At 49.8% G+C, this 142,515-nt stretch overlaps 4 protein-coding genes and 1 long non-coding RNA gene across 8 annotated transcripts in view; 1 reads left to right on the top strand and 4 right to left on the bottom strand.

Moving 5' to 3' along the window:
* OXTR (oxytocin receptor) overlaps positions 1 to 4,044 on the bottom strand; it is a 6,632-nt gene extending 2,588 nt beyond the window's left edge. The window contains exon 1 of the mRNA XM_032120733.1: positions 2,823 to 4,044. Within this exon, the coding sequence (XP_031976624.1) occupies positions 2,823 to 3,753 (931 nt within the window). The 5' untranslated portion in view covers positions 3,754 to 4,044. The remainder of the gene's footprint in view (positions 1 to 2,822) is intronic.
* Positions 3,752 to 4,432, top strand: LOC116449494 (translation initiation factor IF-2-like). The gene is made up of 2 exons (XM_032121100.1): positions 3,752 to 3,787; positions 3,839 to 4,432. The coding sequence occupies exons 1-2, from the start codon at positions 3,752 to 3,754 to the stop codon at positions 4,430 to 4,432; spliced, it is 630 nt and encodes a 209-aa protein (XP_031976991.1).
* A 1,490-nt stretch (positions 4,433 to 5,922) lies between these two features.
* On the bottom strand, positions 5,923 to 43,629 carry RAD18 (RAD18 E3 ubiquitin protein ligase). Of its 3 annotated transcripts, none has more exons than XM_032120730.1 (13): positions 43,475 to 43,629; positions 43,139 to 43,220; positions 40,348 to 40,409; positions 38,923 to 38,993; positions 33,815 to 34,164; positions 31,839 to 31,938; positions 29,329 to 29,513; positions 28,125 to 28,255; positions 27,383 to 27,443; positions 24,859 to 24,996; positions 21,588 to 21,744; positions 14,588 to 14,650; positions 5,923 to 12,573 (listed from the first exon to the last, which is right to left on the bottom strand). In XM_032120730.1, exons 1-13 carry the CDS (start codon positions 43,532 to 43,534, stop codon positions 12,471 to 12,473), a joined length of 1,563 nt encoding a protein of 520 aa, XP_031976621.1. In that variant the 5' UTR covers positions 43,535 to 43,629; the 3' UTR covers positions 5,923 to 12,470. The 3 variants fall into 3 exon arrangements, with proteins under 3 accessions (XP_031976621.1, XP_031976622.1, XP_031976623.1); XM_032120731.1 differs by having other exon boundaries at positions 5,923 to 12,570; XM_032120732.1 differs by having other exon boundaries at positions 28,125 to 28,201; positions 43,475 to 43,628.
* Positions 43,630 to 45,449: 1,820 nt separating this feature from the next.
* Positions 45,450 to 56,703, bottom strand: LOC116449635. Its single transcript, XR_004242476.1, has 4 exons — positions 56,442 to 56,703; positions 50,477 to 50,560; positions 47,598 to 47,723; positions 45,450 to 47,481 (listed from the first exon to the last, which is right to left on the bottom strand). It is a non-coding gene; the product is annotated as an uncharacterized LOC116449635 (long non-coding RNA).
* A 2,502-nt stretch (positions 56,704 to 59,205) lies between these two features.
* On the bottom strand, positions 59,206 to 142,143 carry SRGAP3 (SLIT-ROBO Rho GTPase activating protein 3). Of its 2 annotated transcripts, none has more exons than XM_032120612.1 (22): positions 142,017 to 142,143; positions 103,088 to 103,280; positions 99,519 to 99,681; positions 93,749 to 93,811; positions 89,307 to 89,492; positions 87,782 to 87,910; positions 81,800 to 82,021; positions 81,236 to 81,337; positions 80,814 to 81,011; positions 79,480 to 79,564; positions 77,309 to 77,336; positions 75,151 to 75,253; positions 72,523 to 72,583; positions 72,044 to 72,121; positions 70,893 to 71,027; positions 69,454 to 69,559; positions 68,960 to 69,187; positions 67,928 to 68,007; positions 65,758 to 65,938; positions 65,056 to 65,205; positions 64,278 to 64,605; positions 59,206 to 63,177 (listed from the first exon to the last, which is right to left on the bottom strand). In XM_032120612.1, exons 1-22 carry the CDS (start codon positions 142,081 to 142,083, stop codon positions 62,761 to 62,763), a joined length of 3,303 nt encoding a protein of 1,100 aa, XP_031976503.1. In that variant the 5' UTR covers positions 142,084 to 142,143; the 3' UTR covers positions 59,206 to 62,760. The 2 variants fall into 2 exon arrangements, with proteins under 2 accessions (XP_031976503.1, XP_031976504.1); XM_032120613.1 differs by lacking the exon at positions 75,151 to 75,253 and adding an exon at positions 73,230 to 73,260.
* Between the last annotated feature and the right edge of the window lie 372 nt (positions 142,144 to 142,515).

Here is a 142,515-nt window from a genome sequence, read left to right as displayed (position 1 = left end):
ATTAGCTTCCAAATTCACCTTCAGCCAATGGATGCGTAATTCCTGCTCTTGTGATGTCTGCTCCAACTACTTTTAATTTCAAGCATATGCTAAAAAATTATTCCATGGGGAATGGTTACAAATCCCAGGCACAAGACCTGAAATACATCACAGCGTTTCTATCCACTTAAAACCATCCAGCCAGGGCTGACTCAGCTCTTCCCTCTCTGCGGGAGGCAAATTGAATTTCAGGGAGCTTACCGCAGGGCAGGTCCGGAGGGTGGGCTGCTCCCCTCCCTGGCTGGAGCACCAGAGACCCCCGAGGGGTGCTGCAACCAGCAAGCTCTGTCCCTCAAGGATGTCCCCTCCCCCCGGCACTCCCCGCTCCTGGGGATGTCCGGAGCGGTGGGCAGGGGTGGAGGCTGTGCCCCAGCAGGGCTGTGGGGGCTCTGCTGCAAACACCCAGTACAGGAGCGGGATGGGATGAGGGGCTCCCCCATTCTCACACACTGACTGGGGCCATCGCTCACAGCCCACGTGTCAGGGCTCCTGCCCCAAGGTGAAGGGACCGATATAAAATCATGGTGCTTCACAGCCCTGCTCGTGTCCTCACAGGCGCCTTGAGCCGACCGACTCCGAGCTCGGAACCCCGCATGTGCTCCCTGTGAAGTGCGGGCAGCAGGAGCCTCTTTCCAACCCGCGGGCAGTGCAGGGTCCCCGGTGCTCAAACCAGCACCTGGATCATAACCTGCAGCTCGGACCCACCTTACAGAGGCTTTGGGGTGTGTGGCCGCCTAGGGGGGGATGGATCTCTGCTGCCTGGCCGGGGAGGCAGCATCAGGCTGACAGCCCTGCCCTTCCGGGGCTGCCCCACGAGCCCGGCACTGCAGCTGGGCTGCGAGGAGCGAGGAGCTCACATTTAGGCACCTTCATGTGCCCCATCAGCCACGGGGAAGGTACACGGAGGGGCTGCAGGGCAGGGGCTGGCGGGGCTGGGGGAGTGGGGCCGTGCAGCTGCCTGGGACCGGCCCCGTCCTGCTGCCCACCCCGCTCTGCTCAGGGCAGGGCTGCAGCCTCTGCGCCGCCCTGGCCTCGGCTTATGGGCCTTGTTCTATGGAAGCGAGGAGAGCAAATGAAGTGGATCAGTGGGAACAGGGCGAGCCCTCCCTGGTTCTCCCTTCGCTAGCGAGGGAAGGAGGGCGCTGCCTTGTTCTCTTTACAGCCTCATCTTTCACCCTGCACATGCCGAGCGCATCCTGCTGAGGTGGGAGCCCAGCTCCGAGCGGTGTCAGGGTTTCACCCAGCACAGACCAAGCTCTGTGCATCGCTCTGCTCATGCCCGAGTTCTGCGGCTCGCCACGCTCCGGGATGTGGCACACGGGATCAGGGGCAGGGCCCCTGTTCAGCCCCCTCAGACTTCACCAGGGCTCAGTCAGGTACCGAGAGACCTGCCCTCACCAGGGACACTCTGTAAGACATCCTATGTGGAGAAAGCAACACACTTTCTAAGGAGGTGACTGCTCCCTCACCTGCCTTTGGGATCTGCTGATCACCCCCAGTGCAGCTCATTGGGGTGCAGTCGTGCCCCCATTGCTGCTGGCACCCAGGGACCCCTGCCCTCCCTCTCCTCTGCCCTTTCCGTGGCTATGCCCACACAGCTGTGAGGTGAGGAACAGCCACAGTCCCTTCCCAACACGGGGTACACCTCTCCTGCACCCCACCACCCTGCCTGGCCACAGTGTCCAAGCCTCAGTAACGGGAAGGGGTCCGGGATCAGGGCAAGGCTGTGGGAACGCTGCAAGCAAAGCCTGTGTCCTCTGCAGAGAAGTCTGGCTGTGCTGCTCCCCCCTCGTGCCTCTGGGCAGCCAGCAAGGAGGAGGAGAGCCTGGGAAGAAGGGCTGGGGTCTCCCAACACTTGTACCCACCCCCTGGCCTTTCCTCCCCATGCCATGAAAGCCTCCAGCAAGTGCCCTGGCAGAGCTCCCACCCTGTGCCGCAGCCACGGGCTGCAAGGAGACAGGAACGTGGTGGGGACAGGAGTGAGGAGTGTGGAACAGCTCGGAGGGCTGGAGAGCCCCCTGATACCTTAAAGTGAAGAGGGGAGAAAAAAGGAAAAGGAAAAAGGGAAAAGGGAAAAGGAAAAAGGAAAAAGGGAAAAGTGCTGCAAGGCCGATGGCACCGTGTGAGAAAGGTTCCCCATGCAGCCAGAAGGATTGGGACAGACAAATCCTGTCTACCCCCGCTCCACCAAGGGTCAGCGAAGCAGCAGAGGTTTGGGTGCTGGGAAGGGAGGGGCAGCTCTCAAGACTGCAGGATTAAAACACAGCATGAGTGAGGGCTGCTGCTTCACCCCAGAGCCCATCTAGGAACTAGAAGTTTTGATCAGCCTAAATCAGGTGGAAAACCCCTGGAGCACAAGCCATATTCCACTTCTCCTGAAATAAATGGAGCAGAGAGAAGCAGGAGAGGCAAAGCACACCTGCCTGGCTCCGGCTCTGTCCAGCCCATGGGAACAGATGCATATGGGCTGCAGGACACGGGGTTTTCCACAGCTGTGTAGCTGGGATAGGGCTCGGGAAGGGCAGAGTGGCCAGGCTGAGCAGCCGTGCCCTGTGAGCTGCCCCTGAGCCACAGTGGCCCTGAATTTGCCAGGACTGTGGTAGCTGTTGACCTGGGAAAGCTGCGGCTCCGCTGCCTGTGGGGGGTTTATCCGTGTTCAGGACTTTCTCCCATCTCCCTCCCACCTGCCCAAAACCAGCTCGGAGCAGTTTCTGCCGTGGGTGTCCCCGGGGCACTGAGCGGAGCCGTCCAAGCACACCAGGGCGAGGGAGGGGAGGCTGTACCTTCCTGCGGCGCGTTGGTGTCCCACACTGACCACATCTGCACGAAGAAGAAGGGAGTCCAGCACACTATGAACGCCAGCACGATGATAAAGGTCATTTTGACTGTCCGGATCTTGGCTTTAGAGATGAGCCTGGTGCTGCTGACCCTGGCAAACACCATCCCTCTGCGGGAGCCTGAGCCCAGACCCACGCTGGGCCCATGAGCCGTCTTCAGCTTCACGTTCTGCCAGATTTTGAAGCTGATTAAGCCGTAGCAGATGCTCAGCATCAACACAGGGATGATATAGACCATGAGGGTGATCCAGGTAACATAGGCTTTCGGTCCCCAGGGCTGGATGAAATCTGCCCAACAGTCATAAACCCCGTTCCCCACATCCCTTAGAGAAAATATGTGGATCTGAGGGATGCTGACCAGCAGACACAGCAGCCAGGTGAGGAGGACAGAGACCCGGTCAGCTCTCCTGTGCAGGGACCTCAGTGGCTGACAGATGGCCAAGCACCGGTCCAGGGACATCAGCAGGAGCATGTAGGTGGAAGCGAACATTCCCACTACCTGCAAGTACTTGATCAAGCGGCAGAGGAAATCTGGCCCATAGAACCTGAAGGTGATGTCCCAAATGAGCTGGGGCAGCACCTGGAAGATGGCCACGACCAGGTCAGCGATGCTCAGGTGCTTCATGAAGAAGTACATGCGGGAGTGCTTGTGGCGGGTGGTGTGGATGGCCAGTAGCACGCACAGGTTGCCGGTCAGAGCGAGGAACAGGATGAGGCACAGGACTGTCACCTCCACCTTGGCCATGTCCTCGTTCCTCTTCAGGGGGTCGGCGGTGCTGTTCCTGCCGGCGCTCAGGTTCCCCAGCCGGAGGCTGCCGTTCCCCAGGGAGCTGTTGATGGTCCAGGTGCTGCTCCCCGCCAGGTACAGCTTCTCCATGGCCAGCGCCGGCCCGCATCGAGCCTGGGGCAAGGTGAGGGCAGAGAGCGGGCAGAGCCTTTACCGATGCGTTCCTGTGCGGTAGCCGGGTGTCCCCGCCGCTCTCTCTCCGTGTCTCCTCGATTCTCAATATTCCACCGCTCTCCGTGTCCCCCCGTGCTGTGTCCCCCGCCGGTCCCCTCCCGGCGCTTCCGTCCCCGCCGTGCCGCCCTCTCTGCCCTCCGGTCCCTGTCCCCGTGCCCCGGGTGGCGGCTCCCCGCGGCTGCTCCCTGTCCCCTCGCCGGTCACTCGGCGTCTCCGCCGGCTGCTGCCCCGCGACGAGCCCCGGCGCAGGGGCCGGGCGAGCGGCGGGGGCGGCGGGCAGAGGCGGGTCCCGGACCGGCCCCTCGGGGCCCGCCCGCGGCCGCTGGCCCCGCACCCGGACCCGCCTCAGCATCTTCCCCTCGCCCTCCCCGGAGCGCGGCCGTTCCCGCACCCAACCGGCGGCACCGGCTCCCCCGCAGCCCCTCTCCTCTCGGGCAGCCCCGGCTCCCCCGCAGCCCCTCTCCTCTCGGGCAGCCCCGGCTCCCCCGCAGCCCCTCTCCTCTCGGGCAGCCCCGGCTCCCCGGAGCGGTGCCGCGAGGGGAAGCGGCGGAGCGAGGCCGCGGGGGTGGGCGGGGGCCGCCAGCGCACCCGATAGACCAAAGCCCCCCGGCATCGCGTCTCTGGGCAGACAACGGAGGGCGGGAGCACGCACCGGGCTCACCTCCCCAGCACAGCCCTGCCCTGCCGGAGCTGCCTTCGCAGAACGCCCAGGGAAGGGTCCCCCGTAGCTGTCAGCCCGGCCTCGTCCAAAGGAGCAGGCTCAGGCGTTGGGCACTTGGCAGCTAACACACACAACTAAGAGCTTCCCTTTTCCTTCAAGGGGAACATTTCAAAGTATTATTTCTATGAAATAAGGAGTGGTAGGAATGTGTGACACCATTTGTCACCAGCTCATCAGCACAGCTCAAGGGTCCTCCCCATTTTCAGGCTCCCTACAGGGGATGTGGAACCTGAAAGTGCAGGTGGGATGTTCAGAAGAGCATGGAACCCTCCCCGTTCATCCCTCAGTCCAGTGGTGCTGAAGCCCCCCAGCATCACCACCCTCTGCTCCCCACTTCAAGTCGTATCTCAAATCCTCCTCAGCCCAGCCTTAGACCCTGAACAAACATCCCTGCAGCTATTTTTAAAGATTTTTGGGAAGCTTTAGCTCCATGCAAGATGTAGAAATATTAAATACTTTGGCAAGTTCTTCCCTCCAGGGTTCACGTTCTTCCTCCTTCAGGCAACAGAACTGCTGTGGGAATGGCTGCAGATCGCAGCTCACCATGTGCAATGCTTTTTTTGTATTGTTCTGCTGTTTTTGGGAGAGCTCTGAGGGAGGACGTGACTGTGGGTGAAATCCTGGCTCCAGTGAAGGCAAGGAAAGGTTTGCCTTTGGCTTCTGCACAGCTCCTTGAGCAACTTGCAGGGACTTGAGGGATGTCCTTGGGGCCCAGGTGGGGCAGCAGCACCATGAGACACCGTCAGAGGAGCGGCAGAGCAGCCACTGCTCCTCTCTGGCCTTGGATGAGGTGTCACTCAGGACTGCACAGAGCCCAGCTCCCTTCCAGAACAGACCTGAACCGCTAGGAAAGAGCCCCGTGCCCCTTGTGCAGCCCCTACACGTGGCAGTGAGCACCTCCAGGAGTGGTGAGCAACTGTGAAGTGCATTTGCTGTCAGCAAGGAATCACAGGTGCGTGGCTGGGGAAGAGCTCTCCCAGGATTGATGCCGTTTGTCCCCATGCCAATGCCACACCGCTCCCAGGGCCACAGCCTCTGCCATGCTCTGCCTTGACTTGGAGCACAGGAGCAGCTCAGTGAGGATCACATGCCTGGGGCCTGAAATTTGGGGATTGGGCTCAGGATAACATTCAGCTCCCAGTGCCCTTCCCTGAGTGATCCTGTCGGGGCCGGGCATTGCCCCCCAACAGCCAGAGATGCTCGTGGCCCCTCGCAGCCCCTCTGTCCTTATTCAGGCAAAGCTGCAGCTGCCGCACAACTAAAACCCAAACACATGTGATTTCGAAGCAAAGAATCCTGTGAGAATCAAAGCGTTTTCTGAGTCATCCCCTGCTTCTTCCAGCTTTAAACATTCAGGGATGCCATAGAGCTGGAAACATTTTTATTTTAAAAATACATGCTTTGGGATAATCAAAAGCACAAACACTAAATAAAGCTAAATTTAATTGCATTTGGGTTTACTGCTGGAGCTGAAATAGCTGTTTTTCCAATAGCTATCTGGAATCCCAACTTTATAGTCCCCAGGACAGAAGAGGTCTGGCACAACATCAAGCCCAGGCCACAGCTTTGCAGATGGAGCTGCAGCCGCCCATGAGCTCGTGCATGGCTGCAGCCCACAGCAGGCACTGCAGGCTGGAGAGCCAGGATGTGGTACCAGCTGCTCTTGCATGGGAATTTCTCTTTATCCTAGAATTTTTTCCTAGTCCTCACCTCTTGCACTCAGCCTGCAGGAAGCCTAACTTTAGTAAGTCTACTAAAACCACAGAGACAAGCAGTGCCAGGGACACACCTTCCTGGAAAAGGCATATTTGTGCTTCAATACAGAGCTGATGAATGCTCTGGGCTTTAAATCAGTCTTGAGAATGTACTAAGGGCACAGTAAATTACAAATTTTCCATGTCTTTCTTTAACGTGCATGAGTCAATTCTCAAGTCTGAGACCGAATTCCTCCATGGCTCACCAGTTGGTGTGCTGATTTCCAGAAAAACACAGAGTCAATACTGTAAAATGTTCTGTACCAAAGGAAACAAGGCTTTGGAGACAAAACATGAAAATAATAGCAATGCACAGAATTATTTGGTCCCAAAACCATATTCAAAATTCATTGTGTTACTGAGTTCACTGATCAGGGGTTAAATAAGCCAGGGCAGACGGCATGTCCAGATGCAGGTAACAGTTACATTCCTGGGTAGTGCTGTGTTATCCACCACATCACCTGCCTGCACCATGCTCTGGCCATGGTATTTCTTTTTGTTAGCTGAAAAACAAAAAAAACAACCAAAAACCTAGTTCTGAGATTGACCACAATAAAAAAAAACTGGAAAAAAACCTGCAGCCCATGGTGAGTCCCAGAATTCCTGCCCCGGCACACAAGCTGGCTGTCTGGGCTCTGCACAGAGCTGTGCCATGGCTGGGGAAGGCTTTGGAAACTGAGTCATCAGAACATTACTGGGAGGGGAAAGGGAGCCAGAGAAGCTGACTTGTGTACACAGACAAATGGAGAAGGGAGATCAGCTTAGACGCTGCAGTCTTGAGTTCTGTAAAGCATTCACAGCAGAAAAAGAATTCCTATGAGTTCATGCATATATCAAGATAATTTCTTCTCTTTCCCCTGGTTTATCTGGGAACACACTAAACTTACTCAGTGTTAGAGAACCTTTGACATCATGTCCCTGAAAGGTTCATGGGATTCAAACCATTTCCTTTGAATCCCCAACTCACTGAAATCCATCAGCCTCTGCTCCCATGGCCTCCAGCCACACCAGCACCAGAGCCTGAGTCAGGCTTGTCCAGCTTTGGGAGGTAAACCCTGGAAAAAGAGCCTGAATTTCCTGGCATTAAGCCAGTACACTTTCCATACCCTCTATCACTGGCACTCCAAATGAAACCCCCAGAGCCTCTGAAGACACATCCCAGAGCACACTGGGATGCCACCTCCTGCCCCAGGGTGAGCCCTGGGATACAGCAGCAGTGCTCTGATCAAATCAACAAGCTTAAACCTATTTAAACTAGAGCAGGCTACGGATCCTGCTGATCCAATAATCCAGGCTGATCCTATAGCCCAGAGAGTCCCATTCAGGCTGGGGCAGAGCCTCACAGGGTAGATGGCTGGTTTCTGTAGGGAATTCCCCCTGCTTCCATCTGCCCATCGTACACAGGCCACACTGCCCTGCACATCCTGTCCCAGCAAAGAGGGACAGAGGCTCTCCCCAGGCACCTCCCCAAGGAGCCAGGTCTGTACAAGGTTCCCAAGGACACTGTGCTAAAACGTTCCTTGCTTCATCCCATTGTGGCCTCAAAGCCCATAAAACCAATGGAGCCTGCACAGACCCTGGGAGTAGCAAATTGGTATAATAAAGTTGAAATATGTATCCATAGTCCATAGGTTTTTAACAAAGAAGGTTCATGTTCAAGCTGTTGGGAGACTACATAATAATTTTATTACTTTTGGGGGGGATTACTACATTTGTGTGTAACTTCAAGCTGTTCATTGCAGTACCCTGAAATCTCACTCACCATCTAGAAGGAAAAGCAAAGCAGAGCTGGTGAGACCCAGGAGCCCTGGGGCTGTACCTGTGGCACAGGGATTCACACCTGCAGCAGTGACAGGTGTTATGGGACCTGCACACCCCAGTGACATGTTGAGTGTCATCTGCTGGGATCTGGGATATTAACTCAACATTTCCATAGTCAGAGGTATGGATCACCTGGGTAATGCCAGGCACCCCATGCACAGCGCTGCCTGCAACCCCTGTACACACACTGATGCTTCTGTCCAGTGATGTGAGGCACTTTTCTATTTGAAAAAGATAGAAATAACAAGATCTATTTGAGATTTTGTTAGCTAAAGACAGAAGAGCCAGAACAAAGGTCTGCTTGTTTTGATTACAATTATTTGCATATGTATACAAAGGAAAGTGAATCAAGTTTGCTGCTCATCACAACAAAATCTTGGCCAAGTGATATGAAGGAGGCTGCAGTCCTCAGGATAATTCAGTATATATGTGTAAGTATATAAGGAGATGTGTGTCTGGGAATGCCCACATAGGTGAGGGTGCTTCCACACAGCCCCCATTTCTCTCCCACCGAGTACCTGCTATGAAATCCCCCGTCCAGGTTCAGGAATGCCTCTGTGGGGCCAAATAATTAACCAGAGCAGTGAGCTTTCACCACGAAAATGAAGCCCAACTACATTTATACAAACTTTTCTGCCTCACTAATTACTTCCCATTTGCAGTAATGTGTTTACCTTCTCCTTCCTGAAGCTGGTAATTCATCCTCCTCTTTATTTAATTCCAGGTGGTTGATTTGGAGCCAACTCACCAATTTGTCCAGATCATTTTGACTTCAGGCTCTCTGGCTCCTCCAGTGCCAGGTGGGACAGAACCATGATTTTTCTTTCCTCTGGACAGCATATCCTGGTGTCGGGCTTGCCCAGCAGGTAACTGTGATTCACCTTCAATTCCTCTGCTTGTGTAACGTGTTCCAGTTCCAGAGTATCTGTTCTTCTATCAAAACAGACTCTCCTTTTTTATTTTTAACTCCTGCCAGCAAACACAGGAGAAGTGTCCTTGAGAGACCCTGACACCTGCCTGTCCCCCGCTGCCGCAGGTCCCTCCCCGGGGTGCTCAGCCCAACCCCCCCCGTGTCCTGAGCTCCAAGGAACCCCTCCAGTCCCTGCCAGAGCCCGGCCGGAGCACTGGCTGTCCTGCTGTTTGTGACACACGACGTCCAACCAAAGGCAGGAGGAATCAGCCCATCAGTGCAGTTCTCCTGCAAAATCAGAACTTCTGGGAAAACACCAGGAAACACCACAGCACAGCCATCCCTGGGGCACATGGCCTGCTCCCAGATGAGTGAGACACAGTGAGAGGCAAGTGAATCCCTTATTATTTCCTCTGAAACATTAAGAGCAGTATCGGAACAGCCCATTGCCCTTGTCAGCATGTAAAGCAGTGCAAATGATCCATTTGCCTTTCCCCCACATCAGCTGGTGCTGGGGCATCCCACCCCGGAATGGGATCCTTTCCAGGGATGTCTGCCCTGGTTGCTCACAGGGGCAGGGAGATGGGAGAGCTCCCAGCTCTGGGTATCAGTCTGGGGCAATTCCCTTTGCTTTCAAAGGCATTCCTGCCTGACAGAAACAACCCAATAGAAACTCCCTGACATCTGCAAAGCCAAACAAAACCAGGTGACACCCCCCCCCCCGCCCCACCTCCCCAAACTCCTGTTTAACCCCCAGCTACTCATTTCAGAGGAGTCACGGAGCAGGAGCCAGCAGGGAGCCCCATGGCCGGCAGGGCGACTCTGCTCCTGCCTCTCCCCCATTCCCAGGATCGCTGCCTTTCTAATGGCTCCACTGCCGGGCTGGGGGAACACGACATTTTTACTTTTTGATTATTTTGTTTCCAGTTTTGCCCTTCTGCCCCAGCCTGAGGGACTGCTCCGTGACTGAATTAATTTCCTCCTGAATAGACTCCCTGCCCAAAGCAGCCCTTCCCACAGTTTTCCAGTGGCAGCCCAGCACCACCACCCTAGCTGCCAGTATCAGTCCTCCAGGGAGCTTCTGCCCTACTCCCAGTCCTCCAGGGACCGCAGTCATCAGGAATCTGCCCCGGATTCACACTGGGAATTGCTGCAGAGAGGCTGGACCCACAGCAGGGTGGGATGGAGGGTCCCAGGACCCCACATCCCTGGCAGCAGGGTGAGACAGAGGGTCCCTGGGACCCTACACCTCTCCTGCACTGCCAAGCCCAGCACAAGGCATCAGCTGTGGGTGATGTGACAAACACTGGTCACAATCAGCCCAATGAAAAGGTGTAAGAGGATGCAGCACCTTCACAATTACTCACCCAAAGACCACAGCGGTGGGTTCTCCCCTCGGTGGGGCCCTGGGCCAGTGGCAGCTGGGCCACGCTCAGCCCCAGCAGGACCTGTCCCAGCACCGCCCTGTGCGTCACCACCGTCAGTGCTGCCCTGGCTTCTCTGGCCGTGACTTCTGCCCCCAGCCTGCCTGTTCACAGTCCCCAACTGCTCCCGCTTGCCCCTTGACTCTGTGACGGAGGAGCAGAGCTGCCCAGGGGAGCAGGGGACAGGACAGCGTGGGGAGGACATTGTGTTTCCTTCCCTGTTGTTTTTTCCCTTACGTTATGTGATTCCTGTGAATCTTGGGTTGGTGAGATGTGTAGCAAGCGTCATTTATGGCACCCAGGGGATCAGCAGCTACTCCTGGCAAAGGCTGGACCTGGCAGCACCCTGGCACTTGCCTGGGGCTGGAGCTGGCCCTGGCACTGGGTCTGGCAGGAGAGACTGGATCCTGCCCAGGCACCCACTCTGTCCAGGCAGGAATGAGGCATCAGACCATCAAATCCGCATTTTTTCCTAAGCCTCCACATTGCCCAGTGTGTCTGCTCCATGCAGCCTCCCCCAGCACCTCGACCACCATGTCACACGTCCACACACCCCACTCACGTTTGTCACCTCTACAAATACCATCGCCCTCCTCCAGCACTGACCCACAGCTCCATCTCAGGCACAGGTCACCAGTTTGGACTTTAAGTGGTGATGACAACAATACCTTTTATAAAAAAAATGAACCCCCACAGGTTGTCAGCGAAGCAGTTTGATTCATGCCCGTATTTAACGTGCCAGCTGTTCTCTCCCTTTTACCACACCACAGAACTGTCACAGCCCCCATGGCAGTGAGGCTCTTTAGCTCATTTCCAAGGGAAATGTCAGCACCTGCAGCCACACCAGTGCCCCACCAGCGACAGTGCAAACAGCAGCTGCTTTGCCAGCGCCTGGAGAAAGCCCTTGGATACTAATTTACAATATTATTACCATTCACTGGCTGACTGCAACCAATTTCAATGTCTTATGTGAGCTGCTGTGACAAAAAGGCAGCCCTAAAGCAGACATCAGTAATTACTGTCTTTCAAAACAATCAAACCAACACAGATTCCTGCTTTGCCTCTGCATCTCCCCACCTCATGTACTTATGACAGTTTATATGTGCCACAATTTAGCCAGTTCCACACACAGATATTCCTGGGAACCATGGCCTGAGGAGGATTATTTCTGAATCTCAGCTACAGCCCGAAGTCAAGACACAACCACCCTCAATCTTACCCAGATTTTGTGCCTTCTTTGCCAAGCTCCCACTGACAGGGTCTGACCAAAACTTCAGGCTCAGCAAAAGCACCTGAAGTATTTTCCATATTTTGCTTACAAGCTTTATTTTTAAAAGCCTTCCCTGGTGTTCAGGTTTCTTTCATTTCCTTCACTTTCTTGCACTGCTTTATTGCATTACAAAATTCCACCACCTCCTAGGGAAGATCAGATTTTTCAATGTAACTATTTGTTTGAAAGCTAGAATACTTCATGTCCAACGACTTTCCAACTTCTTTCCAGTTTCAGGACTTTAAACTAAAATAATGACATGTAATACTGAGTACGTTTACACAGACATGTATAAAAAAGCCTATTTGTGTAGGACAGAATCTCCCTGCATTCCTCAGTCCCTCCCTCCCCTGGCTGTGCCAGGGAACTGGGGCACCAGTACCTGCCTGCCCCCAAACAAGACACTGTCCTGCAGCTGCTTCCAGGAGGGCAGATGAGGCTTCCACAGGATGCAAGCAGGAACAGTAGCAACACAGGGACCTGCGTGCTGCGCTGGCGAGGGAACTCACGGCACAGGAGCCAGGCCAGGCTCCTGCAGGGCTCCGGCACTCTGTGCCCAACCTCAACCGCCAGTGGCCCACAGGGCTGTGGGCAAACCCACCAGCCTGGTCATTAATGCAGCTGGAATGGCAGTGATGTGAAAATACAGCATTTTACTCAGTACCCAGATACTCTGAGAATGGGAAAAGGCCAAGAGGGGTTTCCCAGCGCTGAGCTCGGGCGTTCTGCAGCACTAGCTCCTCTTCCGCTTGCCCTGGGGAATCGCTCGATCGTTCTCGGGCATTCGCGGCCGACGCAACTTCCTCTTGTTCCCTGTCAGAGCCACGGAGCTGCTGCTGGGGGAAAGAAAGAAAAGAAGGGTAATAGGGGGTTTGCAAGTGCCCTAAACACAGCACACACTGGTGCTGTATGGAAGCACTGTGAGCAGTACATGGATGCTGCACATGTACGTGCTACAGGTGATGGGGAATCATGGAGCGGTTTGGGTTGGAAGGGACCTTAATCATCTCATTCCACCCCCTGTCATGCGCAGGGACACCTTCCACTATATCCCAGGTTGCTCCAAGCCCCGTCCAGCCTGACCCTGAACACTTCCAAGGATGGTGAGAGAAATATTTCCGTCTTCTCATTTGAAGGTGACAGCACCATGAATCATCCCATAGACCCTGAGCCTGCAGGAACAGGGTCATCACAATGCCTCTCCTTCTGTCCCCAGAGACCAGTTTGGAACCCAAGGAACAGCAGCATCCTCCCAAATTCCTTGTCCGTAACTGAGGACAATCCCTGGCACTGACAAAACCATGAGGATGCTCTATCAGAAAAGGCAGTTTGAGTCACCGTCCGCAGGGGCACAGCCACCTGGAAGCAGGACGAGAGGTTGGTCCACGTTACCCCCAAAGGACAGTGCTTGGGGCTCGCAGCCTTACCAGGCACTCTCCTCATTTATGGACAAAGTATTTTCCACTGAAAACTCAACAAGTGTTTTTAGTCACAGAGTTAAAGAAAAAATTCTTAAACTAGCCATATGTAAATGAAGCGGCTGATTTCCATCATTCAGCCTTGGAGATTTAAATTCCACATAGTGTTGACATGAAAGATGCTGCTAATCCGTCAACAGCTTTTACTAATTAAACATTCCTTATAAGTGCACTCTGTTTTATGCCATCTGCTAGGCTGAATCCATCCTGCAGGGACTATTCGTCTTAAACTGGGAATTCACAACTGAAAATAACAATGGAAAACTCGGAGATGCCCAAGTCCACATCTGCTGGTGATGCCTTTTCCTGGTCCTAAAATCAAGAGTCATACATGGTTAGAAGGGGAAAAGGGATTTGACCTTGGTATTTATTTTAAGGATCTTTAGGTGTACACGTCCAGCTCATATGCATCGAGATGCACCCCGCCGAGTCTCTGTGTCTGCCTCCCCCCCCCAGCATTGGGTATATCATTATAGGTGTTACTAATTAGCAGATCTATCAAAGATTCCCCAATGAGAGGCTCGAGTGAGCCCCCCTCCCCAAGGAACCTTCCCCTGGATGGTTCTATCTTGGTTTACAGAATGTGTTCTGGAGAGGACCTTGGGGTCTGGGGCACATTGATCCCTAACTACAAAGCTTCTGAAATGTTTAATCTCTTAGCTTGACAAACAAGCCCAAGAATGCAGGCAAAAAGCACTGAGAATACAGAAGTTGTAAAAAGGTATAACAGGGGTATAAAAAAAAAGGCAAAAATCTTCATGGCATCACTGGCTACCACCAGATACACACTAAAGATACTGGCAGGAACAACTCATGTTTCAGAGCTACACCATGGTGGAAATGGATCTCCTGCATCCATGGGACCCTCAGCCACACCCAGGGAGATCTGTGTGAATCCCAATGGGTCACAAAAACATGACTCAGAGATTTGCAGACATTAAGCTTTTAAGAACCAGGAAGTGCTCTTCTCATTTCAAACAGAAGTAAATCAGAACAGATACTCAATTCCAGCATGTTCAACTTGTCAGCCTCACCTACAGCTCTGTCAACAATGGAATTTTCAAACGCAACAGAAGATCAGATTTAATTTTCCATAAAAAAACAGTTTTCTCTTTTATTTTTTTAATTAGAATATATACTTTACATATACACTTTAGAACAATACTCAGTTGGGCACCTGTGGATTCTTGGAGCACACAAGTATCATTTTTCAAGGATCCACGTTCACTGACCAAACTGTGCTTCCCAGAATTGTGGGGATTCTCCAAGAATCTGACTCTCCAAAGGCATTTGCTTCTCCAGGATTCCACCAACTGTAAACTACAGACCTAAACCCATCCCAAGGACTTCAGTTCTTGGATATTCTACGCACCTGTCAGAGGATGCCGAACACGTCTCAGACCCTTCCCCATCTGCCAGAATGTCCGAATTGGTGCTGAAGGGGAAAATAAAATTGATGGAAATTATTTTAGCAACACCTACAGCAATGCAGGGCTCAACTTGGCAATGGCAGCAGAACACGTGGATGAGACCAACCCCTCCAGTAGCAACAGCAATGAGAAATAACATCAACCTACAGCACAGTCCAGAAACTTCTATCTCTGTATCACTTCATTTTCAGGTATTCCTGGGGTCTCATTATCATTATTTAACACACAAGACCCTTCTATGTTTATGTCTCTTTGTTAACTACACCACCTCTGTATTCCCAGGCACCAGAAAGTTTCTCTGGAGAGGATCTCCAAGATGCTTTCATGGGTAAAGTGCACCTTCTTTTTTTAAAGTCTCCCTTAAATAAATCAACATGACATACAATTTCTGTAAGACAGCAGGATTTTTTTCACCCTTTGCCATTTTGTCTCCCCTGTGAAGTGAGAGTCCTCAGCTGTTACTGTGGTGGTAACTGCAGAATCAAGAGGAACTCGGGTGGGCAAACAACACCAGGTTAGAGTAACCTCGAACACATGCACACTCAGACATACAGATAAAAAGAAAAAGATACCAAAAATGGATGGGGAAAGTTTTGACGGTCAACATTGTTTTTACTCTCAGAATTAAAAGTCCATCAAAAGCTCATTTTCAGTGCACAAACTGGATGCCCAGGGAATGAGTTATCATCATATTTCCAAACCCTACTCTAATGTTCCAGTTACATTAAAAAAAAAGAACTGGGGAGGACACAGGGCTATTTGTGTGCTTTTAGTCCCCTAAAATAGAAAAAGAACAGGTTTGAGGCCTGAACATGATGTACTTCCCTGCCTTGAAAACAGCAGCATTTATCACCCGCCGTGTTTGTCACCGCAAAACAATAAAACTGAAAAAATCTGGCTAACGCTCAAGCCAATAATGCGCATTCAGAATTCACATGTGGAATCCATGGTCTATGCCTACCAAACTTTTTTAAAACCAAGTACAAAACGTCCTGCAGCAAGTTCCACCTTTGGCCTACACACAGAGCTGTGAATGGGCCCTTGATGCCACAGGCATTGGTCCCCAGAGAACCCAATTAACTCCTATGCCCTAATTGCAGTGAGAGACTGAGGAGCTGCAGTAGCTCTACAAACCAGGGTTCTGAACTTCCAGCTGGAAATAAAAGCCCTGTGTCTCAGGATCTCTTCCAACACCCCACTGCTCCACGCCAGCCCCTCACTGAAGCAGCTCTCTGCATCCCGGCTCTCCCAGACATCGCTTTTGGTTAAAAGCCTGAGCAAGGCTAGAGTGGAGCTGAGGTAATTATACACCTTTCGGACACATGCCAGGGGACAAACGTTCAAAAACTTAAAAAAAAAAAAATCCTTAAGTACGCCACAGTTGAAAAACAATTATCAAAAAAAAGTCAACTAAACAAAAGCAATTTTGACCACCAACTGAATTCCTATTTTAAATTAACTCTTTTTCTTTCCCTGAAGAAAACTCCTCCCTCTTCTTAGCATCAAATGATTAGCCCTTAAACTGAAGATTATGAGTTAAATAAGAGGAACAGCTGCCTCATTCTGAAGGTTTTTTTCCTAGAAAGAAAAAGATCAAAGAGATCACAGAATTTAGAATTGTTTTGTTCATTTCTCCAGTGTTTTCTGCCTTTTCAATGCCCCAGAGGTATCTGCCTACATTGCATCCAGGCACAGCAAAACACTTCTTCAGACTTCAGTCAGACTCCAAATTCAAGACAAATTCCCACAACAGGTTTTCTGTCCTATTCTTAACTAAAGGTCACTAATCTCTCCCACAATTTTACAGATCATTTCCAGATGAGTCAAATTTTACAGCAAAATGATTAAAGTTCTTCACCTGAACTGCTCAAGATGCAGCCAGCATCCTGTGGCAGGGTGATCCTGCACTTATTCATGGCTCCACATTGGGAAAAATGCAGCTCCAGTGACTCAGGCAATTCCTCAGCTCCATATTCCTGCAGGATTGGTTTCCCTGATCCTTTACAGTCAGTCAACCAAGAGTCAACTCTTCCTTTCTTGACCATCGGTTGGGCTTGACTTCCACCCCCCTCCCCCCTTTTTTCATTTAAGATAAACACACCACCCTAAAACAGAGAGAAAAAAGCTGATGTAAGTGTGAATGACGTGTCTTGTTCTAAAACTGAGAGGAGCAAATGGCTCTTTGAATTGGTTTATTTTAAGGCAGACTAAGTTCCTTCTTGGCCTCGCATGAGCAGCCAGCGTCCTCCCATCCGTCCATCCCGCCATGTGTTGTGCACCAGGCTCTGGCACGTGCTCTGAGCTTTCCCTCAATGCTGGCACAAGAAATGAGCTCCAGCCATCTCGTTTTACCAATGTCATTTGGAGGTGAATGCCCAGTCACCAGGAGTGAGGGAAAACAACTGTTTTCTCCCTCTTGCAATCCTGCTTGCACTTCGTCCCACCCATAACGAACAGGAGGAGCTCACTGCTGGAGCAGCCCAAGCACCACGTTATATCCAAGGTGAGCTGTGCAACACAACATCTTCCCTGGCTTTGCAGAACCTCCTCTTCAGACCACGTGTCCATGGCTTCATCCTCCTGTCTCTGCAGAGGCCTGCCAGCCTTGGCTTTGCCCAGGCCCCCATGGAGGGCTCCTGTCTGCACTAAACCTTACACAGGTTCCACCGTCTTGCTGTTTTCCTTGACTCTTTCCAGGCTTCCTTAGTTTTCCACAGCCTCCTCTGCAGTCCAAGTATACACCTTTGAGGCTGTGCCTTGGGAAAAGGGAAAGATCTGCTGCACCTCTCTGAACTGCTTCCCTCAGGAGTCTGGCAGCAGTGGGATGTGGTGGCTGAAGCACCAAGAGCACTCCCTACCATGACTCCTGTTTTCAGGGCTCGGAGATGTCCAGACCCCACGGCTCCTGACCAGGGACCAACATCCTCCTGGACACAGGCTGTATGTAAGAGCTGCCACAATGCACATCTGAGGCCACCAGCTGTCCCCACCTGACACAATGTCCCCAGGACTCTTGCCACCAATCCTCACAGCTCCTGCCATTTATTACAGCTCAGAGTTTTGGGAAGAAAAGTATGAATCAACAGCATAGCAGAAAAGTATCATAATCCTTTCACAATGAACCTGTATCTGAGGCCAAAACTCACAGATCAAACACTCCTGTCTAAGACTGTGATGTACATCATCTCTGAGCCAAATCAGTGCAAGATTTATTAAGTAAAAAAGCCCTGAAGAACTAAAAAAAGGCAATTATTGCACTGATCAACACATTTTCATACACTTCTCTCATCTGACAGCGATGGCCAGGGCACAGGACAACGCTGCCTTCAAACTCAGACTGAGGCAACTGCCCAGGAAGAGCTCACACAGCATTTCCAAGCACTCTGCCCTGCCAGCTTAGCCAAACCCATGTCAGCCAGGCAGAGTTCAGAGGATTGTTGCCATCCAGTGCACTCCTATTTCTACCTCTTCTTCTGCTGATGAACTCAAGCCCATATTCGGTAAAGCACAGAAATCCAAGGAAAAGTGACCTGCTAAATGCAGATCTTGGATCCTGATCAGTGGCTCCTAAACTCGCTGCCAAAAAGCCCCACATATTGCAAATGAGGCCCCTTCCTTGGGCATGAACCCCTCCTGGCAGACACTGCAGCCACTCTGGGTATTCCAACAGCATAGGGATTTATACAGGCTGCGGATATAGCACTTTCCCACCAGGATTTCAAACTTCTGACTGTGTTTCAGCATCTCAGACAAGGCCCATGTTGTATTTTGTCTGCTGTTCAAGTCTCACTGTAGTCATCAGGAACCGACATTCGCATCTAACACAGTTTTAAGAAAAAAAATAATTTACTTAGAAAACTGCATATTATCCCCATTATATGGAATACTTATAATGGAATATTTTCTTTATTACATAGCTCATTAACTGGCTTATCACTGTTCCTCCTAATTTCTTTTCTAATTTTCCTATTGTTTAAGTAGTTGCGTAAAATTTGGCTTCAGTCCCAGACAGTCAAAGAATACTACAGGACTATTCTCACGGAGCACAGCAGTCCTGTGGAAGCTTTGTGCAACTGTGACTTCAGAGCTTTGAAAAATTACCCTTTCAAACCCATGGCTGTGTTTTGGTGCTTATCTGTAACACACAGTTTGCTCTCCTGGTGGGATCATCAATCTCTGTAGAGCACAAGCATGTTTGGGGCGCTGCTACATCCTCCATGCCTGGTCTGGATCTTTTCTCCAGCAGGAGTAAAATTCTCATTTTCTCAGTTTAACATCAACCTTTGAATAATATCAGTTCATCAGTGATTAGTGTACAATGAATGAATTTATAATCTTGACCAACTACTCCGCTAGCAAGTACTGATATGAGACTGAAAAGGGACAAACCTTATGAAGGAGAGAACAGAAGAATCACTGATTTCTTTGCAGCATCTTTTGGCAGAACAAACATCTCAACTCTGACTCACAGATTGTTCTGTTATATTCTATATGGTACTAAACATCCTTTGTTTTAATTCATCAAAACAGCCCTCCCTTTAGAAGTGCCCTCACAGGAACACAGTATGCAGATTGGGAATTCCAACTATATTTCCAGTTTTGACATTTCAATGTGAAAAACATTTACTCTTGGCAAAGGATACCCTCTCGTTATCAGAAAAACACAAGCCTCAGAAAACCATTACTTGATACAGTACCACAATACTACTAAAACCATCAACATCTAAATCATTCTTGTTTGATTTGTACTGGATCTGTTTCACTACAATTAACAAAAACCAGCCCCATGGTAACCACACAGTGACAAAATACATCTTTCTTTCAAGCAGTTTAAATGACTACACCTGCTTGTTACAGCCCCTGCCAATGCTGCCATAATTCAGGGCCCTTTTGGATACAGAGACCTGTGGGAGCAGCATGCTGGGAGGATGAGCTGCAGTCCTGGGTAGAACTGCACGGTCCAAAGCTGGTCCATGGGCATGGCAGGACCCAACAGGCCTCCAAGGGCCAAACCAGGACCTGGGCACTTTACTGAGCCCAGCAGCTCTCCTGCCCCTTCAGAGCAGCTACCAGGAGCACAGTCAAGACAAAGAGCACATTTGACACTTTTCAGTAAGTGTCCCTCTACCTCAGCATTTGGAGAGGGGGAGACCCCTGTAACCTTTGTTTATTTCCCAGAAAACACAGGAAAACACTCTGAAGTGCAGTTTAGCAAGGTACAGGTTGGCATGAGGAACACTGTGCTCAGACAAGAGGGACTTTCCATCATCCCCAGGCAGCATCTGTCACTTCAGCTGAGCTTTCCCTGCATTACTGCTGCTGTTCTCATCTCTCTGTGCAGTCCAGACACTGGGGTTGGATGCAAACGAGGAGAAGCTGCAGGCTGCAATGCCCCCAGGCTCCCTGGGCCTCTCCAGCTGCCCCTGCCCTGGGCAGTCAGACCAGAGGGTTACCTAACCTCTGCAGGTCAGTGTGTCCCACAGAGCTGGGGAATCTGCTGGAACACCACACACCTGGAGATGAGACACTCCAACATTGGGTATGACAATGTGTGAGCTCTGCGTGAGTCCAGAGCACTGGGAATGACCAAGAAATGAGCAGGAGAACAGGTCCCTGGTCACAGGAAAGAAAAAACTGTTGTCATCATTTACATTCTGAGAAACTGAGATAAAACTAGTCCAGTAATAATCTTAACAGCTTGTTACACAATGAACAGCAAATAACTGATTTGCTGCCTTTATCAATTTTACAGTACCAGTTCAGGCAGAAAGACAGAGATAGCACAGAGGGGAAGGGCCACAGGAGGGGAAGGGCCTTATTGGTCTACAACGCAGGCCTGAAGCCAAACAGAAATGCAGTGATATTCTGAAAGGGCAACAACCACCCTTCCTGCCTCCACCAGTGCTCTGCCAGCCATTTACTGACAAACTGCTGTTTACTGACAAATATTGACTGTATGCTCCCATTCATTCAAGTAAATGGAAACAGGCAGCAAAGCTTGATCCTGTAAAACAAAGACATTTACTATTTGATGCTCTCTAATCCCCTCAGCTGATCTCCTCAACCCAATGCCTCCCCTAGGCTTTCACTCACAGTTCAACATTTCCCTCTGTGAAAGGGAACCCGCATGACGACTTTTAAAAACTCTTTGTGAACCAAAATGACTTTAGGAAAATCTGTTTCTGTTAAAATATTTCAATTAGATTGCTCTGTTAATAACCAACAATGAAGCCAAGCACTACTTTACTCTTAGTATTTGCAGAACAAGGAGGAAGAGGCAGGTACTAGTGGTCTAAGGGGTGGGAAATTATGAAATGTCACTCCTAACTCAGCTGGTGACCTTCAGCTACTTCCTCTGATTATCTCCCACTTCTAAAAACACAGGAAACCTTTTTATTCCTGGTAATGCAGACCTGCATTCTCCTCTCATTTCTGTTACCAACAAGGTAGCAAAAGATTAGGTCTCTTGCTTTTAGACACATAGCAAAACCCAATTATTCTGTACTTGTTTTCAATTACTTTTTCACTTTTCATCCAGAAACTGGGGCCACAGTTCCTTACAGCAACACTACTTAAAAGACTGGGGCTGTACCAATTTTGGGACCTCTCTGCATAAAATTTCCAGCATATGGGAAGGTGATGCACCAAATATATTCCCAGTTCCCCAGACATTCCACTCCCTGCTTCTGTATCAAAAGGAGCATTTACACTATCAATCCTTTAAGAAGGCATTACAAACTATTAAGTGAATTCTACATGTATTTTAGCTCCCTTTCTCAAGCTACTGAACACCCAGGAACACCATGGAGAAGGAATCTGTGAGCACAGCTCAGCACCCCGCCTGTGAAGCAGGAGGCCTGCACTGCTCGATGTTACTGGCACAGCTTTTCCCTGTTTGCTCTCATCTGGCACAAACCAGGCAGAAGTGGCTCCCTCACTAACCTGCTTGTTGACCCAGATGACAGAGAGAACTCAGGAGAGGCCGATCTCTGGATTTCCTTAAAGCAATAAGATTCACTTCTTTGCCCATCATGAACTTCTGACTGGAGTTCCTGAGCTTTTCCAAGGACAACAGCTGTGTGATGCTCTTCCTCAGGTTCTACCAAGAGGAAAGACAGAGATTAGAAGGAATGATAATGCAAAATACTATTGTTTATAATTCTGCAGCCTAGAGATAGATGTTTAAGAAAAAAATAGGTTAAAAATATTTAAATATCAAAATCTCATTCCTACATACTGGTTTTCCAAAACTTTCACAGTTTCAAAGGTTTAATTTCTTTTCATGTATATTTAAAACAAGAAACCAACCAACAACTCCCTGAGAACCAGAAATGTTTCACTGTTGAGTTTCAAACACAAGGGGAGAAATAAAGGGTGACAATGTTTTACACGTCATAAGATGGAACTTTATTTCAGAAATTAGCAAGCACTTAATGAGACAGTGCTGTTGGCTGCTTGTGCCACTAATCCACTTCAGCCCCTGCATCAGAAGCTTGAGCTTTAAGCTCTACAGATCAAGTTAACAGGCTTATTTTCAGTTGTGATTTACTTCCTTATGCAGCTAAGACAAGGTCAATGCACTGACATTTCCATTTCAATAGGAAAAATAATTTGTAGACAACACAACAGACAAAAATTGAAAACCATTCTGCTGGTATTGTGTCAAGTGTTTCGTTCAATGAAAAGATGAACAGTTCTCTGAAAAGACACCTTCTGCCCCTCCAAAGAGAAAACAAATATAGGTTAAAATTTTGGTATGAAAAGATAGACTGCCCTTATGCCATACCCACAAATATTTTCAAGTGAGTTACTTAACTTGAAAATTGCTCAGGACATGAAGCCCTCCCCAGATCCATCTCACTGATAACTCAGATTGTGAGAGTCACAGATGTGTCCTGTCTCCATCTCAGGGCCCAAGCCATGTTCCTGCTCAGACCACTCTGACTTTTCTACCCTTCCAGCAATGGTTTGGACAGAAATGGCCAAGCAGAACTTTAATTAGAGTGTGGAGGGGCTTCACAATCTTTGGATTCAGCTCAGCTTGCCCTTTCTCTCCTGCTAACAGGCATAATTAATTATCAGGGGCATATTTTTGTCTGCTGAAAACAACCAGCAGATCCCAGTGAGTCAGTTGTCCAGCTAATGAAACACAACTCTGAAATGAGCAGGGTAAAAATAGCAAAGGCCTGTGCAATAATGCAGCCTAGCACAGCTAATATTTATTGAATCAAATTATTTAGCACCAATATCTATCAAATCCTTACAGCGCTCTCCCCTTAGGCACAGCATAGCCACATGTGCAAAAGTTATAAAGATGGGAAAACAGACATTTTAAGCTTAAAGATGAAAAGGAAGATGATGTAAATCAGGAACAGATGATTAAAATGTCACCACAAACAGTGAGCTTAAATTACATCAACCAATAGGAGAAGGCAATGGGAGAGATGGAGGGGGAAATTAAAATAAATGAACAAGCCAACAAAATCCCAACCAAACCAAAGGTCTGTTTTAATTCTGCACAATTCCACCACTTCCATGAGAACCCAAAGGAAGTGGGTAAGGAATGCAGACAAAGCCTTGGCTCTTCCAGCTGTTACCATCAGGCCATTACCAGCTTCTTCCTTTCCCATACTGTAATTCCCAGTTTAATACAAAGGCAATTGCTGTTAACAAGGAACCCTGAGGAAACAGGCTTTAGGCATCTGTTCCTTCCCTTGTAAATCACCTTTTTGCTTTTTCAATTGTTTATAGTCATCCGAGTGCAGATGTTTTGCATCAAACTCAAAACTGAAATTCCAAGGATTGTTGGAAGCTCAGTGAACAAAGTGTCATGGAAATTGTGCGGGTTTGCCAGAACCAAACGAGGTGCTGCTGCATTCTGAACACGATGCAGGATGATACACCTGATCCGAGTTATTTTCTATCTGATCACTCTTTTGGAAAAACTCTGTGGTTTTACTTCAGCTTCTCAGAGCCTGCAGGGCAGCACACACAGAACAGCTCACATAGGAGACAGACACCCCAGAATCCACAGCAGCCCATCCCTCCCTTCCAGAGTTGGAAATTAAGGCTGTGACCCCACTATCCAATAACACATTGCCTCTGCTTCTATACAGGAGAAGAATATCTTAAAATCTTTTGTCCTTAAGATTCCCTAACTTTCACTCTTCACACAGAAAGGATTATGCATTGCATCAAGGTCTGCAGGAAACAATAAGGATAAAATTCACGCTATTATACTTTTTTTTCATTGCTTTTTTTTCTTGAGAGTTCTGCCAGAAGAGCCAGCTCCAGAGAGAGCCACAGATTAACTCAGCTCAAGAGCACAGGGATTTGTGAGAGCTGGGGCAAACTGCACTGCCATGTTTTCCCAAGCATACAGACAACAGCACGTCCCATTTTGGCCAGTGGGATTCTCGCCAAAGCTCAGTCTCTTAAATAGATTAGAAATCCACAAGTTCTATTACGCTGAGGAATGCTCTTCTAAATCCCATATTCAAAGATAAGATGTTCCCTGCCAAAGCAGCCATGAAGCACAGACCAAAGGAGACCAAAGGATCCCACAGGGAACACGCTCGGAGCACACATGGGTGATGTTTGGTGCTGTGGGGAGGGAGGATAACGAACAGGCTGGAGGCTGTTCCTTCCTCCTAACAAGTGAGTGACTGCAGCCATGCATTCCCACTTCTCACTGTGCCCAAGCACACAAACACAAAACACAGCAAATCAGAGACAGGCAACATCCTGTGTGAACAGCCTAAAACAAGCCCAAGGATTTTATTGCTTCAGTCTCAGGACAAATAATTCCTGAATCCAATCCCCACAAATACTTTTGTAGCTCCCAGTTACCAACCCCTCTCACAGTAATGATCCTGGAAGGCTGAAAGGCAGCAAGCAGCACCCATCTTCACCTTCATTCCAGAGTGGTCACGTGGCCACCCTCAGCACCTCCAGCAAACCTGAACCAGAACCTGAAACCCCTTTTCAACCAACTGGGATGTGCCCCAGATAAACCACATCCAGACACAACACACAGAAATCAAACTAATATATTTATTACGGGTCATGCTTATGCTCCATACTAAAATCAACAGCAGTCAGTCATTTTAGGGTCTGTTTGATCTTTATGCTGGTTGGGTTTTTTTCCCCTTAAAGGTTCTAGAAGAGTGGTCTTAGTGCAGTCCAAGAGGGGACAATACTGAATGTCACTGACCTGTGGCTGCTGGCAGCTCTTTGACAGCAACTTCCTCTTTGTTTTGTTTTGCACCTTCTGCTTTGCTCTCACCTCTTTTCTTCCACCGTTTATTTACTTGATCCACCAAGAACTTGAATTCACTTCTGTGTTTGTTTCCTGAAAGGTAACAGAGCATCACTGACCACACCCACAGGACTAAGGTATGGCACAAACACTGAAAGGACGTGAACAAAAATGGACACAAAACACTGAATTAAAAACGTTTTTGTTACAGCAGATGAAAACCAACCCAGCACTGTGATATGTTCCACATTCTATTAACGATCCAAATCTGTGTCTGTGCTTTTATAGAGCTACCCACAGCACTGGCACAGATGAACACTTCATGCTCTGTGTCATGCCCATTACACTGTTGGGGTTTGGACCCTTTAGGTAAGTTAATAATGCAAATACTCTCTGCACTTTCAATCACTTGGTACATTTTAGGCAATCCTCTGGTGCTCAGCCAAAGCAATGGAATTATTTAACCTCGATACTTCAAATGCTTTACTTAGAGGCTGGGAAAATACCCAGCATCCTCAGCAGGATGCTGTGGATCACCTAACCCTGGCGAGGCAGGGAGGGAACCCACTGACAGGAGGGGGCAGCTGAGGGGGGTCGGGCTCTGCTCCCAGGGAACAGGGACAGGATGAGAGAAAACAGCCTCAGGCTGGGCCAGGGGAGGCTCAGGGTGGACATCAGCAGGAATTTCCTAGAAAGGACTGTCAAGCACTGTGTCACCTCCCTGAGGAGCCCATTCCAATGACTGACCACCCTTTCAGTGAAGAGATTCTTTGAGTATTCTACAATAAAATAACACCAAGTTCTGCCCTACAGAAGGAAACAGATTTGACACTGACTCCCTTTCCCTGAGTAGCTGAAAACACCACATAAGGCCAAAAATTCTGTTAATAAAAAGCAAGTTCTGCCTCAGATGTCGTGTCTGAGTTGCTGCACTCTCATTACGGAATTCCTTTGGCGCTTCAGTTTTTCCAGCATTACTATCTTTTGTTGTTCTGGCTCATGGCAGAACTACAAAGCTTTTCTGAAAAGAAATGTCCTGGCACACAAGCACTGCTCAGCTACACTGTAGATCACTGTGGTGCTGAAATGACACCCCAGGCACATCCCACCAACTGCAGCACCACAACGGAAAGCGGCCCCAGACAGAACGGCAAACATTTAGAACACAAGACAGCAGCAGCAGACCTTCAATGAACACTGTAAATTAAAAGATTTATAAGCAGAAAAGGCAACTGAATAAATTCATTTTCACAGCTGTATTTCCTTTCCTGTAGATTTTTTAACTCTTTAAATAGAGACCATGAAAAAAAGCAGAGTGGGCTGAGGGTGTCCCCGAGTCCTGCGGAGCAGAAGGAAGTGACAGCGGCTGTGATTGCCAGGCAGAGCTCCCAGCCAGCACATGTCAGCCAGCTCCCATCCTCAGGTTCATCAAGCCAAAGTACTAATTGCTATTTCATAAACAGCAAAAAAATGCCAACAGTGCAATGTGCAATTTGCCAAGCGCCTGGGAAAGTGCAAAGAAGCAGGAAAAAAAAAAAAAAAAAAGTGTTTTCTCCCAGACAGTTTGTCCTGCCTTTCCCCAAAGCTGTTCACAGCCCCCAGTGTGTTTTTTCATATGGAAAAGCAGAACAAAAGTACATATGGGAGGTTTTTATCCAGAATTTACACCAGAGTGCATTCATTCAGCTGGGAATTAGGGTCTGGGGTGCAAATGCTGTAAAATAGAAGGGAAAAAAACCACTTCGTTGTGTAATAAAGCTTTTTAAAGTCCATCTGTGGTACAGTGAAATAATGGCATTTGACAAGAGTTCTTTAACCTCAGACTGTTCTTGAATTTTAACATAATAATTCTTTTTTCATGCTTATGATTGCTTCCTTATTGTTTTTATGAGGAAATAATTACCTGACACCAGTTACCATTTACCTCTTTGATCAGTTTTTTTAATTAATTTTAAAACCGTATGTTCCCATTAAAATACTTCTCTATCTTCCCCTTTTCCCTATCTTTTTAGACTCTTAAGTTTTCAGTTAAGCTGCTTGAGATTATCAAGATCTCCAAGTGAGTAAATCAGTTTTGTAGCCATGCCCTTTTAGCAACCTAAACTCAATAAAACACCTGTCTTTGACAAATTAAGACAGTATTTAATGTATTTTTGTTCTAAATGTGTACAACAGACCAAGAAAGTAAATCCAGGAGCAGGAAGGCCAATCCCCTGGCTGGGGCTCAGGAAGGCCTTTCAGCAGTTCTGCTGCAGAGGGTTCCCAGTGACACCACACGCCTGCACATCCCACAGCCTGGCAGGAGACACCAACACCCTGCTCTGCTGCTTTCACGTCCAGCAAACATGGGAGGACGTTAAGAAAGAACAAAGTGCATAAATAGAGATGCCTTTGGAGGCAATCAGAGCGTGTATTTTAGTTCTATGGAAAATAACATGAATTTAAAAGCAAAATGAGGTGAAATTTGCATATTACTTACGATATTCAGCGTGGATCTCATCTATTTCTTCCTCTGTCTGGTCCTTTGTGAAGGTCAAGCTCTACAGAAATCACACAAGTGTTTTTAATGTAAATAAAAAGATGATAAAGCTGCAGACTTTGAAATTAGAGACTTACAACTGGAAGAAGCAACTATCTGGTTCCCCCCCCTCCCCTAGCTTTCAGCACCTCATCACATTAATTCACATTTACAGAACATATGCACAGTGTCCTGCCCTGCTTCCACCGAGTCACCAGGACCAAGCCAGCCCACGTAACACCCAGCACATGTGGGCCATAAAATATTTCCTAACACTGTGCAACAAACAGGCTTCAAAAGTCACCAAAGTATCAAATGTCATGGGAAAAGAACAGCGCTATTGCCAACACAGAACATGGAATTTGCTAACTAAATCCTAGAGAATTCTAGGAAGCAAAGTATTTATTACCCACACTGCCATGAAGGGTCAAAATCCTCCAGTATGGCCAAGGGAACATTACTCAAGAATTTTTTGCAGTCAAAAGTTGCTCCTACTTTAACGGTTTGGGCATAAAGCTCAGCAGTGCACCAAGGACACAAATGCGTGGTGGGAGAAAAATCAGGTTCATTACAGGATGCTATACCTGAATTCTAATATGCAACCCAGGAGTTCCCACAATAAAGCAATGGGCAGGCACTTTCAGTGCCCACTCTGCAGTTTCTGCTGGCCACCCCTCTGTGAGAACCAAGATCAGTCACTTACGTTTTCACCGGGTTTATTACACTCAAGCTGAACCCGAATCTTCTCATTCTTTTCCAGCTCTTTAACAACCTCTGCAACTGTTTGGAAATACAAGAAAGGGATCGCTGAAGCAGGAGCTGGGTAATAGAGAGCCGTAACAGCACAGACTGAAATTACCAAGAATTTAAAACACAAACAGCATTAGCCCTCCCAGAGGGAAAGCTCAGGCTCCAACGCCAGGCAAACGTGCAGTCTTTCCAAATCCTACTGAACCTCCCTCCTGCACACAACAGCGCTTGTGGCACACAGGCACATCATTCAGAGAGACTTTCCATTTCATACTGGATGTTTCAGTGGAAGACACAATAGTTGCATCTACTGTTTATCTTACTTTGTCCCCAAACCACCTTCCAGGGCAACAGAACCATGTGCAGGCTGAAGGCCAAAGCCCCCAGCCCACAGAGGAATTACAACCTACTTCAACAATCAACTTCAACTTCAGACACATCCAAAGCCTAGAAACAACATAACTGTTTCTTAACATTTAACTAGAGCCACGGCTATGCAGAACCCTGCACAGTTTACTCTGACATTTACTTTTACAAATCTGTTCCTGCATTTCATCATCTCCATTGCACTGCCAGGTAGCTGTGGGCAGTTATTAAAACAAACACTTTCACCAGACAGTGAAGCAGTCAGAACAAAAGCTTATTAAGCTGTGAAAGAATAAAACCTGTTCCAAACTGGTTTAAGCACACGCCAGGAATTTGGCACCTGTGCTTCCTCAGAAGCTCAGCTATTTGTGCTACATAGTGACCTCAGGCTCCCTGCTACCACCCAAAATGCACGTCTGCATCCTAAGCGCGAGTTTAATAATTCACCCTTTGTGCACAGGTTTTGAACAAAGGAAGAGTTTTGCATTATTTAGGGGAGAGCAGCTGAAGGACATGCCACACACCCCAGAACTCTTCCTTCACCCTGGATGAATGAGGCAGAGACTCAGTGCCACTTCATCACCAGCACTGAGTGCAGACTCACCCTGAGTACCCCCAGCAGGTTAAAGAAGTATTCTGCATTGATCTTGATTTACACAAGATAAATTCTTCCAGCTCCAGTTCTCCCAAACAGTCAAACCAGCGTTACTCCCACCTCAAGAGGTGACAGAAGGGGAAATGCAGACTGATGGTTTGTGATGGCAGCAACTTCCCTGCACTCTCTCACTTACCTGATTTGGGATTTAGGGAATCACATTGAGCATTGTACATGTGCACAAACTCCTGGTGTCTCTTAATGAGCTGCTGGCGGGTCCCAGAGGTAGACAGACCATGTTCCTTGAGCTTCTTCCTCAGATCTCGATCCGACAGCAGGTTATAAACAACTTTGGACATCAGCTTCCTTTTGTGAGCAGAACTGCCAAAGGAAAACAAAAGAGACTTTATTTAATTAATACTCTATTAAAATCAAAGTATTTACAATTACTTAAGGGTACTTCGCCCACTCAGAGTAACATACACATAAAAGAAACTTGGGTTTTCCACCCCAGTCCTGCTCATGTCTTACTTGATTCAGGTGGAGAAATATTAAAAGCATTAAAACATCAAGCCAAAACTTGAATTAGGAGATTTTTCAGCTTTCTGGGAAAATGTCTTTGAGAAAAATAGTCATGTACCTGAAGGCAGCAGTTCCCAGCTAACAGAAGGGTGGTTTGGTGATACAGAGAGAGACATTAAAGATAAGTAACAGTGCTCTCAGAGAAATAGCATCTAAAGCCAAAATTTGCTGCTTTCCATTGCTGTCTGTCAGAAGAACTCAACATTCCTGGCACAGCTGGGGAAAGCATCTTAATTATAGGAAACTGCCAGAGAGAATTCAAGTCCTAGTACCACTTTTGTCACCTAAAATTAGCAGAACATTTCCTCCTGTCAAATTAGCTCAGGCTTCCCTACACCTCCAGGTGAGATACTCTCAAACTAGGAAAAACAAAGGGGCCAAAACCCATCTACTGCCTCACTCATCTTCTGCAACTGCAATCATTCACAGAGGAACAGCACTTATTTAGACATTTTTCTTTCTGCAGCAAAATAAAGCTCAGCTGCACTACTCTGGATTAGAGAGCAGTTAACAGCTTTCCACTGTGAAAACAAGAGATTTGAAAACTATTCAGCACTTTCGACTTATCATGTTGAAAATTTCAAGGTTAAAAAAAAAAGTCTTATGCAAAAATTGTCATTAATTCATTTACTCTCATCCAGCCCTGTAGCATGGCTGGTAAAAAGAAGATGGATTATCACAATACACTGTTCAGGGAAACTTCTTTCAGATTCTTTGGGAAATACAAAAAAAATTCACAGAATAATTAAATCTTTGGAAAGTCCTACAGAAGCTTGGTGTGTATTCCAGTTCACCAGAAGCATGAGCTAAAGTGTGCCAACAGCTTTCCAGCAGCCAGCCCCAGGAAAACAGCTCACAACAGGCTTAAATCCAATGTTGGCTGGGTTTTCCCACGCTTAAGAAACACAGTGTTCTCTGGAAACACACTTACCTGTTGGAATTACCCCTGTGGAGCCTTGAGGGGCCAAATTAGCAGTTCTGCTGAAACTGCTCAGCTGTTAACACAGCCATGGTGCTCCTTGTTTGAGAATAAACAGAGCTCACACTCCTCAGAGAAGCACTAGGGATGTGCTGCTACTGGAACCACACACCACTGCCACAAACCAGACACTGCCAAGGGCCAGCACCCACCCAAAACTGCCAGTGCCCAAGGGGCAGTGTCTGGTGTGACACCTGCTGAAGGCCTAAGCAGTCTAGAGATTAAATAAGCAGAATTTTAAATCCTGTTAAGGACATGGGCATGACACCAAGGACAGATCTGGCTTGTATTTCTATTTATTAAGAACAGAGAAAGCACTAAAACACTCCAAACTGAAATTAAATGTAACATCAGATTTCATTACTCATTTACCATTTTTTCATCTTGAAAGTCCTTTAGCTTACGGACTGCACACTAAGCGTGACTGGGCAAAACAAGAGCTTTAACATAAAATTACTTTCTAATTCAAGGTTCAGGGGAATTGGAAAAATAAGCATTGCAGTACAAATCCTCCCAGTTCTTCAGTCTGATCAGTCAGAAATAACAACAGCCTAAATTTCTGCTGTAAGTAAAACAAACTGAAGCTCCACTTCTGATGTGAACGTGGCGACCGTGACCAATGCTGGGGCAGGGGCACAAAGCCAAAGGAATGCATTAATCTTATGGAAATCGAGATCTTCAGGAAATTTCAACAACCCCACAGCAGGGAGAGCAAGGCACAATTTTTATTCTTTAACTTGACAGCTATTGAAGAAAATGTCTCTTGGCACACCTGAACCAAGGCAAGCAATTCATTCACCAAATGAAAAATGGGAACCAGTGTTATCTGAAGGGAATTTTAATGCCAGGGAGAAGAAAGGTGACAAGAACAACGCACAGTCAAAGTTCTCCTCCCTGTGCTGAATTTGTTAAAGCATTGGCCACTGTCTTCTTGCCACTAAAAGCCAAAGAGCAATTGTGCTGGCAATCCACAGACTTTCTCAAGAGGGGACAATCCCCACTGTGATTTCGGAGTGCTCTACACAGCAGGGAAGCCAGAAACAAACACAAAGCACTACTATTACACCCCAGCAACAAACAGTTCTTAGTTCAGCAGTGCACAAACCAGCCACGTGCATTTGGAAGTTCTCAGAGCTGTTCCTTACCTTCGGAGGCTGTCCTTCTTCTCCTCTCTGGTCAAGCAGCTATCCAGATGTTTGTTTATATATTGCTCTAGGATAGCAACCTCACAAACAGGACATTCCACTGAAAGCAAGGGAGAAGGAATTTTCTAGTGTGGCTATAACAGCAAAGAGCAAATGTTTTCGTCTGAGAAACTAATTGTTGATTGAAAATGAAAATCCAAAACTCTAGATTTCTTGTTTTACAAGATCTCATGTGTCTGTCCAGAATCTTCCTTTTTAGCTCTTTCCAGAGCAACGAATTCCCTCTCTATGTGATATCAGACTGGCTCTCATCTTGCCTGCAGTCAGAGGGAATAGTATATCTAATAAAATCTAGACTAACACACACACACTACACAGTAACCTCGGGGCTAACAGAAACAGCAGCAGATTTCCCTGGTAATGCTTTCCACTTTTGCAGTATTTTACTCCTAAACAAAGGAGAAAACACTACAGCAGAAGCTTTATTCATGTTGACATTGTGTTCCCAATGTATGGCCCTCCCAGGACTGTCAATGCACAAGGTAACAGCCCCACAGGAACCCCACAATCCAGCCATGCTCCCCGCTCACTTCTGAGCACAGGTAACTGGATTCTGTGCTTGGCCTGAGGCTCACGAACACCACAGGCATGGATACACACAGCTCAATTACTATTGTACCATATTTTCAAGAAGCACCTATAAGCATTATCTGTAAAGACAGACTTAACATATTCCTCTTTAGCAGCGAGATTACGTCACAAACAAAAGGCTAATTTTGAATGAACAGGATGAGAGTCTGTATCCCCCTCTGTGTCAGCTTGAGGAAGCCAACTTTGATTTAAACAACAAAACAAAAAACAACCTCTGAAAAACACTGAGGTGTTGTGGGGATTGAGCAAGTTCTCTGCTCCACAATTCCCAACTCCCACTATGTCATATCCCAAAGGTTAAAACACCCCAAATGGTTGGGACAGTAACAAAACACACTAATCCTGAGCAGTCTGTGACTGAATTGGAAGTTACATTTGAGTTCTTAGAATAGGAATAAATAACACTAAAACCCCTCACTGCAGGCAAGCAGGTCAAAGTTTCAATTGCTCAAAAATAAATGAGCAGTAAAATTTCATTTGAGTTTCAAATTACCAACACAAGCAGGTCTGATGCACAAAGCCATGACAGGTTTCCCACGGCTCCTTTCCTGGCTGTGGTACCTCTCTGAGCAGGATTCACCCAGCTAATGAATACATATGAACTTCAGAGCGCCAGACAAATAAATCACGAAACAAAAGAACAGATAAATTTGAACTAATAAGAACCAGGGGTGTACTCCTACATGGTGTTTTATTTTAATTTAGGCTTTTGGCTGGGTCCATAGGATGGCTGCCAGCACGATAGAACTAAGAGGATTCTGCCATTTTATTGTGGTTGATTAGTATAAACTGGTACCATCGTGCTTCAAAATAAATTCACCTTAACTCTCTGGAATTACAAAAGAATGAAGCAGATGAATCTTCTGGAGAGTGTGTGAACAGAAATATTAACAGAGCTGCTGCCATGCTCATTTTGAGTTCAGGCTCACCCCACAAATAACAAACATGCTATAAAATAACCTGCATCTGGTTACTCAAGGATGAAGGAGGAATTACTTCATTTTTACTAAGTCTGTTGCACAGCTATTGTTTTTTAGTGTTGTTACTCAAAGCAAAGGAATCCGTAAGCGCTGAATTCCATTCCATTCCCTGGCAGCAGCTCAAGCTTCCTCCTGAAGAACACGCTTGGAGCAGAGCTGTCCCACACAAGCAGCGATGTGAAGGGAGTCTGGGCCAGTTAAAGGGGAAGGAGCTGAACGTGCCAACACGGATCAGAACCACGTGGAGAAATGGGGTGAGTGCCACGGACTGAGGGTCCTCTAATGTGTACAGCCACCCACACATGGGGGAGAGAGCAGGACATAACCAGCAATTAAACACCTCACCTTTCTTGTCTCCTTTTACCACAGATGTAGAAGGCTTTTCATAACTTTTGGTACATCCAGGAATCTCTTGTGATCCCGCTTTGCTGTCTTTACCACAAACCGCCGAAGAAGTGCTGTAAAGGTCATGGTGTTCCTCAGTTTTGAAACTCTTCTGATCAGTCCATGCCAGGCCACCTGCCTTTGTGGAGGTGCAGACTTTATCCTTTCTTAAGAAGCTGTCAATCCCTAGCACCTCTTTTGAATCTGGCTGAGGAACAGGACTCCTGTGGCTCTCGGCAGCTGGACACTGGCTGCAGGCCGGAGTGGATGGAATTAGGGGAGCATCCAACACTAACTGGAACAGCTGCTGTCTAGAAGCACCCAGAAGAAAACACAGTTAGCACACTGGACAGTATTAAGTTTTTCTTGGAGAAAGCAGGATGAAAACAGATGGAGCTTTTCACCGATTCCTTCCTCCCTCTCCCCCCTGCTCACATGCAGCACCCAGGGATTGCCCAGCCCTCAGAACCTGGAGCAGAAGCCAGCCAAGCCTCCCATGCTCTGCAGAACCTAAGCACCATCTTCCTGATTCCAAACTAAATAAATTGCATTTTGCAGACACAGTGACATGCCTTTCAAACACCACCTGGAATGCAGTAGAAATCAAGGAGTTTTCTCCCTTACTTGAAGCTGACAGGAGACCCTTTTCAGGCCAAAGCACCTCAAACAACACCCAAACCCAGCTGTTACAGAGGCTCCTGGAGCAAGGACTCTGCAGCAGGCACTGCCACACTCCATGGCTCAGCCAGCACATGCTCTGTAATCAAATTCCATGGCTTTACACACTGCTGTGACACAGTTCACTGCAGCTGAGGTGACAAAGCCCAGGGAAAGCAGCACAGCTGCAGATCCTCAACTTGCAAAGGTTTTAACTGGAGAACACTTAATAACAGCTGAAATAATTTGGATTCCTGTTCCTTTAAAAGAAGAGGACTGTGAGCAATGTCCCTACAGAATGTGCACTACCATAGAGGGTTACAGCTCTCTCCTGAAGCCCCAAGGCCCAAGAGGACAGATTATCCAAGGAGAACCAAGCTCGCTTCACATGAAGGGTGTTGTTTTTGTACAAAGGGAGCCAGAAGAGAGAAAACTGAACAGACTCTGATTCACATTCTGTAGTAGCAGCTGGCTCAATAAAATATGACCTGGTCTAAAACAGAGAAACTGGAAAAACAGTACAAAACTCCATCCTAACAATAATTTGATAGCAAATGTTGCTCTAATTACATCATTGATCTAAAATAATTCTAGGGAGCTTTTCCTCATATTAAAAAATAGAGGCATAGGAACAGACTTTCTGAAGGGATCTGATCTTGGCACAGAATTAATGGAAAGAACACTAGCAGAAGAACTTGAAAACTTGTTTGCCAACACCCACTTTTTTGGGTGGGAAAATACAGAAAATGCTAGTACTGCAGGCAAAAGAGGAAGGAGCAGTCCCATGCTGGCTTCTCCCAGAATGGGTATTTTGGGCTCATGAGCAGCTGGGTGATGACATCTCATGGTCCCATGCCTCAGCCCCAGGGATGGAAGAGTCAGGGCATGGGGATGCTCCTTGCACAGCCCTGGGCCCTCCAACAGCACTTTGTCACCTGCCACCCCCTCCCTCAGCACCAGAGCTAATTACTCAAATTTCTCACTAATCACAGAAGTTCTGACAGTTGTTATTGGAGAGATTGGGACAAGCATGTCTAGAGCAGAAGACTCATCCATCACTCAGCGAGCCCAGAGGAAGCATGCAGTGATGGAGGGTCCAGCCTCTGCCATCACCAGCCTATCCAGCTCACCTGGGAGCTGATCCTACGGCAAACCTCAGTCCTCAGTCAGATTTTCAAAAAGCTCGGCATTTTGTGTACGGTCTCAACATTCCCTGTGATACTCTCACGAATTTAACAGACTGCTATGAGCTCTGAGAGGTCTGAGCTGACAGAATTTTACCTTCCTGGCACAAAGCAGTAACTGCAGCACAGCTGACAACACTCAGTTTATGAGCAGAGCAGCGTCCTTCCCTTTGAAGGCTGAGAGATGAACCAGCCAGGTGCCAGTGAGCCCAGGTCCACCAGAACAGCCAGTACCCAAACCCTCCTGCGAGACCCATCCTCCTCAGCTGCTGAGTGGGGTTACAGCAGGGAGTTAAAAACCATTTGTTTAACCAAAGACAGATGGTTTCTTAACATCCTCTCCTCCAGCACCCTCCCTCTACTGCAATAACAGCATAAGCAGCTCCCCACATTTTTTCCTTCCGATCTGTAATGCCCACAAAAACTAAGTGTCCTTCATCAGGATCCTGGCTCCTATTCTACGGTTCTTTTACTTCTCTCTTGCTGAAGCAGCAATGAAGCAAAGTCGTTGGGAATTTAGGGCTTCCACATAAATAAATTCCAAGGAAGAGCTGGGAGCTGTGAATTTCCCTAGGAAGAACTCACACAGGACATTCCCAACTGCATTAAAGGCAATGTATCTCCTTGAAATTCCTCCTGCATTCCTGCTGGAGGTTCAATCAGTGTATCAGCAATGACAGTACCTGCTCTCTCAAGCACCCAGAGCTGATGTGTTTATTCCTCTGACTCACTACCTGTCGAGTAACCCTGATTAGGAAACAGATACAAACTTGACAGTAAAAACATTTTTCTTCCCTATGTATGAAGAAAAGCAAAGATTCTTTTCAGCAAGAGCTACTACTTTTCTACTTATGCAAGTGTAACTCTAATTTCTATTGTTAAGTTTTCTAGCAAGGTGATGCACAAACTGACAAATTTTATCAAAATAATCTCTTTAGTAGAGGGCAATGAAACAAATTCTTTACACTTCACACAAAACTCTACACATTATTTTTGAAGATACTGGCCTCACTGCAACTGATAGAAGAACTCTTCATTAAGGACAGCTGGTGCAAATACTGCTCCTCATCCTTCTCTCCTGGCCTGGCCAGAGCCATGAATTCTGCCCCAGAGCACAGACAGGCAAGGGAACAGAAAACCACTCATGGGAATGCCCCGCAAGCTCCTGCCCCAATGGGGTCAGGGTGTGCCCCTCAGCAGGGCACTGCAAAGCCTGGCCAGAGCTGCTCCTCTCCCTTTCACACACAGTAAAACACCCATGGCCATAACAAAGCACAGGACACCTCCACTTTCACTGGGAGACAGGAGAGCCCACTCTCTGTACAGGGAGGGAGCTGCATTCCCACACAGCACCCCTGAGCACATCCTGACAGCTCATCCTGCAAACACCTGACGCTGAGCAGAGTATAAATGGGATCAGCACTCGGCTCTGGTTGGAACGATTCCCATTCCCTGCATACGCTGACCTTGGAGCACAGCTTTCACTCTGCTAAGTGCCACCAACATTACCATTTCCTTCCCCTCCAGGCCTGACTTAAGAAATGGGTTTGCACTTTGTGAAATGTTGAGAAGATTTAAGGCCTAATTTTCATAAACATCAAACTACCTGAGGCTCAAAGTCAAGTTAGAACATACTTTGTCTTTCAAACATGCTGAGCTCTTCAACCCCTGGACTTTGGGTTTGGGGACAGCCAAGGGGAAACAAAGCAGATGGAGAAGGAGGGGGGAGACAGAAGATTTGTCCTGTACCAACATCACCAGGGCAGAATACAGCAAAGGTGTTACAATTTAATGATACCCACCCCACATAACGCTCCCTGGACAAGCAGTGTCCCCTCAGCTCAGGGCATGTGCAGCCACAGGAGAGAGACCCAGCCCCTGGACACCACCCTGACCATTACCTGCATTCCCCTGAGGAGTCTGTCCCATTACAGCAGCCAGCAGGGAGCCTTTCCCACCCAGACCTGGAGCACACCCTGCACTGGTTCCCTCCACCCGGGCCAGACTGGGCTCCACAATCCTACTGATCTAACTCTACATGAGAAATTGATTGAACTCCAAGTCACAAAAGGAAAGGTTATTGAACTACTCTCACTGGTAAGATTTATACTGATCCATTAAAGCAGTCCAAAAAAATTAACATTTAAGATTCAATATCATAAATGGATACAAGTCAGCACTACTTGTTCCCTACAAAATTAGGCATTAACAAAAAAATAGTAATCCATTTATCACTAGGAAGTACCAAAATTCAAGCTGAAACAATGGAACTGTAGGATTTAAATTACTCAAATAAATCAACTGAATCTAGTAGAGGTCATATAGAAGATTACATCTATCTACATTCTATGATCTTCATCAGAGAAAAATTCTCTCATGAAACAAAGCCATCAACTGAACTATGCTTCTTGTCACTTACAAAGCCAAGAGTCTCATTGACTTCCAGCTCCAAGTTAATTTCAGAGAAAAAGATGAAATTGCATTGGTCTCCTATAGAGACAGGAATACCCACAGAATTCCCAGCAAATCACTGAGTTGCTTCTCATCAAAAGAAAACAAATAATACAAGGAGCTTCATGTATCTACTGTGGTGAGAGTTCACCAAGTCATATTTATTCTGTTGTTCCTGTCTTTTAAAAGGATGTGAAGCTCAAAAATGAATTAAAAACAAACAGAAAAGCAGCTAAGAAATCGAGTTGAAAACACAGCACTCCGTCACTTTCCTTACTCAAGGAAACTCATATTTTTAGTCTCTCAATACCTATGTTTTTCCCAGCCAAGGACTTCACCAAGAGAAGTCTCTTGCAAGTTGACCATTATCACTGGACAAAATCCTTCTATTCAGAATTTCCCCTGCACACATAGGAAGGATCTTCGAAGAAAATCTTTATTACCATTATTTCCCCCCCAGAATCCTGACATATCTGTTGACTTCCCACACATGGGCAGAGACTGTAACTTCCAGAGCAGCTAACCAGAAGCAGAACCAAAATAAGCTTCTAAAACCTCCACATCACTCTAGGGGACAGTAACCTTCAGCTAGAACACTGCAGGATTTTTCCAAAGTGAAAACATTCATCTTTGACAATGCTTCTGTGACACCACAATATTTTTGCTCAGTTCTCACACTGCTCCTCTCCATGGACTGAGCCTGGTCCCCCCCCCCCCCACAGTCACACCTTTCCAGCTGCCAAAACAGAGGCAATAGTCATAAAACCACATAAATACCTTGCAGAATTAAAGCTCTTCACTAGATCATCTAAAATCCGGTTGTTTTTCAGGTCAGATTCTGAGACTGCCTATTAACAAAAGAAAGAAAAAGCAAAAACAAACCTAAACAAATATTCTAATGCAGTGAAAACAGCAAGTGCCCAGAAAATGTTCAAGTGATCAATAACTTGCTTCTTGGCTCAATGCCTCAACTACCCCCACTGAAGTGCTACAGAAATTAAGATGCTTAAAGGGTAAACACTTTTCCCCAAAAAATACCTCATATTAAAATAACTGCCTGAGAACTTAAGTCTGGGATATTAAGGGTAATAGATAAAAACAAAGCATAAAGCTAAAGCAACAAAGCCCAGTGTGCCCAGGCTCCAACAATGGTCTATTGTAGCACAGGTCTACCAAACCAAGGATCTTCTGAAGGGGGTAAGAACCTTAAGCATCAAAGCATGAAAACTGATGAAGGGAAATGTTAATCTTCTGATTATGGAATGAAAATGTGAATTATGAGATGACTTTATGCATTCAATTCATTTTAAACAATTTCTGATTTTTATCTCACTGCAACTCCGTTCTTCTTTTTAACAAAGTTTTTTTTTAGTTTCTCATACCAGTACCTGTAAGCTTTAAACAGGTGGTAGTAAAATGTACTCTATTGTAGTCTCCACTCGTTTGATGTTTAAAAACTGGCAAAGATACAAATAAGTACATTTTCTAGTCTTGAAAAGTCTCATCTGTTTCATGCTTTAGAACACAGACCAAAATTACTTCTATTTTGCCAATATTCCTGAAGCGCCACTCAGTTTTTAGGCACTGTTTCTGAGGTTAATAAAGCCCAAACAGCTTAAGGTGAAAAGTTAAAGCCTAGAAAAAATTGTGTTCTGTGTTCTTTAATTAAAAAAAAGGCTTTAAGTGAGATCCTAATAACAACCCACCTGCAGAGCAGCCACAGCCTGCCTCCAGTGCTCTGCACATTCAGCCTCCTGTTCCCAGGGCAGAGCAGAGGACTCCCCTCCCCAAAAGCCACGCAGCACAGCCACCTTTAGCACTAGGAGGTGTGTGGTCACCTGCAGACACTCTTTGAGACAAAATGAGGCCTCTCACACATGGAAAAGTGCGTGCTTATGTTTCAGCACTGCTGGTTTAAAAGATGGAGTATTTTAACCAATTAATGTTCAGTGGTTTGTGACAGATTGTATACACAGCCCCAAGCCAAAGCCCAGGCCTGATGCTCCATCCACTTCTGCATGCACTGACATTGGAGCACCTCTGAAACACGAGAATTCCAGATGCAAGAGCACCCCACTTTGCCCCTGTGATCAGAATTATTTGGCATAGTCCAAAGGAAAAAGCTCCTGAGATTTGCCAGAAAAATTAAAAAAAAAAAAAAAGGGGGGGGAAAATACCAAACCAAAAAAACCCCACACTTACCACACAGCATGTTGGACACTGTGTTTTGTAGGATAAAAACTTGCGGATGCAAAGGGAGCAATCTGGAAAAAGGAAACACATAATTTTGAAGCAGACATTCTTCCAAATGCAGTTCCACATCCTTGCTTGTGTATTGCCTTATTGTACAATATGTGCAAGATATTCCACAATACACAAATATTGAAAATATACCATTTTTCCATGGAATTGAGGTTATCATTGTTGCAAAAAAAAAAAAAAAACCTGTGTTCTATATCAACATGTTTCAACATCAAATATCAGCTCTGTCTAAAGCTGATGTTTGGGTCCTTTTATTTCCCAGTGCACGACAAGAAAAGCTTCATCAGCCACCACCACTGCAGCAGTGTTTGCACTGCTCACTCCCTCACCATGTTGGGTTTTTGACATGACTAATGTTGGACCACTTTCATCTTCCTGTACAACCCCAGACAAACTCACAATCCCTTCTTTTTCCCAGGCTCTTCAGCCCCTTTCCAAAACAATACCAACTTGGTGAAAGAAGAGGCTAAAAAGGAGGGAGACTGCACTGAAATGCTGGGAGACAGCTTAATGTCATCCAATCATCACAGGATGCCTCAACAGACTCGGTGCTGAAACACACCATAAGCTTCATATTGTCACAGTAAACTTCTGCATTCGTTACACTTTTTAAAAGTCTCATCATTCTCCAGGAAAAGACATTCCCTCACTAGATCATTATGGGTCAGAGCCTCAGCACTGAACACACTCAGCAGCAGCTCCCAAAACAGATCCATATTTCATGGACCCTCTGGGAATGCATCTGAAAAGCAGCAGAAGCATTAATTAATCCCAGAATGGTTTGGGAAGGACCTTAAAGTTCATTTCATTCCACCTCCTGCCATGGACAGGGATACCTTCCACTAGACCAGGTTGCTCCAAGCCCTGTCCAACCTGGTGTTATGCACCGATTAACACTTAAAACTGCAAATCCATCTAAATGCTCAAAAATTACTACATACATAGTAAGAAGTAATACAGGGTGAGAAACCCATACAGAAAAGAAACAAACTTTAACTGTATGAGTACAAATGAAGTGGGAGATCCAGGCTGCCAGCATCTGACAGCCCCTGTCAATGGGCCAGGCCCATGTGTGCAACGATTGCAGCCACAGCTCCCTCAGGGAGAACAAACCACACAAGCTCTCAGCATTTATGCCTGGGCTCCCCTGCCCACCTTTCAGCTATGCTGGCCTGAGGACCAAATTCATCCTCTCAGACTCAAGAGTATAAGAAATCCCTGGGCCACATGTCACTCTGCTCATATTAGAGAAGACATTCACCTTCAGATGCTTTTATCGTGTGAAAAAAATACCAACAGCACATCTGGTTCTGTCACTGATGACACAGTCCAAACCACTGTGACAGTTAATACCTACTGTCACATGAGCTACTGAATCCTCCCAGGCACCCAAGGAGGAGCAGAGGAGGAATTTTATGTGGCTACAGGTGAAAACAGATTACAGAGATGCTCAGAAGCCCTGAAATAGATCATTAAGAAAATGAGAATCAGCAAAAAGTTTTGCAAGTAGATGTATTTCATTGTCATGCATTCAAATTACTCATTAAAGGCAAAGGGCTTTTGGCTCCAGTTGTCCAACCTCAGTCATCTGAAATTACAGAGACAAAAGAAAGGAAAATACTTCAAGAAACCTTGATCTACTGTAAAAACCTTGGACCTTCTGCAGTTTGCAGGGGAAAGTAAATGTGTAATCTATTAAAAAAAAAATAAGGTAGACAGATTCTTTTCAAAGTTAAGGGCCTCTGAACCCCACTGTGCCCCAGGCAGGCTGTACTACCAGCAAGTGTAGAGAATTTCCAGTTTTGTGGCTCCCCACACTGGTTTCAATGGCGACAGCTTTGCCAAGCTAAACTAAACTTAATTGCCAAGCTACAATGTCCCCCTTCACAGAAGGAACTGCTACAGTTTCTGAACCAAACAACTATAAGCATTTATTTTAACATGAAAAAAGGCAATGAACTTCCTCCCTAATCTGGCTTCAGCAAACTGCTTGGGGCCAGGTTCCAGCAGATATCGCCCAGGGCAGACAGAACAGCATGGAAAATTTGAGCTCATTAATGCTCTCCACATAGAGCTTTGCATTTGTACCACCCTCAAGATGGTAAGAAAGATATTTAAATGAAGAATGCCAGATGCCACATGTTTGTATTGCAGCAGGAACTACAAAAGGGAAGGCTCTGGCTGCTTCCATCTCACAAAGCTCCTCCCAGCTTCCGTCGCCAAGAGAATCACAGAATCCTAGAATGGTTTAGGTGGGAAGGGACCTTAAGGCCCATCCAGTGCCACCCCCTGCCATGAGCAGGGACACCTTCCACTGTCCCAGGGTGCTCCAAGCCCTGTCCAACCTGGCTTTGGACACTTTCAAGGATGGGGCAGCCACAGCTTCTCTGGGCAACCTGTGCCAAGGCCTTACCACCCTGACAGGGAACAATTTCTTCTGCATCTCTAATCTAACCCTGTCCTCTGTCAGTGGGAAGCCATTCCCCCTTGTGCTGGTACTCCAGGCCCTTGTGAATAGTCTCTCTCCATCTTTCCTGCAGGCTCCCGTCAGGCACTGGAAGGCCACAATTAGGTCACCCTCCAAAACCTTCTCTTCGCCACGCTGGACAATTCCAAGTCGCCCGGCCTTTCCTCTCAGTTCACACTCGGGAAGCTCATCCACTCCAGCGGGACGGGGCAAGTCCCGCAAGAGCAACCAATGTCCTCGCAGCCCTCCCGCCGCGGCACTCACAGTTGTGCGAGCACTGCGGGATGATCACGGCGATGCTGAAGTAGTCGAAGCAAATTCCACAGCGCAGCAGCTCATCCACGGCCTGCAACGAGAGCGGGATCAGCCACGGGCACGGCGCCCGGGCGGCACGGGCAGGGGGTGCCCCGGCAGCGGGGCTCGCTGCGCCGAGGGGCCGCTCCAGGGCGGCGGCCGCGCGGGGCGAGGGCGGATGCAGCGGCGGTGCCGGCACCGGCTGCGAACGCCGCCCGCGCTCCAGGGGCGGCGGGGCCGCTCACGGGCCACCCCGGGGACCCCCGCCCACCCTCCCGGTCTCCGGCCCCGCCGCGCCGCACGCACCTTCAGCGGGGCCAGGCCGGGCGGCCAGGGCGGCTCGAGCAGCGGCAGCGCCAGGGCCATGTCCCGGCCCCACAACCCCAAGGCCCCACAGCCCCGCTCCGAGCGGGCGGCGGGCCCGGATCCCGCGCGCTCAGCGCCGCGCGCGCCTCCACCCGCGCTTCCGGCGGCGCTTCCGGGAGCGGCCGGGAACGGGGCCGGGAACGGGAATGGGGCCGGGCAGCGGGGCTGGGAACGGGCAGCGGGGCTGGGGCTAGGGCCGGGAACGGGCAGCGGGGCCGGGGCGCGGGGTTAGGGAGCGGGCTGGGGCCGCGCCGCCTACCCGGGCCCCGCCGCGCCTCGCGCCCGGCCCCGCCGCTCGTTCCCGGCCCGTGTGCGGTGACCCCGCTGTTCCCCGCTCCCTCCCGGCAGAGCTGCGGGCCCGCAGACAGCCCTGGCCCCCGGAAAAAAGCCGCAGCACCGCCATCTGCCCGCTCTCGACACAGACCGCTGCGGGACCTCTTCAGAGGGCGGGGTTGTGTCACAGCTGCAAAGCGTTCCGTGTTCACTTTCTAATGAAGTCTTATTAAACACCTGCTCGGGCAGTTCCAGAATCCTGTGACTGAATATTATTAGTGCAGGCCCCAGAGCAGCGTGCGGCTCCCTCCCGCGGGGCAGCTCCGACCGCTGTTCTCTGTGGATGCCACAGGATTTACAGCCGCTGCCATCGCTGGTTTACTCAGCTGCCGAACGAGATGTGTCTGAGCGATCCCATAAGATGGACATGGGTGTCCTCGTCTGTATCTTCCAGATGACATTAATTTAAAACCCATCTAAGACGTGTCGGTGCGATTTGGAAACACACTGACCCGCCTCCCTCCCTCTGCAGTTACCTGCGCTCTGCCCAGATGTGTGTCTGCTCTTTGCTGTGGGAACCTCCTTCCCACAGCCCTGCCGGGTTGCCATGGCAATGGGCAGCATCCACATCACCTCTGCCCCGGGCATGGCCGGGACTGCCTCTCTGAATTCCACAGAGGGGACAGCAAAACCCAGGCTTAAAATACACGGCCTGATGGCTGAAACCCGCAAAAACGGCAGGTAGTGACCAGAGCTGAGTGCCCCCATGGGCTGTCGGGAGGTTTAATAATTGCCACGGAGTTTGAGGGAAATGAACGTATTGCCCAAGTCACGTAGGATAAAACTGCAAAGCGAACTGCGGTATCTGGGTGCAGCTGTGACTGCAGAGGGCAGGCGCTGCCCAGCCCTGTGTGCGGGCGCTGCCCCGGCCCTGTGTGCGGGCGCTGCCCCGGCCGTGTGTGCGGGCGCTGCCCAGCCCTGTGTCCGGGCGCTGCCCAGCCCTGTGTGCGGGCGCTGCCCCGGCCCTGTGTCCGGGCGCGGCCCCGGCCCTGTGTGCGGGCGCTGCCCCGCCCTGTGTCCGGGCGCTGCCCCGGCCCTGTGTCCGGGCGCTGCCCGGCCCTGTGTGCGGGCGCTGCCCGGCCCTGTGTGCGGGCGCTGCCCCGGCCCTGTGTGCGGGCGCTGCCCGGCCCTGTGTCCGGGCGCGGCCCCGGCCCTGTGTCCGGGCGCTGCCCCGGCCCTGTGTGCGGGCGCTGCCCCGGCCCTGTGTCCGGGCGCGGCCCCGGCCCTGTGTCCGGGCGCTGCCCCGGCCCTGTGTGCGGGCGCGGCCCCGGCCCTGTGTGCGGGCGCTGCCCCGCCCTGTGTCCGGGCGCTGCCCCGGCCCTGTGTCCGGGTGCTGCCCAGCCCTGTGTCCGGGCGCTGCCCCGGCCCTGTGTGCGGGCGCTGCCCGCCGCGCTCCGGGCTCACTGACCACGAGCGATCCCGGTCCCCTGGCGGGTCCTCGGGCACGCTTCACACTGTTAACAATATTCCTGTTGATTTAACTAGCTGCAGCAGAGGTTTTTACACACACACACACAAAATATATTTCACCATTTTTTATAATACTCTGCAGAACAGTACTACGTCTCTTTGCTTACTTCATCTCACAGCTGTGTTTTAAGCCCTTCACTTTTGCAGCTGCTGGTGACTCAAACATGCTGTTACCCGAAAATTGTGTGCATGTGTGCCTGATTTTTCCTATGAGGTTTTTGTAGCAGTGCAATTTACATGCTCTTGCTCCTGATCTGAGCTAGTGTGAATTTTGAAACAAGCCAAACTCCCTCAACTGACACTCATACATATCTATATAAAAGGTACTCCATGACCCACATGATGGAGAAGGTCAGAAGAAATCATCACAATCATCTCTGCTGGCCTTGGGCACGATGAATCTCTGAATTTACATATTTGAATGGATCTGATTACTGCCTGCCCCTTGCCAAAAGTGCTGGAATTTACAGTTAAGTGCCTGTTCTTTTCACCTTAAGGAATCAATTTCTGCTTTCTCTGTGAGCTGCGACCTAATTAATGTATCAAACTCTAGCAATTTTCTGTTCTTTTCCTTCTCTCATACACATGGCAGATCTTGGTTCACACATTCTGACAAGAGCTCATTGGGTGGGAATTAATTCACCCACTGAGGAATGGGCCCAGAGGGTTCATGAGTTCATTTCTGCAGCAACACGTTTATTTTTTGTTTAAGTCATCTGATGAAGAGCGAAGGGCAGTGAATTTGCAGCCAAGCACCATCCACATAGACCACTGCTGAATGAAACACAATTTAAACTATTTCCACAGTAAAAGCACCATGAAAAGGAACTCTGGAAAATCTGTGCTTTCACCCGAATCCTGCATGCTGCAGAAGCTAGAGAGCATCCACCTCGTTAGGCTGCATGGCAGGATGATCCCTTTAACCCACGGTGCATAGCCCGCTGATCTGTGAGCACTTTCCCGTTGGGATGCAGTGCTGTGGGCTGTCCCACCACGGCCGAGCCGCTGGGAAGCCCCGGCAGCCCTCGGGCCACGCCGCCCTGCCCAAGAGCTTGGCCGGCAAAGCGCTCCCACCTGCCCGGCTGGAGCCCGCTCGAGCACATCCCCGGGAGCAGAGTGGCCCCGTAGAGCCCTGCCAAGTGAGGACAGTTCTCCTCCATAGGAATGCTTCCCGCTGTTTTATTGGCACTGTGGGCTTTGCTGTAGCAGGAATAAACTGGTTTATCTTGCTGAACGACGAAGTTACAACTTGTTATTATACACAGAACACCAAAACAGAGAACATATCTCCTCCTCCCAAGCCCCTGAAATACTCATTTAAATTAAAATACCAGGAGGTCCCAACTGCATTTTCATAAACTTGTTGCCCTATTCTGTTAGCAGAGAAATGTACGGAAAGCTTAGTAGGAGGTGGAGCAGCCTGACACAAAGCAAATCTCCAAAAGCTACTGGTTTTCACTTGTGTTGTTGAGACAAAATATTTAAGTGGAGTTTTACATAATTCCCAGCTGGTTGTGCACAACTCAATAATGTAAAGAGTATTTGTTCCCCCGTGGTGCTCAGCACCTCATGCAGAACTGTTGTTTTCCTCCATGCCCCGACACAAACAGCTCATCCTCAGCTGCCCTTAGTACATGGATCTCAAAACTAAAAGCTAAGACTCCATCAAGGTCTGCCCTGTATGTCTGAATCACTGGACATTCTTCATTGTAGATGTACAAACACACCACAGAAACAAGCCTCTGGGACACCAGCATGTGGATTGGATGAAAAATCAGCAGAACAACATACTGTACTTCAAAAGAAATTATCAAATCCCAAACCAGAGAACATTTTGAGTTAATTGTTTCTAAGTATTTTCAGAGATTCCTTAATGTTTAAAGCAGTGGAAAGTTTCTCATCATATCATTCCCAACTGGAAAGGAGAAGAACCTGAAACCACAGGTAAGATTGTTCAGAAATATTTAACAGTGACCTTTCTCTGCCCTCGAGTTAAAGTTGGCGACCATTTATTGATTTTTATAGGACTAAATTTAGTCTGATGTTGAGACTTTTGGAACAAAAAGATCCCACATTGTCATGGTTTAACCCCAGTCAGCATCCAAGCTCCACGCAGCCGCTCGCTTGTTTCCCCACCAGTGGGACTGAGAAGAGAATCAGAAGAGCAAAAGTGAGAAAACTCATGGGTTCAGATAAAGACAGTTTAATAGATGAAGCAAAAGCCACACACACCAGCAAAGCAAAGGAATTCATTCCCTACCTTCCATGGGCAGTCAGGTGTTCAGCTATTTCCAGGGCAGCGGGGCTCCATCACATGCAGCAGATAATTGGGAAGACAAACTCCAATGACCCTCCACCTTGTGTACTGAGCATGATGTCCTATGGTCTGGAATATCCTTTGGGTCAGTTGGGATCACCTGTCCTGGCTGTTTCCCCTCCCAACCTCCCAGCACTCCCAGCTTTCTTGCCAGCGTGGCAGTACGAGGAGCAGTAAAGGCCTTGGTTCTGTGTGAGCCCTGCTCAGCAAGAGCAAAAACATCTCTATTTATAATCACTGTGTTCAGCACAAATCCCAAACACAGCCCCACACCAGCCACTGGGAAGAAAATTAACTCTACCCCAGCCAAAACCAGCGCAACCAGGTGCAGGCCTGGGGCAGCCAGAGGATGTCCTGGAGTGAGGCATCAGGGCACCTGCGAGGGGCTGTGGGGTCAGCCCTGCAGGATCTGCTGGTTTTCTGCACTGCCATATTCAAAGAAAACAGACTGCAGAGGCGGATTCGGAGGTGCTGTTTTTTCTTCCCTGTCATTAGTTTTTGGCTAAAAGCCTCTGTTTCAGCAATGGTCCCACCACCCCTCTGTCGTTTCCTTGGCGAGCCAAGCACAGCAGCCTCCTGTGCAGCCAGCGATGCCAAGAGCCTCAGTCGCAGCCTTGCAAGCACAAAAGACCACAGGACATGCTAACAACCTTTCATTAGTCAAAATGTTCACAGCCTATGTGCTGAGGCGAATTTATCACCCTAGCAGAGGTTGTGCTGGCAGGAACCTCACACCCAACGTTTGCTGCTTTGGCTGTGCCACAGCTCCACAAGTATCTGGTCATTTCACACAGAAATTACTTGAAAGCACAGATGAAATCTTTTTCTTTTTTGTTTGTTTTGGTTTGGGTTTTTGTTTTATAGTCTACTGCAATGATTTTAGGCCAACATAAACCAGTGAAAAGCATCTTACAGTTTTACAGAGCAGCATGGAAACTTTCATGAAAATGCTGTGAGAGTTAGCAGCCGAAGGAGCCAGAAATAATATTTAAACTTTTTCCTGGAGTGCTTTAAGATGGACATCATGAGTAAAATCACTCTGGGTATTTCAAGTAAACCAATGGTGATTGAGTTGGGCTTGACCAGGGGGCAGGATGAAATGACAGCGGCTGCTGGACAGGCAGCCTGGGAAGAGGAGGCAGCAGATGAACTGGCACAGCTCTGACCTGGGACAGCAACGCAGTGTCAAAGAATGAGCCAGCAGTGAATTGGCCTTTGCTGGTTTTGGCCTTCTGCCACAGCAACACTTGCTGACGTTTCAGAGACATTGTTTTGCATATGCAGATACCTCCCATTTGGACACTGATGCTGATGCAATAAATGTTATAAAAATCATGAGTAATCTCACTAGCTCCAAACTACTCCAGTATAAAAACTCCCACACCGACAGTCCACACACACTTAGACACAGTGGTAGGTCTGTAATACCTTCCATTTCCTTTGACTGTCTCCCAACAGTGTATTCCATTGCCAGCTTTGTACCTTAGAGTCGCTCTTTGGCTGTTTGGTTCTTGGGTAAATCAGGTGAAATCCAAAGGCAAGAGACTCAGTATGTTAACAGAAGTGTTTCTTAGTTGACATTCCAGCTCTCCTGCACAGATTTAGCCTTTTTCAGTTGAAGGACTTGGGAGCAGAGTTTGGATACAAGCTGTTCCCAGTCCCTTGTGCCATATGGCTGCTGATTTGCCACCAAAATGCCCATCACTGGGACTTCACACCTTTGCTAAAACTTGTATGGGTTGTTCTGCTGCTGTATTTATCACTTTGTTGCTGCCTTCCCCTGTTCCTAAACATTAAGCAGTTCTCAGCCTTTGCAATGCAAGAGTAGCACACCTCCCTCCACTCCATCCCTATGCCAGGGTAAGGCATTCCCCAAACATGCCCCTGCTCCAATGAAGGTTCATTTATCCTCCCTCTTAATTACTGGGAAGTGCAAGAGAGTCTGGAGAGCTCCCTATGGGGCTCTGGCCCCCTCAAGCACTTCCCAATTCTGGTTTAGTTAAGAACACAACTTTCAACAACAAGGTTTCCATGCTTTGCCATGGATTATGAACTTGTGCCCCTGGACTTTCTGCCCAGAGGTGCCTGAGGTCAGGGATCCATCCTGCCTCCCACCAGCCCTATCCCTGCTCATTAGTACTCTCCAGCAGTCCCCAGCACTTCCAGCACTGTCTTGCCAAGATGCTAATGAGTCCCAGGAGCCACTGGAGATGTATTTCCCTGGATCATGGGGCCGCAGCAGAGTCTCTGGCTGCTCCTTGTGCCACTGTGCATCACCTACAGCTCAGCTCACTCTGCATTTCACTGGTGAACTGCTGCTCATCAACTAAGCGAGGGTAAAACAGTCAGAACACGAGAACTATGAAGAGACAATTTCAGCTCCTGCTCAGCTTAGCCTGTTTATGCCTGGATTTATGTGCCAGAGTGAGACCAAACAGAGGGAGGAGGAGCCATTTGTCACCAGAACACCTGCAGAAAAAGCAGCTCCAGCCCATCCATGGTGCTGCAGCCTGCTATAGTAGTGCACAGACCACTGCTGATGAGTCTGGGGTGAGATGTGTGTTGGGATTGATGCCAGTGGTGAAAAACAAAACCCCTTGAGTGTTGGCAGCTGAAACACCAGGTAATTACTTAATTGACTCCATGATTTCCACCTTGGAGCAGCAGCCTGCAGCACTCAGGCTAAAAGCAGAAGCCCATTAGTAATTCTGGCAGCAGTTAATGTCCCAGACCATGGAAAGCAGAAACCCAGAGCATGTCCTGGTGCAGTGTTTGGAAGCTGAGAGACATCCTGCATCCATCCATCTGCCAGGAGCGCTCACCTCTGCAGGACCCAGCAGCTCCTCCAGCTCTGTCCAGAGGCACAGACACAGAGTGTCCAGAACTGAGACATCCATGCAGGGAAACTAGAACAAAAAAGAAGACATATCAAGAAAAATTCAGCACAGAAGTGAGTTAGCCCCATTCCCCGCTGGGTGGTACTGGGCAGACTGGCAGCCGCAGGACTCCTGCTGGGACGTGGGGAGGTTGGAGGCTTAGGGTGGGCAGGGGGCACCAGACCCACCCAAGGTTTCAACTGGAATCAAGAGGCAAACAAGTGAGCAAAGTTATAAAGATGCTGCAGAGCAGCACTGCCAGAGTGGGAAAGTTCTGTGGGAATAAAACCACATCTGGGGGCTGCTTTGGCTGTCAGGTCTGTAAAACATTTCCTTGCACTTCCCCTCAGGCAGACCAGCCCTCAGCAACACATTCTCACACCAAAGGGATGCAGATCTTGGGATCTGTCACTGCCATGAGCCCTGTCGTGGGGAAGGCACCAGCACCCCAGTGTCAGGCAGGGTGGTCTGGAGGGCACAGCAGCATCACCAGAGGCTGCCACACTGGGCACACCCACAGCCCAGCACTCAGCTAATTCAGCTGTCAGCACTGTACATCAATAACCTCAGCTTTAAACACAGGTAACTGTCCAGTGAAGCTGACTTTGGCAGGAATAAATCCGCCCTGGCACCAGCTGGGCCAGGGACAATGTGTTTGGGCTCTGCTGCTGTCAGCTCACAGCAGCAGTGCAGCGGGGCCAGGATCAGCTGGGTCCAAAGCCGTGAGCAAACAGCGCAAGGGAAGGGGTGGCTGAACACGAGGCTTGTCCCCAAAAGCCCTATGAACAATGTATAACTTCTTACAGGAAACAATCATTTATATAATTCCCATGGACTTCAGTTGCCACACCAGGGAGGAGGGAAAGCATTAGTCATGCATTAGCAGATGTTTTGACTTACGTAAGACTTAATTTTTTTCTTTCTTTCTTTTAAGAAAAAGGCTGCATCTCACCCTAGAGACTTCCTGAGAGCCTCGTCACCCTCGGCCACTGCCACAGCCCCACAAGCCCAGCGCTGCCCTGCCCTGTGGCACGGCTCTGCCAGCTTCAGCACTTGCCCAGTCATTGTAAATACATTATTTTTATAAAGGCTGTCTTGAAGGGGGTGTAAAAAATGGATGCAACAACAGTTAGAGACAGAAATTCAACACAAGTTTCATTGGTGTTCAGCAGCAGCAGGTAGGGCGTGGGTAAGGCTGCCAAGGACAGTTATTTCTTGTCAGCTGAGACACATAAAGGAGGGAAACAAGCTCGTTAGCTTTGAGTGGGATAGGAAGGTGTGGGCTGGTGACCAGCACTGGTGACAGCCCTTCCCTGGGGGAGTGTCACAGGGAGAACAGGGCTCTTACCAGGCTGCAGAACCCCACCCAGGCTCATCACCGCCTCACTGCAGGAGCTCCCTGGAAGAGCAGCCAAAGGATCTGCACCAGCTCCCAGCCAAGCTCACACTCATCGAAATCTCTGAGTGCCCCAGACAGCTGGGTATCTTAATTTAAAAATTTATCTTCGTTAGATAGAACCGGACACGTTTGCATGTCCAGAGATGAGTCTCACGCTGGTGGGGCTCGGGTGGAATTAGGAGCTGTCAGAGGGTGCCTGGCCTTTGGATGCTGTCAGGAGGGTGTTATTAGATTTAAAGCCTGGGATAAGCTTTGCTCCAAAGCTGAAGCTTCATTTCCAACACACAAACCTCCACTGATTTTGCAGCATCAAGGATTCCAAGCCCAAGTCTCTGGAAGGTTCCTGGGGAGGGAAGAGGCATCTCTGTGGAACAGAGCAAGGCTGGTATACCTGTAATGTTTATGCTGATCTGATGCACGAGTAGTTAAAATCCAGCAAATTACACTTCTATCTCATGGAACACAAACCAAAATGCTTCAACAGCTGCTGCCCTCCACCCCACAAGCAAGGAAAGTGATCCCAAAGGGCATCAGGAATGTGGTGCTGTTTTCCAGCTGAGCTGTGATCATAAAAAGGTTTCCAACTGCTCCACAGTATTTACAGAAGATGGATTGTAGGTTACGGGCGGGTTCGGTCGGGACGGAGAGATCTCTATAGGCAGGTCTTGGGACACAGTCGGTTTAATGTAAAAGGGCGTGGGTATTGGGGCACTGCTCAGAGCTGCCAGACTCAGCTCTGAGCAGGCCCAAGAGAGCAAGAGAGTAAGTGGGTGAGAGAGAGAGAGAGAGAGAGTGTAAGAGCAAGAGTGGAAGTGAGAGCAAGAGTGGAAGAAGTAGTAAGGAATGTCTGAAGTCCTGGTTACAATACAATAAATCATCTTCTGTACTGAATATTCTAATTGTCACTAACCAATCTAATACAAGATACAAATCCTATAGCATTTACATACAGCCTATAAGAGTTCTTATATTACCATAGAGTGTTACATCTTAACTTCTAAAAACTACTCTTTGGACCCCTTCTGCTGAGCTAGTAGGGTCTGCTCTGACCCTTGGACCTGTTTGCAAGCAGAGGGTATTGTTCCATCAAGAGGGGATTACCTTCAGTTGGCCATACCATTGTTTTCTAGTTGTTCAGTAACTAAGACTTGGTATTTCAAAAGTGGCTTTCATTTCGATGTTGCCTGTAGTTTTCATATTCCCAAAATCTTTTGTCAGGCAATCATATTTGTAAGGCTTTCCTATTTCATCTTCCCCAACAATGGATAACACTGCAGTCTCTCAGGGCTGCTAAAATCTGCTTTCCAATGTTTCCACAGTGAGGCTGGAGGTGTATATTAAGGGGAAACAAAAAAGTTATCAAAAGTTGGGGAAATACTCTTATTTTCATCCTGTGCCTGCAGCCGGCTCAGGCTCGGGATACAGCACAACCTCCCCAAGGGAGTGGCTCACTCAGCCCTGGCTGCTCCAGGTCCTGCTTAAGCCCAGAGGTGGGCAGGGGGGTGGGGAGAGCCGGGGCACCAGGAACACTCGAGACACCCACCACGTCAGCACTGGTCAGCCAAGGGAAGGGCTTCACTCCAGGGAGATGGGGACACTGCTCTGGCTTGTGCTGGAGCAGGGAGGGAAACATTAAAAGAAAAATATTAACTCTGAAACCAAATTGCACCAAAACCCAGCACATCCCACAGCAGCACTGGCTGGTGCCAGTACTGTCCCTCCCACAGCTGATGAGCTATCACTGGCCAGGGGAACTGACAACTGAAAAACACTTTGCCAGTGTCAAGAATCAATCTCATCTGGCAAGTCTTTTCTCCTCTCCACAGGAATTGAAACATATGCTCACAGGGAATGTCTCCAAACACACGCACACCCACGTGAGAAAATCTCTGCCACATGCCTGGGGCTGTGGTCACTCCTGCTGCCCTGCCCCGGGGGACTGAGCTGTTGGGCAGCCCCAGACACCGAGGGTGCCAAAGGCAGAGGGGATCAGGCAGGAAAAACGGCACTAAATGGCCCAGCATGGGCATAGTCCAGCCAGAAGCAATGAGGGTGCAATTAATGTACAGCCTTAGCAATTAATATACACCCTCAGCAACAAAGCCAATGCAATAGAGAATCTCTCAAATGTTCACAAGACCAGGGAGCTCCATGAAAGTCAGAGCTACTGCCCAAAGGGACCAACCTGCAGCCATATCTGAGCTGAAACAACAGCAGGGGCTGCCAAAACCCTCTGAACTGAGATGCCTGGGGTGAGCCGCTGGCCCCAGCTCTCACTGGGAAGGAATGCTCCTCTCTGCACCCTGGGCTCCATGCTGGCTCCCCAGCGTGGCCCACGGCTGTGCACAGATGCCATTCCCAGGCAGAGCCATTCCCAGGGCAGTCGGACTCAGAGGATGCAGGAGGGACGGGGCTGCCACGCACAGTCCCTGCCATGAGCTCACAGCAAGCTCTGGGCACCCACAGCACAGTGCTCTGTTTTAGTTTTAAACATGGATGGAAAACCTTTACCTCATTTGCTAAAAGCACTTTAATGTCTTTGCACAGAAAAAAACCCACTAAAATGTATCAGTAATTTGGATTATTTGATTCAGTCAGCACGACTGAGAGCACTTGCTTCACTTTGAGTCCAGGTTCAAAGCATTAATCACTAAGTTCTGCATCATTTCCTTTACATTTCATTTCTGTGTCATTTTTTCATTCATTAGTGATGAGTGTGACAGGTGCCAGAGTGCCCTTAGGTGCCCCTTGGAGCCCACAAAGTGAGTGGCTCTTGGATCCAGCCAAGTACTGAACTGCTGGACCCATCCAAGTTAAAGGCAAGTCACCCACAGAGCATTCCTTGGTGGTCAACTACTCCAGAGATGACTGGAGGAAGCTGAGAGTTCGTTTCAGCACCTCAGAGGGTTCTAGGGTTGAATGAGGTCCTGGTGAGGCAGAGGCAAGGCCTGGCACTGCCACACTCCGGCACTGTCCTGCTCCAGCCCTGGCAGCATCAGGCCAGGAGCGCTCCCAGAGCTAAAAGCAGGTTCTGTGCTATTTCTCCTCACCAGTGGAGAGCAGGGCTGGCTGGGACAGCATCTGCCACCCAGCCCTCATCCTGCCATGTGCCATCTCACAGCGGTGTGGTTCATCCAGGGCGACGTTGGCGCTGCAGGAGGAAACACCATTTATCCAGAAGAAAACCAGAGTCACCAAGAAGGAATTGTTGAGAGCTGCTGCTTCCCCAGTCACCCTTGTCTAGAGCCCAGGCAGGCCCTGCTGTGGCCCTCAAGCACTGCCACATGCTCCCTGCAGCACCATGGCTGCTCCTGCTCAGCCAGAGCTGGCCCCGGCCCCGCTCCGCAGCAGCGCTCTCAGCAAATTCTCCGTGCAGACAATCCCACCACAGCCCTGCTGTGATGAGCACATTTCACCCTGTGACAGGCTGCACTTTGGACATACACAACACAGCTTTGCCAGGAGTCTCTTATTCACCCAGTTGCTCAGAGAGGTAGACACAGAGTCATGATTTTACCTCCTTGTCTTTTTTTATCACCTGGTTCATGTCCAGTCCTGTGGTATCTTCCAGCAAGGGGCATCAGCAAGACCCACCACGCACCCACCTCAGACACCACCATCACTTCCAAGCTCCTGGAGCCCCTGGGAGAGCCTCTGCTCAGAGGGGCCAGCCAGGCTCCTGCAGCCCCTGCTCCGTGCCCTGCACCCCACAGCAGAACCCCAAATGGGGACAGAGCAACTCAGCGCACCCTGACCGGGCCCAGCACCCAGGTCTGCTTCTAGGGCACTGCAGGCACCTGCCAGCCACAAGTTCCTTGAGCCCCAAAGGCCCCTTTGCTCCGGTGGGCTGGGCAAGGAGCAGAGCAGCTGCCCAGTAGCGCTCCGATGCAGCAGACGAGGACGTGCTTACACACACTCACCAGTTAAAAGGCGTTTTTAACTTTAGAAGGAAATCAACACGTGTGGCAGTGCGCAGCAGTGTGGAAAGGTAATTTAAATGCAAATACTGCATTCGGCCCATAGAAATTAATAAACACATTCAACTTATTGTTCACAGAGTTAATGATTATTACACCTCAGCCGGGTAACTGGACCCTCTGGAGAGAAACAGAAAAGGTATTAATTTCAGTTCAATCAGTCAGTGAGAGCCTGCACAGCACCTTCCCCCGGAGCCCGGCCCCGAGCGGGGGCAGCGGCCGGGGAGGGGAGGGGAGGGCAGCGGCCGGGGAGGGGAGGGGAGGGGAGGGGAGGGGAGGGAAGGGAAGGGAAGGGAAGGGAAGGGAAGGGAAGGGAAGGGAAGGGAAGGGAAGGGAAGGGAAGGGAAGGGAAGGGAAGGGAAGGGAAGGGAAGGGTCCCCCCTCCCCGCGCGGGTCTCTCGGCCCAGCCGGGCGCGGGGCGCTGCTGCCCCCTGCTGGCGGCGGGCGGACACCGCGGGGACCCTCCGCACACCCTCCGCACACCCGGCCCGCCCGCCGCGGGACGAGACGGGCACCGAGCACACCCGGTGCACACCTTACACACAGCCCGGAGAGGCCTCATGAGTGTCGCACACAGCTGGCACCCTCAAGGGCCTGGCCAGGGCCCTGCTCCTCCACACGCATCCGCTGCCCAGGGACCTGCTGGAGCCACCCCGGCGCTTTCCCCCGGGGCGGTGCCCAGGAAGTTCCCGCGGTGGGCACCGGGCCGTGTCAGAACCGGACCCTGCTGCTCTCGGTGCTGAGGAGAGGGTGGTGACCGGTACAGGGCAGGCCTGGCAGTCCAGAACTCATCCTATCCTATCCTATCCTATCCTATCCTATCCTCTCCTCTATCCTCTATCCTCTATCCTCTCCTCTATCCTCTATCCTCTCCTCTATCCTCTATCCTCTCCTCTATCCTCTATCCTCTCCTCTATCCTCTATCCTCTCCTCTCCTGCCCTGCCCTGCCCTGCCCTCCCCTCCCCTCCCCTGAGGCTGTCCCCATTAACCAGTGGTTAATGGGAGGTGTAATTAAGGACGGGGTGATGTAGGTGGAGCCCCACCTGCAGCTCAGCCAGTCCTCCCCCTGCTCATGGCCCACACAAACCCCTGCTCGAGCATCGCCAGCTGCGTCTGCAGCTGCCCCACCTCAAGGATGGATGATGGATGGAATCAGGGAGGTCTCTGCCTCTCTACGCTGCCAGGATGGGAGGGAAGTGAAGCCATGAACCAGCAGCAGAAAAAAAAAAAATGGGAAGAGAGATAACCCAGTGTGAGTGAACCTCCAGCATGGTTCCTTGCAGCTCGGGTGCAAAGGGCTCTGGGGCTGTTTGTTTAGAATTGGAGTTTTTTATCCTCTCAGCAGCCATAAACAGCACCCAGAGCCCAGCTATAGGGGCAGGACATGGTGTCTGTATTGCCCAGGACAGGATGCTGTGGGGCGCAGGAGGGCTCTGCACCTTGACAGCCCACGCTGGCACCTGGGAGAGGCAGAGGCCAAGGGTCTCCCATGTTCCCAGGTTGCAGTATCACCTGCTTTGGGGTGACACTTCCCCATCCTGCTGCTCCCACACTGGGCCACGGGACAGCCTCTGCCTCAGAGATTGCTGACAAAGGCTGAACCTTGCTGTCTGCAAGAGGTACATTAGCCCCTGGTGAGCCCACCCAAAACTAGCCTGAACAAACCTGACTTACAAAGCTGCCTGTAACTTCAGCCCAGGAGCTGAATCCCAACCTCCCATCTAGAGCCACAGCAGCCCACACCCCAGCCCCGAGGTCAGCTCCTGCATGGGGCCAAAGGACAAAGGGCACAGCTCCCATGGTCCATTTACCACCCCAGCTGTGGAACTTAAAGCCTCACTGTCAGAAGAGAGGACGAACAGCTTCACATGAGCCTGGATTAGGAGTACTGCAGAACAGGGACTTTTTAATTGAAACTATTATTGGTAACAGTGACATTGACTGTCAGGCAAAGGTTTCATTTGGCTCATTGCCAGTGTTGCTGTGGGGACCTTCTCAGCTAGAGGTGAGCCTGCCTGGGAGCATTTTGGATGCAGGACAGACCCTTGATGAACCCAGCAGTGCAGGTTCATTGGGAAAGCTGTTTAATTGCATTGTTTTACTGAACCTGGTGATAAATCTCATGGGTTAGAGGTGCAGTGCAGCAAGGTGCTGCTTGGCGAGCGCAGAGCCCTGGTGAGGTGTGACCAGCTCGGCTGGCAAGGCAGTGACTGCCGAGAGGGCTGACAGAGCTGGGCAGGACGGTGCCGCCTGGGCACCTCCATGGCAGGATACTGGATACACAGTGGGGCCGAGCTGAGCACCGAGCACGCTGCCATGGACAAGGTCCTCCTGTGCTTCCTGTGGTTCTCACGTCACTGAGCTGGCTCTAATTGATTCCATAAAAGCCAAGGTAGACAGTCCCAAGGCCCGTGGTGCCTGCTGGGGACCCACCGCCACTGTAGGAAGGGGCTTGGTTTGTCCCCTTGGCCGTGCTACCCCCTCACTGCTATGCTCCTTCCCTTTGGGAGGAGATCACTCTTGTCCCATTTGCCACACAGCAAGCACTAAATAATCTCTGCTTAAAGCTCATTTTGACATCTGCTTTCATCTGCCCTCATTTGTGCGCTGCGGGCACAGTCCCCTTCCCAGAGCAGAGTGTGATGTGTCCCCTGTGGCAGGGCAGGGGGCTGCCCCCATGGATACAAATATGCAGCTAGCAAGAATTTCTCTTGCTTCTTTCCAGTGACGTGAGATATTTTTCTCTCTCACGGAAGATATTAGCAGAGTTCTATAAACTATGAACACCTGCGACCTTGCAAACCTTTATTTATAGTACAGTAGAAAAATATTTCGACAATGGTTGTTTTAGGATTTTAGACAGTCACCCCAAGGGGTGGCTGATCCTCTGACCAATTAGACTATGAAGAAAAGAAGTCTATAAAAGAGATGTAAAATAATTAACTAAATCAATCTTGCTGCACAATTCCTGCCTGCTGGATCTTTCTTCTCCTCCCTACCACTGCGGGATACCGTGACACCCCCCATGGGGGGATATCTCGGCTGGCACAGATCAGCACAGGTCCTGCCACCTCAGTGGAAATGGGCAAATCCCTTGGAGGTGCTGGGTGGGTCATTTTATTCACCTACATCCTTCTTTCCTGTGTTTGCACCATATGCCCAGAGCTGAAAGAGCCCATATGTCATCTCCATGGCCCATCCAAACACACACAAAGGCAGGTGCTGAGCATCCAGGGGATGAGGGGTGGGGAAGAAGCACAGGCAAGAGGCAGCAAGTCTTCTGAAACCACAGACAACATTTTTGAGAAAAGTTAAGCAGTTTATTCAACAGGATGAGTCCACACCCAACCAGTGGCTTCATCTACATGGCATCACCAGCACACACGAGGACCCACTCAGACACTCTAGCTGACGGCATCTCACCATACATTACAGAGACAACACCAGAGGAGGAAGAGGAGGAGGAGGATGACCGGTACAGTGGGCAGCAGCCGGCGGTTTCCCACGGCCTCCCGGCATAACCAACCCCGTCCCCACCAGACCTCGCAGCCCAGCCACGCGAAGCAAATCAGACTCGGGACATCTACTGCCGCCCCGCGAGAACCACAACACTGCTAGTTAAATAACATACCCGGGGATACAAAAACCACCTACCAGGGACTTCAGCCTAGGGAACAAAGTGCACTGTCATCGCCGCCCCGGACCAAGCGCTCGCCCCACGGAAGGGGCCGCGGTGCCGTGGCGCTGCCCCCCAGCACTGTCGCAGGCCCGGGGCCCAACTGCCCCGGCAGAACGGGCTGGGCGGGGCAGGCCCGCGGAGCCGAGCCCAGATCCGCGCTCGCTCTGCACAGCAGAGAAACAGCTGCCCCGTGCAGCCACCCTGCGAGGGCTGCGCTCCTGGGGCATGAGCACACCCACCCTGGGTCCGGCGGCAGCTCGGCCGTGGGTTGTCACAGTGAAGCTCTGTGAACTCTGAAGCCCACACACAGTCTGTGCCCTCGGGGAGGTACCGTGGATCGGAGTCAGTCACTCACAAACCAGGTTCCAGTTATAATGTTCCTACAATGTACGTGGTTCAATTTTGTGCCAAGTTCGCTTAAAGAAAAATACATTTCTTCCCTTAAATTTACAGTAGTTAAAACTACACTTGGAATACCATATTACAAAGGGGGAGTTTATTCTCCAACAAAAAGTCTTGGTTCCCTTTTCATTAAACAGAAAAATGGAAGGACTTTAAAAGCAATCACCCCCAGCACAACACAACTGCCCAGACAAACCCATGTGTGCACAGCTCCCAGGCCTGAACTCCAACCGTTTGTTTTGGTGCTCAAAAAGGCACTTAAAGATAAGAAAATAACTGTATTAAAACTCACAACAAAACAAAACAAAGGAAAACGAAAGGCAATAATTTAATAGAAAGACACTGGAACTTGTACCATATGGTCAAAAGCAAGAAGGGAGGAAATAAAACCCTGAATGAAGATGGGTTTGCTCTCAAGTCATCTCAGAAAGCATATAAAAAACAGAAAACTGGCAAAGTGAACGTTCTCCAGGAACTAAATGGAAACAAAAGTAATAATTACTGGCAATGGATACACAGCACTCGTGCCAAATGGATCCTTCCCTCTCCCAGCACAAGGTCCGTGACCAGCCCAGCCTGACTGAACATCTGCGCCAGGCCGGGCAGTGGCCAGGGCTGTGACAGGAAAGGGGGATGATGGAGAAATAAACACCAACATGAACCAATTGTGGTCATTACAAACGCCAAGGACGTTCACAGACAAGCACACACACCATCTGCCCTGCCAGTGTGACAGGGAGGGACATGGGCAGAGCTGCTCCCCACGGGCTCTGCGAGGGGTGCCGGCGGCTTCGCTTCCCTTCGGAATTACTATTATTATTACTGGGTTTATTTTTACATCGAGCTACCTACTAAGTGCAAAGATTTGTTGAGTGGCATCGGCTTTTATCTAATTTTAGCCTATCTTTGTACAGTTTACAGGTTAACAGTTACTTTCGAGCAGTTAAGCAAGTATAGCAATATATACAGGGCTGGCAGAGCGGGGTGTGAGGGGACACGTGCGATGGGCACGGGACAGGCGCCAGCCGGTCCCAACGGTCCGCGGTGTCAACTCCGTGCCCGGTGCACAGAGGTGCAGGTGTGGAGGTACAGATATGGGGGTGCAGCTGTGAAAGTACAAGCATGGAGGTACAGGTACAGAGGTACAGGTGTGCATGTACAGGCGGTCTTGCGTGAGTGTGAGCTCCCCAGCCGAGGAGATACGAGCCACTGCAGGACTGACGGGCTCTGCCACCCTGCTCAACACCTCCACTGCCTTCTGGAAGTCAGGCTGCTTCTCCTGCAGAGCTGGGGTCCGCAGCAGTGCTGGAGAGAGGAGGAAGATGAAGTGGGGGACAAAGCAAAGCCCCAGGCAGGGTAGGTGGCCGCTGGGTGAGTCAGGAGGGCTTGTAGGCATCTTCGCCCAGGCACAGACAGAGCAGCAGGATCAGAGATGGCAGGGAGGAAGGATGAATGTTAAGGAGCCATTAGTACATGACCATGGGGAAGCGCCAAATCAAACCATGGGGCATTGCGTGGAAATCTGTACAAGGAAAAGCTGCAGGAGAAGCACAGAGCATCTTGGATTCAGTGCTTACAGAGGAGTCTGGATCATCAGAGAGGACCATGCAATGCCCAGCCTTCTGTATATTTTTTCTCTGGGTAAAACAAAATGCAGATTCCATTGCATAAACTCAAATGGTTGTATTACATGGTACAGTACAAAAAGTGCAAAGTATAACCCATCAGATCAGTTTTGCATCTGACGCGGTCAAATACGGCTCATGCTTCTCATGCAGGACAACCACTCTGACCCGAGACCCCTCCTCGCTGCTCAGGCCGGACTGTCGAGAGAGCACTGGGTTGGGTTTTGATTTAAAAAAAAAAAAACAGAAAAAGCGCATGGGGAAAGGGAGATGAAGAATCTCCAAACTCTGTAAATTACTCCATGCTTTACCACAGGTTTGGTCACTAGTCCTTGTTCACTCTGAAAACTTGCAGAGAAGCAGTGTTCCACGGTCCCGGTGCAGCACAGTGTCCTCCTCCTGGCGCGAGGGTGATGGCACACACCTCACTCTGTCCCCACTCATGACACTCACTTCACTCCATCCCACTCATGGCACACACCTTGCTTTGTCCCTGCTGCCCAGGGCATCATGGGCACATGAAGACATCTGAGGATTCAGGATTGGAAAGACTCTAGCTGGCCAGACACACAAGGTAATTTATGGATTTCCAGCTCTTCTCCACAGCCCAGCAGTGAACAGACCCCACTGTATGCCCATCCGTTTTTTTTTTTTTTCAACACCAAGAAGTACAGAAAATAAATTCCAGGATGGCCTTGTATTGCTTGACGCACAGCTGCTGCAGTGTGGACTTCCATGTGTGCACAGAGAGCCTTGGAAACCCAGACCAACCCACTGTCTCAAGAGAGGACATTTCAGAGCCAGTTTCTGAGGTAAATCTACTGTTTTAAGAAGTCACTGAATTTGTTTTTAATATATACTTCTACATTGAGCATGTTCTCCAGTGCCAACACGTAGACCTGCCGTCTCCTCCTGCTGTAGGACTGCAAGCTCGGGAAGTGTTTCTGCATGGATGGGGTGTGTGCACACCTATGTACATACACACACACGTATGTACAGCACCAGGCCAAGGCCACACACGTTTCCTTTCACAGAGGCTCCCCGCAGCAAGGCTCTGAGCCCTGCTCCTGCAGCGAGGCTTCGCCGCGCCCGCCCCGCTCCCACCGTCCGGGTGCCGGCTCTCCTGCCGCAGTCCCCGTGTCCCACCCTACATGGTGCCCGATTTATCTGCCGAGCTGCTGGGGAAGAGCTTCTCGGTGGGGGTGACGGCGGGGCTGCCCACCCCCGAGCTGCTGCTGCTGCTGGAGCGGTGCTGCACCACTGGCCGCACCGGCCGCATCGGCGGCGGCCGCAGCTGCGCCCCAGCCAGCCGGGCCGACAGCGCCGGCTTGAAGGTGGTCATCATCTCGGTTGTGGAGCTGCTGCTGCGCCGCATGGCCGCGTCGGGGTCCCGGATCAGGATGGTGTGCAGGGGGCTGGCCGGCTCCGAGTTGGCAGCGCCCACCGGGGGGTTCTTCATGGGCTCTAGTGTGTCCAGCACCACGTCAGGGGCCTGCTTGGCCGTGTTCTGCCTCTCCAGCTCCCGCAGCTCGTTCAGCGCTGTGCTCATGGTCTTCTCGATGTCCTGTGAATGCCAAAGGAATGTCTGCACTGTGCCACAGCATCACCTGCTCTTCTGCACCCCACCCCACGGTCCTGGCATGCCTGTCTGCAGAGAGGGTTTCTGATCTAAGAGCCCCCAGGGAAAACAGGAGCTTTGGGAGAAGGTGTGAAGCCCAAATTGGCCACACAAAGGTACCCGGTGTTCCCCAGGTCAGCAGGAGCTTGATCACTAGCTCCAAAGGGCGTAAATCCTGAGCACCAGGAGTGATGGGGTGAGCACCAGCCTGCCCACACAGCTCCCCCTCAGCACTGAGGCTGGCTTTTCCCCACAAAAGAGGCCCTACAGCCTCCATTGGATGCATGGGGCCTCTGCTGTCCCTGTGCCCACAGGACATTGGCACGTGGCGGGGACACACACAGGGATGTTTATGGAGTGAGTGGCACGACAGCAGCTTGCCATGGATATACGAGGCAGCAACAAGGCCTGAGGCAGCTGAGGAGAGATTAGCTCCAGCCCTTCACCGCCCACCCACCTCCAGCCTCCACAGTCTGTGCACAGGGATCCCCCGGAAGGTGAATGCAGTTCAACCAGAAGTGCCCATGCACAGAGAACTAGCTACACTGCCTATGGCTACAGTGCTGGGGTCTCCTGCACAAATGGAGAGGCCCTAGTTTGGATTTACTTAAATTCACCTTAATTTAATTAAGGCCACTAACTCAGCAAGACCCTGGCAGAAGTAACTTAAGGCACCAGAGTCAAGTGCTGAAAAGTCACTCTAGTTAATGCTGTCCTGGTGTAGACAAGTCCTTATTTTATAACACCTACAAAATGCTCGCTGAGCCTCAGGTAAAGTTCAGCTGAAGGGAAATAATTATCAAGTTAGCTCCAATTCATTCTATCAAGCTGCTCAGATGATGAGTGAAAATATTCCCAAGCCCAGCAGTCCTACAGGCTTCAAGATGAAAATTTACATCAGCTGGGGGAGCATCTTTTACAACAACCCAATGCAGTTGGGTAACAGCTGTGACAGCAGCACCGTGACAGTGTCTGAGGTGAAGGGGCTCTGGGCACTCCCTAGTGAGTTCCCCTTCAGCCTCTTGGTCCTTTCCCACCCCTCTTACCTCAGCAAGAGCTTCTGCTTCCAGAGATTTCTGATCCCCAAGACTGCTGTGCCGGGTGGATCCACAGGTCGATCTCAGTGGGTGGCTGTCAGCCAGGGCCTTCCTGTCTGGGAAATTGATGCTGCCGGCGCTGCCAAACGTCGCCATCCTGCGCTTCTCAGGACTCTCGATCCTGCCCCTGTTGAGGGGGATCTTGTGGGGGCTGCTGGGGCAGGCTGCTGCTCGAGGAGGGGTGTCTATGCCAGGCCCCATCCCTCGGGGCGGGCTGTGGGTGTCCCCGCCGCTGCGGCGCCGGGGGATGGCCGCACCATCAGACCTCAGTCGCACTCTGCAAAGAATCCAGCACAACAGCGGGTCAGCGTCTGCCAGCCTGACCGTGGCTGGCTACATGCTGCAAGAAAATTGTTCAGCTCAAACCAAACTCGAGCCTTCCAGCTTCAGAAGACTCAAGCAAGGGGGAAGACAAATATTTTAGCTAGTACCAAGAAAGGGACAGCATCAAATCGTAAGAGTAGTTTGGATTGCAAGGGACCTCAAAGGTCATCTTGTTTCAACCCCCTGCCATGGGCAGGGACACCTTCCACTAGAACAGGCTGCTTAGGGCCCCCCTCTGTACATGTTAAATCCCCACTAGCAGTGCACATGAAACCCCCTCCATACTCATATTATCCTGCAGTGCTTACTAGAGCCTTCCCTCTCGTCCTGCCCTACCCCACACACCGACTGTCCACACCTGTGACAGCAACCACTTCCATGATCACAGGAAAATGAGAGTTACCTGCCCATCACTCCCCCAAAGCCATAGTCCATGATATGATCTGTTGGCGACTGGATGTCATTCTTGGAGGAGGCTTTATCATCCAGCAGTGGCCCGCTGCTCGCCTCGCTGTCCGCCTTCTGGCTCAGGCTGTCGGAGAATGCATCATCCCTAGGGAAAGGAGACAACATCAGGGACAGGGCTGTGCCCCGGGGAGCCAGGGCCCAGATGCCACGTGAATCCAAACATCACCACTCCAGCAGCTCCCACTTTGTTAACAAGGAGCTGGACCAAGGCCACAACTTCACTGGGAGCTTGGAAACAGTGCACATCTTCCTCCACATCCCCTGCCACATCCCCTGTGTACTTATAATAGAAGCAGCACCTGCAAAGGGCCCTGGGATCTGCCCACAGGCCAGGTGAGCACCAAACTATCCAGGTCAATGCTCACAGGGGGAAGGCCAGTGGTAAGCCTGGGTCACATCACTTTGAGGAGTCCATGAGAGATGGGGTCCAGGTACACTGAGGTACAGTGTTTAGTACTTGTCTTTATCAGCCCGAATGAGAAAAAAATGGAGCCAATACATGGACAGGGAGAAGTGAACAGGCCCAGATTTCTCACCAAAGTCATTAAACCTCAGCAAAACTGACTGATTATTTTAGGTGACTGAAGCGGACCTTGTGCAAGTATAGGATTTTAACAACCCTCACCACTTTACTCACATGTCTTGCACCACGATGTACTGGTGGGGAATGAGCCCATCCACCCCATTGTGTCTCCCTTCCCACCAGTCTTCTGATGCCCGATGGTACAGCAGGAGTGAGGCCCCTTTCTTGAATGAGAGCTCCCGTGGAGATCGTCCAATGTAGTCAAACTTGGCTATGGCTTCGATCTGCTCCACCTCTGCACAGGAGAGAGGCACAGCAAGAGAGCAGCTCAGTTCAGCCACCACAGGGGAAGATGAACCCAAAAGAGCCATCTCACCAGAGCAGCACTGCTGCTGCTGCCCAGTGTCCCCAGAGCATCTGACACCGAGCACAGGCCTTCTTGTTTCCAGACTGATCAATTCTTATTGTTGTTCCAGCTTTTCTGGGACCTCTCTCAGACTCACAAACCACCGGCAATTACAAACAGCTACAAACCAGATGGGGAGCAGCAGGAATCTCCCTCTGTGCATATGGCATCCTCACCCACACTCCCATTTTCCGCCTTTGGTTACAGAACCCCATTATCCTCCGGCCTGAGATTTTGCCAAGCTGTGTCAGATGCTGTGATCAAACCCCACTTACCTTCTCTTCCCTTCCTTATTCTGGAGACAGTTTGGCCTGAATTACTGATGAACAACTAATGCCCCTTTGGGGACCCCCATGGAAATAATGATACCGGCTCCAGCCAGGCAGCTGCTCTGCACCCCACCATCTGCAGCACCTTGCCTCATTGCTACCCCACTTTTCCTAATGTGAGCTCTACCAAACACCTGTGACTCTCAAACTGGGAGCTCAGGGCCTGAAATACAGGAGGGCTGAGGCAGAACTTCACTTTGGAAGGTCATGAGCACACAGGGTTCTCTAAGCCTCTGGCCAAGGGCATCACAGCAGGAGCTGCTGGGGCACCCAGCACGGAGGAGCCTGTGAAAATGCCAATCTGTTTCCAGCTGGGGAACACTGAATCCTAAAGAAACCATTGCAACAACTGCAAAGCAGCGACAGTGTCTCTCCTCACTAACCACAGCAACCCACACTCTGCCTTGCTTGGGTGGCAGACTGCTGCCACTCCCCAGCTGCCCCTGCCACTGTCGGAGCATTATCATGCCTTGATTATATGAGACTGGATTATTTCAATCCCCACGTGGACACTGGCAGACAGAAAAGGACAAAACAAAACAGGGCAAGCCTGCCCAGTTCCTCCAGATGTGCACATTCTGATTAAACACAGAAACTTGCTCTGCCCCATCACTGACTGTGGGCTCAGCAACCATCACTGTGTGAACCAACACTCTGCTTAGGGAACAAACCCACATGGAGAAGGGGGACACCAAAGGACATGGGAGATGCTGCATTGGACCCCTGCCCCATTCCAGCCCCACCTGGGACAGGCCAGGCTGCTTCAGCAGATTCATCTTCCCCACCTTAAGCAACCCCCACATGAGGGCAGAGTCAACAGGAAATGTTATGGAGGAGACAGAGCCAGAAGGGCTCCCACAGCCCTGACACAATGCTGGGCTACCAGCAGGGAGTGTGTGCAGGGCAAGGGGGAGAGGGAATATGTAAATTCACAAAGCTGTTCCTCTGCTGTACACTTGGCACCACAGTTAATCACTCGGAAATCCCAATCGGAGCCATTAACGTGGCCACCCAAGTGTGAAATTGGCTGCACAGCAGCTCCCTTGCCTCCCTCTGCCAGGCCTGTCGGCTCCTGCCTGGAGCTGAGAGCAGGCCTGGAGCCGCCCGGCCCTGCGTGCCCCTTCCCTGTGCCCGGAGCCGCCTGGCCTCACGTGCCCTTCCCTGTGCCATTCCTCCTCCCGTGGCCCCGCTTGCCAGGTGAGCCCATCCTCCTCCCCACAGGCCTCGCAGGGCAGACGTGTTCTGCCGAGGCAGGACGCAGCCGAGGCAGCAGCAGCTGTCAGAAGCAGAAGGTGCTCAGCTCCCCAGGGCCATCCCAACACAGCAAGCCCTGCCATGGTTCCCTGCCCCACAGCGGTGCCCGCAGCATTTCCCAAACTCCCCCTCATGGCTGGTGTTGCTGGGACACAGGAAGCACAGTGCTGCCTCCTGCTCCAGCCCAGCCCTGCCAGCAGCCAGCCTGTCCAGCCTCTATCCCGCAGTGCTCGCTGCCCTCCTGCAGGCATGGCTCTGCTGACACGGACCCAGCCCCTGCTCACACCCTGCTCACCATCATCACTGGTGTGCGGCTCTGTCCCATTGTCATGGTCCACTTCATCGATGGTGCCAGGCTCACTGTGCGGGCTGTCACTGCAAAGAAACACATCAGGCTGTCACACAACAAATGGCACTGCTCCCAATGCACTCAGCACACCTCATGTGTTGAGGGAGATGCTGCCCAGGGAGGTGGTGGAGACCCCATCCCTGGAGGTGTACAAGAAATGACTGGACATGTCTAGGCAACAAGGTGGTGGTTTGGTCAAAGGTTAGACTCGATCTTGGAGGTCTTTTCCAAGCTAACTGATTCTGTGATTCTCTGATTCTATGATTTCAAATCACAGTGTATCTCCAAACTTGCTCTGAGAACAGCAAACACCCACACCACGATCACCAGGCCCAGAATGTCACATTCTGTTGGCTCTTGTGTCTATTTAGTAGAGTTTGGCAAAACTGACACAAAGCGATGCCGAGTTAAATGTCCTGTTCCCTAATTCACAGTGAGCTTTAGCATTTTATCCTCTGCTGCACCAGGAAGGATGGTGGCAGGTGACTAGTATCAGGCACGGTGAGGTCTCAGAAATGTATGAAATTTGTAGAAAATCAGCTCAAGTCTGTTATTGATCCTGGTTTGTTAAACCCAGACCTGAATGCTGGGTTAGAATTCCAGCAACAAAGAGAACTGGAAGGTTTGGGTTAACCTCAGGCTGAGGGATTTCATCCAACCAGCAAGTTATGATGGAACTATGGGACTTTACTCAAAATTCCCAGCCTAGCAGGAATTTAGATAGAATTGACCTAAAATTCTGTTTCGTTGAAAATGCTTCTGTGGATCTGCAGCTCAAAAAATCTTCATCAATATTAGTATTTGCACTGGAAAAAGTTTCTTCTGATGTTTTTTACTGAGGTTTTCTAATACAAGAAAATGAAGTATCTGGTGAAATTGCCTGTTTTGACTGCTAACACTAAATCAAACGGTTCAGCGTGCAAGAGCCTCCTGGCCTGATGCAGGTGTTTGTACGCAGGAACCCTGCAGAGAGCTCACCAGTACTCCTCCCCTCCGGTCATGCACTTCTCATAGACAGGCCCTTCCAACTCTCGGTGGCTGGGGAAGATGCCCTCGTGGTGAATGATGATGGTTTTGATGACCTCATTGACATGGGCCTGGCAGGACACCGGATCCTGCCCATCAGGAATGTGCATCAGCGTGGGCCCGAAGCAGATGGCCAGGTTGTAGGGATCCATCATGTTCTCATCGCTGTACTGTGACAAGCTGCAAGCACATGTGTGAGGGAGCTGCCGTGCCGCATTCCCGCTCGCTTGGAAAACCTCCCAGCACCAACCCCCACCGGCCCGGGACGCATCGTCAGCGAGCTGCCCCCTTCCCCGGACACACAGCCACGGCCCAGCAAGGCTGGGGAAGAAGCAAAGCACAGCTCCGCATGGCAACACCAGAGAGAACTCGGGCAGCAAAGACGGGGAAGCCCGGGCAAAAGGGGTGGCAAGGAGAAGCTTGGCAAAGCAGGAAAACAGACTCACTGGTTAAGGAAAGCAAAGAGGTATCTCATGACCACGATGACAGCCCGAGGCAGAGTGACAATGATCTGCTGGATCTGGTGCACTCTCTCTGCAGGGTTCTCAATTTCTGGAACACATGGATAGAAAGCACATCCTTAAAAACCTTCTCAGGACCAGACAGCTCAGCACCAGAGGGACTTGTTCCAGATTTAGTGGCCCAGTAAGAGAGGAAAACAAACACCTGTCTCCAGAGGTCATCCATGAGTTTGGCACTAAGGTGCAGGAAGAGAATGGAGCACACTGCTCCTCCAGAGGGCAATTTGTATGTTCAGATTCAGCATAAAGAGCATATAAAGACATTTCCGTGGGTTTATTTTTAAAACAAATGTTTATGCATTATTTATTTCATTCCTCAACAACTCCTCTGTTCCTCAAAAGCCTGAGTCAATGTGGCACAGAAAACAGAGCACTGTTTTCTAGGGCAGATTTTTAAATGCGGTTTTTATTCGTGTTGCTCTTTTGGGCTATGCATTGGATCCTTCTGAGCCCTTCCACTGCTGTCTCCTACTGCTCTGAAGAGGAATTAGAAATTCCTAGGAAATAGGTTAGCTGAACCAGTGCTGAGTCAGTACTCTCAGATTTGTTGCTCTCCACTCCACAGGGGTGCATAGAGCCCAGAGCTGCCATCAGACACCTGCTCCCTCCCTTGGGAAGGGGGTGACTCGGGGCTGTCCTGCCCTAAGCTATCCCTGTGTTCTGTAGAGAGTTAATCCTGTGGCTGCTGTTCCATAGGAAGCAGAGGACAAGCACCAGAGCTTTTCTGGAGCAGGCAGATCACACAGAAGTGTTGCTCTGGCTCAAACTATGCCATTTGCTAATCACAATAAAATTCACTGACAACATGTAGCTGGACTGCCATTTAATCAAAATTCTGAGCTAAATCCCGCCTCAGTACCAAGATGGATAGCTTTATAGTATTTAATGTGGGGAATTTTTCCATTTGATTTATCCCATTATTGCCTGCTGGGTTCTCTACTTCTTCAGTTTGGTTTTACATAAGAGGATGTTTGTTAAAACAAAACAACTAAATACAAACTGGATAAAACCCTATGACAATAGAGATCTGTTTTGACACCTAGAGGAATAAACTCTCAAAGCACTTGCCTTTCTCATTGAGCAAAATGTTCCAACTGGGCATAATTCAGGAATTAACGGGGATAACCATCACCATTGCACACATGAGGACAGCCCCATGTGGCCTCTGCAAAGTGCCTTTTGACCTGTCTATTGCCCATGTGCCTTTGAGGAACTTCCACATAAAGCCCCAGCCCACCAAGAATAAAAGGAAAAGTCCTTCACCCTGCTTAGGCTGGGACACCAAGTGTGCAGCCTGCGTTACGTGTGTTAGTATTTCTCTCGTCCCACCCAGTTCTCCACGAAGAGCTGTCACATGTACTTACTTATAGTAGATATCAAATCTTGAAACCTTTCCTTAGGAAAGAGGGGGTTTTCCAGTCCTCGGAAATACAGCTTCAAGACTCCAGCCACTGAGTTAATGTCTCGTTCATTCTGATCATCAGCAAGGGGGTCTTCACCTGCCCAGAGAAAAGGTTTTATGTCCAGCATCAGCATCAAGCTGGACTAACACAATAAGTGGTTTTCCTCATTTAGTGGAACACCCAAAATTCCCAGGGTGCAGAAACCCTCCTCATGTGCAATGGCAATGCTGATTTTTCCTGAAAACCAGTTTTACTGGGGGATTTCAAACCTTTCCTGAGGACAAGGATGGTATTGGTTATCTCTCCTTCACAGTTTCCAGTCCAGCAAATTTACATTTACAGCACCAGCCCAGAAAGCTGAGGTGGTCTGAACGACAGCAAGTGAGAGCCTGAGAGGACAGGCTTGGCTGGAGGATACAACTACAACCCTGGAAGAGACCCAGCGGTTCTGGACAGCTTTGTACTGACTCACACCTATGAAAGGCTTTCAGCGCCCCAGAAATCTGGATACTAATTCGTCTTAAATTGGATATGCAAATCCTCCAGCCTTTGACAATCCCAACACTCCCTTACCCATTGCCCCATCCACCTTCACCCTGATCCTTCCAATGCTGCTCAAGGATTAAGGGTCACTATTCCCAGCAGGACTGTCCCAGCTCCCCTCCACCCAGGACAGCAGGACTGCTTTCCCTTTCTCACCAGCCCGTCACCCTGAATGTGATTTTCTCAACAGATTCACTGGCACCTCTACAGCCAGCACTGCCACCAGGTACAGGCAGGAATGCTGTGCATCCCTTGGTAAACTGCTGCAGGAAGGATGAACAAGGATCCCCAGCAAAGTCTTTTATGACTCTTGTGTTTTTAATGACTGTGGAAAAGACATCTGCATGTACCCCTACTTCTCATACTCCTTCCCTGAGTGACTCTTTGCTATTCCCAGAGACACAACACTGAGAAACCCAGAAGGGATAAAACCTTCTCATGTCTCGTAGCAGAAAGGGATTTACACAGGCTTTACACCATGGCTAATGCAGCCAGCACACACCAACTCCCACCAAGGATCCCTGCTTGGACAGGGCATCCTGCTGTATCTGCACACCCCAGCTACACACCTCTCTCAAATGAGTTCTTGATATCGTTGACTTCCACCTGGGAGCCAGGGACTCTGAAGATGCCCTGTTGCTGGAGGCCTGGAAGAGAACAACACTTTAGGAGAGATTCCTGGAACTGTTGGGCAATACCTGCAGGTAAAAACAGCAGAACCCCGGAGTCGATGTACCAGACAGGCTTGGACCAAGCAGGGACAGCCTGCTCCATCTCACTTCTGCTCATATTCTCCAACCAAGGCCCCAGATCAGGGTGCTGAAAGAGCTCATGGCCTGAGTGAACAATTTAACCTGGGTACATGCTAGCAAAAACTCACTATTTGCCAGTCATCCAATGCTGCATCACAGCCAACACCATTGGAATTATAACCCAAGCCCATAGAGAATGGACTGCAGGCACCCCTGCGATCTGCTGGATCTCACTGCTCACTCAAGTACTTTATTCCTTGGCAGAAGGTTTCTGTGGATGTACTGAGTCTACTTACCATACAGATTGATGTAGCGGATGCAGCTTTCTACGACAAGTGGAATGGCCTGTCCCGAATCCTTCAGGAAAGGAAAGAAAGAAGAGGAAAAATTACTGGTTTATTGCTAACAAAGCATGGGAAATGCATTAAAGATTGCAAAACCAGACATTTGAAAATTAGTGCTGGGGAGTTTAGTAAGAGGACAGGCAGGGAAAGGAGGTGTTACAAACATGGAGCCATCGAAGAGCGCTGAGGATACCGTGTGCAGCCAAAAACACACAAGAAAGCTGTCACTAAGGTGTGTGAAACATTGCTGCTCCCTCTCTGGCTCAGACAAGGAACTGCCGTGAGGGATCACAGCTATTCCACCCCGAAGGTGGAATGCTGAGCTGAAATAAAACTTGTGCTACACCTGGCTGGTGGAATAAGCTTCCAGTAACACAGCTTACAACATTATTTCCACCAAAGGAAACAGCCATTGTCAGCAGGTGCTAAAAAACCGAACAAACACCACTGTGCATGGAATGAAGTGCCTGAATCTGAACCAGTGAAGAGTTCTGGCTTCTCCCCAGGCCCCTGGTGGCAGAAGCTCAAGGAGACCATGGGCCATGTCTGACAGCTCAAGTGGACACATTTCTCTTTGGGATTCTGGCTGTTTTTCCAGGACAGCACAGTGGCATCTCTGGCAATTCCCTTCATCTCACAGATGGGCCTCCAGTAAGTACCTGATTCCTCGTTCGCGCATTCCTCCTTCCTCTGAGCACACAAAAAAGCAGCAGAGTGGAAAAAAGAGAACAGATTAAGCAGGGGTAAGTTCAGTTAGAGGTAAGCATCTCCTTCGGAGGCCATGAACGCTCAAATGCAATGGCAGCTTGGCAAGGGCCAACACAGGCCTTTGGGATGTCTACCCTCCCGCCCAAACCCCTTCGGCACGCTGCACCCCAGCCTCAGCGACCTGCAGGGACAGCCTCTCGGATTTCCTCCCTCTCTGAACCTGTGGCGTTCCCAGGAGCCTGAGGACAAGGCCAGACCTTGCCTGGAGCACAGGCAAGGCTCTGAGGGGGCACTGGGCAGCCATGGGGGCACTGGGTGACCAGGGGACAACTGGGCAGCTGCCAGTGGCCCAGCTGCCTGTGAGGCTGTACATCCCAGGGGCAGCCAGCCATCCCCTGAGGGGTCTTTGCTAGCACAGGACACTTCTGCTCAGATGGCTTTCTAGAGCAGGTAATTCCTCCTTCTCAGTGATGAACAGGCTGGGATTTAATGAGCATTACTTTTTTAAAAACCAGTTTAAGTCAGGAGTAATCACAAATCCTAACAGGATTACAGGCTTTGCCAGCAGGGCCGGTACTCTCTGTGCTGGCACTGCGTACAGACACTGCCCTGAGACTTAGGGAATAAACCCCAGCCAGATGATGCCTATTAGTCACCTAATCCAACAGTTCATCATTACCGCTTCCTACAGTGTTTTCACTGAAGCTTTCTCCAGAGCAGGATTAAACGCTGCCACTGGAATAGCATCACTGCCTTTGGAAATCCTTCCCACAGCCATTCCACAGCTAACGGCAGGGTTTGGAGGACTGGCAGTGGGATAGTTGGAGGCATCCTTTGGGACAAATCCCACATCCACAGCTCTTCATTTTGCTCCTCAAACCTCCCTTCTGGGTGATTTCCTAGGATGAGCAGCGCCAAAGTCCCTTACACTGGGATGCACTGGGATTAACTGAGTTCATCCAAGTTCACCCCACCATAAGGAAAGGAATACTCTGTCCCATGGATGACAGCCCCATGCCATACATTACCAGCGCTGGTTTGGAGGAGACTACCCTCGGCAGCTGCCTAGGAATGACTGCTCCGAGGCTGGATAGTGAGCCCAGGTGCTGGCCCTGGCGTGGGCTGGTCAGTGTGCAGGCCACCGAGTCCCCTCCCCTGCAGCATTCCGAGGTCATGGCCACCCAGACAGGATGGTGACTCTGCAGGGACAAGGTCACCTGTCCTCCCCAAAGGTTAGTGCCTACTCTGGGCTGTGGGAATCCAGTAAGCCCCAGGCTGCATAGGACATCACCTGTCAGCAGCTGGCAGGGGATGAGCCAGCTGGGCTGGTTGTTATTGATGTATTTTTGTGTAAGGCTGAGGATCTCCTGTCTGCCCTCCAACATGGCCACCCATACAACAGGATTTCTACCACAGGCTCACAATCCTTGAAAGTCGGAGACACTTTCTGGGGGCTTATGAGACATTTTATCTTCCTTCTCAGCCACAAGCATGGATGGCCACCAAAACCATGTGGAAAAGGGGAAGGGAGGATGTCTGTTGATCCTTTGAGGGCTGGGCTGAGCTTGTGTAATCTTTTTTCTCAGGATGGGTAGAAGCAGCAGGACAATGAGAACACTCAGCCAGGACTGCCTCATACTGCACATGGCCACCAGCCCTGGGCCCTACCTGCTGCCCTGGTCTGGGGCACAGAGTTGATGGGACAGGGAACACCAGGAATGAACGAGGGAAGCTATGGAGTGAAATCATCACCGAGGCAGAGGCTGCAGACGGGCCGGAGGGACCCCCTGAGGATGGCAAGCAGCCAGGACAGGAAAGCCACCATTCCATTCCCAGCGTTCACAGACACTCCTACTGCAAGCCAACAAGTACCTTAATGAATGTTTCCATATTGCCGTTAAAGAGTTTATGATTATAGACTGAGAGAGGCCTAGGTCTCCTCATTTTCTGTGGCTTAGGGGGAAGACATGGGGGCCTGGGAGAAAATGGAACAAAATAAATCAACAAAACACCAACATAAATGCAATGACAGGGTGAGATCTCACAGGTTAAAACTGAGAATAAAAAATCAAACAGAAAAATCCTTCTGTGAGGATTCGACATGTAGCTCCACACACCCTGCAGCCACTCACACTGGTGTGTCCCACATGGACACCGCTCCAGCAGGAAACCAAAGGCATTGGTGGTCAGCTGGATTTAACACCTGCCTCCCACCACCACAGCTCAGCACTCCCTCAGCCCAAAAAGGCACCAAGAGCAGCTGAGGGGATATAAACCTCAGCTACCCTAGAAAATGCTGGGGTATTCCTTTTTGTTCCCAAAGAGATTTCATTCTGCTCACAGAAAGTTCCTGAATGAGGACAATGGGAACACCTCTACCTTCCCGTGTCTAACTTCTGTTTGGAATCCCAGGGAGGGGAATGACCCTGCCACTGCTAGTGACCAAGAAGCCAGGGAAGCTTGTGACAGGTTTCAGTGCAGTACTGAGGACACTGGAGGGCTGCTTCCATTAATGCTATTCCCAGTCCAATTTCTTTGGATAATGAAGGACATTCAGTGTCTAGATCTAGAAAAAGGAGAAAAACACCACAAAATCCCAAACAGATTTCTGCCCTGCCCTCTGCCCCAGGCCCTACTGTCTGTAGGGGAGAGAACACAACTGCAAACACACACAAAACTGGGTGCTGGGAGCCTTCATGCAGGAGTCCTCATGGAATAACATGGACACTTTACACAAAGCTTGGTGCAAAGAGGACAGCAGGACTCAGCCACAGGAGAGGGAAAGGGTCTGCAGCTCCCACTGACATCGCCTGCTGGTTCCTTAATCAGATGCCTCTAATTAAGCAATCTTGACTCTACACTCCTACAGCTTCTAACCACTCCTTCGAGGGGTAACTAAGGAGCAGAGGTGACTGCTGCCCACTGGAGCATCCCTGCCCCTCACACTGCAGGGGCTGTGCCTGCAGCCCCCAGCCAGGGGCCTGCACACGCACCCAGGCCCAGGCCTTCGGGGCAGCTCCCCTGTGCCCAGAGACAGCAATGGCAGTGAGGGGCGGCTGCTCTGACAGCTGATCCGGCAGGGACTGGTGAGCAGGGCCACGGACAGCTCCTCGGAGTGCACCGGGGCAGCCACACACTGCACAGCCCCTGCTCTCTGCAGGTCCCTCTCTGTCCTCACAGCACCTCAGTGCCCCACTGGGTGCCCAGCCCTGACGCCACTCGGCCTGGTGCCGGCAGCACAAGGAGCCTCCTTCCTGCCTGGCACGGCAGCCCAGGCCGCACCATCTGCTTCACCACTTCTAAGAGGGAATGGAGCTTTTTTTTGCTGGTATTATAAATTTTATTAAATACAAACAAGGTTGGAACAAGCTCACACACAGAGAAGCTGTGCGTGTTCTAGGGAGCAGTTTGGAGGCTCTGCTGGCCTATGTCTCACTGTCAGAACACCAGCACACTCCTAGCAAGCCACTGGAGTTCTGTGGAGAAGCTTCACGGACTGGACACAGATCAAAACCTCCTCTCTGTCACATTTACCCCAGCCCCAACCCCTGCAGTAGGGGGATTAAGTCTGTGATACAGACATGCTCTGCACTCATAGGCAAAGCAACCAGAGCTGGGAGAGCATTTCAGGGACATATTAAAGTCCTCAGAGGAAGAGGGATGGCAGGGAGTGGGTGGACACCTTCATGTCACCCTGTCCAAACACAACCCCATCTCAGCTACGCTCCAGGGCACTGCACCATGCTGACAAAGCACATCCAGGCACATCAGAGCCAGTCAGCCAGAAACCACACTGCAGCAGAACCAAGGGCCTGTGTGTCACCCCCCTGATCCAGGCATTCCAGGCCATGCAGCTGGGAAGCAGGATGTGGGGCATGGGGACTGCCAGCCCACCAGCACAGGGGGGCTGGAGGTGGGCAACTGAACTCCACCAAGCTGCACCAGTAGCAAAGCAAACCCCCCTTCCCACAGCCCCCTCCTGCCAGCGCCAGCCCTCCCCAGGAGCAAGTAAGGAGAAGAAAGTGCTCACCTGGTTGTTCCGCACTCGGCTCTTTCACCTGTAAGAAACACAAGTTCCCATCATCGCTCCACATCAGCCACCACCACACAACTGCAGAGCACAGCTGTACAGGTGCTCACACCCTCACTGCTGGTTACCCAAGGTAATGGCTCCTGGCAGAGAGAAGCTGAATTTGGGGAGGAGAGATGCCCACCTGGTGCTCCCACCATTAAAGACATATTAGAAATCCAAGACCCAGCCACAAGAGATGGAAAGGATCTGCAGCTCCCACTGACAACACCAGTTCCTTTGCCACGTGAAATCCACCATGTGTGTACCCAGTGGCACAGCAGGCCCACAGCACAGGCTCCTGGGCACTAGGTAGGACAGGCTGAGTGCCAGCAGGAACAGGGCAGCCCAAGAGGCGCTGGAGCCCAGGGAGGCCACAGAGATCACCCAACTGCCTCACGCAGGGCCATGAACAGCACCTGAAAGCAACAGAGTATTTGGGTCCCCAGCTTTTCCTGGGAGATAACAGCCCATCTAATCACCATCAGGCAAACTCTGTTGTGACCGTCACTATTTCCATTCCCTTTGTGTATTTTTAGTGCTTGGATCTTATAGAAATGCGAGCGGATCCCTGCTGACTAGATCTCTTCATTTTTTACAGTATTTGTCAATCCACTGAAAAAAACTAAACTAATTTCACATGCTCTTTGTGCCTGTCTCCCAGGGCTAGGAAAGCTGAGTTGTTCTTCCCTTGCTAAAACACATAAAAGGAAGCATTTGGCTGCACATGCCTCCATCCTGCTTTCCCTTGGCACCTGCAGAAAACAAGCTGGGAGCCAATTCCTCACTGAAACAGCAAAGAATTCCACACACATGATTTGCAAATTCAGACTTCTTCCTAATGAGAATCAGCTCACGCTGAAACACAGCACTTGGTATTTCTGGGCTAAAAACTTGCTGAAAGCCTACAGAGCAGGATGATCCCACGGCCTGGGAAAAGCTTGGAAAGCTTCATGTGAGGATCTTCCACAGCTGCTTCTACACAGCTCTGGAGAATGACATGCCTGGCCCTGCATCTCCATCCTGAGCACAGCAGCAGTGTGGCTTTGGGGGAAGAAAGCAGCACAGCATTAAGTGAATCTTCAGCAGATTACTCACTTCTTGCCCCGATCCACAGGAGCCCGAGCACTGTATGCCAGCCCTGCCTACAGGCCCTTGGGCCTTCCCTGTGCTCACAGTCTGTGCCTGACTGGGCTCTGTCTTCACTGAGTGGAGCACACCACAGAAAGTGGATTTTAAGGTTAAATAAATCTGGCAAAGAAAACATGTTTGGCAAAGCAGCCAACAAAAAGCCATTATTTATTATTTATTGTTTTTACTCTAAGATGAGGATTCCAATTTTTGTATTGTTAAAATAAGGCCATGGACCATTTGTGTGTTTTCATTTAAATATATTCTCTCCTGTTGAATCAGGATACCAACTCATCTCCATCTTCTTTACACCAGAAATAATTCAGTTAATTGAGATGCTTTAAAGAGCTAAAATCTTCTCCCAGGGGCATGGTGACATCACTATCCCAGCAGTGGTGGGTTCCACCCAGAGCCACTCACTGCCCCTGCTTTGTGTGGAGCCTGTCTGTGTGCACGTGCTCTAAAACAGATCTGTGAAACTATCTGGGAGAATAAAAGACTCTTATGGGAAAACTGGTTTAAAAACAAGGATGTCCTTGCAGTTCTTGTTTAGGACAAGTCAAAATATGTATGGCCATGGGTCAAGGAGTCTGTTGAATCAACAAGGGTGCTGCAAATCTGTGACAGACACACGGCACCAAGGGCAGGAAAACACCATGTCAGGGCTGCAGAAAGCGGGGGAGAAGAGGGAGAGGAAGGAAAGAGGCAGAGGGTGGGAGTGAGTGGGAATCTCTGCTGCTGGAGAAGTAACCCAGCACTTCAGCACACAGTATCAGATTCAAAGAGATTTCTCCATGTGCACTCCCAAAGAAAAGTGGGAGGAGTAATATTCCAAGGAAATCATGATTTTGCATGTCACTGGTTAACCTGAGCAGCAGCAGCAGCCAGGCACAGAACCATCAGTCACTCAGGAGAACACACAAGTGAGGCTGACACATGACACATGGTTTAAACCCTCTCAGGTGACTGGAGGATCCTCCCTGGACCTGACCCCAACTCACCTTCTCCCAGAGTTTGCTTCAGCAGGTCATGTTTAGCCTGGAGCTTCGTGATGAGGTTACTGCCATTCAGATACTCTTTAAATTTCTGGAATTAACAAACACACACAGTGGGTTAAGCAACGAAGCCCCTAATGGACGTTAAGTGTTGCCTGGGGGCTGCAGGGGGGGCCTGGTGCTGCTGGAGTGGGCTCAGCAGGCTCTAATCACTTCTCCCTGCTCCAGGCACCGGCCTGATGATCTTATTAGCCTGGTCGCCTTGGTGCTGCCCCTCCTGCCTGGGAACGCAGGGAGGGACAAAGAGTTCAAAGCTGGCTTTCTTTTGTCAGGCTTCTGGGAATGGCCTAGGAAATCAAAGCAGCTTTGCCTGCACTGCCAGGGCTTTGCCTCTGTGCAACCAACAATGCCAAGCAAGAACTCCCAGTGCCTGAGCCCTCCCAGGGCAGGGACTGTCAGGTGCTCCATGCAGCAGGTGACACTGCGCAGCACAACTGCCCACCCCACAGTGAGGCCATCGGACACCCAGGAACACTCCAGAGCAAGGCATTATACAGGGAAGAGGAGAGAGGGAGACAGAGATGGAAAACAGGAGACAGAGAATGGGAAAGATTAAATCTCTGCAAAAACCATTAAAATAACCCCAAGCACAACTCCAAATGAAAACTGCAATTTCCCTCCCAATTTACAATAATATTATTAAGAGAAAGTAGTTCTTCTATGCATATGTAATATATCACAAGATGCTGTTAACTGTAGGCTATGACCCACACTGAAATGAGGGAGACTTCTGATGAACTCATGGCTGTAACTTGTATTTCAGGTACCAGAACAGAGACCTGAATTCTGCCTGGGAGTGCAGCATGAGAGCTGCAGGGCAGGCACACACACCACAGCCTGGCTTTTGTGCCTTCCTTGGTATGTGAGTGGCTTCAGCTCATCTGCGGGCTCAGAGCAAATTTAAGCTGTGTAGGCTAGAGAGAGAAGGCTTGGCTGATAGTTCACAGTCCTGAAGGCCTTCCTGAAGAGCCCCTGGATGGTGGCCCACGGTGAGGCCATCTGAAGTCTGCACCCTGCTCTGAGCCTCTCCTACTCAGTAAGTTTTCGATCTCGCCTGGCTTCTCCAGTTGTTCCTTCAAAGAGAAAAACAAGGCAGGCCCTGGATTGTCAGTCTCTATGTGGTGCCCTGCCACTGAAATGCATTCCAGACTCAAATCTGACAGAAGACAAGTACCTAAAGAGACTGAACTGGTTCTTGCTCTTCACTAATGAGCACTTAACTGGGCCTTAGCCCTGGCAATTAATGCTTCATGTCCTGTATGGCCTGAGCTGAGACTTACAGTGAAATAGAACATTTCAGTCTCCTGCTGGTTGGCTCTCCTCTTGGCAATGTTGATTTTGCTCATGTAGGTCTCTGATGCAGCTGATTTGACTGACTCAGTGGAGCGGCTGTGCTGGAAGGCATCAGAAACATCAAAATCTTCCACTGTCAGCATGTCCTGCAAGGTCTGCATCGTGGCATCCAGCGTTTTCCGTACCTATCAGAAACAGGACAGCGCAGGTTTGAGGTAGACTGGGGAAAGGACACATCTTGAGCCAAAACAACCAGCCAAAAGGCAGCTCCTGAGCCCTGGGCTAGCATTGGCTGCGGTCTGTGGGCACTTCCAGCTCTGTCACAGGAGGGGCTCCACACCTGAGCACACCAGGAAACCTCCAACAGAAGAAAGGCTCAGCAGCACTGCCCACAAACCTGAGCTCTTACCTCTTCATTCTCTATCTTGAGGGTGGCCAGTCGAGACTGCAGCTGGTGGTACCGCATCAGCAGCTCGGTCTGCACAGGCTGCTGGGCGCTCACCTGGCACACCTGAGACAGGAGACATTCCATGGCTCATGCATGGACCAGACACACATTTCCATACCCACACAACTCCCTCCAGCCCCCACAAGCTCCTAGCAGCCTCCAGAGAGGTTGCATTGCCATGTGTCCCATCAGCAGTGCCCTGGACCTGGGCCAGCACCGATGTTTTGCACTCAGCACTCTCCCAATTACAGCACACGTTAATCACAGTTCCCCTGTGCAGATCTGTGGGGCAGAGAGAGCCAAACCACGGGCTCCCTAATTGGAAGAGACACGGAGCAAGAGGCAGCCTGAAAGGAGGAGCCCTGACGAGCCAAGAGTCTCATTAGGAAAGGAAACATGAACAGCAGTGTGTGAAGGCAGCAGAGAGGGGTAAGGAGTCAGGAACAATTTCAAAGTGATGGTTCAGAGGAGGGCCAGGCCAGGCCAGGCCAGGCCCCTCTGCAGCCCCACAGGTGAGCACCTTACCTCATCCCCCATGTGTGGCTGGAACTCAAATTTCAGCGGTGGGCAGAAGACCTGGTTGCACATGTCCATGATGGTGTGCTTGTCGCTCCGTGCATCCAGGTTGTCCACAGCGTTCTCAATGATGTCCAGGCCCTCATGGCGGGACGTTTCCAGGTTGTACTCAGCAGACAGGTATGTCCTGAAGGTCCGAGCAAGGCTGGCGTGGAATCCCAGATCACAGCACTGAGAAACAAAGGAGGGTCTGGTCGCACAAACACTCCCAAACCATTTCCCAAAGTTCTCAAACACGGACATTGAAGCAAGGTGGCAGTGGACATCATGCCCTGCAGTGTGTGTACATCCTGCTCTGTCCCCGGGCAGCTGCCTGCCTCTCACCATGGAGCAGCTCCTCATGCATAACTGATCACTCTCATGTCTGTCTTGGGGAGAATGATAAAACTTGGAGTTAATTGCTGCCAAAACACTGTACTTTAGACAAAAGACTGCTTTTAAACTCTGTCCTCACTATAATTGAATTTAGCATGTCAAGTGTCATACCAGCACTGCTGCTCATACCAGCACAGCTTGATTTGCTGCTCAGAAAGCTCCAGAGCTGAGCAAGAAGCAGCTCCAGTCCCCTCCAGGAGCCTGACCCAGCACAGGGCTTCACAGGGCTCTGCGCCCATGAGCAGCGATCAGGAGACCCCGGGAGAGAAGCAAGGACAGCACTGAAGAACCACTCCAAATCTGGAGGTCAGCAGATGTTGTTCTGCGGGGAAAGGCGAGACAGAGGATGCTGGAAGTGGGAACAGCAACGCCTCAGCCTGAGCCACAGCCCTGGGGCTGGAAAGAGAGCACAGCAGAACAGAAGGGCCACAGTCCAGCACTGAAGCACAGGTATTTCTGGGATGTAAGAGAGAGCTGGAGTTCCTGACAGAAGATGTAAAGTTAGACAATTATGGGAGAAACAGAGGAATCCTGGGAGGAACGCCTCAAATACCTCCCACGGCTGCACCACCAAACTAACCACTGCCAGCAAATCTCTCCAATCACATGAAAACTGCCATGGGACAATTTCTATTACAGAAGTTAAGACACTTTGTTGCCACGCAGTGTAGTCCCACCACGAGTGTTGCCGGGAGGACCAGCGCAGCACAAAAGCCATAGGAAAGATGAGACAGATTGCTGGTGCAATCTCAATGATCCAAATGAGCCCAACTTTTCTGCAGAGCTCCCTCTTGGGAGCTGGTAGTTGAAAGTCACTTCTCCAGCTCTGCAGCATCCACAGGCACTACTGAACCAATGCAGAAAGGCACAGAAAGTGATTCCGTATCAGAACATCAGATATTCACAGAATCACAGATTAACTGATGTTGGAAATTACCTCCAAGATCATAAGTCCAACCTGCGACCGATCTCCACCTCGTCACCCAGCCCAGAGCAGAGTGCCACGTCTAACTATTCCTTGTGCACCTCCAGGGATGGGGACTCCACCATCTCCCTGGGCAGCCCATTCCAGTGTCTGACAACTCTTTCCGTGAAGAAATTCTTCCAAAATTCATATTGATAAACTCTAAGTGAAATCCGAAAGCTCAGTTGGTGCCACGAGCAGCTCCAACCCAAGAAGCCATCTCACGCTCTGTGCCGATGTGAGGAGACACCGCTCAGCTCAGATCACGTCACGGCAGAGCTGTGCTTGCTTCAGTTTCTGCTAAAACCAGCAGCAGCAGAGCTACACTGGTCAGATTCCCACCCGCAGGTGCCAAAGAGAGCCCCACTGTCCCTTCTAGTCTTTAAAAGCTCTGAAACCCCATGTGCAATAACGAGGCGTTTTGTAAAAACTATCAAATTGCCCTCCATTTATCCTGCTTCTATTTAGCTTCTAATCACACTAGTTGAGAGCATGGGCAGTTATGGACTGGCACAGACCTGCCTTAAAAAATCAACAAGCAACACAAGAAAGATAAGGGGTGAATTTCCATTTGCTGCTTGGGGCAAAACCTCATTCTGTGTTGCAGGTCTCTCCCATGAGACAGTTTCAGCACCAACACCCGTATGAACCCTCCAGGTCATACAGAAACCCCAGAGCCAGAACAGTGCAGCTGAGGGGCTGTCACACAGATGGGGCAGGGACCAGGGCCAGTACCCCTGTGCCAGCGCTGGCGGAGGACCAGCACTCCTGCCATGACCAGCTGACCACAGCCCTGGGAACGGACCGCACGCTCCCCAGCACCTCCCAGCCCTCACCAGTGCTCTCCCAGCCCCTGAAATCACAGCTACTCGGCTACAAAAAGCCAGGCTACAAAGTACCAGGAAGAAATATCTGCCACTGTTCAAGGGTGGAAATTCCCACAGCACACTAACCAAGCCACTACAAGGCAAAGCACTGAATGACATAGAACCCAAGGAGAGGGGAGAGGGGCACTGCCAGCTGCTTTTAGGACAAAATTCCATGTGAAATGTTCCCCTTCTTTTGCTGTTGGACTCGCACTGAAGCCAGCGGTGATTTGCAGCCCCCAGAAATCAGCTGCTCCTGAAAACCAGGGCAGGCACTTCCTGCACACACTGCAGCCCTTGAAGTCCCTGGTGATCAGCACTGTGCCGGCTGCTTCACACACGGGTGCCCAGAGAAGAAAAGACAGAGCAGGGACTTCCACGCAATTCCCAGAGGAACACACAATGGGGAGGGGAAAAGAAAAAGGAAGAAAAAAGACTTCAAACTGATGCTCCCCACCCCAGAACAAATGGAATTTTCTCACCCCTCTCATCTCTTTGATGGCAAATAAATTAGAACCACAAATAATAATCCCCAGTCCTTCTGCAGTGCCTTTCATCTGCCAAGCTCAGAGCTCCTCAAGCATTAATTCATCACGTCTGGTAACACCCTGCAAGGGGTGGAAATATCCCAGTGTTCAGCTTGAGAAACAAACCAGCTCCTGGAGCCCAAGCAAGCACATTTGGCCAAAACACCACGGAAGCAGCCAAATACCTGTGTGCCTTCCACTGCCCACCCCAGCGCTGCACCGGGGGGCAGTCCTGGGCTCCAGGGAGAAGCAAATGCACACGGTCTGTGGCTCCAGCAACTTTGAGTTCCTCTGTTATCTGGGAGGCTGAACCTGCATGACAGAGCTCAGCCAGGCCCACGCCTCACCTGAATGATGACCCTGGAGTGGAACCCTGGAGTAACACCTGAGCACCTGGGTGTCCTGCAGGCCACCCCTTCACTTCCCAGGCAGAGCAGTAATGCCCCAGCCTCCACAGGACCCAGCACTGCCTGCAAACAAACAACCCAGCTCATTTGCTTTGCTCCCTCTTTTCTGCATTTTTTTCTTTATCCTTTCTTTTAAAAATATTCTGCATTATTTTTAATTATATGCATAATATATAATAATTCTATGCCTATTTTAATCTCTGGCCTCTACTCTCTTGATATTGCCGCAAAATCCAGAGCTGTATTGTGAGGCAAGTAAATCACAGAATTGGGTTGGGGGAAACCGGAAAGATGATCTAATTCCAACTGCCCTGCCATGAACAGGGTCACCTTCCACTAGCCCAGGTTGCTCCAAGCCCTGTTCAACCAGGCCAGCAAAGCCAACTGAGGATTTTTGGTGGAACTTTTTCAACTGCTGTTTCTGTTTCCCTAACCTGACTCAGCTAATTTTTCCAGGGACCAAGCAATTTGACAGTTACATGTAAATTCCTCAGAGTTCCCCTCCTTTCCTGGCTTGTTTGTCTCAGATACAGCAAACACTAATCCATAGGGAAGCAAGCTGCTGTTCCAGGACTCAGAGGAGACTGCGCACTTTTTGGCAGATCAGTTTGTATGGTCACCGACTGTTCCATTTTCTCTGCTAAACATGACCAGTTCAAACTACCTTGCAGCCATTTCCCACAGAACTCCAGAGGGATGGATAAGGAGCTTTATCTCCACTTTACATACGTGGCTCAAGAGATTAACTTGGTCACACAGTTAATGACAGAAATGAGTCAAGCCCAGGAGTTTAAACAGACACACGTGTCACCCGAGGAAGAGGCCCAAATGGTGCACTGCCAGTCCAAGGCTAATTTGATCTGTCGCTATATTCTTCCTTTCTCTTCTAAGACAAAACACCAAGGCCACTGGAGACAGAGGGGCAGACAGCTCTTTGTCCCTTCACAGCTCCTCTGATGGGCTTTACAGCTCTCATTAAGCCGCAGCCCTGGGAGGCCTCTCACCCTCCCCCGGAGCAGCTGGGTCCTCTGCCTTGCCAGAGCTGGAGAGCAGAGCCCGACTTTGTTACCAGCCACTGCTCTGCAGTGATGCTCAGGGAGCAAGCCATGTCAAGGCTGTGCCTAAGAGATGACGCTGAGGCAGCTGGGATTTGGGGGAAACGCTGGTAAATTGGCTGCTGTAGTGTCCTGACGGTTCGGATTTGCGTGAAATCGCAGCTGCACGTGGCAATTTGTGCTGGAGATGGAGGGTGTGCGAGCCCCCTCACCTCTGCCACGTCCCAGAAAGCCAGCCCGGTGCATCCCTTACCATCCCCACGGTGCAGGATCCACAGGAGCACAGCCAGCTGGGCTCTGAGCTGCCCCAAGCTCTGCTGTCCCATGGAGCCCCTTCTCACCCACATTCTCCCCCAGACCCACTCCCTCCATGGGCTCAGCTGCCCTGCAGAGACCCCCTTCAGCACCACTGGGATCCGGTAACTTGGATTGATTTCTTTTGGAGCTGCTGAAGCCCTTCTTGCCTCACCCCTGCAAAATACACTGAATTTGTAAAAAAGCCTGTTCAGATAAACTGCTTTCCCTTTGAGGATATAGGACAGCCATGTGCAGCTCACACATCCAATACTTTTGTTTCTTGCCTATAAATAGAATTTAAAATCAGGGAAATTTCATTGCTCCATGTTAAAGATGCTTTAGCTACAGTCCCTGAAGGGATTCCTGGAGTGCAGCGGAAAAGCCATCTGCTGACTCCAGTGGAAGTGTCAGTGAGGAAATAAAAGTTGGGAAGAATAATATAAACAGACAGAGCTAAAATGGAACTCAGCAAATCTCCAGAAAATCAAAATTCAAAAAACTCCACAAAAGTAAGTCATTCTTGCCTAAAAAATAATTAAACAAGAGAAAGAAAGAGAGAATATACACCACAAAAGCAGAAAGCCTGCAAATAAATCAAGGTGTTCTCACACCTTGCCATTCAAATGTCTCCACAATCAAGTCATTTGTTTTTTAATACATCTTCAATAATAAAGAGAACAAAAGGGACATAATGAGCATTTTATCGTATATCAAAATCTTGAAGGCATCAGGGGTTTTGCATCAGACTTACTTTAATTAACTCTCAGAAGTGTAACTACATGTTAGTGGGTTAGAAAAGGAGGTAAACACTCAAGCAGTTTTTTAAATTGTACATTTAGGTAATGATGGTAACTCAGTGCTTCGAGCTCAGCTATTTATGTGCTCACTGAGGCAACTCCAGCAGGAAGAAACTGCACCGTGCAATCTACATGCTGTGAGACGTCTGTTAAAGGAAGAAACAGAAATCCCTTCTCTGGGTAAATCCCTCCTTTAAATCATCTCAAAGCAGTTTGTAGGAGTCACCAGTGTTCAGTTCCTGCCACTGCCATGAATCCTGCCTCCAGCAGTTCCTGCCCTGAGGCTATTCCCTGCAAGGAGCACTGGGACAAAGCTCCAAAGGCACCTTCCCCAGCCAGGACAGCACTTCCACATGTACTGAACCACCACCGAAGTCACCAAGCAGTAGAAAGAAAAAACCTTCAGTTTCAGCACCAAGGCTGTGTCTGACCTCGGGAAGCATTTCTCTGTCTCAAACACAGACTGATGGGCCGAGAACAAACCTCAGTCTCACCTGGCTGACCCCAAGGCAAATCCAATTTACAGCACATCTTCAGCCCCAGTTAAGAGTATCCTAAAGCCCCCACAGACACCCCTTCACCACCACACAGGAGTGCAATTAAGAGCCCAGCCAGGCTGGATGGGCACAGGGAAGGGACTCACGTCAATGAGGTCGGAGACGTCGTGGATGTAGTATTTGCTGACGGCTGCATTGGTGGCTGCCAGGTTCAGCAGGTAGTCATTCCTGGCTTTTGTACACTTCAGCTTGTTTTCAGAATACTTGGCTTGTCTCTGAAAAAGCAGAATGGAGTGTCAGAGCACAAACAGGATGGTTTTGCACAGTTTCTCCTGCCACAAAGCCGCACAGCACCCTGCAGCCTGGGTGTGACAAGGTAATTACTACAACTTGGTATCTGGTACGGAAACAGGGACCTTGCCAGGGTGGAGGAGATCCCATCTGAATATCCCTCGCTGTGTCAGCCAGCCACAATGAGTGCCTCCTGTTCAGAGGTATTTGGAGCCCCTGAGCACAGCTGCTGCTGGGGGTTTTGGCATCAGTCAAAATCAGATGGCCAAATTTTCCCCCCAGAAATGCTGACATACGTTTGGACTTGCTCCAGATGTGTGCAGCTGTATCAGAGTGGAATCTGGCCCAGAGGCCCAAGCTACACAGAACAGCTAGAACAGGACCCAGAATTCAAAACTGTAGGAAAGCAGATGTGCTCCAGACCTGGGACATCCGCTCAGACAGATTCCTGCTCTGAAGGCTGAATCAAAAGATTAACCCTTCTGAGAAATTCACTGTTAGAAATGTCCCAGGGCTGGGTGAGCCAGTGAGCAAACGCGTCCTGGCTGAGGAAGCTATCTCCTTTTCTCCAAAATTAGCACACAAATTTGTGGAGATCCTGAGGCCTGGGGGATTTGCTGAGGCCAGAACGGCACAAAGTGTTTTGCTTAGCAAATCCATCTAAATATTGCACTCTCATGCCCAGTCTACAGAGGAAAAACACTGGTATTTTATAGATCCAACTATTTTTTTGCTACCAGGAGTCAATGCCTGAGCAAACTCTGAGGCTGTTGTTGTTCATTTTTAAAAGAATACATCACAGACAAGCTCCAATTTCCCAGAGCAGGGTCTGGTGTCCGGATCAGGATCACGCCAAACCACACATCCTGGTGTGCCGCCCTCCTCAGCACGGCCTCCCACATCCCCGCTGGCACAGCCAGGCCCCCGGCAAACTCTGGCCCGAGCTGCTGGTGCAGCTCCCACCACCCCTTCTTGTCCTGCGCTCCAGGAGCCATGGCCCCCAAGGCCCCTCCAGCTGCCTGTCTCAGCTCTCCCTCCAGAGAGCCAGTCAGGAAGGTGTCACAGGTGGCCACATGGCTCCTGTGCAGGTCCACCCCCCATCCAAGGCTGCACTGCCCATCCCTGTCATGCCATCCTGACTTTGGGTCAAACCTTCTCTAGCAGCTGGTCCTGGCCCTTCTCCACAGCCACGAGCAGGGAAGAGACTTGTGATGGTCTCCCTGGGTTGCCTTTCAGCAGAACATGCACATGAGACACCACCCTTCCTAACCCCTTCCCATAGATACAGGAATGGCTTCACAGACAAAGAAAAGGCTGAAGCCAACCCCCACAGGGAGCCCCAACCCCAGCCCAGCTCCCTCCTCCTTCCCTCTCACCCACCTTCTCCTTCATCTTCTCAATCTTCTTGACAGAGCTGCGCCGCTGAGGCCGGTCCTCGTGTCGCAGCAGGTTCACACTGATGTCCCCTGACTTGTTGAACTGCTTTTCTTCCTGCTTCTCCGCCTCCTTCAGCTTGCTCTCGGCACTGATGCTCTCTGCATGGTACATGTGGTAGGTCTTCATCACCTGCAGACACAGGAGGTCATGAGCCACCTGCCCACGGCCACTCAGAGCACTGGAGCAGGACAATCCAGCTGCCATGGGCAGGGCAGAGGGGCTGTGGGGGCCGCTGTGGGAGCCACTGTGGCACTAAGGAACAAAGCGGGGAGGAAAGCTTGTGAGATTAATCCCAGCCCCAGCCCTATTTCTAGAGACTCCAGGCTGGTCTAAGAACAGTCCCACTGTGGGGACGTGCTCCAGCAAACACCCCCAGTCAAAGAGCACCGTGTGCCTGCCAACAGGGAAATAAGGAATAACCTCAGTGCTCTGCAGTTGGGATAAGGGTCTCCATGGTAAGTGGCTGTGATGAGGCCACAATCACCCCAAACTCCCTTTTGACCCAAGCCCTCCATTCCTACACTGGGACTTGCAAAGCCATCAAACAGCCCCTGCTCTTCCACCCAGACAGCAGAACCATCCATAAGTGGAGGAGCTGCAATTCCCAGGCAGAAATGGGGTTTGTCTCCTGTCACCACCTCATCCTCCTCTTGCAGCCGCCAGCAGGCACAGGCAGTGCTCGGGTAGGTGCAGCAGCACCTTGTCCTTCACATTGCAGATCCAGGAGGGATAATGCTGATCCAGGAACCCTCTGCAGGCAGAACTTCCACTACAACCTTCCCTTTCAGAAACAGGAGCCCAAAGGGCAGACTGGATCATTTTAATGGAGCTGGCAAGAGGGACACATCTGCTCCTTTCTCTTTATGCCTTTAGTCACACTGTCCCCTTCTATCATCTCCCTTCGGGATGTGGATGGTTTATTTCACATTGCCTTGACACGGCCCATGGTGCCCGACTGCTCGCTGCGGTCGGGCTCAGCAGAGCTGGGCACTGCAGGCTGGGGCACGCTGGGACAGGCTGCATGAGGCCCAAGGGTTAAAATAGAGCAGGAACCTGCAAATGCAGGGGATTTTTACACACGGCTTAATGAAGAAAACACAGAGTTTCCCTCAGCTGCGGCTGTCAGCAGGACCCAGGAGTGTTTGACTTGGAGCAGGTCAGGCTGAGCCGCATGATCCCTCCTCCTGCCAAGCACAAACCTCAGCTGAAGCAGGCTCCTAATGCCGCATCGGAGCCATACAAACCTGCCACTGCAGCGAGATCCAACTGCAGGCAAAGGCAAGGGACAGTGAGCAAAGGCTCCTGCCTTGGCCCTGGGCTGCTTCATCTCCAGACCCTGCAAATTCTTAACACAGATTCCAGCCACGTATTTCAAACTGCATTTTCTGCAGTGAATGTCACAGGACACACACAAACCAGAGGATTCCTAGGATTTTCTTAAAAAGAAAGACCAGGGGATTTCATTGAGCCCTTCCCTCAACCTCATCCTCACCATCTCCATCTTTTTGTGAAACACACAGAGGGAAGTGAAAAAGCAAAGTGCTGCACATCAGGGCTTCAGGCAGTAAGAGGAAAGGTTTCTGCAGCACTCAGGCCCTGACACAACATGACAGAAGCCCAACAAATAACAGGGGTCCAAATCGCAGGATTTTTGTGAAATCTAAAGGCTATGGGACAGTTACCCAACCAAAACAGACACCTTAAACAGTTCACTGTGCTCCTCACCAGCTGCCCTGCCACACAGCTCACTCTTGGAAATTCAGGGGCTATTTCTGTTTAATATCTGCCTTAAATTTGGCCAGGGTCAACCTGCACTGCAGCAATCAGCCCGATCTGCAATTCCCTCGTGCCATCTCGGTGCCCGCAATCAAATCACGCTGTCCCTGGCTCGCACTGCTGTGACACAAAGACAAACTGCCACAGCTGCATCCCGGGGAGCTTTCCTGCAAATCAGTTAATTAGCTGCAGCGAAGGAGGAAAAATATGTTCCAATGTTCATTAGTTATTTAATAACACGAGTTGTGTTTTCCATATTAATTACACGTTCTGGATAAAGGCTGTTGCCAAAATACTGGCCGTAAATGGCACAGTTGGCTGTCTCCAGCTACAAGGGCTTTGTTCTCCTCAACAGCTCATCCCCAAGGTTCTGACCCAGCAGAGGAGCCAGAGCAGAAATGGGGTGACCAGGGCAGGTACAGGCTCAGGCCCCCTCAGCCTTCTGCCTTTACCAGCTCCAACTGGTACCTCTCTGCTGGAATCCGTAAGCAGGAACCAAAGGAACGAAGCTGGTTTTAATTCACAGCTGAACTGTTTCTGCACAAAACCATTCACAACCATCTCCACTTCTGAACGAAAGTCACCCACTTCTGTTTTGATTAAAATCAGTGTGGGTTTGGTTCTTTCCACAGAGAGGCCACAGGGTGACTTGCATCAGAACAGCAACAAGGCTGAGTTAAAATCAATGTGCTTGTTTTGGCTTAAGTTTGAGACAGTGAATCCCTGAGAAGCCTGTAAAAAATTGTAGTTTCCTCCCAGTGCACAGAATTCCCCTTGGAGAGGCTTAAAATGCAGCCTTGCCAGGGCCCAGATGAGCTCTGGGTAAAGGCCTGGCCAAAGGCAAGAAAATCGACTTCCCTGTGCTGACAGCAGACAAGTGACATTTCTCAAGAAGCAGCAGCCTGGTGTCCTGGGAGCCAGATCCTTATCTGGCTTTGACAGCAGCCACAGTTCTCGTGCTGCTCGTGGGGACCCAATGTGCTGCAAAGAACACGCCAACAGCAGCTCAGTCTCAAAGTTATCCCCAGACACCCCCAGCACCTGTGAGCCAGGGGGCAGCTGGGCCTATTTCACCCAGTGGGCTCAAGGACAGAACTCTGACTGGCAGGAGCTGCTGGCACCAAGCAGATTTGAGGTGACCCTGATTGCCCCACAGCTTTTTCTTCATGCTTTTGAAGCCAGCGTGTCCCTTCCCTGCTCCTACCTGGCTGGATGACACAACCAGTTTGTTATCTTAGCAGCAAGGCTGAATGCAAACACACAGCTCTCCAGCTGTTCCAGTTTCACCATTCAAACCAGTGTGTTTCACCTTTCAAGCCCATTCTGCTCAGCAAGTGGAGCAAAGCGGTGAATGGGAGAAAGCTCAGCTCCTGTGAGGATGGGCAGAATCTCCCTCCGTGCTCCTCCTTGGGCACTGCTCCCACTTCGGACTCAGCACACTGCTGGTCCCCCCCTGACCCCAGCGCGTCCCTCGGGGACGGCCCTGTCCCGGGTCTGGGTTCAGACCACACTGGTCCACAGGTACTCAGGTCAGCCCAGCCCTTGTTAGCCTTTCTGAGTTTTGCATCTGTCATGCTGCTGTTGTAATTAATCTTAATTAGCCACCACCCCTAACACAACTCGTGACATTCAATCATCAACAATGCCCTCCCAAATCTCACATAGGCTTTTTAATCTGATCTGCTGTCCACCCACGCTGCAGGTCTCACAACAACCAAATCCTTCAACAGCCAATGTAGGAACAAACCTGTTAAGGGAAGATTTATGGCAGAAATTTCAAATACAATCATTCACGCTCTGTTGTTAAGGCCTGTTATTCAAAAAGATGAAATAGAATGATAGTTTAGGAATAAACTACTGCAGTATTATTTATGTACCAGTAGCAGATACAACCAAAGCTAATATATTATCTCAATTTTCCAACAAAACACAGACTTTATATGGTTTTGTTGCTCCTAAACCACAAATAAAATAAATTCTTTAAAAAACAATTGCTACAGGGCAACAGGCAGAAGCAACACAAAGACTTTTACTACCCTGCTAAGAAAACCTGCTTGAAGAGCCATGTCCTGACTAACAGCACATGATCCCACCAGAAGGCACAGGCAGCTCTGCAGCCAAAGTGCTCCTCAGGGCACAAGACAGAGCTGAGCACCTACGAGCTAGAAATTTTCTGCACTCCCCAGCAAAAGGTCACGGGCTCACAGGAGCAGGGAGGTGTCCAACAAACAAGCACAGCCAGCTCAGAGCCACTGGTGCCTGGAAATCACCAACCAAGTGACTGAGCACGGCCAAAAGGCAACGTGGTGCCCAGCAGGTGAGAGCATTAGGGACACAGGGATCACACTGGATCACCCCCAAACATCCCCAGCTATGCTCAAGAGAAGCAGCTGGGCAGCGTGATCCAGCCCTTGGCCTTGGACCGCTGGGAAATCCTCCACCACTGCCATCCCCCCAGTGAGGAGTGAGACTCTCCCCACAGGATGCAGGGGGAAGGAATGGGCCATGCTGCAGGACAGCCAGGGCAGAGCCCCCTCAGATTTGCTCTAACAAACACCTGTTCTCCCCACGCTGCCGGCCAGGAATGGTGGGATTGGCTCATTGCTCACCGTGTAGAGCTCATTGGTGACTTTCAGGAGCTCTTCATGCATCTGGAGGCCAATCTCCTTGCTCTGCAAGACAAAAGCAAGGAGAGTTGAGACTGTTATGTTCAAAACATGCAGTTCTGAAATGAAAATACATTTTGGAGGGAAACATGAATACAGAGTGCAGCAAAGTCTCGTGCAGTTTCAGAACTGCTGCGTATTCCTTTGAGGTTGATGTTTGCTCATGGATCACCCAGCCTGGGTTTCAGAGACCATTAGGAGGAATTTCAGATAATTTAACATATTTATCCTGCAAAACAGATTAATCTAAAATTACAGGCAATACTGCTTTGCCCTCCCACTGGTAGAATTCCTCCCCAGCCCAGCCAACTCCCCGTTTGGGTCTAACACGTAACACCCTGCCCCAGTCTGGGACTGGCAGGGTGTACATCATCCAATAGCCATTTGTGGGTACAGAGTTCCCTAGTCTGGCATTCTCCACTCCCACAGCATCACCTGTCAATCTGCCTTGAACTGAAACACTCATTAAACACACCTGCTCCTGGACTTGCAATTTCCAGCCAACGCTGGTATTTCAGAGCAAAGATTATCAAGGCTCCTCAGCACTGGCATCCCAGGTTTATGTTTCCCTTGGCCATGACCCACCCTCGCAGCTTCTCCTCAATACTCTGAGTATTTTCTGCTCAGTATTTTCACTATTATAACCCAAGTGAACCAAAGCATCTCTGAAAAAAGGACTTTACAAAATAGCTACACCACAGTTACATAATAAAGTTTCCAGTTTCACAACAGCAGCAGCCAAAGTTCAGCCAGCTGAGGAGACACTCGCTGCCAGTGAGGAACTCCTGGCATACTCCTGTCTGCTGAAATCCCATTACCAGCCTGTGTTTTCCCTTTCCCTGCCAGGCAGGATGAGGCAGATCCAGTCGCCAGCCTCCTACAGCATGGACACAGCTCTTCATGGAAAGGCCACAGCATGGGGAGCTGCCCAACACTGGAGCTTGGCTGCAGATCAAGCCAACTCCTACTGCAACCCAGAGGCTGGAGGTGCTGGGATGCACTTGAACTGCTTTCCTGCCTCCCTGTAATTACACCACAAATCTCTCTGTGGAATCTTCTTGGCTAGGAAACACTTATTATAGCTTGAAGATGAGTTTAAACTAAGTATAGACACCCCCTCCTCCCTCCCCTAAACCAAACCAAAACAAAACTGAGCAGCTTCTTCCAGATTTCCTCAAATAACTCCAGGAAGTTTTGTGCACGTGGGCAGGGAAAACAACATTCCATCAGGCTGGGTGACAAGAGAAGCCCAAGGTACAGAAAGGTCCTCTAATTCCAGTCAAAAGGACAACTTACATACTTTGAAAGTTTAGTCTAGATTATGAGAAATTAGAATTGAAGCAAAGCCTGAAGCAAGGAGTCTAAAGGGTGAAAGTCCCACCCAGTAACCACAGTGTGTCCGTGAGTTAGTGTCAGGGTACTTGGGACAGGACCTCAGAGGCCCAACTGATGCACACTGGTCCCACTCCCACGGGTACAAGGTGCCAGGATGATGCCAATGACCAGAAGGTGCTCAGCTGAGGCCCACAGCCACCAGGAACCCTCATCTGGACTGGACCCCAGTCCCTGTCCCCTGCCCACAAACACTGATGGTCATCACTGCTCTCAAAGATCTCACTGGGACTTGCTAATTCCCAACAGAGCCATGATAGGTGTGCATCCCCCCAGACAGCCCAAAGATGCTTGGCGACCTTCTCACTCTCTACAACTCCCTGACAGGAGGGTGCAGCCAGGTGGAGGGTCAGGTTCTGCTTCCAGGAAACAAGGGACAGGACAAGAGGAAACAGCCTCAAGTTGTGCCAGGGAGGTTTAGGTTGAATATTAGGAAAAATTTCTGTCCCGTGCCTGGAGGGATTTAAAAGCTATGTGGATGTGGCACTTGGTGACATGGGTTAGTGGTGGCCTTGGCAGTGCTGGGGTAAGGGTTGGACTCGATGGTCTCAGAGGGCTTTTCCAACCTAAACAATTCTGTAATATGAGTTATTTTGGTCAAGGTCTTCAAACGGGGGACTCAGAGCCCAGAGCCTGCAGGAGCCAAGTCACATGTAGCCCCTCCAGCCATCCCTGCTGCCACGAGTCACAGGCTGCTCCCAAACCAAGGCTTCCCAAAAGTCTGTGCAGGAGGACAGGACAGGCTGGTGGCAGAAGCCACGGCCCAGGCTCAGCTGCAGCTCCTGCCTCTGCCCCAGATTTCCTGTGCAGCGCAGGGCAAGGCCACAAAGCTGTAATTTTCAAACCCAATTTTAGACTCTGAAATAGAGCAACACAAATCGGCTCAGTGTGTTGCTCCACGAGCTGTGCCTGCACAGGAGACCACAGGTGGGGACCACAGCTGAAGAGCCATTACAGACACTATAACCCAACACCTGCTGCAGGAAACCAACGGGTCTGCGGCTTCGTCGGGAGTCTCCCAGCATCCAGGAGGGCAGTGTCCAGAGTGAGGATGCTGGAGCCTCTTTCAAGCACAGGCAAGTGAGCAGCTGAAGGACTTGCCTCTCCTCTGAGCCTGCTGCCTTCCCTTTCTCCAACGGAGAAATTATATTTCTGTGCTTATGGAAGACAACACCAAAACATCATTCCAGTTCCCTGGGACCATCCACAAAACCCAAACTACAATTTAGCTGCTTCCTTTATCCCTCCCATTCCTCCTAAAACCCACAGTTGCTAACTGAGACAGCAATGGCTTCAAGTTAGCAATTTATTAAAATTCCTGCTACTGGTGACAAAGTAAGGGGAAGAGCAGCATGGAGAACGCTTATTCTAAAGAGCTCCCATCCAGACACTACTTCTTCATCCAACCTCCATCCAGGACAATGCAGCACGGGGTGTAATCAAATTCACTGTCATAGCACATAATTAAATCCCACACTGGGGAGTAACCCAGCACCCTTATTTTGGGCATAACAACACTCTGTCTCAAATGTGTAATTTCCTGTATTCCATACCTGGAAGAAGCATCAAACTTCCTTCCTTCTGCCACAGCAGGTTAGAGTGGAGCAAACACTTGCCTGGCAATGGGTTCTTCAGCCTGGGTCTGACTCTGCCAGGACACGCTGCGAGATCTCATGGTGACAGAGACCCACCCCAACAACAGAGCGAGACAGATCTCCACAGAGACACATCTTGGCATCTCCATTTTTTGCTGCCTATTAGCAACATCAACACACTCGCTTTGATCATCTCCTCCTGCATCGGGAACGTGACTCGCCCTGGAAGCTCCAGGGAGATTTGCCCAATTGAGTTTTCTTCTTCTGCTTTCCTCCCAGAATCACAGAATGGTTTGGGTTGGAAGGGTTCCCAGCCGGACACGAGAAGAGGCGTGTTTGGAGTCGCTGCTGCCGGTCAGCGGGGGGCAGAACACTTGGGTGGAGAGGAACAAAGCGCAGTGCCCCAGTTTGGTGATGGGTGTCCCCACCACCGCCAAGCTCACCCAGGGGAGCCGAGGCAGCGGCAGCTCAGCACCCCAGCTCAGCACCCCACATCTTTCTAGGCAACTGACCACTTGCTGAGCAATTGCTCCTTAGTTATGCTCATCCTGTACCCCAGCGAGCCCCCCCTGCCGCTTTGCTGGGATTGTTTACATTTACATAATGAATGCAGGAAACACAAAACCTCCTGGTTCCTCACGTCCCCACAGCATGTCACGGGCCATTAATAAATTCTAGATGGGAAGAATTAAAAGTGACATTTCTGGGAAAAAATGTTACCCTAATTTACCATCACAGAGCTATCTCCAGCACACCCAGCAGCTGAACCACAACTGTGGGTGCTTTAACCCTTCCGGAGCCGGGTTCTCTGCCAGTGGCCCTGCACAGCATGGCCCCCCTGGAGGAGTGCTTCGAGCACTTTATCCACCACACTCAAAACCAGACTGGACACAAGAGCGAAAGATCCTCCTCTGTGCAGCCTCATTCACTGCAAGGCTAGATCTTCAAAATCCATTTACCAGCGTGCTCCTGTTCCCACACAGGTGCCCAAGGCTCCCACTGAACACTGCTGTGAAGTGGAAGTGCAGCCTCAGATCCCTTCAGACAAGGTGTGCCATAGGTTGAAAAAAATAAATAACCTGAATACGCCCAAAAGTGGCAGCCTCCCGGTCCACATAAAAGGCAAATGTTGACACAAAATAAGTCTTTTCCCTGATTTAGCTGAACATTATTTTCAGGGACAGGTAAGTCCAAGGGACAAATGCAGTGACATCACAGATGACCACAACCACAGAGGCTCCTTTGGATGCAAAGCAGGTGCTGGCTCTGGCAGGCTGCAGAGAGAGTCACACCAGCTCTCCTGGCAGGAGACAGAGGAGGGAGAAACAAGGAGCAACCATTTCTATCGAATGTAAGTGTTGAGCCTTAGAAGCTGAAATTTAAGTTCAAAACTGAGGGGAGATGGAAGAAAACCAAACACAAAGAAATAATTCTGTTGAGTGGATGAAATACTTCATCATCTTGTCCTGGCTGAGGATTGACATACGACGAGAGAACGCTGGAAACACTCAACATATGTCCTTGTTTGCAAGCTGACTGAATTTGTCCTGTGTTTCCAAATGAGACACACCATCCACAGACATGGGCAGGGAAAGCAGGATAGTTTAAATATAAATCTCAAAAACAGGATCAGAGCAAAATGCAAATGGGAGGAAGATTTTGAGACAGAACTGGACTAACCAACATATACCAAATGTCTCCATTTCTGGAGGCCAGGGGAACAGGAAAAGGGATGATATCCTGTATCAAATCAGCCAACCCAAATCTGACCTTGCAGTTTAATTTCTAGGTCAGACCTATAAACTAGAGGAAACTGGCCATAAAAATATCACATTAAATTTATTCTCCAGTCAGGCTGAAATTTCAAGATAAGGCCTGATTATGAGCCTTCTCCTGTTGGAGAGGCAGGTGCCCTGTGGCTCACCCTGCTCCTCATTACAGTCCCCAGCTGCCCCTGACGAAAACAAGGCCACAGAGCCTACCGGCTGCTGGGACTCTTTGTGCCCTTACTGCACTCCTCACTTTCAATGACAGTCCTGGTCCACCTGACTGCGTGATTCTCAGAAGTCTTTGATGCTGCTTTTTAATTTGGTTATCATTAATAATTCTGTATCATCAGCAGATTTTGTCATCTTACTATTCAGGCTTTTTCCAACTAATTTATTAAGAACTTCATTGGAACTCTCCTTTCCTTTTTTCCTGTCTTTTAACTAATCATTAATCCAGAAAACAACCCCTCTCTTTAACAGCTCTTCAAGAATTTCAGCTAAGGCCCTTTTCCAGTGAAGGCCCTGCACCAGCTAATGACATGATCTCTAGCTCCTGAAAATACCTCCACCAAATTTCTGAGGCATGACTCTTCCCTTCAGAAAGCCACACTGACTTTCTCGTACCTGCCTCATAGTTGTCATCCTGCTCTTGAGCAAGGTTCCACCCAATGAGCCTGTTCTGACTGTTCTCTGAGGCCCTCCAAGAGTCTTCAAAAAAAGTCCTCACGTTGCCACCTCTCATTTCTCCAGCACTCACACTTTGAGCACCAGGTCACACTTCACACTCTAGACTTGACAGGTCTAGACCTCAGTTTCTTTAAAACTCTAGGATAAATACTACCTGGAAAGACTTTTAGTGGTAGTCCTTGCAAGATGTGCTCTGCAACATTTATGACATCTCTATTTTAGACTAAAATGCCAGGATGGATGCTCATGAAGCAAGGCTGCCCAGGTTACCTTTTTAAAGAGCCTGATGACATCCTCGCTGATCTGCGACAGTCGGACGATGACATTGTTCATGAAGATGTCGTTCAGGGTGGCGTGGTCCCGGCTCTCCCGACGGGTCTGCGTCAGAACCAGGTACCAGCAGTTCACAGGGGAAAGGAGGTGCTGATCTTTCCTAGAGAATGTGGAAACAAAAATCAAAGAGGTCAGTGAAACATAGATTTAGAAGAAACATAAAGATTTTAGTTATAGGCTAGCTGTGTTGAAATTAGTTAGAATAGGAAGGAATTTGGGCCCAGCTAGAGTTAATTAAAATAGTTAAGAGAGCTGGACCAGAAATGGGTTTTAAGATGTTAGTACCTGATTACCAAATAACTGATGATCTGTCATTTGCATGTTTGCTTAGCTGTGCTTAGAACGAGGAATAGCAACATTGATAAGTTGGTGTAGGGAACAAGGAGAATTACCAATTTCCTCCCTTGGTGGGAACCCGTTCAAAAGTCACGCAAGAGGAAACTTAGAGGTCACTAAAGTAATTAGGATTGTTAAAGTTCAAAAAGGCAAAAAGGTCAAAATGAGGAAGATGAGTTACTTCATCTTTTTGAGACCACTGACCCAATTCAAGACCACTGACTCCATTCAGGACACACACTATGCATGCTTAATGACATTTAAGCTCATTTCCATATGAAGTGGAGAATGGGAGGTGTTAATGTTATGAATATGCACTTGTATTTCGGATATTCATAATTTTTGTAAATAAAAAGCTTTGTGTTTGCTTGGATCGGGGCCCTGCGTCTTAGGGAGCTATCCCACACAGTGCCTGGCGCCAAATAAAACATACACACTTTCTAACTCTAAGCTGTTAGAGAGATTTTGTCCATCTCAGTTGGATATCGATATTCATATTTTGGTAAATCATCAGGTGAACACGTCAAAAAGGCACATTTTCAAATGAATGCTGTCAGCACGTTGCCCCCCTCCCCTGAACGCAGCCACTGGGCTTCAGGGCGTGATCTCCTCTTCCAGCTGTACCAGCGTTGCCACGCAGGGATGTCCAGTGGCACACAGGCACCCGTACCACACCAGAACCCCAGCCAGCCCCTTCCCAAACTGGGTGCTCTGGAAGATGGCACAGGAGGAGAGACATCCCTGGAAAGAGAGAGAGTTTTGCTCATTCTTTCCACTCACACTAAGAATATGGCTGTCACTCCACTGCAGAAGGGCCCTTTGCCACCCAATACACTGTGCTGGTTTTAGTCCACTAAGAAGTGCTCATGAAAGGGTTCTGCATCCAGCATTTCCTCCAAGTGTCTGTGCACAACATGAACACACTCAGGCATGCTGGAGGGGACAGCATGGTGACTTCAGACACCTCTGCATGCACGCACAGACAGAACAACCGTGTACAGAAACTGGGACGAGTCCGTGGACCTGGAACCACCATGAGCTACGGCACCACGGTGATTGACAGATCCAGGGCTGGGCACAGCCCGCTGCACACAGCTACACAGGGACAAAGGAGTGCTGAAGGGACCGTAAATCCTCAGCGTGTCACAGCCTCATCAGAATAATGACACACATGAGCAGCTGGGGAAGGGGTGCAGATGAGCCTGGTAAGGGCAGGTACAGAGCAGTCTGGAAGAAAAAAAATGCATTAAGGGAGTCTCTGGACATGGAACTGACAGTGAGGACTCAGCAGGAGTGAGCACTGAAATGAAGCTGACCTGATTAACACCACCAACACCAGCACTTGCGCCCAGGTGTTTTGGAGAGCCACTGTCACCTGTGGACACCGCAGAGCAGCAGCTTCCAGAACTGTAAGCAACGGAGAGCCCTAATACTGCTCTGAACTAATGGGTGAGGCTAGACATCCCCTGAACCTTTGTGGGCTCCATCTCTGAACCAGAACTCCTTACTGCCCAATTCCTTGGTGCACACTGCAGCACTCGGCACCACACAACCAACACGCAACAGTCAGATGCCAAAAGGACAGAGAGGATCTGAACAGCAACTCATCAGCAGCAGAGCTTGGCATAAGACAGCAGTAAAGCCTCACACTGGAGAGACTGAGTAAACAGATTAAATGGGATTTAGTAATATGGAATAAATAGGATTTAGTAATGTAACAGCAGAAATCACTGCTCTTGCAGCTGAAACGGGAAAAAAACCACCAGGGGTTAGAGGAAGAAAAAGACCATGAAGAGCCTGGGGCTGGCAAAGAGAAGGGCAGCAAGCAGGCAAACCCCAGGCTCTCTGTGAAATGCACTGAACAGCAGCTGCAGTCTTTGGCCACTGAACTGAATGACATGAGTTTCATCTGGAACAAAGGGCACAATTCCAGCCAAAAGAGTCTTTCACAGATACCGCTGGCAGAAGAAGAGAGAGGGACCAACACTGTGGCCCAGGGAGGAAAAGGCAGAGAGCTCGAGCTGAGGTGCTGCAAGGGGAGCAGCCAGGATCAGCTCCCGGCTCCATACAGCCAGTGCTGCCACACAGCCCCAGAGCACAGCTCCTGCCGGGCACATCCGTGGCACCGCTCGTGCTGCCCAGCGAGACCCCCGCGCCCTCAGCACCGCTCTCCTCTGTGGCAAGGGACAAAACAACCCCCAAGCAGCTGCTGACACTCAGCAGGAGCACCAAGCATCGTCCCGCAGAGCCCAGCCGGACACCTCTGGCCTGGCACACACACGGGCATGCAGGGAGCAGGAACCAGCCCCCAGCAGCAATGGGGCAGTGGCCTTCACAGAGCCTCGAGGCCACCAGCCAGAAGAATGGCACAAGCCAGCACCCTCACCACACAGCAGTCAGCTCCAAACTGAAATTCCACATTTGTTTTTCTTTCTATTTTTTTCAGATATTTTCTGTTTTAGCCAAGCTCACAAGTGTGGTTAAACTGAAAAGAAGCTGCTTTTGAAAATGCATATTTACATATTCATGGCTTTCACAACTGTATCACTGGTTTGATATTCACACAATCCCAGGACCCAGTTCATACGTCCTACTTCAAAGCTTTGTTTCACAGTATTTCCACTAAGGATCTGCCTGCCTCCAGCACCATACAGCTAAGCACAGAAAAAACACATACTTTATTGCAAATAAACTGCAGTAAATTCCATTTCCAGAAACTGCTTTCAAGCCTGAGCCTGCCAGTGAGCCTGCATGAAACACGCAGCACCGGGACAGCTGCGGACTGGACTACGCACAGAAACCAGGGGTATAGACCAGGCCCACCACTATTTGCACAATCAAACCAGTGGCTGAATTCAAGACCCTTCAAAAAATCAAGGGGTTTGACTCCTTCCTGTCCCTGATTCGTATTCTTGTTGTATTGCTCAAGAAGTGCACAGTCAGTGCAATTCATGCAGCACGGGTCAGTGACACTGTGGTGGAAGTCTTGGAAAGAGACATGTCCAGTTTCCTCTGTGAGCCCCACACAGGGATGGGACAGACGAGGTCACTGCTGACATGATGGACTTTACTCCACTTTAGGACTGTGCAGCTACAAACCAACCTTCAGTGCTCACAGCAACCTCTGCCCATCATTTTGCACCAGTTTGTCCCTGGGAACACCCACTTACTTGAATTGGTGCTCTCTGGAGCTGCGGATCTTGGAGGAGAAGCGCTCAGCCAGCTTCTCCAGGCTCCGGGAGTACTCCAGCTCGATCTCGGCCTTCCTGCGGAAGAACTCCTGCAGGTCCTGCAGCAGCTGCAGGCGTGACTCTGACTGCTGCTCCAGGCATTTGAACTGCTCCACCAGCTGTGTTCGGATTTCTGCAGGCACACAGAAGAGGAGAAAGAACAAAAGACATCAGCAACAGACACCAGTCATGAAGGTTGTCCTTCCTTGTCCCAGAGCAAACAGCACAGCTCTGCTGGAGTTCCCTCCAAGCCCTGGGGTGAATTCAGGGTTTGATAAGGCCAATGGATCTGCATCCCAAGGGAGAGCAGAACAATGCTGCTGACCAGCCTCATATTAACCCTTATTCTTCATCAAAACAAATGGTCTTAAGAACACTGAGACCAACCTCAGATCCTTCAATTGTCTTTTGAAACCAGAAAACAATACTTCTATCTCTCTGGTACTACCTGAAATCACATACTATTTTCATATAAATATATTATTTCTTGATAAATGTCCATGTGAATACCTCCAGGATGGCCAGCACTGACCTTAAGGAAGCTGGCACTGCCAATGCACCCTCCTCTCCCCCCATCCCTCTGCACTGCTGGGTTTACCAACAAATCCAATGCGGCTTTGGCTCAAAGGCTTAAAAAGTCTTTCACACCTTCCAAATCCCAGCTCAAAAACACAAAAGGTTTCATCTATTCCAGGTTTATTTGCTTTCCCATAAGGACCTTTGGACACCAGTACAGACACACTGCAGCCCCCTGCAACCTTTCCCAAAGTGGGCTCAGCAGTGCCTGGAGGTGCCTGTGGAGTGTGGGGATGGGCTCACTGGGCAGCTGGTGTCTCCTGCAGCACCGGGGTCCCTGCTGTGTCCTGCAGGGAACAGGCACAGCAGGAACAACAGACAGAGCTGGTCTCCAGTGCTGACTCTCCCTGGCACTGCCAGAACCCACCCCTGGGCTGCAAATTCCCCACACGGGTCTGATCCCACAAGACAGGCAGGCAGTGGGGAAGGGAGCACTGCTCACGGGAGCAGCCAGATCCCTTGCCCTGTCTGCAAGAGAAGCAACACAGCACCTGTGGCACAGGATGTGATGGAAATACACCTCCCCAACTCTTCCCAACCTTTCCCAACCCTGGGCGGGGTTTCTGCAGCTCTGTGAAGTGCACCTGGCCAGGACACCAGTGCAGGAGCCACTCACTCTCTTTGGAGCAGCAGCTGAGCTCAGCCCGGAGGGACGGGGACCCCAGCAGGAGGGGGCCTGCAGAACTGAAAAGAAGGGAAAAATGAGACTAGGTGGTAGGAAAATCTATTCAAAGTGAGAACAATTGGGCTGAGCTGGCTTTGGGGAGCAGCTGCACGGTGGAGGGATCAGAGGAGTTGGAATGGCAGGGATCAGCTAATGGAATGGGTCCATGTGCTGCCTGCCTGTTCCCAAAGCCCATGGGGAGAGGCAAGAGCAGTGCCCAGCTCCCCACTGCCACACACCCCTTGGCAGAAGGCAGGTGAGCACACCTGAGGTGAGGCAGCTCCTTCATGTGCTCACCTTGAGACCCTTCACTTTCTTCCCTTCATGACAGTACCCAGAACAGCCATAGCACTTGAGGCCATTTTAGTCTACCTACAGAAACAGCCTCTTTACTGCTCCTAACAGATATATAAACAATCCACAACACACAACACTCCTTTGTCTTTCCCTAAGGATTGTGAGGAGGTCTATTTTTCTCACTTTGCTCACCTGTCGTTGGTGGACCCCAATACTTGCAGAGCAGGCCCAGCCAAAAGCCAGCAGGGAAGTTTGGCAGCAGGAGCACAGCATCACATCTGCCCCCCTTGCCGTGGAGCATCCCCAGGCTCGAGGGGGCCAGGGCAGCACAGGGCAGCCCACTGACACCTTGGGGAGCACCCATCCCTCCGTGGGCCCGTGATGGGCCAGTTCACTGCCACAGTAACCGCACCACAACCAACTCAACTCTCTCTCCTGACCCAACATTGTTCTTTCCTTTCCCAATTAGTGCCCAAAATCCTGAAGTACTTGGCTGACTCAGCCTGGATTTTCTGCTGCAGCAGGAGCTGGACTTTCCCAAAGTGCTGCTGCAGGACTGCAGCATGTCAAGCTGTTGCTGCCTGTGTGACAGGGCTTAGCCTGTACCGAGAAGGAAGTCACAAAATCCTTCTTCGGCAAGATACCTAGAGCTCATCCTTGGTTCCTCCTGCAAGTTCAGCATACTAGGATGACAAACAGTACCTTACCCACAAGAGTCCCAGCAAACTAAAAATGCCTGCACAGCCTGAAATGGCTGCATGGTCACTGAGGCACTCAATGACACAAACAGAGACAATACAGAGGTGTCATTCCAGTGCGTGGAAGAATCTTCAGTACCTGTGTATTACATGTACACGAGGTAGGCTGGCCCTGCCAGTCCCTGCCGGCACTGGGCTGTCCCACAGCCTCACCACTACAGCAAGATCCTGTCAGACAATCATCACTCCGTGCTGGATGCTGAATTAATAAATGATGGAGTAATGATGATGCAAAGCGGTGGCTGAAATCATGAAAGATTTATGAACAATTTCAATCTGGTATTTTTCAACATTTCTTCATATAACAACTCTCATGTGAGTCTCAGCTCTGGCAGCTTGGCAGGTTAGCTCATCACTGGTCACTTAACAGTGACAGTGGGACTTGGAGGCTGCATGAAGGTCACCTAAAGCCAAACTCCTCAGAAATAAGAAATGCTAAATGCTCCAAAGTTAATCACCTTACATGGGACCCTCCCTGGGCACTTTCTTTATGTCCTAAATATACCATGAGAGGATAGCACAACTGTTCAAAAAATGCCTCCAAGGCTCACAGCCAGCGATGGCAAGGGACTCAACACACAGCACTTGTCCACCAGCAAAGCCCTTTGCTGTTCCTGAAGGCTGCCTGGAGAACCATGTTACCATCCCTGCAGAGCTCGAGCACTCCAACTCCTTTCTAACCTACATCCATCCCATCTGCAGCCACAAGGACACTGACACAGGAGCCGGCAGGGCCGAGGCCCCTGCAGAGGAGGAAGGGTGAGGCACAGCAGGGATGCTCAGCACAGCTGCTGCCTCTGCCCAGACAGGGGTTTCCCTGAGACTCTGGGCATCTGCTGCACATAGACAAAAAGACATTAGCCCTCACTCACAGCAAGCTGTAGAAACTCCAAAATGAAGGACAATTCCACTCCATAGAGAATCCTAGAGATACCTTTAAAAGTTAAATTTTCTGCTAAAAGAATGCAGAAAAGGAAACGAAATTGCAAACAAGGTCTCACAACAACTGGTATCAGAGTGCCTCAGTCTTTATTCTCTCCCTCCCCACTTTGCTGGGGTCCAGCTCTCTCTGTCCCTGGCACACTTTGACCTTTGTCAACAGAATTTCTTTGTTTTTCCTATGCCTGTAATATGTTGATTTGATACTTCTACGTTTCCTTGCAGGAGTTCAGCAGGTCAGCGCCAGCCCAGCCTGCAGAGGCAAAGGACAGGCTCTGCGGGCACAGGGAGCTGCCAGCCGTGACCGTAAAGCCACCCAGTGACAAGCCATCACACCAACAGTGGAGATGGGCACTGACCCCAGGGGCTGCTGCTGCATGCTAAATGGGAAGGGTTTGTGTAGAAAACAAAATGAGAAGCTGCTGGCATCATCAGTGCAAAGACAGACATGGTGGCAGAGAGAAGGACATCGCTCAGTGCTCCAAGGGTCCCTGGGAGTCAGCGCTCCCGGACACAGCCCCGACAGCTTCTGCAGCCATGCTACATCCATCCTCTCCATTGTGGGGGGATTCACAGGTCTGGAATTCCAACCTTCAACCAAGTGCCAGTTATGTTTTCCACATTAGATAATCTCTCTTCAGCACCCAACCCCAAAACCTTACCTTTGGCTCATAAGGAGTTTCCACGGTCAACAGTCCTGTTATTTAAAATGCAGAATCAGGGGTAGAAAATGCAGGAAATCTAATTTCCTCAGCATTTCTGCAACAGTGACAGGGACGCTGGAGAAAACAAAATTCCTTGGCAAACCAAGGAGAGCAGCAAGAGTCAATGTGGGCTGTGGAACTGCTAATCCAGACAAGAGAGGGAACATCTGTATCAGAACATCCGGGGATTTGGTTTTTGTAATATTTCCAAATCAGTCAGCCTGTATCACAGCCATAACTGCTCATTATCCTCAGGCCACATGAGATGTTGGCAGCATTCACATTTCCAGGCTGCCAGGGTATGGCAAAATCCCTCATCAGTCAAAGACCCCCAAGAATGTCCCCACCCCTCTGAAACCCAGCAAAAGGCTTCTGAGTGCTGTTCCGAGAAGGAACCGAGTGACAGAGCACAGGCTGAGGTGCCCATGGGGGGATAAACCCACCGCAGACTCCCTCTCACCACCAGAAGCCAACTGGCACCCAAGTGTGAGAGACAGACACGATTTACATTCAGCCTTTGGCAGGTCTGTAAATGAACGGCAACATTTTAAAAACTGGGGGGAAAAAAAACTACCAAATAAAGAAAAAAAAGTTTTAAAACATCACCGCAAAACTTGCCAGAGCTATTCAAAAGGCAACTCAGGAAAACAACAGAGAGCAAATAGAGGTGCTGTCTGTTGGGAAGACGACCCAAGAATGGAGCAATTTACAACTAATGAAAGAGTATCAGCATAAGATACAGAGATGTGAATTTGATACAACGGAAATCAGGTGAGAAATCGGAAAAATCAGTAAGATTCTGGGTCAGCCTGGGCAGCATGTCAACGGGGCTCACAATGGGCCCCCAGAAGAACCTATTCTCAGGGGCATTTCCACTGGAAACACAAACCTTCAGAAACCCTGAAATTCCTACAATCACCACCATGGCAAGGCAAACTCCCTGCCTGAGGGAGCTCTGCACTGGGTTGGAAACAGACACTCACCAGTGTGCCAGGGAAAGGGTGAATGGAAGAAAACTCCCCAAGCCTTCACAAGACATCAGAAAAGTGCTGTTTTGGTCTATCTGACATCTTGGCCAGTAGATCAGGGTAAGATTCATTTTTTCCTCTCCTTGGCTGTTAACCTCATCCATTCCCACCAGTGAGGACAATGTTGGCAGCCATGCACAGAGCCCAGGAACACTCACATACATCCAAACAGCATGCCTCTGACACCAGGGATGAGACTGGGTTTGACAAAGAGCAAAATTATCTGGGACAAGCCCTGGCCAACTTGAGCACTGATATTAGAATCACCATGCTTATGTGGAGAAGTCAGGCCAAAGACCACACGCTCAGCTCCAGGTCGTTACGAACATGCTGCTACTCCAACTTGTCCCACTCTCAGCTTGCTAAAGGGTATTTTCCATATGGTCTCATTTTTTAAACATAACAGTTACACTGTAGACAAATGCCATGAGATCAATGCAATTTTTACCAGTGGTAGTCATTATTATTATTATTATTCACTTATTCTTTGTGTTTCTGTACAGTTCACATATCTCCCTGGGAAGCAGCATCTTTGACTTCCAGGAATTCACAAACACCACGCTGAAATCCCAGCTCCAGCTCCAATGTAGCTGGGATTTCATCCTCTGGCAGTAAATGGAGCTGGTGAGACAATCCTTTTCCCGGACAGTTATTTTGCAAGTCTCCCTCTCTTCCAAGTAATGCCTGCTCACTTTGTACCTCCTGTGCTGATACGGGCCAAGCTCCTCAAACAGCATCAGGATATGCTGCGGAGTTAATGGATAGGCAACACGTGTGAAGTTCAGGATGAGTTATTAAATAAACCCAATTCTACACAGGCAAACACTGGTGAAAAGCAGGCAGTGGATAATTCTGGATAGTTCAGACTTGCAAAGGTTGGAGCCTAACCTGACACACGAGAGGCCATGGGAGCCAGGCGTGCACCATCTCGGGGAAGCCTGAAGCCGTGGGGGTTGGTGATGCTCCAGGCAGCAGAGCCAGCTGGGAGCCCTGCACAGCCCTGCCCCACCAGCTGCAGACCGGAGCCGGGTCCGTGCAAGCGAGCACCTTCCTCCTCCTCCTCCAGGATGTCGGGTTTGGCACAACACCCCCTCCCCAGTCCCGCCAGGCCAGAGCCACGCTCTGGCTGCTCAGACAGGGACAGACAAAAGCAGAGGTTTCTCTAGCAACGGGCTGGGATGAAAGCTGCCGGAGCCTCCCGCTCCTCCCCTGCCGGCGGGGAGCGGGACAAAGCCCGGCTGCCAAGTCCCCAGCCCGGAGCTCCGGGTGCAGCCACACACCCCCCCGGCTGGGTCGGGGTGGCTGCTCCACGATGCTGAATTATCTGAATTATCCGTCCAGGAGAACAGTGTTGTCACGGATCCTCCCGCCGGGCAGCCTGAGACAGCCGCTCCTCTAACATATGCTTCACCCCACTGATTTGTGACAAGTGAGAAAATGTGCTTGGCAACAAAAGCCATTATTTTCTCACAACTGGGATTAGACCCAATAGTCCATTGCAAATATAGCACAGCAAGCTGGACTCAGGGAGGATCCAATTCTTATACAAACACAAAATACACTAACAAGGCCATTTGACTCTCAATTGTTTTTATGCCCCCTTCAGAGTATCCATGTGCTGCCTTCCCTAAAAGTCCAGCCCTCTTCATAACAGAAATACCTCGGATGTATTTTCCAGTGCTTTGTCATCCCGTGTTTCACCAGCACACACCATTTCCCTTGAGGGAGCTCTCACACACACACACAGAGCTAATGCAACTGGAGCCTGGATCCAATATGAAACACCAGCGGGCTGTTCCACCAGGAAAACCCCTGCTACAGGCAGGTGTTGCCAGCACAGCCCCAAGAGCGGCCAAAACCTCTGTGAGATCCCAAGGAGCTGGGCTCAGCCCCGCAGGCAAAGGACATTGGCAGAGTTTCGAGAGCCCACGCGTGTCCATGGGATGCTCCCGCTGCCGGCACCTCTGGCACGGTGCTTTCCATGCACAGCAAGCCCCCAACGCCAACATGGGGCTGGGAGCAGCAGCAGAGGGATGCAAGGGATGAGGCTGCCAGAGGACCATCAACCTTGTGAGGGCTGAATCCAGGCAAGACTTTGTCAAGTCCCAGCAGTGACACTACTGAGCTTGAAGAGCCAAGGAGGTGCAGGGCCCACAGCCTGGAGCATCCACAGACAGAGCTGCCAGGGGCGCATCCGTCCCGCTGTGCAGGTCCCTGTGGAGCCAGCCAGAGGGGACCTGCAGTGAAAGCAAACAGCCCAAAGCAAGCCAACAAGCCTCCCCTCTCCTTCCTTCCGTGTGATTAGTAACATCACTACCTAGACAAAGACAGGAGATGTGGCTCCTGGTAAAACAAAGAACAAGACAAGCCTTTTATCTGAAACGAGATGTTCCCAGTTAAAAAAAAAAAAAAAAAAAAAAAAAAAAAGAGAGAGAAAGGAAAACACTTCTCTCCAGTATGAAAACAACTCCTGTGGCACTGGCACTTCTCGGGTTCTTTTCACGCGTGTCTTTAATCCCCAGCCCATGCCTGACCAGCAGCACTTCATGTGCACAGCCTCAGTTCTCCCTTGTACCTGCACCAAGCCCCCACACTGCAACTTGCTGGACTGTGAGGCAACATCTCCATCTGCAACTACTGAGAAGGGAAGTGAAAGTGTAAGAAATTCTATCTTGAACCCAGTGACGACTTCTCTCCTGGGAAACCCCTGCCCTGGAGAGGGCCCAGGTCAGGGCACAGGGTTGTCCTGGGGGTAGCTTCCCCAAAGGGTGCTGTGGGACCATGGGGTTTCAAAGCCTCAACTAGCAGCCCAGGAGCTAGGAAAACACCACAATCATTTTACTGCTGACCAAGACGGTTTTAGGACCCTGCCCAAGCCCCTGTTTGCTCACCCCTCACTCCTGGAAGGGTATAGCCAGTTCTGGGGGTTCCTTCAAGTTCAGACTGAGTATCCTGGTGCAGGATGGGCTCCCTCCCACACCTCCAAGAAAAACATGGCCAAGCCATAAGGAAAAACTCCATTTCTGTAGGGATATTTGCATATACAGTTTGAAACACAGCATTTTTCCCTTGGAATTAACTGGAAGAACGCAGCAGAAGTGAACGGCTGTGCTGGCACCCCTCGGAGCAGGGCACGGGTGTACCAGTGGGTGGGTGCCCAAAGACATGCACCCCATCAGGGCCAGATATAACACCTAAACACCCATCATCCCAACAGCTCCATGCATGCCATCAGTTCCAAGGGGCAGTGACACACTGGCCGTGTGCCTCCCAGCAGTGCCACAGCGGGCGGGAGGTGACCACCTTCTCCTGCCAACATGGGCAGCAATGCAGCTGGGCCAAGCTGACCACAGCCCACAGCTTGGGCTCTGCCTCCTGCTCTCTCCAGTTACCTACAAACTTTGCTTCTAACAAGACTCCCCCAAAACCCAACTCACCCATCACAAAATGAAGAGGCAAATAACTCAGTTCAGTGTTTTGCGCTGCCCTGACCCAGACAGGCACACGTGCGGCCAACAGCGGCTACCGGGGTGCATGGTTTGGGGTGGGACTGGCCTTCATCAGGCTTTTTCCATTTAAATTTCAAGTCCGTGGTCATAGCAGTGGCTACAGGAAATATCTCTGTGCATCCCCTGCAAGAGGCCCAAGCAGTTTGTCAGCAGAAATGGGTTGATAATGGCTTTCCAGCCACCTGTGAGGAGCATAAATTCTACACTGTGTTCCCGAAACAGCGTCCTGGTGCAATCCCAGCAGAGCAAGGGCCTCCTGACCCCCTGGGAACTCAGCCAAACGCACAGAAGCTGAGGCCTAGGCAGCGCTTAGGTCCTACCATGAGATCTGCTGGCTCCAGTATCCCAATAGCAACAATCTTTACCCCACCACAACGCCTGGTCAGAAGGGTTCAGCAGCACAGTCCTGCTCGCCCTGTGGGAGAAGCTGATGGCTCTGCTCGGGGACAATACACAGCACACAGCCGCTTCCTGCAAAGCAACACGAGCCAAAGGGTCCACTGCTGTGATACTCCAGCTCTCCCAAGCAGAGAGAGTGGAACATCATCAGAGGAAAAAACACCTGGCAGCCAAGCCAGCCTCTTCCTCCTACACCCCACTCTGAGGGTCTGCAGAAACCAGACTGAGAAGCTGACAACCTGGGCAGACCAGGCTCTCCAGACACAGTACAGTGCTCTGGAGAAACATCTGGAGCTGAAGGAAGCACCAGGCACTGCTGGTGGTCACCTCACTGTCACTCCCCCTTTCCAGGGCACAGTGTCCATGCTGGGGTTCTGGCAGGAAGCAGCCATGTGAGAAGAGGACCGACAGGGAGGTGGATGCCAGAGCAACAGACCTGTCCTACCTGCTCTTGCCCACCAGCACAAGGTACACACTCCTGCATGGGGGAATTCCAGCCCAACACAACACGCAGCTACTCCAGACCTTACACAGCACGTAAACATGACCCAACAGAGAAGACCTTCCATGGAGCGTGTTTGAACCCCAGTGGGTCAGACCACCTGATCCCAAGATTCAAGGTGATGCCTCCCTGTGAATACAGGAGAAACTCTTCCCCATCATCCCTTTCCTCCTTTTAATTGAAGCACAGACACTCACCCTGCAGCAGCAGCACTTCTTAGGAAATGACTGTAGCACGGGCAACAGGTTAGGCCAGATTTAAAACACTGGCAATTTTTTCCCCTCATTTTTCACAGTGATATTCAAAATGCAACGAAAAAGAGTCACAATGTTTTTAAAATAAAGCAACTGAGTCATTTTTTGCTTTTATACTTTTAGAATGTAGCTTAATAGTAGGGCATTCTTTGTGAGAAAAGCAAATGTAGGAGGAGAATACCCCTGATAAGAGATGGGTAATGATTTCCTCTGGTTAGAACCACCACACAGGTACTTCCATTCAACTGCTCACCAGCATGTCAGAGAGGGGAATTCCATCCACTAGAAATGACACACCACAACTCACCCATCTTTCTGGGTCACAAAACACCTTCCTAGATGGCAAACAAGCCTCCTGCTACCAAATAATGAAAGATCAAATGTAGCTGCTAAGACAGCACAGGCTCCTGCTATACAAACTGTGCAAAAGGCTGGTCTTACCTGGGCTGTGCAGGTTTTGTAATCCAATTCATTGGTGGCTTTTAAATTAGTTGGCAGTGCCATGACAAAAGGCAAAACCACAAACCAGACACAATGCCAACTTCTCTCTGACCTGCACTCTGAAAATTTCATGGCATCAACCTTTTCCCCAGAAAACCTCTCAGATCAAGTTAGTCCTGGCCTAAGCAGACACTATGCTTATGACAGCACCCAACTGGGCTTAAGACTTATGCAATGCCTACAGAGCAGCCCCTCGTTTAATGCAAAGGAAGACGAGAACAGCTCCTCACTGTCCAAGAACAAAGATCACAGCTGATATAGTTACAACGAAGCCTTGAAATGATTAATAATAAGCTTGGCAAGCACAAGAACAAGGTGACAAAGCTCTGCCACTGAGAGGCACAGCAACAGTAGATCCCACATGCTGCTCCTCATGCAGTCCCCTTCCCTCTCCTGTCCCTGCACGGGATGGCAGCCGCTGCTGCTGGCAGGGTGGTGGCATTTGTCATATACTTTGATACTCCAAATCCGCAGGAGTTACTGATGGGGCATTTCCCTTAAAAGCTGGCTCTAAATGCAGATCTGGAAGTGGCCAGCCTGGCTCGTGAGGAGGCAGCAGGGAACAAGTGTTTTGGGTGAAGCACAGCACCCAGTTCCCTTCCACAGGCAGCACTGCCTGCACGACAGCCCGTGCTCCTGGGACACAAGGAACCAAAAAACCAACCAAAGGAATCCAAACTGTTTATTGTTAACTTCAGCTGAGCCTCAAGGCCAAACTTCCCCCAGATCAAGACTGAAAACAGATATAGTGGTGTGTTGCAATTATGTTCAATTTAAGAAGAGAAGCAGCACTTCAAACCACACACCACGTGCGCCAGATGGGAAGAGAGAGCCGGCCAGGAGAGTGCCCAGACCAGGGATCAATGCCAATCACAGCTTCCCTGGCTCTGGGAACACCGACCGCAGCTGGGCGGCTGCCTCTCCAGGTGCTCTCAGCATGGAACCCAATGTTGTCCAGGGATACCATGGCCCTTCCTCTCAGACTATGGAGAAGGCAAACCTGCTGGTAGAAGAAATCCTCACCCAGAGGAGGAATGGCTGCAAAGCAAAAGGGGTGGCAGGAGCAGTGTGGTTCACACTACCTGCCTGCTACCCTTTATCACACACAAAAAGCTCCTTTCACAATGCCCACTGACTACAGAAATTAGCAAAGGGAAATTGGGGGCGGGGGGGGAGCTGAACTCCAGAGTCAAAATGTCTTTTCCCAATAAAACAATTTCAGCCGAGATTAATCCATAAGCAGACTGGTTTTCAAGTAAACGTATTGCAAATTTTTCTGTGGGGCGTCAGCTGCTCTCCCGTTGTCTCCATGCCAGCCTCTAATGAATTCAATGCACTAGTGACTACACTGTTTTCTAAAGAACTTGGCAAGATGTTCAGCATTATTAGAGAAGAGAGAAAAAACAGAGCAGAATTTAGTCATTTAATACTCCATCTTCCAATAACTGAAGCAACATCCCGGTCCCATCAAGATCACTATGGACATCCGTCAAAGGCAGGGTGATGGTACAGGAAGAACTGATGGGGAGAACAGCCAAGTCCACCTGTCTGAATCCAAACTTCCCATTGGATGTAGTCCACCTAAAACCAGCACCAGGATTAGTCCAGGATCACTTCAGTGCTGCTGAAGGCAGAATGCAGCCCAAAGGAACTGAAGCAAGAACACATTTAACCAGTCTCTTAAAATATATCTATTTTTTACAGCCGCCCCTGAGCAGATAGCAGAGATGTAGAGTATCCATTAGTGGAGATGTGGCTGGTGAAATGGAAACGGGGAAAGGCAGGGGGGAACCAAAGGAGAAGCAAAGTGAGCCCTGGCATGCGGATGTGGAGCACACCCAGGGACTTGGTGAGGGTGCCCACTCTGCTGGGAGCAATGCCCAAGAGCCAGCAGGCACCCAGCCTGACCCACAGGCAGGCAGAGGGGACAGGGCCTGGGGGCCTGCCCTGGCCAAAATAAATACCTGCAGCAAGAGAGGAAACCTGCTCACACTGCACAGTGCTTCAGGGGAGCTCTGCCCTGTCCCACCACAGTATCTGAGCTCCTTCAGCCTCAGCCCAGGGCAGCTGCCTGGCACTCTGCACGGGAGCTGGCTTGTTTCACTCTGCACCCTACACAGAAAAGAGCCAGACTGACCCAAAGTCATTCTTCTCCCTGCCTCTCTCTGTGAAGAGAGGCATGTGCAGAGCTGAAGACTGGTAGTAGGTACTGACCCACATCCTTGGCAGATGCTGGAGATGTGGCTGATCCTCGCTTTGGAGCTGCAGGAGTCAGCACTGGGACCAGACAAGCTTTAGGGGCTAAATTCAGGCAGAGAAGTGCGTATTTTCATGTTTTCTCCTGCCTGGCACAGAGCCCAGCCAGCAGCACAGCAGGTTATATCCAGGGATGACCCTGCTGGCAGTGAGGCACTGATCCTGACCCTGGATCCCTCCATGGCCACACAGGTACAGCCCCTGTGTGCAAGGTGCAGGGCACAGGACACGGCAAGCACAGGCACAGTACAGCTCCACACTGTGTCTTCCTCCAGGGAGCACTGGAATTTCCAGAGCCACTCCAGCTCTTTGCATCACTCAATCCTTGCCTGCTTCAGCTAAAGGCTCCTGTCAGCAGAGGGGTCCGTGCCCATCCCACCCTGCCCACAAGGGCCTGGCAGTGACACTGCACAGGGACCCCAACACTGGCCCCAGTGAGAGCAGCTGGGCGTGGAGGAAACCCCTGGCCTCAGCTGCAGCATCCTCCTGCTGCTTTTCCCACAGCCCTTGGCACCTCCCTGTCTCCTTGGGAACAGAGACTTGTCCACTTGTAATTCACAGCCTGAACTGGTCACATCTGCTGCCACTTTTGTCTGACTGCGAGCAGCTCTGAGGGAGTAAATCTCATTTACTGTCCCTATACCCTGTTGTCTGGGCTGTGGCCCTGCACTGATCACACTGATCAATAGGAAAGAGAATTTACAGGACTGAAAGTGGAGCAAGACCCCAGAAATGCTCATTAACAAAAGACTTTCAGGGGGTTGGGGTTGGTTTTGTCGTTTGGGGTTTGGATTTGGGTTTGTTTGTTTGTTTTGGGGTTTTTGGTGTTATTTTAAAGAAGCCAAACTTTAAAGAGGTCCATGCCAAACCTCCAGCATTCCAAGATCCCTGGCAATCCTTTGCTGCCTGCATCTTTTGGGGAATCCCCACCTCCACCAGTCCCTCGTGCCCCACAGCCAGCATTTCTGCCCAAGCGAGCTCTGTCCCCAGCCACTTCCCAGGCAGGAGCAGGAAGAGAAGGGGGAAGGCGGAACAGCTGCCTTTGCTGAGTTTGTGCCTCCTCTGTTTTTGTCTGTTAGGAATACAAGGGATGCAAAAAAGCATTAAAAAGAAAGAGCCAAACAGATCTCTTGTGTTTGTTCATGATTTAAGAAGAGCAAAGGAAGCTTCACAAGAACAGATGGTGGCTTTTTCCCCCAGAGAAAACAGCCCTTCTGACTGCCCTCCTGCACAGCCGGCATGAGCTCCAGGTCCTTCATCTGTCCACTCTCCAGCGTGGAAACAGCACATGGGAGGCACCGGGATCGGCTGGAGAAAGTCTTTTACCCACTGAAAGCCCTGAAATGATGTAACCAGAGCTCTGGGCTTGGGGCTATTAAGATGCAAAGGAGAATGCATTCAAACTGGAAAAGAAAGAGCTGAACAAGAATGTGAATGCTGCCCTGAGCCACTGAGATGGAATAAAGGAAAGATCATTAAACGGTTCACTTCAGCACCTCACATTCCTTAATTCAGGCATGGAAAGATTTCACAGATCATTAAGAGAGCGGACCTTTGCAGACAGTTCCTGGAGCCAGCCCCATGTATCTGTGCAAGTTCCCCAACCTCTGTACAGCCCTAACAGGATCAAATATTACACACACAAATCAGATCAGATTACCCAGCAGTGCCTTCTGGCCTGAAAAATCTGTGCATTCATGGATCCACTGAAGCAATTCTCTTCCAGAGTAATGCTTTACATGCATTAAAAATATAGGATAATTCCTTTAAGAACTTTTCATCTCACATCTCAAAGCATCCTATAAATGGTAATCATATAAGCCTCAACATCTTCAAGAAGGAGGGAAGGATTACAAACCTAATTTTACAGATAGGATAAAACAAATCTTTCCTTGGACACCTCTGCCATTGCTGTTTCCCACTGTGCCTTTCTGCAGTGGAGATGGGCCTGAACTTCATTTCAAGGCCAAACTGCTCCCAGTCCGAGAGGGACACAGAAAACAAGAAAAACTAATTCCAAAGCAGTAGACACAAAGTGAGGAGTCTGCAGGAATCGGCAAGTCCAACAGCAGCAGTTGCCCAGTTTCTTTTATTTGTTTGATTTAACGTTCCTAAAAATATCATGGGCAACCGGCTCCCTGAAGCCTGTACCTGGCACAGCCAGCTTCACACTGACCAAAACCCATGCACCTCCAGGGTCTGATCCAGTTCCCTGCTGTGCCTCCAGACCAAAACCTCCTGAGCATTCCCGGAGCCTAATCACACTTCATTTGGAGCATGTCCTCATCACCCAGAAATGCTGTTCTTCCATGTCCTCTTGGCTAACTAACTATCTCCACTGGGCTTTTTCAATTTCAGCACAAAGGACCAGGCCAAAGGCAAGTGCAGATGCTCTGCTCATTGCCTTCATCAGCACTGACCAGAAAAGCCTCAGCTGCTGCTAGGGAATCAACAGTGCTGCTTCATTCAGAGCCTCTGCCTCAGAGATCAGCAAAACATCAGCCCAAGGCTGACAATGCTCTTCACTCCTCATCCTTTCCCAGGAAAAGAACAATATTGGAATAGCAAGGGAAAGCTGTGCCATGAACAATGAAAGCACATCGTCTGACACTGGCTCCAGCCAGCCTGGAACTTGCAGAGAGGAAGATAAAGGTAGGGAGGAATTTCACCTTCCCAAGAACCAGCACAAGTCTCCCCAATGGCTGCAAAGGCAGCCTCAGGCAGCACCAGCAGTCTTGGGGTGTTTCAGGGTGAATAGAGACCTGCAGAATCTCACAACTGCAGTGCTGAAGGATCACGTGGATATTCAGAAGGTAACAAACATGCAATAGAGAATCCAACAGCTGTGGGGAGACTGTCTCCAAAGGGCTTTCCATACCAGACAGGATCCAGCTCAATACTTCACAACTTCCTCATGAATTCATCATTTACTATAGACCTGGAGCAAGTTCCAGACTGCAGACAGCTTAGTTTGAGGCTAATGATATGTTCCATACTGGGATCACTGGGTTGTGCAGCTGCCACCCACAAAGCAGAGATTATCGCCCTCGCTTGCTTCATTTCTTCAGGACGAAGTGATCGTGTTCCTGCCTTCTAAAGGAACGGAAAATCAGCATAAAGCATATTGTCTGCTCTCACCATCTTCCCCAGCATCCCATTTATTAGTGGGTGCAGAACCAGATGGTTACAGATAAACAATACCAAAGAAAACACAGAAATAGCCTGGTGTAGTACAGAAGTGTTAAATTCCCACCCAGAAATAATAAAGGGCATTAAAGGTACTTGGGCAGCTCCAGGGGAAGTGAGTCAGCAGGGAAACGCAATCCATATGCACCAGAGTGAGTGGCTTTTCCTGAAGAACCATCAGGACAGAAAGAGCTCCCACAGCTACAGCTCTGGCTAAAATCAGCTGTCACTGCAGGTGTCCATCACTTCCAGAAAATAATCCCTCAAATATTTCACTTGATTCCCTTGGTATGCAGAGCCAGAGCTGCTGCAGCACTATCCCTGCAGGACTCTCCTGCCATGCTTGGCTTGTGTCACACGTGTAAGGAAGACAAGGGCTAGATGTAAACATTCCAGCATTCCTTCTGTCGAGGCACTGCTTATTTAAAAAAATACCCTCCTTCTGCTCCCACTCTGATGTGCAGAGTTCTCCAATTCTTTGAATTCACATCCCTTCACACAAGGCAACAATACAGGGCTTGCAGCTTGGCTGAGATACCAGCCAGCTTAACAACAGTCACTTAAAAAATGAAGTCATGCATCGTCCTGGCAGGGTGAGCAAATAAAGACTGTCATTTGTTTATTTATGTGAACTGTTACTGAGAGGCAGACCTAACCCTTGTTCAGATCTCCCCAACAGGGTCAGCTGTGCCATGGCCTGACCCACCACTGACCCACCTCAGCTGCCCACAGGTGCTGGGTGAGGAGGCATCGTGAGATGTCCTGGGGCAGCCTGTGCCCCTTGCGGAGTTTGGTAGCCATGCTTGAACCCTGGGCTATGGACACATCTGCCTGTCCTGTACAGCACTGCTGCCACGCTCCCCTGCCTTCACCTGAGCCCTTGAGACTGCACCTTGCATCTACAATACACCAGGAACTCCCATATTAATCACCTGCAATGGCTTTACTGCAGCTGCTGGCTGTCAGCAGGAGTGCTTACCCAAAACGGCCACACTGACGAACATCCACGAGCCCATGGGCTACTGGGCTACACTGGCCGAGCTCAGCAAAGAGCCCAGCCCTCTGCATGCCACAGAGCTGGTGTCTGCTCTTTCCTAGATCCTTCCTGAGCAGATTGCTAATTGCTCCTGATTTTTGCTTTTCTAAAATAAGCACAGACCACAATCTGCATAAATGCTGCAGAAAGAGTAATGAACTGCCCGCCCACCTGAAATTCAGACTCGAGCAAAACACACAGGAGACAGAAGGATGCAATGAGCCACTGGCAACCCTCACCATGCCACTGCCACCCCACCTGAGGACAGGGAGAGCAGGGGGGACATGGGGACTGTTCCAAATAAAGCCATGGATTTCTACCTAAACTAAGAACTGAAAACAAAGACTAAATGGAAGCACAAGAAACCCCATCACTGCATCACTCTGGCAAATGGGGACAGCAGAGAGAAGCATGTCAGTGGGTACAGCCCTGCAGGAGTGGGAGAGTGGAAAGGAATTAAAAATTAGACCTATCAGCCCCTGGTTTCTACCATTCACTTAAAAAATAACACAGCTGCAGATGTCCAAGGTGTAAAAGGAAGCAATTACATACACAAACCTCCCCACAAATAAACATCTCATGACTTTATCACCAGATAATCTTCAATACCAAAAGCACATGAGAACATTATTTTGCCTTTCATCTTTCTGAATTGTCAGCTGTGACCATGCCACTTCCATGCACACCCCCCACCTGCAGCATGCAGGCACTGCTCCCCTGCTTTTGTATCTCCCAAAAACACCACACAGAGACAGTTAACACAGTTGTTCTAAAATTCTGTTAAATTAAGGGTTTGTTTACTGCTGTGAACTCTCCCTCCAGAGTGCTGGGAATACGGATGCAAAACCAACCAGTGCTTGCTCCAGTGCAGGTGAAGTGTCCCTACACCTGCACGAGCCTCCCCTGCCACTGAAGCACAGCTCTAAGTCATTTCTGATTTTTTCTTCATCTAAGGGAGGACCTAAGAAAATCAACCATTTAGCTCTAGACTAAGCATCTGGAGAGCACCTTGTAATTAGCAGTTCTGGTTCTCTTCTCTCTGACAGCTTCTCAAAACACATGTGGATCCCGGTACATCCCAGAGCCTCTCAGCTCCCTTCTCCCCTGGTGGCCCCCCAGCTGCAGCTGCTGCATCAGCTCCAGTATTTATAGCCCCTCTCTGCTGAGTCACTACTGTTCCTGGCTTATTTAGAAGCTGCTTTAACTACATTTGCTTTTGACAGCGTCACATTCATCACTCTCACGTGTAATTTTGACAGTTTGCCCTTCCAAAACTGACACAGAAGAGACATGCTTTGCTTCTCTGTGTGGATGGGTGGGGATGTCCAGAATTTCCTTGCCTTCCACTTTCTTTCCTTGCCCCAACTTCAGGAGTTCAGAGGAACAGAACCTGGCTAAATCTGATAGAAGCACTATGAGTTTGGCAAGAGAGCTGAGATAAGGCAGCCAGCTCAGGATGTCTGGTCTGAGGTGAGGGCAGCCGAGCCACTGCTCCCTACACTGAGCTCATGGGCAGCTTCTCCTCAGCCCTCTCTCCTGGGTGTCTTTCCATGTGGCCTTAGGATTCATCCACACCATGCTAACATTGCCAACACTGACTCCAGCTAGTTGGAAAGAGATTAAAGAGAGCAATTAGTTACAAAGACAGAGGAAAGATTTGCTACAGGTTGGTATAAATAAACTAAAACAAAGGGTTTAGGCAGCAGCAGTGCCTTACACACATCATCATCACTTAATGTGTTATTGTTACCTGTGAGTCTGCATTCCATATGGAATTTTTTTTACCCCAGCCCTCCCAAAATCCGCTTTTGAAATGCTGAGTTTCTCTGAGCAGGAATCTTGAACTTCCCTTGGCCCTGAGATCATCTTGAGGGGTCAATATCCTCAGGCAATTTTAGCACATTTTTAGGACAGGGTTTGACATTGGAACAGGCTTATAAAAACACATGGAACTGATGCTCCCTGTACACTCCCTGCAGTGACTGACAGGGTCTCAACCCCTTCCAACCCAGCAGCACCACACCTGCAGTCCCTCCGAGAACCATTCCCTTTCTCTCTGCTTGACCTACATGACCAGAAAAGCTGCTTCTCCTGATTTGTCAGCCTAAGAGTGAAAAAGAAGAAAAATTAGTTTCAAAAGTGTTTCTCTATCACTCCTGCATGTAACAAAGCCCTCACTGACAGCTTGACAAAAATCTGGCAAAATGTTTTCCAAATGAATTAAAAAAAAATTTAAGCACAAAAGTTGTTACACAAGAACCTCACATTTATCAAAATACACACTGAAGTGACCTTAATAACAAGGACAAGTCAAGCTTAGCAAGAAGAGAACTTAATGGTCTTAATATTTGCTTTGTCCAAGTAGCCTGTGGGCTCAGCTACTTTAAACATCATTTCCCGAGCCTACAAAATACATGGGCAATATGTTACACCTTGGGAGCATTCCAAACATGCGTTCTCTCTTCTACTCTAACCCTCCTGTGTTTTGAAGGCATCAGCCACCATCTTACCCCCTTAAAATGGCAGAATGTGCGCAAGAGCTCTCTGAGTGCAGCTGCTCACCACCAGGCTCCACCTCACACCTCTGCCTGCTCCAGGGGCAGAGTTCCCTTTGTGCTTCCCTCTGGTATCATTTATCCCGGGAAACAGCATCACAAAGGGGCCACCTCCCTTCTCACGGGGAACTCAACAGCTCCTTCAGAGGCACCTTTAACCTCTGCCTTTCAGACATCCATCACCACCTGCTTGGATGGACTCACTGAAGAATAGGAGTCCCTCGGGCTCCTCCCGAGAGCCGGCCTTTCCTTCCTTTGCTCCATGTGTTATTCTCATTCTCTCCCACACATCAAATTGATGTTTTACGTGATTCTGGAGTATGTTTAGCACCATCTCTTCACTCACTTAGACCTGAACTGGAGCCTAAAGACTCACCTAAACCAACACTGTAAAATGCCTTCTCTCATCTCTCGAGCAAGATGAGCAAACCAGGTGTGAGGGAAGACAAAAGGCAGCCTGGAAAGGTGGAGATGGGGGCGTGCACAGGGACAGGAATCAGCCTCAGCACGTTTGGGATTCAGCCCAGACCCCCCGTGCACAGCAGGGTATCTTAGACACACTGGGGACACGTTTCCTCCCTGCTCCGAAACCATCTCTGCCCATCTTGGCACAAACAAGACAAACTTGCCCATGTGAACAGCTTGCCATCACTGTTCAATAGCACTTTATGGACTAAATAACCCCCTGAAATTGCAGCTACTGCTGCCAAGGGGTAAGCATGGAGTAGTCCAAGGAATTCTTGAGGTCCCAGATAGGGGATCTCACGAGTTCAGACCCCAAAGTGAAAGAAAACATTCACAATCTTTTTGTGTCAAAGTATTCTTTGCTATTGCACATCCATGCTTACCAAATGATTCATAGATCAAATGAAGTAATGAAGAACTGCTGGTGGAAAACTGTATTTTCTTCTTCTCCTTATGCTGTACACAGACTCTTTCAAACAAAGGTGGCAGCATGCTGTCACTGCTCCTCACACGAATTCCTAATTTTATGATTACATCCTGCCATCAGTGCCAGGAATAAACAGAAGTCTCCAATCCTACAATAACTGTGTTCCTCCTTTAATACAAGCCTCTGGTGGAACAAGTCCCACTCTATCACACAGATTCAAAGCGTGTCCTCATTCCAATCTGACAGCACAAAGCTGAAGCAGTGATGAACTTAGGGGCTCACTTATTTAGCCGAAAATAATGCACATGGAATGCGGAACAGTGTATTAATGACGTGCAGCAGAATCCACAGAGCCAGCCTGAGCAGCATCCCAGCTTCATATCTCCTGACAACACATTATTCCAAACTAACAGAACTGACACCCACCCCTCCCTGCACATGAAGTGTGTAACCAACCCCCTGCAAATGTTCCTCAATGGAGATTTCTTCTCAGTTACTAAAATTCTGACAATGTCAGCAAAATAATCCAGGAGCTATATCTGACACAGCTCAGTGGTGTTTGTTTCCTGCACAAGAGCCATTCCCTCTGTGAGACACTTCCAATCAGGGATGACTTGTGCTCGCTACAAGCAGCCAATATTGACAGGAATCACACTGGGCTGTGGAGCTGCTCCTGCCGAGCAGCACCAGCTGATCCAACACTTGTACCAATCTGCACAGGAGCCGTTTCAAGCTCATTTGAAAAACAGAAGAATGTATCTCCCTGAATTGAGAAAACAAGGTTTTAGCCACTGAAGCATCACGAACACTAACCCTATATACGCTTGTTGCTCTCCTCCTCCAATATGTGCATAACCCCTGGAGCCCCATCTCCCCTCCACTGGTCAGCCTGTCCTCTGACCTGAACTGAATCCTGCCTTTTCCTGCCCATCTCTAACGATTACTCACTGCACATCTCTGTCTACCAAGGCACTCTTATTTCATCACATCACGTTTGGCTTTCAGAGCAGCATCTGTAACCTAGAGCAAAAGAACACAGTCAGTACTTTTAGGCCATGAGTCCCATGTGACACTCAGATTTTCATCTGCATTGCCTAGTTCAAAGTCAGAGAAGACTCTTGATGATCTAGACACAGTAATGCTTCACAGCACTGCAGAGGTGTGTGACCCTCCAGACACGCCCAAGATCTGACTGTACTGTCACGACCTTCCTCCCTGCAAAAGAAACATGCTGGCCCCAGCCACGAAGAAGACTCCAGTGCTCTTCCTTGTGGCTGAGGGCAGACAAAAATCTGTTGTATCCTCAAAGCTCCATGTGCTCCCTGATAATAAAATCACACCTGTGCAGGGACAGGCAAGGCACTTTGGAATGGTGAAATGACCTAGCACGTGGTTTTGCCTGCTTTCATGCTGTCCCCCCGTAAGATGATGCTGTTCCTTTCTGAAGGGACACAGAAGTGAGACAAAGAGCATGAATGGACTTCTGAGGTAGGGAGCACATTGTGGCCTTTAGCCACAACCATCAAACTGAGTTCCAATAACTGCAATCTGAAGGGAAAAGCTGACAGTGTCTTGACATGGTCACTTATATGAAATGCACCCTATTTCTTTTGTGCCATATGCCTTTGATGCATTATCATTCCCACTCTTCCTGATTGCTTTTCAAAAGCCATCTAAATTAATGTGAATTGGTAAAGGGTAATTATTGCTATGAATAATCAGTGTATGCTAATAAATGCAAAAATAGGACAAAATGCTAAGTTTCACCAGCACTGACTGTTTCTATCAGTGATAAAGGGCACCTCCTGCACTGACAGCGGGACAGGGAGGACAGCTGTGTCCTTACTGCAGGGGTACAGAGTTACTCTGCTCAGCAAAGAAGCACACACGAGCACAGCTCCTGCTCTTTGTCTAAAGCACCATCTTGCCAAAGATCAGCTGGTCTGCTCTTAGCAAAATTCTATAGGAATCTATATTAATAAAGATACCAAAAGAAGAAGAAGGTATTACCAAGAAGAAGACAAAAGATATTGCCAATAAGAGGACGCAAACAGAAGGTTGTGTAAGTATTTGTCATTGACTCCCAGGGTGCTGCTTCACTGATGGCCAGGCAGAGCTTAGTGCCAGCACACACTGGGTCCCTCAGGCCAGGAGCAGGAAGGGCTGGAATCAGCTCAGGCCCCACCACCAAATGTGGCCCCACAGGCTCCAAGGCAAGCACCCCACATTTATCCCCTGCGTTAAACTGTACTGACCTGAATGGCTTCACACAGCGTGATTTAGGGGGGCCTCCAGCACACTAATGGGATTAAACAGCACACAAGAACAAGGAGAAATGTGTCAGCCTTCTCAGCAATGGCAGGAAACTCCAAGTGAGAACTAAGATCTTGCTTAAAATAAATGGCAGTTCAGAATTCTCTGCAAATTGCATTTGCTGCCTCCTCAAAGTCACAGCATACATTCTTGCAACATGATGGGAAAGACAGTGAATTATAAGAAACATTTTAAATCCAGTCAGAGACCAGCCCATCATTATTTTATTAGTGTGCTTTTTAAGAAATGTAACCTGTAACAGTACAGTGAGTCTAAAAGGGCTATTTCCCTATCTTTTGGGGAAAAAAGACTTGCAGGATGTGGCACTTCCCTTGCTGAACTTCACGAGACTCCTGCTGCCTGTCTCTCCAAGCCTCTCGAGGTGCCTTTGAGCAGCAGCACAACCACTGGGTCTGTCAGCCGCACTCACTCAGAACACACAGCACCTCCCTGACCACACCAGTCCCACACTCCAGCTGGAGGACTGCCAGAGCAACTGTTTGCTTCACCTAGGATACAACTGGACTCTCAGAAAAATGTTATGATTTCCCTGAAGCAATTTTGTCCTCGGAGAATCCCATTTCACAAGCACCAAGGAAAGCACAGAAACAAGTCACCTCCTCTACACAAAATAAAATTTAGTTTCAGTACTGGGAAAAAACTATCAAATCAGTTAACAGACTACCCAGGGAGGATGTCAGATCTCCCAGCACTGCAGGATTTTATCAACAGACTAGATGAGCATCTGTCAAAGACGTCTGCTCTGCCAGGAAGATATAAAGATACAGAGGAGAGGCGTTAGTTAGGGAAGTTTTTTGGCTAAGCAACCTCTCCCACAGAGCCAAGGGATGTCACTGCCTTCCTGCCCTCCCCAGTGCAGGGCAGCCAGGCCATGCTGCAGATCTGCAGGGAAAGCCTGGCTGCCCCGGCACCCTGGCAGGCCACAGAAATCCCCTTGCAAACACCCAAAAATCACACTTATAAATACAAAAAGGGTACAGCTAAAAATGCTTTAGTGAAATACACGTGGAACTTCTCCCAGGAGCCACGTGCTGCTCTTGGAGGGAGGGACATCTCATTTATCCGAGCACACAGAGCCACAGCAGCACCGTTGAGGCTTTATCGTTTGATGGCCTTGTGCTCACTCCCTGTTTGGGAAAAATCACACAGAATGGCCTTCAGGGAACTCATTAAGGAAGACACGTTGGAGCTGAGGAAGGCACAGGCTGCGGACAGACTGATCACAAGGCAAAGTACAGGAAAGGAAACATCCGAGACCCTTACAAATAATTGCATATTTTTAACTTATTGGAACTTTCAAGATCAAGCTCGAGATTCATACTTTTATTGTAAGTTTTAAAATTTAAATTATGAATAAAATTACAGTCACTTTAGTGAAAAGGTGGAAGGCTACATATTAATATTTCCCTGAAATAATGTCTATATATTATGTGACTATCTCTTATTAAGGATTAATTCCAAACTCAGCAGAATTAATTCAGTAGAAAATCCCCTTTTAATTTAGGAGCTTTTGATTCAAATGAACACTGAAACTGAACAAAACAAAGCAGAGTAGTTGTCCAAACTAAGGAATGTGTAAAGAACACACCTAAACTTAGCCATAGATTTCATTAATAACTATAAGCAAACGAACTTTTTTTAAATTCACAGTTTATCCTAACAATTTTACTGCCAATTTTAATGGATTCTTTTCTCTCTCCCTCTCCCAAAAAATGTCACAAGATGCCTTTGCTCATAAATTATGTTGAATAAGTTGCTTCCAGCCAGGATATTTTACTGAGATAAGGAACAGCTGCATTATACAGAGCTATAATTATGTTTCAAGGAAAAGATCATCAACATGGAAGTATAATTTTCTATTTGGATTTAAAACTAGTGAACAAAACCAGTCCTCATGTGAACAGCACTGTACAATCCCAGGCTCCTCTCGAGCCTCTCCACAGCTGGCTGCACCAGCACACACTGGATGGTGGGGCCAGGAGGAAAATCAAGGGGCTGTTATTTGCCTCCAATGAATTTCAGAAAAATTCTTATGAAAAACCTCTTAACAGGAACAGGAAAAAGACACTGCTGAGAATCGGGGAAACCACAGATTATAACACAAACACCAGTTTCAGCACGGTAACAGTCACCAACTACAAAAAGCCCAACACCAGAAGCCCACATTAATGGGGTACTAAAAATCTGAGTTGAGGTCAAAGTCCATTCAGAGATCTGGAGGTAAAATGGGAATATCCTACCTCACGCTCCCACTGCCAGACTAGCTCACCCCTATGGAAAATCTTTCGTTGCTATGGTGACAGGGAATCGAAAAAACTTAGATCCATGTAAACACAGGTTTTCATATGCAGATTGCAGTATTCTGTACTGCCAGTTAATCCCAATTTATGAATTTTCAGTTATTCAGCCAGCCAGAGAAAAGTGAGTGATTATTCATAAATATAAAAGTTAAAGTTCGTTCCTAGATAAATCGCAAACAAAAACAGGTCTGAATTTCTCATATCAATTATTCACAATGACTAACTCACCTCCAGTTACTTGCCAAAACCCAGCCACACTAATCTCAATTACTTATTTTAGGGGGCAACTCTTCCTTTTTTCCTCATGCTATATTTGTTTATATATGTATGTCTGTATGTTTCCTCCCCCCGTGGGCCACACACAGAGTAAACAAGGAACAGAGGCTGTTAGTGAAGGCTTCTGAAATTCACTATATTCAGTTTTGAACTGCTGGCCCAAGGGTGAAATCAGAACTGACTCATAATGTCTCAGTTCTTTTTTAAGCTGCAACTGAACATTTATAGGAAAACGAAAATAGTCTGAAACAGTTTCAGCTACCAGATGTGATGGTTTTTATCTCCAATGTCCTGACACCAGCCATTCATTTTTCCCCTTTTTTGAGCCTTTTCAAAACTGTGTTCCAGGAACGCACAGAAATCAGTCTCGCACCCCAGGCACCTGGCACCTCCTCTTGCCTACATGAACCTTATCCTGAGACTATAGCTTCCATGCAGGAATCTAGTCCTGCCTCGATTATCAAACAGGTTTCTGGAAGGTTAGGAATCTGCCAGCTTTCCTCAGGTGGGGATCCTGCAATCTGGGTTCCCACAGCTGTTGCAGCAGCCAAAGGGCACAGAACGCACACCTGAGTGGTACCCACCACCAGCCCCTTCCAAACAGTCCAGGTTTCCAGTCTCCCAGCTCCAGCACGTGCATGTGCATCCCTCTCCTAACACAGCTCCTCCATGAGCAGGGCAGAGAGCTCACCCACCACCTGTGTGGTGCCAGATGCAGTGGGCACTGGTGCTCCGTGGAGCTGCTCTGCAGCCGCTGCACCAGCACCTCCATCACATCGCTCACTCCACGTGGGCGGCGAAGCTCCCTGGCTGGGGCCAGGATGCACCACACAATGCTTTATCTCTCTTTGGTTTATGTAGCATTTGTTATTTCAATCATTAATTCCCTCTGTCCTACAAAGAACACACGTGCAGCAAAGCACTGCGCGGCTCCAGGCGATGCCGGCACAGGAACCCTTTGGTAACTCAGCAGCAGCAATCAAGGCCTCACATTGTTCTGGCAGCGCTATCAGGCAATCCACGACCAGATGGATGTATTTGTAAATAAGGCAAATCAGTTTTGTCAGGTTGTAATTGGTTTTAGAACAAGCAATTCCCACGACAACAAACAACAATTAAAGAGCACAGAGCCCCACAGTGCAACGGAGAGCAGGCAGCACTTAGGGACAACAGCAACGGGGAGCAGTGGCAGTGCCATGGAAGACACACAGCCAGCCTCATCCTGGGATGGGCCTAGCAATGCAGGAGAACGGGAAAGCTCAGCAGCTCTGTCAGGGCGATTCCAGAAGTTGAGGATGTCGGGTGCCCACTGAAGCTGCAACTGGAGCCACAGCTAACACCTTGGCAATTCAGAGCCTGCAGAGACCAGCTGTCCTTCTGCCCTGGCAAGTCATTTGGATGCAGGCTGATGAAGAGCAGTTAAGCTACTGGGAAACTTGAGACTCTTCACACAAAGACTGGGGACAAGGAGCTCTTCCCAACAAACTCTGGACACGTTCAGCCTGGTGAAGACCCCAGAAAAGTGAAAGAAGAGGATGCTGAAGGTTTTTTCTTTCTTCCAAAGGCATACTATACTGCCACCATGAATTTCTGCAGGCTCAGTAGTTAGCTTGGTGACCATAAATGTCTTTTTCATTGTCATTGTCATTGTGATGTACACCACAGACAAGGACACTGCAGCAAACTCAGTGACAACGTGACCAGCCTCCATGTAAATTCTTGGCACACCGACAAGACTCCATGTGCCAGAAACCAGCGGGGTAGCTGGGGTTTGCACCCAGCTCTCACACACAGTCAGGGAAATCCTAGGGACACAACCTGTGACTATTCCCATGACCAATCGCCACTAAATTCCCAATGAAAATTTAATTCTGAAGTTACTCTCTGGCTTTGTGACCTGCAAAATTACTTCCTTCCATCCAGAGCCTTAAGAAAGGTACACCATCTGCTCCAGGCTCTTCTCCCATGCAACACAAATGTCTCCCCACCGCCCTGGGCAGGCATTTAAAAGCAGTAGGCAGCTACATCAACAACACAGTCCCAGGGATGCACGAGTACACACTGTGTGATCAGGAGGAGAGGAAAAGAGTGTGCATTTCTTTTTTCCTCTTCTTCCCACTCTCCCTTACTTTGGAGCTGACCTCTGCCATGGAACAGATTGTTGTTATTTCAACAGTCTCACATCTCACACTGCCATCCTGAAGAACAATGACTACATGAGTACTCTTTGTAATGGTTTCACTTTCAGGGGTTTATAATATGACATTTTCACTTACAATATGTTTACTTAGTATTTCTTCAGGAATTTTAGCAAGAGTAGGTCAAGAGCACACAAGCAGGAAAAAACATGCAGGAAAAAACGCTTTTAAAGCTGCGAGTCACTCAGAACACGATCCAGCAAGGATGTTAAAAGAAACAAAAAATGCTTTGAAAGAACCTGCTGAGAGTCTGATTCCCAGGTTACTTGATCTATTCCAAATTAAAACTCTTTTTTGCCACACTTCCTCGGGCTCTTCCTGCACTATTTGAAAAATCCAATTACAGTGGAGATCCTGATTTCCAGGTTCATTTATTACCAGAGTAGAAGTTCCATTCACTTTAGCGGTAATAAAGAACAGGGCAATAGGAAATTCCCCACAAAACATTTGATTTATTTAATGGAAAGTAAAATCAAGAACGATTAAAGGAAAAGCTGGCAGAATACAAGAGTTTCTGTCTATGACTGTAAAACCCAATTCCAAGAGCTCTGACCAGGATGCCGCCCTTGCACTGGGTGCAGCACAGAATGCACGAAGGCCTCACACCCTCACAGGGCGCTCACCAGCCATCTGCTACAGAATGACCTCTACAATGCGTCCGGCTTCTCCATCTCTCCCTGCCTGATGCCCAGCCCCATCCAGAGACACAGTTCACGTTCCCCAAGGTGTGACACAACAAATGGTTTTGTTCCCAGAGTGAGGCAAGCTCTCCCAGGCTATCAGGATTTCTGTACAACACCTCAGAAACCAGCATTTCCCCATCCACGACGGCTGCAAGCTTGGTGCAGCCTGCTCTCTCCTGGAGCTGCAGTACATCTCCATCACGTGAAGTTATACACTGTGCTGGGGAAGATCCATCCATTTGTGCCCCACAGACAGAGAACACTTTGTCCTGCCCCAGGAGCCAACTGCCTCCCCTGCACAGGAAGCTGAGCTGGGAGACCGGCAGGGCAGCCAGACCACGGTGACCAGCCCCCGCAGCTCAGCCCAGCCCAGGGTCCATGGGGGCTCACACCGCTGGGGGAGGACACACGGCCACTGCACGGCTCCCACACAGGGGCGGAGGCAGGGACCCCACTGCTGCTCCTGCTCCTAAGGACTGCCCCCCACCCAAGTCCCCATCCTGCTACCTCATCCCACCTGCCTCTTGGAAGTGCTGGGAAAATACAGCCATTAATACTCTTAACCATTTTGAAGCTATTACACAAGTATTTACAGACATGCCAGTGTAACTTAATCCAGTGGCCTCTCAGGGCATTGCTTCAATGCTGCAGGTGAAACATATCCAGCCAATTGTGTACTCTGCACAGGGAAATTTGTTTTCTGATCTCTCCAGCAATCACATTCCACCCTGAAGCACGATACTCACTTGTGCTGGCCTCAGCATGCTTCACTGTATATAATACTGACAGTAAAAGTACTCAGCCCTTTGGAAAACATGCCCACTTTGGAAGAGAAATAGCCATTAGGCAACACAGCAAAACAAACACCCCACAGTTCTCCAGCCTGCACTGGTAGAGTGTGACTGCACTGAGCGAGGGTGAGCGGGAAGCACTCAGTGGCACACACGTTACTGCTGAGGTCCTCCATGTGACAACCAACAAGAATTTTTACCTACAGGAAGGGACATCCCAAAGGAAGAGTTTCCCCTGACTGGTCCTGCTGGAGGGGTGGGTGTGGACAGGTTTCAGCCACTGCAGGATGAAGAGGAAGGCGAAGGATCACCATAACTCTTTCCTAATGCTGCAACATGCACTGCATGGTCCCTCATGTGAACACGGATTTCGACACATGATCCCAAGGGCATGAAGCACCACAGGCCACAGTTCATGGGAGACATCCCACCCATTCAAGAGGACTTGCTTAAACCCACAGTGACATGGTTGACAGCCGCTGAGCATATTTTCAAATTAAACTCTCTCTCTTTTGGCCAGAGCAGGACTTCCGCACCACTTAAGGGTCATTTAGGGCACACTGTCCTTCCAGAGGAATCAGCACACTCTCCTAAATAACAGAGGAGTAAGAACAGGTGCCTACAATAACATTTTCTTAGAAGGCCCAATACATCTTCGTCAGCTGGGGCCCTATCTTCTTCCAGTGGAAGTCACTGCTGGTCAGTGGTGCACAGCATCCTTCCAGAGATGTCACTGAACAGACATCCCCATCTGGCTTACGAGGTCCAGAGACCCCACTCCACAGGTCACCCGCTCAGCACCAGCATCAGTCTGGAGTGACTAATCACCTTTGAGGGCACGCAGGAGCAGTAGATGGGGATTTTAAGAAAAAGCTAAATATACTCTCTGCTGTTGGCAGGATAATCTTGCCGGCAGTGTTTCCTCCCGCACTAACGGAGCGGCTAAACACGGCATTTTTCACACCATTCCCATCTTGTCCTAAGCCACAGCCCACTGACCCACACTGCATTCCACACCAGGGCAACATTCCCAAAGTGGACTTGTCTGCACATGGCTTTCCCTCCTGGCCATCACACTCTGGCAATGCAGCTCCCATCTTCAAGCTCTCCTGCAGCTTCAGTCCTGCTAACACTGCCAACACTGCAAAATGGCAGCAGGATTTCGCTCTCTCCAGCTCAGATACAAGTCTGTATCTTTAAAATTTCCAACACTAACAAGCTGTCTTGAATGAAACATCATTTAGGCTTTTCCCAAAAATCTTCAATTGTCTCTGAAGTGTTTGCCAACACAAAAGCTTTAGGCTGCCACACCACCAGTCTGATCTCTTGTCCCTACTCTTCCATGAGTCCCATAATCTCAATGATTAAAGTGCCATGAGAGTCAAACTTCCCTGAAGTAAAAAAAAAGGGAGTGGAGATTTAAAGACAGACTTCTTACTAAACCCAGTCCACTTAGAGCCATCAGGTCACTAGGACCAGACAGCCAGTGCTACCTATTGTAGCCAGGCTCAGAGCCAGAGCTTTTACACCGATAGTGATGTTCCAAAGCACTCACTGTGTGAGCTCCCTCGGATCCCAGCTGCTGGCAGGCCATAAGGTTACACACACAGAAAGTTTCTGGAAAGCATTCACCATACAGTAGAGCAGAATTCCGGCACCTTGGTCAGGGGAAACATTTTCAATCGTTACCAATACCCACGTTATTCCCATGAAGCAACTACTGATTTATCAGTGCATTTGACAGAGAGAAAAACTTTGCACACACACAAGGCCAGCAACTAAAAATTATTAAACTGATGATCCCGAGCTTAGAAATCTGTTCTTGAGGTCATCTCCTCTTAAAGTTCCAAATGCACAACATCCCCTCAGGCTCTCACCATGCCACAGAAGCACCTGGAGACCAAAACCAACTCTTCAAACAAACAAGCAGCAAGACCTCAAACCACTCTTCAAACAAACAAACAAAGCAGCAACACTACAGCAGCAAGAAGAAAACGGGTCTTTGGGGCTCTGTCATGGTGAAGGGGGAAGCAAGTCCACGACAGGGCCTTATACTGCAGTCCTGCTGTGTGCAACACTGTTCCACAAAGTTGGACCAACAGATGAAGAAAAGCCATGGAAAACCAGATTCCCTTTTCCCTTAATGGGAATCATTAAAGTCAGTCCTCCATCTCCTGAACTCTGGTCATTTACACGTCTGTATCCTCCTCGCTTCTTAAATATTTACTCTTAAAATACAAGCCCGAGTAAAACAGCACCGAGCTTCACCCCACCACTACAGCTCACTTTGCTGTCTCCCTTAATAACTAAAGCATAAGCCACGTGGATAAAATCCCTGCCCTGGAGTGCTGCCCTGAGCATTCCAAGAAGCAGCAGGATGAACAGAATCCCAAAGAGAGGCACTCCCTCTCCTCTGCCTGAGGCAGGGCATCAGAGATGCTCAACACAGGAGCAACCTCCTCTCCTCTCCCAGCTAATACAGACACTGAGACCATTTAACTCCACAGTTCTTCTAGCAGCAAGTTCCTCAGCTGTCCTGCACACCTGCCATTGCTACAAGATGGAGTAATGTTTTCCAGAGCTACTTTGGGAAGCCAGACACATTCCACTGACTGCCATCTCTTGCCACAGACACAAGTGTTCCTCCCAAAGGCTGAGGTGAAAAAGTCAGAGGTATTTTTCCCCTCTTCAAAACCATTCTCCAACTTCAAAGGCAAGAAGACCGACCAATACTAATGCAAATCCTTCTCAGAAGCTGCTGGACACAGTGTGGCTGTGTAATTTTCCCAAAATTTGCAGTTTCCAGACTATTACCTGCACCACCACAAGAATCTCCTTGAACATCAGCAGAGCTTCATAGCCAGGAAAGGACATTTGGAAAGCTATAAAAACACTTCTGGGAAGCAGATTGTTTAAGGCAGCTCAACAGCACAAGACATGGAAGCAAGAGACTCTGATACCAGCAGCTTTCTCCCCGTCTCCCCGGTCCCGCAGTCCCTCCTAGGCCAGAGGTTCCCATACTGGAGAACCCACTCTAGTACACACAGACAGACACACCACTCCACAGCCACATGAACACCAGCCTAGAGGCACTGCTGCTGCTCCCCTCTGGTAACTCTGTGCCTGCAGAGCTGAATTTGGGGACCCACCTCCACAAGAGGCTGGGAAGCACCAACTTCCACACTGGAATTATGTCACCGCACCTTTTTTACGTATCTTTGTTGGTAAGACAGAGGAGAATATTTAAATTAAGGAGGAAGATTTAAAACCTCTCCCTCCCTACCATGACCATGCTACCAGCTGTCTCCTCACTGCTGAGCACCAACAACCCTGCAAGAAATAGCACAACCCTGGGATAAACAGCAGGGCTGTATGTCCCTGGCCTGGCAGCCCTGGCTGCTGCACTGTGATGGGGCTATTTCTCATGTGAACTCTAAAGTCACGCTGCTGGAAAATCACAGACATTAAACACTGCCACAGCACCCTGGCAGTAAGGAACACACAGCCCCATCACACCAACTGAGTCCAGTGCAGGGAACACACCACAGCCACATGAACTCCCTCAGTAATTTTATTTTGATACTCTACTTCCTCTCTTAAAATTGCATGTTGCAATACACTGTTCAGTGGCTGCCTCTGTCCAAACCACTGCAACTGCCTTTCAGAGAGAAAAGGGAGTCTAAAATAAGTTATCTCAGGCCAGTTTGTCAGGGAAAAGTTTACAAATCAGGCTCTTGAAGACATGAACAGCGTAAAGTGCATCCAGTAACCACAGGCCCAGAGCAGAAGCCCGGGGCAAGGGCTGGCAGCTCTAAGGCGGTCAGCAGTGACAGGTACACCCCATCACCACACAGGCTCACACTGTTCACCCATCTCCCTGTCCTCAGTCACTGCTATGGCACATGCCAGTAACACACACGGGTGGGGCACACACAGCACATTAGTTATTACTAAGGAACACTCACCTTTTCAGGAGAAGGGTTTGCTGGCAGCTCAGCAAAAACCAATAGTCAGGACTAAAGAGCCACCCAGGTTGGAAGAAAGGGGAGATTACTTTGTGCCAGCTTTGCTGGAGAGTGGCATGAGGAACACGCCTGCACATGCCGCTGAACCCTCTGCAGCCCTGAGCCCGAGCCAGGCGTTACGTGTGTGACCTGTCCCATCACCCAGCAGGAGCACGGGTACCTCCCCAAGTCACTAAAAGCATTTCAGGAGGTGACTGCTGCTGCTGCTGTGCGTGGTAGCTTGACAAACAGCAACTTGAAACCAAGCCAAACCCAGGCAGGAGAAAATCTGAGAGCTCAAAGGGGAGGGCTCCCCACCATCTTCCACAGGCCAGCAAAAGGGAGAGTAAATCCTGCTCCTCATAGGGGCTGAAACCGCACACAGAACTGACAATATTACACCTTACAGAGGCTTATAAATATCTACTAAGCACCTGAAGCGCATTTGGTGCTGCACTCTGATGGCCCTTAAAACTCTTCACCTGGAACCAGGACTAGCTACAGGCCTTGAATAAGTGTTGTAAGAGGGTTTTATTGTTATCAGGTGGAGAGGTAGACTGACAAATAATGCCAGCTGCACACCCAGGCACCTGCCAGCTATCAGGAAAGAACTCAGCCAGGCTTGCAGGACCAAAACACCCTTCTTTTGTATCTAAATCACCTCACAGCATGGCAGGACCCCAGCTCCTGCCACCAGATCTCTGCCCTGGGACAAGCCATGACCCTGGACATACTGCTCAGCAGTTCCGACCTCTGGTCATGCAGACAAGCAGGAGGAGCTGCTGAGGATGGATGGACCATCGCACCAGCAGCTGCACAGAGCTGGTGGGGGTCAGTTGCACACAGGAGCTGCTGACTCAGCTGAACCATCCCAGCCTCTGCCAAAGTGCTCAGGACTTGAACTTTGCAGGAATAGCTCTGATAAATTCAATTTCTTTCCATTAGAGACTGACAATTAATCTTTATTAGGAATCATATCTAAACTCCCTGCTATCCCTGCACATGGCCTGCCCAGTGCCTACACACAGAGGGCTCTGTAAAACCCAGTTGCCAGGGCCACACTCAGAGGCACGGAGGAAACACAGCAGGGAAGAGGATGGTAACAACCAGCAGCAGCGCGGAGCAGTTCTCCCAAAGTCTCACAGCAGAAACTAGATCAGATTCATCAGGATCTGATCAGCTGCAGACAGCTCCACCAAAGCCAGCTGAGCTATGCCAGGCATGCTGGGTGCCCTTGGGTCACACTTCCCCACATTTTGTTAAGCACAATTAAGCCAACAGACATTCTATCTGTTTCTTCGATTAACACTTAGAAGTTTCCCACCAGCCCCCACAAAGGGGTGCAACTTTCTCTCTTGCACAGAACTATTTCATTGAATGAGCTGTCAATTTCAAGCCTTGATGCCCCTCTTCGTTGGGAAGCAAAGCTTCTCCCCTGAGCAAACCAGCATCCTAGAAAATTATCTGGCATGGGAGTTTTCCCAACATTTTCTGAGCAAAGTCGAAAGATAAGAAGAGCCAGGAAAAGAGAACAGATACAAAAGAAGGGATGCGGCTACTGCAATAGAAGAAGCCAAAGGAAGCTAATGGGCAATGATAAATTAACCTAAACTTTATGAAAATGGGAAAGAACACATTGGTTTTCTTTGGCCCCAAGTCTGCAAACGTTTTTAGTGGTTTTATGTGCTAAATCCATCAAAATTCTAGTTTTAGTATCAATTTACACAGCAACCAAGAGTCCCAGAAGTCAAGGAATCATCCCTTTGCCACTATGCAGCCAGATGCACCATTTGGAGAGCCCCACCTCCAGGATCACAAAGGATCATGTCACCTGCCAGTCACACGACACAAGATGCTACTGCCTCACAGCAGTCTCCCTGCCAACAGCAGGGATCACACAGGGACCTGTGCTTTGCCAGGGTTAAGGCAAAACTACAGGAAGCAATATAAAATTTAACAGCCAATCAACACAATGCCCAATTTTCTGCAAGATTTCCAATGCTGGACCATAGGCGGTTGCATCTGCATAACTGGTTCATTTTGCTGCATTAAAGCCACAAACCAGGCATGTGACCATAATGAGGGAGAGACATTTATTTAGATTTCTGCCCAGATAGACCAATTAAAACTGTACGTCTGAAAACACGCGCTTTAAATTGTGCATCCAAGGATCTGCTGTGTTCTGTATTCCGCAGGCAGCTGTCATGTGGCAGTTGTAAATCTGCAGCCATATCTCCATTGGTGTTTATTTTTAACACCACCACTCCTGTCTGCAAGGCTAAGGCAAATAAGAAAACCTGCCTCCTGGAAGTATTCTTAAATATTTTCTTTCTGGTACCATCCAGCAAGCATCTCCTGCCAGCACTCGGGCCAGCTCTCTCCTGTCCCGACAGCTGGAGGGTGCAAAGCAGCAGCAGAAGAGAAGGACAGACCATGGACAACTGACAGGAGATACTGCACCATGGGAAGGAGCCTGCCAGCGCTGCGTGTGTGCAGGAGAGGGGAGAGAGAGGTCTCCATGCACGGGCAGACAGCAAACACTGTGCAGGGCTGCAAGAACAGCACCTGCAGCAGCCGCGGGCAGCAGCCATCATATACTCCCACTCCCAAAAGCAGAGTAGCTCCAACCCAGAGCCTCATGCACCACGTAGCACTGTCAGCCCCTGACCAGCCATCAGCCCCCAGCCCTCTCTGAGACACCCAGGAACAGACTGTGCATGCAGCAGGGCACTCGCAGACCCGCATGCACCTCACACACCCCCGCTATCTTTTCCATGCATTTTCAGGACAACTCCTTCCCACCATGAGAGGAGCAGACACGGTTCTCCAGGGAAGGAGGGAAGACACAGAGCCATCATGACCAATAAATCACCCTGTGCATGAAGATAATTCCCCAGTTCAACCCTCCTCCTTCCAATCTCACTCCCCACACAGCGCGTGGGCTCCTTGATTGCTGTACCCGAGGCTGCAGCACCCGAACACAGCAGGTCGGGCAGGGCTCGGCTCCCACACTGCAGCTACTCACAGGCCATCCCCAAACCACCCCAGCCTTTGCTCTACTTCCCAACAGCCGGAGCTAGAGGCTCCAGCAAAACTTTCCTGTAATCAGTCTAAGTAACTTTTTCCCCCTCAGTGTCATTCCAGGTGTCTTGTCAGCTCCTCTAGTCCAGAGGCTTCATGCACCTGAGGCACTGCTGGAACACCATTGTCTCACCCAGCGCTGGCTGACACCTCACAACAGCAGCATCCTGCCCACTTCCAATCCTCTCTGACATCATCTCCAAATGCAATTCCAATGCAGCTTTGCTGGAGTTACTTCCCTTCCATCCATGCTGATATATGCCCTGGAGCTCACATGCAGGGTTTTCCACCTTTCTCCCTTCCATCTTCCTGTCCATGCAATGGGGATGAGCACTGTGCCATGTTCAGATTCTAGACCCATCCTCCATAACATAGCATCATTTCTTCAAATTTTCATCTATTATCATCTTCATATTTAAGCATTTCCGTACCAACCTTTCGGCTGTCGGTCCCCGTTGCCACCACTTCCCCTCTTCTTTATCCCTATTTCTCTTCCATTTTAGTCTTTCTCTGGAGGTTTGGGCATCTGTCTTCACCAGGGTAGCAAGGGATTAGATATGAATAGCGTAATGACTCAATCCTTGAAGAAAATAAACAGGGTATCTGGGATAATGAGGTAGCCTACATTCACTCCTTCAGTCAAGCCAGGAGAGGCCAGACTCTGCACAAAGGGAGCATAAGTGGAGGTGGGTGCTCATGGTCACTGTCACAGCCTCAGAGAAGGTTTAGATGATCACAAACCCTGGCCCATGTTGGGCTGGCACACTCAACACACAACTGAGCACAGAAAAGCTCCGCTCCTTCTGCAGTGCATCCTCAGCTCCCAGCCCTCCTTGGGCCCCTACAAATGCGATGACCAACTGCTGTCCTGCCTGCTCAGCCACGTTTGTTTACACTGCTCCTATTTAGTGAAGGAAGTACAGGCTAACCCTAACCCTGCTCTGCACCAATCCCTCCAGAGACAGATGGTTATCCTCCTCCAACAGTTCAGCAAGGTGGGAAGATCAGACCCACCCTGGTCCCCACAGAGAGCGAGTGATGGCTATCAGGTCACAGCTGTGAGCACTGGAGCCCCTGCACCTCACCACAGTCATCCCAAGACCACCCTCATTGTGTAACAGACCCGATGTGCCCAGGGATGGAGCTGCCACCTCCTCAAAGGCAGCGGGCGGGCAGCACACACAGGCACTGGGGTCTGACTCTGCCCACCTCTCCCCAGCTACAGGCACAGTCACACCCTGTCAACACAAAAATCAGCCTTTATTCAGGTGAAAACACAGACCAAGTACCCTATATGAGGAATCAGACATTCCTGGAGGTGTAATTATGCACAGAACAGTATCAAGGAAATTATTACTGGCCCATCAGCAAACTGTCTGCATTACAGCCACCCAAAACGTGATCACTATGGTGTAATGTAACACCCTCACACACACTCCAACATTAACTGCCTCACATATGGAAACCATGAGGCTACAGAAGCTGGGCCAAGAATCATCATGGCACATGAGTACTCCAGTTACAAACAACAATCAGAAAAAACACTGGAGACATCCACAGCAAAGTTTTTGGAAGAGCTCAGAACCAGTCCTGCCCCCAGTGACCCCTCTGCAACCCGAGCACCCAAGAAGCAGGAATCACCCGGCCCAGGACATCTTTGAGAATAACATGAAACCATGGGACAGTCTCTGGGAACAAATGCAAATCCCCTCCCATAAAACGAACAATACCACAGGCTAAAAGAATATTTCATCTGCTTAACTGCAGGGTGCAATAACATCAATTTGCCCAAATTACACACAAGCAGAAAGGTAATTGGCACAGAGCAGGGTGTGTTGTGACTGTTCCATCACTCTTCGAAGCCAACTACAAAAGACTGAAATGCAAGAAAGTAAACAATGGCACGAAACCAACAGCCAGCCCCTTCCCCAGAATCCCTCCCTCTGGCATCACGCTGCCGCAGTTAGGCAGAGACTTTTCCAAGCGGAGTCTGTGCAGACCAGCCATCACCCAGCTGAGCCGGGATCTGGAGAAAAATGGAAGCTCTAGAGTTTGCACAAGCACAAGTTACTCTGCAGAAAAGCTGGTTTACACTTTTAATTAACCATGTCCTGGACTTAAATATAATGAAGTGGTGAACACATACCCATATGAAACAACCAAGCAAAGGGAGAGTGGAGCTGGTTTTATATAATAGTGGGGGGACTGAAGGAGGCAGTGCAAGGAAAAGGCACGAAGTAAGCAACTGAGAGTATCCTCCATCTGAAGGTGGGAAAAGGAATTGTCATCAGCTAACAGAATTAGCAATTATTGCAATATGGAGCAGATTTATTAAGTTATCCAAAAACGTCCATTAATACAGTTTGCTACCAACACGAAAATCCCTGGGTGTGCAATAGAGCGAAGGTTACACTGGCTCGTTTCCTTCAGCCTCCAACCTGCTCAGACCTTCCCTGGGCTGCAGAGCTGCCATGTGTCACAGGGTACCAACTTTCCTCCGAAACAAGAATTAACTTGGAGCCTGGGATTCGATGCTCAGTGGTCTCAATAGACAAAACGTCTAATTTTATTCCTCTCCAGCACTCAGAAACGCAGCGTCTGTCGCACAGCTCCGCGCCCCGCACCAGTACCGGCACTTGCATAATAATGACTGCGGGCCTGGAGGCGAGGGGCCGGAGCACGAAGGCGAAGTTCCTTACATAAGGACCGCAGGATCGATGCGCTCCCCACCAGGAGGCCGTGGGCAGCGCTCCCGACACCGCACAGCCCCGGGGCTCCCTCAGCCACCGGTCCCGCTCCCCTGCGCCCCGGGCGGGCACTTCCCGGGTGGGCGCAGGGCGCTGCCCCCGGAGGATAGCCCCGGCCAGCGCCGCTTCGGGGGCTGAACAATCCCTGCCCATCACCGCCGCCCGCACGCCGAGTCCCCGCACGGCGACGGCACCGGCGCCCGCAGCGCCCAGCGGGCAGGGCCGGGACTCGCCCGCCGGTGCCTCCGTGGGGCCGCGGCTCCCGCGCCCGGCGGTGCCGCAGCGCGGGAGGGGCGGGGGGCGGCGGCGCAGCCCCCGCGGCCGGAGCCGGCCCGTCCCCGCCCCGCCCCGCACACAAAGGCGGCCCCGCCGCGCCCCGCACCGGTCCCCGCTCCGCACCTTTGACCTGCGCCTCGTAGTCGGCGATGATCTCTTTGTCCTTCTTGAACTTGCCCTGCGCTGACATCGTGCGGGAGGGCGCGGGCCCCGCCGGGACCGCCGCCCGCCGCGCTCCGCCGCCGCCTCACCCGGCCGCGGCCCCGCCGCCGCCAGCGGCCGCCGTCATTGGCGGCGCCGGGGACACCGCGCGCCGCGGGGACACCGCGCACCGCCCGCACCGCGGGGAGCGCAGCGCCGCCGGGAGCGGAGCCGGGCAGGGCAGAGCCGAGCCGAGCCGAGCCGTGCCGAACGCAACCGCTCCCGCCGCCGGCCGAGGCGGGGCCCTGGCGCCGCTCCCGCGCTCAGGTTGCGCGCGGGGCGGGGCGTCCCAGAGCCCCTTCCCGGCCCCGCCCCGGCCCCGCCGCGCTCCGCTCGGCTCGGCCGCGGTCCCCGGGCCGGGCAGCGCCGCCGTGCTCCGGCACCCTCCGGTACCGCTGCGTGCCGATCGCCCCGTTCTGCG

Source organism: Corvus moneduloides, chromosome 11, assembly GCF_009650955.1.
Source record: "Corvus moneduloides isolate bCorMon1 chromosome 11, bCorMon1.pri, whole genome shotgun sequence".
Lineage (NCBI taxonomy): Eukaryota > Metazoa > Chordata > Aves > Passeriformes > Corvidae > Corvus > Corvus moneduloides.
This window is presented reverse-complemented; position numbering and strand designations above follow the sequence as displayed.

Coding starts and splice junctions, on each gene's coding strand:
- LOC116449494 (XM_032121100.1), top strand. CDS start 3,752: ATGGCCAGCGCCGGCCCGCATCGAGCCTGGGGCAAG. Junction 3,788..3,838: donor CGCATCGAGCCTGGGGCAAG/GTGAGGGCAGAG, acceptor CCTGTGCGGTAG/CCGGGTGTCCCCGCCGCTCT.
- RAD18 (XM_032120730.1), bottom strand. CDS start 43,534: ATGGCCCTGGCGCTGCCGCTGCTCGAGCCGCCCTGGCCGCCCGGCCTG. Junction 38,994..40,347: donor AGTGTCCAACATGCTGTGTG/GTAAGTGTGGGG, acceptor TTTTGTTAATAG/GCAGTCTCAGAATCTGACCT. Junction 29,514..31,838: donor AAGAAGGACAGCCTCCGAAG/GTAAGGAACAGC, acceptor TTCCTTTGGCAG/TTCTGCTCACAAAAGGAAGC.
- SRGAP3 (XM_032120612.1), bottom strand. CDS start 142,083: ATGTCAGCGCAGGGCAAGTTCAAGAAGGACAAAGAGATCATCGCCGAC. Junction 65,206..65,757: donor TACATCGTGGTGCAAGACAT/GTGAGTAAAGTG, acceptor TCCTTTCCCTAG/GGATGATGCATTCTCCGACA. Junction 63,178..64,277: donor AAGCAGAAGCTCTTGCTGAG/GTAAGAGGGGTG, acceptor TGGCATTCACAG/GACATCGAGAAGACCATGAG.